Source organism: Aethalodelphis obliquidens, unplaced genomic scaffold, assembly GCF_003676395.1.
Source record: "Aethalodelphis obliquidens isolate GAN/ISIS:26980383/991018 unplaced genomic scaffold, ASM367639v1 scaffold8, whole genome shotgun sequence".
Taxonomy (NCBI): Eukaryota; Metazoa; Chordata; class Mammalia; order Artiodactyla; family Delphinidae; genus Aethalodelphis; species Aethalodelphis obliquidens.
In genome coordinates this window covers 326744-468589 of record NW_020837952.1, presented here as the reverse complement: position 1 = coordinate 468589, position 141846 = coordinate 326744, and the positions used below count along the sequence as shown (strand labels likewise).

Below are 141846 nucleotides of genomic sequence, written 5' to 3'. Positions count from 1 at the left end.
ACTTGCAGCAGCTCCCTACGTGGTCATCCTCTGCTTGTTCTTTCCCCTCCAATCCACTCTCCAGCCAGCAGCTGGAATAGTCTTTTAAAAATAACAACCAGAACATGGCACTCCCCTGCTTAAATCCCTCCAATACCTTCCATAGCAATTGGGGTAAACAAGTCAGTTGCCAACTCCGACTAGTCTCACCTCTGCCCATTTCACTTCAGGCACACTGGCCTTCTTTCTGTTTCTTGAATGTGCCAAGCTTGTTCCTGCCCCGGGGTCTTGGTAACTTTGTATCTGGAAAGCTCTCCTCTGAGTGCTCATAAGATTCCTAAGGCTTGCTCATCGTTCAAGCCTCAGGTCACATGTTACTTCCTCAGAAAGGCAATCCTGTCCTTCCTCTCTAGAGTACAGTCCCCTCCTCTGTCTTACGTCTTGTGATAAGTGACAGCACTATGTGAAATTGTGTTGCGTATTTGTTCATCCTTTCCAACTCCACCCTTGCCATCCCACTGGAATATAACCTCCATGAGGGCAGGGGTTTTACCTTTTAGGGACCAACTCCTCTCAGTTTGCCTAGGACTGTCCTGGTTTTACCAACACACGTCCAACATTCCAGGAAACCCCTGAGTCTAGGGAAAACTCTGATGGTTAGTCACCCTATTGCCTTCCTTGATCACTTCTGTATCCCCAGTACCTAGTCTAATGCCAGGGCCTTAGGTAGGAACTCAATAAATATCTGTGCAATAATAAAGGCAAGAATGGCTGGCTGTCCATAAAGAATTCTTTGATCCTGGCTCTAGGGGGCAGCCTTCTCCACCCTTGTGTCTTGAGACCGAGCTCTGCAAGGTTGGGCTAAAAATCTTATTTGCAAGATTTTCCCCAGAACTTACGTGGTCCCTTGGCTCACCTCCAGCCCTTGTGGAGTTCAAGGCTAAGGACCCTGGTTAAGGCAGCCCCAGGCCGTGCCTGACACGGAGGTGGATCCCCTTGGGCCCAGCCCGCCTCAGCTGGTCCCCCTGCAGCTTCGTCTTCGTCTTGAGGTCAGGCTCATAGACCACAGAGCTGAAAGGACCATTCTAGAGAGGAAGAGCAGGTGGCTCATTGCAGGGAAGAGCTGGCCCCATCATGAGCACCGCAGCTGCCCAGACTGCAGGAAGTAATCCCGAGTTGAGGACTCAGGTCCAGGGGGACACCTTGGCCGCTCCTCCCCCAGCGCTGCTCCCTAGGGCCGTGGCTGCCTTCTGCCCCTAGAAGGGGACATCTTCACCTTTTATGGCTAGAGTGAAACCATTCACAGTCTGGCTTCTCACTGAGACCCCACTTCCTCTGCCTGCCCACTGACGACCTGGAGGTCCACGCAGAGGACAGGATGCTGAGTGAGAAGATGCTGAGCGGAAGCAACAGGTCTTTGAGCTCCAGGGCTAGATAAGCATCAGAGACAGACAAGTGTGGAGAGGGAGAATGTGCGAGCGTGTACGCGTGTTAGCAATCACAGCCGCTGCAGCATTTGGAAGGGCAACAAGGAGGGGCCCGGGGCCTAGGCCTGCTCGCCTCTCCTTGTCCTCTGGTGACTTCCATCTGCTGACCTGAACCCCCAATCACAGGTGCATCCTCCAATGCGCTCGCTCTTTTCCTTTCCCTTTCGCTGTGGGGTTGTTGTTGGGTGAGGGGAGAGAGAGGGAGAGAGAGAAAGAGACAGAGAGAGATAAAGCCAGGAGTTAACCTCTGCATGGACTGGAGCCTGGGGCTGTGGGGAGTGAGCGAATACAAAGGCTGAGGCCAGGAGAGGAGGGCATCAACTCTCCCTAAAGGACAAAGCCCGGCACAGGGATTAGTACATATTTGTCCTTCAGATTTGAGTTTAGGGACTGGATTTGTTGAATGAGAAAGTCACCACGGAGGCTTGATCAGGACACACAGATCCCCCCAAAAGCTTGACACCTGTGCTTAGTCCAGCGCTCGGGACCCATGAATAGCACCCTAGAGAGGTTTGAGGTGCGAATCTGAGGGCACTCCCTGGAGGAGGGAGAGGATGGGCTAGAGACAGACTGAGGCAGTGCAAGGAACAGAGATGGGCCAAGAACCGGTTGGAAAGGTAACAGAAGGAGAGGCAGACCTGGGGGAGCCATGAGGAAGGTAGAAGGACCCATGGCAGGAGAGGGGGAGACGAGTTTACCTATTCCACTCAAGAGGCCTCTCCTGGGTCTTCCCTGGTGGCGCAGTGGTGAAGAATTCTCCTGCCAATGCAGGGGACACGGGTTCAAGCCCTGGTCCGGGATGATCCCACGTGCCACGGAGCAACTAAGCCCGTGTGCCACAACTACTGAGCCTGCGCTCTACAGCCGCGAGCTACAACTACTGAGCCTGCATGTTGCAGCTACTGAAGCCCGTGTGCCTAGGGCCTGTGCTCCACAACAAGAGAAGCCACCACAACGAGAAGCCCGCGCACCAACAAGGAAGAGTAGCCCCCGCTCGCCGCAACTAGAGAAAAGCCTGTGCTCAGCAACAAAGACCCAATGCAGCCAAAAATAAAATAAAATAAATAAACAAATAAATAGAAGAAGCGTCTCCTGAGGGCCTCTGTGCCCACAGCCCTGGCTGTGCTAAGCACGCGGCCTGGATTTCTAATTGTAGTTGTGGTGAGTGCCAGGCGTGTGGAAGAGAAATGGGGCCCTGCAGGAGGAACTGACACAAGCCGGGCTCTGTGGCAGGAGAAGAACCCGGCAGGGGCACAGCAGTGGCTGCTTCGCCTGGCACCCAGGACCCCAGCCGGCACCGTCAGCTGAGGCCTGGGGGAGACTGGAGATTAAATCAGGATCCAGTCCTCTGTGGAATGAGAGGGGGAATGCTGAGGTGGGCTCCATGCCCGCCCTGCAGCAGGTTTAAGGGGAGTCCACTGCCTCTCCATTTCTCTGGAGGTAAAGCTCCTAGTTGAGGGGGCTCCGAGGCAGGAGCAGGAAGGACTTCCTGAGGCCTGGGTGGGAAGTCTGAGCCGCTGGGGGCCGCCTCTCCATCCTGGAGCGGAGGACGGATCCCAGGAGGGGAGGGAGTGGCCTGCGGCCTTCTCTCTCAGTCAGACCTGCAGACGTCACCTCTCTTTTCTGTTTCCCTCTACAGACCCCATCTCTGCAGCCTCCCCTGGCCTTTCGCTGCGTCCTCTCTGGAGGGAGGAAATGGGCAGTGGGTCTAGTGCCGAGTCTTTGGAGTGTTCAGCTTCCTCTGGCCCCAGCACTTCCCGAGTGGGATTTGGGGGCAGGACTGGGGTCTGCTCTGATGCTGGGAAGGGCCTTCTCTGCATGGCCTGCTTGCCTGGTCACTCACAGCCTTGCCCTCTCCTTGGCCAGCGCTCTGGATCCACACGGAACCCTCCCTCAGGCTACTGCAGCTGCCCCTGCCTAAGTCTCTAAAAGGGCAAAGTGGGTGCAGAGTTCGAGTCCTGAGCAAGGGCCCAGGGAAGATGGGAGCCCCTGAGATGAGGGTCCCGGGAAGGCTGGGGATGTTGGGAGGAGGTAGTGCGGTCAGTGAGCCCCAGGGAGAGGCGGGGGAGTGGTGTGGGCCGGCAAGTGCAGACTGGAAGCCCCAACAGGGGTGTAGGCGAGGGAGCCAAGGAGAGGGCTCTGGGCCTGAGGGAAAGTGGTCACGACTGGGCTGGAGCCACGGTTTCAGAGCACTGATTACTCAAGGGCAGATGCAGTGTCTCCTGGGTATGTGGAATACACACACACACACACACACACACACACACACACACACACACACACACACACACACACACACTTGAGAAGCAGAAGCTGGAGGGAGAAAGCACCGCCTGCACATTCAAATACCACCAAACTTGCCTGCTAGGCAGGCCTGTTCCCCTCCCTTTAGCACAGCTCCAGACCTGCCCCTGCCTTCTACCCTGCTCTGCCAGCCTCTCCTCACCCTCTGGCTACCGCCATCAGCACCACGGGCCTGCCTGGTGACCGTTTCCTTGCTCCTGTCATGCACGGGTAGCTTGACCACCAGCCAGAAGAATGTGCCTGCAGGAAAGTGTGGGGACTCTGTTCTCGCCTCAGTCAGCTCCCCACTGCTCCCCAGCCCTGTCCCGCCCTCACAGACCTCCCTCCAGCTTGCCCCCCACTTCCTCTGCGTCCCTGCTCTACCACTGTCATAGTGGCTCAAGGGTGACTGGCTGTGACCTGCTGGTCCCAGGAAGGTTTGGCTTGGTGCCCATCAGTGTTCCAGCTCCCTGCCTCAGCCCCCCAGGAGTGGGCAGGGGAGGAGATGGGGGAACTGGACTGGAACCATCCTTGGGGCCAGAAGCCTGGACAAGTGCCAGAGGACCTTCAACCTTCCAGAGCCGGGAGGTAGAGCCCAGGTGAGGGTACCTGGGCTCTCTTCTCAGTCCCTCTCCATTTGTTGATAAGCCATGGCCAGGGGATCACATCAGGATGCTGAGGGAAGCTGCAGCAGGCCAAGGTACCCAGGCACAGCCCTTATATCCTCTGGCCTCCAAGCTGGCCCTTTTCCTCAGTCCCGCTGCCAGCCTATCAGCTAAGACGTCCTCCAACCTCCCACCCTCCAACCCACCAGCAACCTCAAGGGACACAGCTGAGCCTCGTAAGCAAGGTTTGCAGCACAGAAGGAGAAAAGATAGGAGACAAAGAAGCAGCCGGGAGGGAGGTGAAACAAACTGTCCGAAAATGAACTGGGAAAGCAGCCCCTCTCCCTTCCGCCCTGCCCTTGGTACAGGCCCACAGCAGGCCCCGGCTGACTGTCCCACCGACTTCAGCTCCTTACCACCCGGAATCATTGAGCATCTGCTTTATGCCAGACACTGTGCTGGGTATGGAGGCCTGACCAGATTAGTGTGTTAGTGAGCTACCAGAAAATTCCACCAGGCTCCGTGGCCCTGGAGCCCAGTATCTGCCCAGTTTTAGATCTCCAGTTTACAGCAGAGTTGCTGGAACTTACAGTAAATGCCGTTGAAGGAATTAAAGATTCTTGTGGCACTGCACAGGAAGGACGGAGGAAGGCAAAGTTGAGAGTAGTGATCACCAAAGTGTGATTGAGAGGGTAGGCTCTGCCGTCAGACTGAGTTTGGCATTGCTACTTACTAGCTGTGTGACCTTGGCCAAGTTACTTCACCTCTCTGTTCTTCAGTTCTGTTCCTCACTTGTAAATAGTGATTGTTCTGAGGATTAAAAGATGATGTCTATAAAGTAGTAAACAGAGTACGCTGCACATAGTAAGTGATGGAAGAGACCATCATTCTGCTAGAGCAGTTTTAGTGGGGATGGGGCATGATGGGTGGATGCAAGAGGTTATCCATTGGTTGAATCAACCAGAATTGGAGGCTGATGAGATGTGGGAGAGGGAGGGAGCGAGGTATCAGGTGCCTTGCTTAGGCAGTGGTGGGGGTCCTGGAGCAGGGAGCTGAGAGAGGCCAGGCGGGAGGAGAGGCAGCTGGGGTGGGAAGGGAGTTTTAGACTCGTGTAGTGTGAAGATTCAGGAAGCTGTGGGCTCCACGAGTGTAGAGTTCAGCGAAGAGGCTTCAGTGGGAGGAATACAGCCCAGAGTCGCAGCCGGCCAAGAAGCCCTCCTTTCCCATTAACCCTCCTGGACTATTCCCTGGGAGCCTCTGCCGTCCCCTGCCGCCTGCCTGAGGGAGTGAGGCAGGGTTCCATCAGGCTCATGCCCTGGCGGAGAGCTCATCATGTGGGTGGACAGTGTGAAGAGGCCCTGCTAGTCAGCCTCCATTATCTGTCTGTCCCTCCCCCTACGTCTGGAGCCTGTGCACCCAAGTGTGAGGGAAATGACTCTGGATGTGGGCTTCTCTCCCTTTGCAGGAGCTGTCAGTGTATTTGAGAGGCAGGATGACAGAGTGGTAAAGCGTACAGACCCCTAAGTGCTTGGGGAGAATCACTCACTGCTCCACATCTTACTTGTGGAACCTTGGGTGTGTCAGTTAACTTCTCCATGTCTCCACTTCCTCGTCTGCAAAATGGGATAACAATAATACCTATCTCATAGGACTGTTGAGATGATTAAATCAGTGAATGTATCAAGAACGTCAACCCGTATGACAAGTACGAAGAACAGGGCCTGGTGCATGTTAACTATTGTTATCATTTATCTGTCCTAACACAACTTTCAGGCATCTAAAGGTAGTCAGAGGAGGGTGGAGGCTGCACCAGGGTAGGGCACGATTTTCCCTGTGATGACTCACCATCTGGCTTAAAGTGTCTTCCTCAGACACACTCCCCTAGTCCCCCGCCCCCTCCAGGCCTTAGGCTCCATCAAACACCTACCGAGCGTTCATTTCACAGGCCAGTCCCAACCAGGAATCCTGAGAAGGAAACACCTGCTCCATCATCTGCCTTGGCGGGAGGTGGGGGGCTTTGCCCTCCAGTGACAAGAACGAGACAAGTGGAAGGTCCAATTTGAATGACTTTCTTTGGATCCTTGTACCCTTGACCTTGGCAAGCTACTTGGTAACTCTGAGCCTCAGCTTCACCATCTGAAGTGGGAATGACAGTAGTACTGCTTCATAGGGTGGTGGCAGAGATAGAATACCTGCGAAGCACTTGGAACAGTGCCAGGCACTTACAGGCTATTGTGGCCTGCTGAGAGGGACGCAGATGTCCTGCCTCACCCACTGGCTCCATTTCCACTTGCCCAAAGTAGGGGCAGGATGAATAGGAAAGGGGGGACCCCTTTCTGACCCGACTGCCAGTCTCCGGAAACTCCCCTGCAAGGACTTCTAGACCAGGTCACTGGCACCAGAGACCTGAAATTTCAACTCACTCCCCCAGCCCCACTCCCTCTCTACTCTCTTCCCCATGGACACCTGTGACCCCAGGCTGTTATCCCTTCAAGCTGTTCTTCCTTCTTCCAAATTCCCCAAACCTGAGTGGATGGGTTTGGTCTGGGGGGCAGACTCATTTTCGGGCTCCCCTCCTTCCCTGAGGGGGTCATTTAAAACTCCACTATCATTTCTCAAAGTGGGAACCCAGCAGATTGGGGTATTTGTTCAAAATATAGATTTTCCACTTCATGCCAGTAGGACTGAATCTGAATTTGAGGGGATGGAACTTACAATCTGATAAACTCCTGGAATGATTTTCAAAGACATATTAAAATTGATTTTAATCACAATTAACCCCCCCTCCAAGAAAATAATCATCGGTGAAACAGCAGGGGACATGGATTGTTAGAGATATGTCTTCCTCTGTCCAGGCAGGCTCAGCAGCAAAGGGAAAGGGACACAGGTGGGGCAAAAAGGGGGTGAGTCCTAGAAAGCCGGGGGCGAGGCGTGCGACTCCTTCCAAAACCCTCGGTGACGCCCTGAGCAGTTACGGCGCCGGCGCTGGGGGAGCTGCTGTCCCGGAGCCACTGTCTCTCCGCGGACTCAGAAGCAGGAGTGGAGCGAAGAGGGGGCGCTGGGCCAGCAGCGCGGCGATGGGAACTGAGGCCCAGGGAGGCGATGGCTTTCCGCACAGACCCCGCCTAGGACTCTGGAATCCCAAGCTCGACCTTCACCCGCCGGGGGCGTGGCCTTCTAGCCCAGCTCCTCTGGGATCTCAGCCCCACCTCCAGCGCCCACAGTCCCCGAGCGCCGTTCTGCCTCTCCAGCCTCAGTGTCCCCACCCGCGGCGGGTGTGTGTGTGTGTAGGGCGGGGAGAAGGGGGCGGACGGGGTGTGTGCATAGAAGCGCGGCAGTGGGAGCCTCGGCAGCGGGATTCCCTGCGGGAAAACGGCCCCATCCCTCCCCCGGCCTGTTCGAGACCCTGAACCGAAACAGGAGGCAGGAGGCCCCCGGCCGGCCGGGAAGCGGCCCCAGCCCGGATTTCCCTCCCGGGTGGGGCCGCAATGACTCACCCCCTTCCCCCTTCCCCCGGTTTCCTTGTTTGCATTTCTCCTCCCGGCCACGTGGCGGCCGGTGTAGCGGCCCGCAGCCCCTAGCCCGACACCCCCGCCGCCGCGGCCCCGGCTCGCAACCCAAGGGCGCTCCGGCCCGCCAGGGTTTCTCGGGACCTGGGCTCCCGCCGGCTCGGCTCACCCTGGGCTCGAGACTCCGCCCCTCGCCCGTGCCCGCCCCCGCCCCCGCCCCCTTCCCTACTGTAAGGCCTGGCGCGTCCTCCCCGCCCTCCCGGTCCTTCCCGGGAAGGGAAGAGGGCGGGCCGCGCAGGGGGTGTGACAGCTCCCGCCCGGACCAGTGCCAGCTGCAGCCTCGCTTCAGCGCCCGGTGCCAGCTGGCTCTTTCGTCTGGGACGGAGGGGAGGCTCGGGGCTCCTTGTCGCTGGGGGTGGGGGAACACCGCCCCTCAAGTCCCCAGCTTTCCCCCCACCCAAGAGGAGCCTCTCAACCCAGCCTGGCTCGGGCTGCCCTGGCAGCGGGTCCAGCCAGGAATTGGCCTGCTCACTTCGCCTGGGACTTACAGCAGGGGCTCGCTGTTGGCGGGGGGAAGGGGGGCGGGGGGTCTTCCATCAGCCCCCGCCTTTTGCTAGAGGCTGCACGGCTGTGCGAGCTCAAGGAAGAATATGAAGGTGGGTAAGGTGGGGTTAGGGGGAGGAGGAGCCGGAGAGGAAGCTGGCACGGTCGGGGAGTTGGGGTGGGAGAGAGAGGCTTGGTCAGGGGTGAGGGAGGTGGAGAAACGAATGGTTTGAGCTGAAGCTGCATTTCTGGGGCATCCAGAGTCCGTAGTCCCATACCGGGAGTCGGTGGAGATCCCTGCAGGGCCATGGGCGGTGGAGTGGGGCAGAATTCCCCAGAAGACCGGGAAGAAGGACCTGATCTCTGGTGCGCCAGCTGGAGACCCCTAAGTGCGCCAGACCGGCAGGCCCCAGTGAAGGTCTTCCTGTCCCTCCCCCGGCTCCTGGCAGGGATGCAGCACCTCCGCCTGACCAGTCCAGAGGACTCTAGGGAAGTGGTTCTGCCTGGGGCAGTTGTGCCTTGGTCCAGCTGCCCCAGGCCCGGCCTCATGGCTGTCTGCCTTCCTCCTCCCGTCACAGGTGAGCTGGCCAGGTGAAAGCCGCTGGCAGGTGGGCCTGGCTGTGGAGGACAGCTCAGTTCTGGGAGCCCCGCCGGTGGGAGGGCTCCCGGACGTGGTGCCGGAGGGGACGCTATTCAACATGGTGCTGAGGAGGATGCACCGGTCCCGGAGCTGCTCCTACCAGCTGCTGCTTGAGAACCAGCGCCCCAGCTGCATCCAGGGGCTTCGCTGGGTGAGTGCCCACCCCCTGCCCGGGCCAGGCACCAGGGCTGGAGGGGGCCCTGACCGGAAGAACGGGCATGCTTCCGGGGGCCCAACTCGCTCTGGGGGCATGAGGGGGACAGCTGGGGTGGACAGTGGGTCAGGCAGCTTGGCTGCAGTGTGTGGGTGGCTCACACAGCTGCACTGCGTGTGCATGTGGTGCCCAAGTCCCCCCATTCAGGCATGAGGGGAGCGGTACAGGGATTTGTCACGTAGTTGTCACCTCTGTGTGCCTAGAGTTAGGTGCTTGCGTGTCCTCCAGGTGGTGGTGGGAGGCATGTATGAAATGCTGGGGACCAGGTCAAGTGGGGGTCAAGAGGTAAGCTTGGTTACTGTTTTTTAAACATCGCCGCGACAACATTCTCCTTTAGTGAGGGCTGAACTGCATCGAGTCTGCTTTTGGATTTCGGGGTGAGGTGGTCATGTGAACATTGCTTGGCATCTGGCTTTGAGAGGCTCAGGGGAGAATTCTGAGAAGTTTGGAGGCTCTGAGATGAACGGAGCTCCCTTTGCCGGTGAAGAATCTCTCTGGAGCTGCAAGAATGAAGGAGAGAGAAAGGGTGTGGGGGAAGGATGTGGGGGGGCTGAGGGGGCAGGATAAAGGTTGCAGGATCCAAATCATAGAGAAGCTCTCCCCAACCACCCAGACTTAATAGGTTCTTCACCTGAGATTCGCTGTGTCTATTACCTGTGCCCAGCGGGAGAGTACTTGGGCAAAGGGGCGGAGAGAAAGCAGGGCTTGGGAGAGCTCCTCTCTTATCAGCAAATTCCTCTGAGTAGAATGACCACCACTTTCTGCCTCCTTCCTCCTACCTCACCCAACCACCATTTATATTTACCAAAATATGAAGCTGGGTTGAGAAAACTGAAGCCCACCAAGGTGATGGGGTTCTCCTTGCAATGGGAATCGGGAGGAGAATCTAGGTGTCAGTCCCCAGCTCTCCCCCAACTCCTCCCTCCCTGGGTCCTCCTGACAAGGGGCCTCATGGGCCTGGGTCCTGTTCCAGATGATGCTCTGGAGGGGGCAGGGGAGCTGGGTTCCCTCTGGGCTTCGCTGTCTGCCCCCCTCACCCCCCAGGTCACTGGCAGTAGCTACTGCTTGGAGCCAGTGGGCTGGAACCCTCCCTCCCTCCTTCCCTCTCAGGCTATAATTACTTGTGCATTTCCTGTCCCCTTCCCAGCTTGTAGAGGCAAGGTGGGGAGTGGGGGGAAGGTCAGGTGCCAGGACAATGAGGTCACTGGAGGATCCCCTGGGACCCAACGTCTGGGAGGGGGTGGAGGAGGCCACCAGGCTGTCTCCTGTCTCCCCCAGTCCCCCAGAATTGAAGGGCTGGTATGCATGGGGAGGCTGGAAGAGTGAGGGTGAGGGTTAGTGGAGTAAAAAATGGGGTCAGAGGCACAGAAGCAAAGCCCCTCCCCTGCCAGGTATGTGTGGGTGTTGGTGATTAGAGGGAACTTAGATTTTCAGGGCTAGAGACAGGACACATCCTCTCCTGAGGACCATCTCTGGGGAGTGGGGGGGCAGAGGTGGTTTCAGCCCGTTGCGTCTGTGTGTTTTTTTTTTTTTAACATCTTTATTGGAGTATCATTGCTTTACAATGGTGTGTTAGTTTCTGCTTTATAACAAAGTGAATCAGTTATACATATACATATGTTCCCATATCTCTTCCCCCTTGTGTCTCCCTCCCTCCCACCCTCCCTATCCCACCCCTCTAGGTGGTCACAAAGCATCGAGCTGATCTCCCTGTGCTATGCGGCTGCTTCCCACTAGCTATCGATTTTACGTTTGGTAGTGTATGTATGTCCATGCCACTCTCTCACTTTGTCACAGCTTACCCTTCCCCCTCCCCATATCCTCAAGTCCACGCTCTAGTAGGCCTATGTCTTTATTCCCATCTTACCCCTAGGTTCTTCATGACCTTTTTTTTTTTTTTCTTAGATTCCATATATATGTGTTAGCATACGGCGTCTGTGTTTAAGAGACTCTGGGTACCTGTGAGCTATACCTCTCTTCTCTGGATGATGCCTTTGGCAGAGGAGGGGCTCATATGAGGGAACAAGTACCCGGCAGGGAGCGTGCACACACAGGGTGAAGGGTGGATGTTGAAAGGAGGTGGGGCCCAGAGTCCCAGGAGGGCAGTGCTGGGAGTTATTCAGGCCATGCCCCCCTCTTAGAAAATCAAGGGGGAAACCTATCAACCTCCTGAGGTCTGAAGAGAGCACTTTCTGTTCCTACTAGACCAGGACAAGAGAAAATGAAAGCAGGTTACAGCAGGAGGGCCTGAGGTTAGATACAGAAAGGACTTACCAACCACGGCAAAGCTGATGCTGGAATGGGATGGAAGGACGTCTCCTTTGGAAAACATGACGGGGAGATGAGATCTTGTCTGATGTCCGGGAGCCTACAGAGGGACCAATCTGTCTAGAGGCAGGGGCGAGATCAGGATGACCTCTGCTGGGTCCTACCAGCTCAGAGAAGCCTGGGATGCTTCTCTTTGAGTGACTTATTTGGGGGACGTGGCTCTATTCTCTAACTCAGAAAACATGCTTTCATCCAACCCGTCCAAATCATGGTAGTAGCTAATCGTTGTGTGTGTAGTATTTATATCCCAGGCACTATTATGAGCTTTACTTTGTCATACCAGATAATCTCACAGCAGCCCTGTGAGATAGCTACTAATGCCATCATCTCATTTTATAGATGCGAAAGCAGAAGCACAGAGAGGCTAAGTGACAGGTCTAGGGTTACACAGCTGCTAAGGGACAAAGCTGGGTTTTGGTCCTAGGCGATCTGGCTGCAGAGTTCAAGCTCGTAGTGGACTTTCTATTGCTGCGGATGGTAACGCCGACACCCCAAAACATCACCCCCACTCATGCATCCTTTCCCAGTCCCGTCGTACACAGCCCTGGCCTGAGACCCTAGCTGTGGCCTAAGGGAACTGGTCTGACGGGTCCCAACATGGCTTTCTGGCTCTGTGCCTGCCCCTCCAGCGCGACTCTGACCCTCAGTGACGGGGGTGGGGCAGGCCATGGTGCTGATGCCAGGGAAGCTAGCTGGGACCTCCTCTTCCACCCTGAGTCCTTCCTGTCCAAACATGAGAGGAGGCGGTGGGTGAGGGCCTTCACCCCTGCCGTACCAGCCACTGCTTTCCAGCTGAGAACCCTCTAAGCTGACACTCAGCGTTATCAGATCAGGGACAGGGTCAGCGGAAGTACAACATTTCGTGCACTGTGTCCAGATGACAGGTGCCCAGCATGAAATAATAATGTTACATCAAGGTACTTAACACTGACTAAGCAGTTACTACAGAGCAGGCGCAGCTTCGAATGCTTCATGTTATGAACTCCTCGGATCCTCAGAATTACCCCGTGGGACAGGTGCTGTTATCATCAACCCCATGTTACAGAACGCTGAAGCACAGAGACATTTATAAGCAGCCCAAGGTCACACAGCCAGCCGGTAATGGGGAACCGAGATTTGAACCCAGGTGCCTGGCTCCGGAGCCCACACACCTGCTGCTCTGGAATAGCGCCTCCACCCCGATGCTGGGAAGTCCTGGTGCACCGGGAACATGGCAGGGGTCCAGAGGGGCTATGGAACTTGGTCTAACCCAGTATTTTCCAAACTTCCTTGCCCGTGGAACATTCCTGAGGGCAGCATTCACCTCTATCATCTCTGCTTTCATGGCACACGGTGGGGGAAGCACGGGGCCGCGGAGGCACCATGGGATATGGTAGGGCTTGGTGGCTACGGACATGGGCACCATGGGATATGGTAGGGCTTGGTGGCTAAGGACGTGGGCTTTGGAGTCGGAGAGGCACAGCGTGAATCCTGGTGCTCCTGTCTACCGGCTCACGGGGCAGGTTATGTAACCTCTGAGCCTCCTTTTCTCTAGCTGTGAAATAGGAGACAAACACCTACTTCAGGGTCAGCGTTGGTAGGGTTATGCAGTGGGATCTTAAATTTCTAAGCGGTTGTGTGACTCTGGGCAAGTTGCTTCATCCCTCTGGGCTCCTGCTTTCCTCGCAAAATGAGAAGGATGCCTTCCTCAGCTCTGATGGGCCAGAGCCCCCAGCTTCCGAGCCTCCAGCCTCCGTGCACATCCCCTGGGGCAGGACAGGAAGTGCTTTAAGCAGGGCCTGAGGATCTGAGATCTGAGTCTTGACCAGCCTGGCCACGTGACCAGGCACCTCCCCTCCTGATGTGCCCTGGGGGGTCACAATAATACCAGGAAGGGAGTGTGTGTGCGCGGGAGCCTGGGTCGTGGGCACCGAAGGGACTTGGGGCAGGGACTGGGGCCACTTGGGCACTCTGACAGCTACAACAACAAGTCATTAGCACTCGGTACTGTTTGTTCCAACACAGGGGGCTGGCTGGGTAGAACTCCTGCCCTTCCCCCTCCTCGTTTCCTGTCAGTAAGTCTCCAGGGCTATGTCTGGCACCAGGATGGGCCCCATGACCGGGTCAGGGATACCTATGGGATACCTAGCGACTTCCGCCCGGCGTTGGGCCAGGCACCTACGCGCGCCAGACCTCAGGCCTCTGCCTGGCACACGGTGGGAGGATGCTGGGACCAGGGGAGGGGACTGTGGCCCCAGGCCTGGTCGTACCCTAGCTCCCCAGCCAGGTCCTCTTCAGGCCCTGTGTGCGGCTGGGAAAGCAGCAGAGAGAAGTGGGACGGGAGAGGAAACAGGCAGGTGTGGTGGGTGGAGTGGGACCAAGAATGTGAGCACTTCTGGTAGGAACTTGAGTTTATCCGTGGCTGTGCGGCTGTGTCTGAGTTACAAGCGCACTTCACCTCTAGACTTCTGTTTCTTCCTAAGTCGGGGGGGTAGACAATACCTGCTCTGCCTACTTCCCATCTGATCCTATTCTATATGAGATCAGATGAAATCACGGAGGTGGACATACTTTGTAAACTTCAAGTGCCTGCCTTGGGGATGGCTCATAGAGGGTAGGGCATCCTGTCCAGAGATGCCCACAAATTCCAGTCCTCAGGTGGCAGGAAAAGAGGGCCATGAGAGGCTTTCATGGCCGACATCCCAGGGCACACAGGCCCAGGAGTCCTGGATGCCCAGTTGATGCCAAGGGCAGGGAAACCTCGTTCACCAATGATTTGTACGTAAACCCCGTCTTCCAGAGCTGTCCTGTGTGCTACCAAGACTGACTCACTGTTACAGGGTTATTTATGAGCTAGCAGCGACAGCATCTTGGAGAGGAAAGGGGCCTTCCAGCTTCACAGATCAGTAATAATAACTAACATGTATATACAATTACATGTATATGTCAGGCAGTGCTTTAAACATGTGATCTCTATTAACTCACATAATCCTTCCTAAAGCCTGAATTGTTGTTAGGAATGTTTTATAGATTTATAGGCAGGGAGAGGTTAAATCATATATTCAGGGTCACACTGCTGGTAAACAGAGGAGCAGGGATTTGAATCCAGGAGTCGGCTCCAGGGTTTGCATTTTTAACTACCAGTCTGCACTGAGGCCCACAGAGGGCAGGAGTTTCGCCCACGGCCCTGTGACTGGGGACTGACCCTGTGACTGGGGACTGACCCTGGCCTGGCAGGAGGCCCTGGGACTCCAGGCCTCCCGAGCTGCTCACTTTCTGGCCTCTCCCTGGCCTTCTTATCTCATGTCGTCATGCTCCCTCCAGCTCCACTGTGCCCCTTCCCTACACGGTGCAGTTTACCTGGGAGCCTGGGCACACCTGGGCCCTGAGTAAGCAGAACTGGAATCTCTGTGGGGATGCACCGCTGGAGTCAGGAAGCAAGACAAGGGTCTGGGGATAGGGCAGCAGGGCGGGCATGAGGCGGACGCCTGGCATATGGGGGGTGCTCAGTGAGTATTTGTTGAAAGAGTAGCTAAGTGGACGCCTGGAGTCGGGGACTGGGCAGGGGCTGGGACTGATGGGGGTGGGCATCTGACAGCTGGGTTTAAAGGCCTGGCACTAACACTCAAACCCTCCCACCGCCCTCAGACGCCACTCGCCAACAGCGAGGAGTCCCTGGATTTCAGCGTGAGCCTCGAGCAGGTACAAGCCACGAGGGGTGGAGCTGGGAGGCGGAGCACAGCGAGGGCTTCAGGGCCTGAGCCAGCTGTGCCTCTCCCCGGCCCTAGGCCTCCACGGAGCGGGTGCTGAGGGCGGGGAGGCAGCTGCATCGGCATCTCCTGGCCACCTGCCCCAACCTCATCCGAGACCGAAAGTACCACCTCCGACTCCACCGGTGAGTAGTGGCCTTGGCTACCTCCTTGCCCACCCCCTCCAAACCCTCCCCACCCCCTGTTTTCTTTCCCTTTCCCTCTGTTCAGGCACCTGGGCCCAGCTCTGCTTCTAGACCCAGGTGCCTTTCAGATGGAGTGTTCTTCCCTCTCGCCTCTCCCGTCCTGCCATTTGAGACTCCTTCTTCTTCCCTGGCCCCTTCACCTCCCAGGCAATGCTGCTCTGGCCGGGAACTGGTGGATGGGATCTTGGCCCTGGGGCTGGGGGTCCATTCCCGGAGCCAAGCCGTGGGAATCTGCCAGGTGCTGCTGGATGAAGGTGCCCTCTGTCATGGTGAGCCCTAGCCCTGGGTGGGTGCCCGGGGCTGGGCAGTCCTGGGGAGCAGGCACTGGTAGGCATTGCTGGTGGGCATTGCAGCAGGGGGCCTCACACCCACGTGGCCTCAATTTCCTCTCCTCCCCCACGCCTGGGCCTCTGCCCCCCAGTGAAACACGACTGGGCCTTCCAGGATCGAGATACCCAATTCTACCGTTTCCCCGGGCTGGAGCCGGAGCCTGCAGGCCTCCACGAGCTGGAGGAGGAGCTCGTTGAGGCTCTGGCCCTGCTCTCCCAGCGGGGGCCTGATGCCCTGCTCACGGTGGCGCTTCGAAAGCCGTAAGTCGGGCGCCTTGCATCTCGCGGCCCTGCTCTCGGACTCGGTAGTTTCGGTTTCCCTTCTGAGGGAGTGGTCCCTTACTTTTGTGGAGGGAAGGGACCCTGGCTGGACCAGAGGCCTGAGCTCTGGTCTGCATTCCGCCATGGACTTGCTGTGTGATCTCGAGCCCTCCTTCCCCCTCTGAACATGGTCCTTCCTCTGTAACTGAGGCTGTGGGACACGTGGCCTCCGGAGACGCTGCCCACTCTGCAATGCAGAGAGACGGAGGGCTTTGGAATCCGCCGGCAGGTCTGCGTTCAAATTCCAGTTCCACTGGCTACTAGCTCGGTGACCTTGGGCCTCTCCATGCCGGCTTCCTCTTCTGTCAAAGGATAACAATACCAACGTCATGGGGTTGTCGTGAGGGTGGAATGAGGTAATGCGTGTAAAACGCATGGCCCAGTGTCTGGCACACAGTGTGCTCCCGGTAAAGACTGGCCCACTATTGATAAACAGCTACTGCTGGGGCACCGGCTGGCCCAGGCCCAAGCTGGGTGGACGTGGTGGCTTCCCGCTCTTGGCCTTGGGCCCACAGCTCATCACTTCTTCCCCGCCTTCCTGTGCCCGCAGCCCCGGTCAGCGCACAGACGAGGAGCTGGACCTCATCTTTGAGGAGCTGCTGCACATCAAGGCCGTGGCCCACCTCTCCAACTCGGTCAGTCCCCCGACCCAGCCCTGCCCTCCCCACCCCCAAACCTCCCTTCCCTGTGACCGCTGCTGGGCCAGAAGACATTCCCCTCCCCTTCTGCCTGTGGCTGGGAAACCTCAGTCTAATTTCTTGCCCCCGGCATCCTTATCTGTAAGCCCTTCTGCCTCTCTTTGCCCATTTCTTCCCCTTGCTTTGTCTCCCGCTGAATCCCAGGTCACCTGACCTAACTACATCTCTGTCCCCTGAGCACTTGTGGCTTTGGACCTAACCGCCTCACATGCTCCCTCTTCCCCTGAACTCACCTCATAGACCCTCCTCTCCCCACCCCCAGGTGAAGCGGGAATTAGCGGCAGTTCTGCTCTTTGAACCACACAGCAAGGCAGGGACCGTGTGTAAGTCAGACGGGATGGGAAGCTGGGCACCAGGGACCTGGACATGGGCGGAGGCCACAGGGAAGAAGTGATGGGTCCCCGGGGGCATGTCTGATCTGTGCTTCTCTCAGTGTTCAGCCAGGGGGACAAGGGCACCTCCTGGTACATCATCTGGAAGGGATCTGTCAATGTGGTGACCCACGGCAAGGTAAGTCTTCCCTCCCTGCCCAGCCCCCTGGGGTTGACCTCATGGGCAGTGCCTTTAATAGACCCAAGGCTGCCGATCTCCCGGGTCTCCTCCTGCCTTAGTGGCTCTGTCCGCCATGGGTCTGTCCCGGCGAGGGCTGGGCGGCAGGGCTGGGCTGTGACTCAGGCCTGGCTGCAGGGCCTGGTGACCACAGTGCACGAGGGAGACGACTTTGGACAGCTGGCTCTGGTGAACGACGCACCCCGGGCGGCCACCATCATCCTGCGAGAGGACAACTGCCATTTTCTTCGCGTGGACAAGCAGGACTTCAACCGTATCATCAAGGTGCCATTGCTGGGGGTGGGGAGGGCAGGGGACGTGGCAGGGACACGTCTCTGGAGAAGTGGTGTGGGGCAAAGAGTAAAGACCAGAGAGAGCCTTTAAGGGTCAAGGAGAGGTCGAGGGTGGAGAAGCTCGGGGCGCTGGCTGCAGGTGGCAGCCCAGCCCTGCGTGTGTGAGGAGGTGCACAGCGTGCTGAGGAGGGCCAGCGAGCCCTGGGGACCCTGGCTTGGGTGGGAGACCAGGGGGCCGGGCTTACAGAGGGGTGGGGGTCTAGGGTGCAAGGGGATGCAGCATAATGGAGCGTGGGATCCACGGAGGGAGCCCTGGGAGGGATGGGGTGGAGGAAGGGCTCAGGCTGGGTGATGGGCAGGGGTAGGAGTGGGGGTTAAAACCAAGGTCGTGGGCACTGAATGGAGTGGGAAAAGGGCTGAGGGTCCCTGTGGGAGCCTTGTGGGGTTCAGCGTTTGGAACGGGGGAGGGAGAGGGAGAAGCTGTAGGGTGGGGAAAGGAGTCACGGTGTATGTTGAGCACTGGGTGTTGGCTTGTTCTCCAGGATGTGGAAGCAAAGACCATGAGGCTGGAAGAACATGGCAAAGTGGTGTTGGTGCTGGAGAGAACCTCTCAGGGCACTGGCCCTTCTCGTCCCCCAACCCCAGGCAGGAACCGGTAACATACCCACCATGCTGCCTTTCCATACCACCTCTCTTGCCCACCTCCTCTCCTTCCATTTCCCAGGCTTTACTCCCTTCCCCGTGTCATACCCCTGCCCTCTGGCCACCTGGGGGTGGAGAGGCTTCCAGGGACTAAGAGGCATCCCCTGAGTTGGTCCCCCCTCCACCCCAAGGTGAGAGAGGGCTGGCAAATAGGGATGAGTGATACGATTGATTATTGATGTCTGCCCCGGCTGTGGGAAGGGGAGTCGTGGCATAAGTGCTATGGACTGGCTGCTTCTGCTAGGTATATAGTGATGTCTGGCACCCCGGAGAAGATCCTAGAACTTCTGTTGGAGGCCATGCGGCCTGATTCCAGTGCTCATGACCCAACAGGTAGGGGCAGGAGACACCCTGACTGCTCTCTGACTCATTGGGTGGTCAGCACAGCATGGGAGAGGGCCAGGCACCCTGCCGTCTGACCTCATCGCGTGCTAGTTTGGTCCGTTTGGTCAGTTGACGGGAAGTTTGCATTCCTGTGTTCTTGGTTTGGGTGGGAAGCGCGGTGACAGGGACTGGGCATCGCTGGTCCCTTGCCCGTGGTGGAATTGGGGAAAGGGATGCTCCAGCTGGCATATACTTGTGCTCAGTAGACTTGACCGCTGAAGCCCCCACCTGTCCCCTGTCCCTGCCCTACAGAGACATTCCTCAGCGACTTCCTCCTGACCCACAGTGTCTTCATGCCCACTGCCCAGCTTTGCGCTGCCCTCCTGCACCAATATCCTTCCAGCCCCAGGGGATTAGGATGGCGTGTGGAGTGGGGAGAAGGAATCCCTCGTATCGTGGCTGTGCCGAACCCTCCGAAGTGCCAGCATCGTGCCAGGCCCAGCTTGTGCATATGGGCTCTGGGCATCCTGCCCCTCCCTTGCCCAAGGTGTGGTGGGTGGTCTGGTTAGAGGTTGTGGTTCCCTTGACGGGTGCCCACTTTCCACGCGGAGCCCGTGGGAGGCAGCGAGCAGGAGTGCAGCACCTACATCTGCAACAAGAGACAACAGATCCTGCGGCTGGTCAGCCAGTGGGTGGCCCTGTACGGCCCCATGCTCCACACCGACCCTGTGGCCACCAGCTTCCTCCAGGTACCTGGGCGTGAGGCAGGGCTGGACCGGGCTGCCCGGGGTGGACGTGGAATCTCAGTGAACTTTGGCTCCTCCCAGAAACTGTCAGACCTGGTGAGCAGGGATGCCCGGCTTTGCAACCTGCTGCGGGAGCAGTGGCCAGAGAGGCGGCGACACCACAGGTGATGCTTTGGCTCAGGTTAACTCGTCACCTGGGGGACGGGTGGCGCAGCGGGGATGGAGAGCACTGCCTCTGGGGCCAAGCACGTGGCTTGAATCCAGGCTGCACCACTGTAGCTATGCCGCCCTGAGCCCATTACCCTCACTGCCCCCCCACCCCCTAGGGCTTCAGCTCTTGTCTGTAAAACTGGGAGAATACCTACCCCTCACTGCACCTGAAGAGTGCAGCTCAGGGTGTGCTGTGCTCACTTGTTAGTGTTCTCACCGGTCCCCTTGCTGCTCACCCTCCCATCACGTGCTCCTCCGTACGCTCACGCAGCCACAGTCATTCGTGGGCCATCCTTCTAGCCCCAGCACACCTGCTGTGCTCACTGCCTCCTAATTATTGCCAAGCACCCGTGGTGCCAGCTCCTGCCGGCCAGCCCGGTCAATTTCCTAGCGTTTACCTCGCCTTCCGAGACCTTCCCGCCCTCCCAGGCCTCCCATGGGGGCGGCTGAGGTCCAGGGAGAGCTCCTGTGCAGGCTGCCTGCCCGGACACCGCGTCCCTTTCTCCCTTGAGCTCTCTTTCCCTCCCTTGCTGGCCTGGGAAAATCCCAGGATCCAGGGGCTGGATTTCGAGTCTTGCCTGTCTCACCAAATCTTTGATCCTCACCAAATCTGCAGACCTCTGAGCCTCCGGTGAGGGCAGGTAGAATCCAGAGCCCGTGTCGTCCTCTCTGCTCCTGACCCCATGTCATCCCGCCTGCAGGGGGCCCTGCCCGCCACTCTCACCTCGCTCCTCTCGCTCCACAGGTTGGAAAATGGCTGTGGGAACGCATCTCCGCAGATGAAGGTGTCTGCCCCGAATGAGGTCCTCTCGCTTCTGCGGGGCCCCAGCTGTCCCCACTCCTCCAGGGACCGCCGGGCCCCTCCTTCAGCCCCTACCCAAGGGGCTCTGCGTGGGCAGCCCCCCGTCCCCGGTCGGCCCCAGGCACATCCTTGGGTCTGGGATAGGTGTTCATGGAGCTCAGGCTGCATGTGGCGCTGGGGCCAGGCCCTGCAGGGAGACACAGAGGTCTAAGGTCACTGCTCCCCCCGCCCCCCCCAAGCCAGGGGGCTGTTATTCCATCTGGGAGGTGATTCATGCTCACAGTTAGAGCCAGTTAGCAGTTCCCACCTGGGAGGTGAGGGGTGGTGCCTGGGGGTAGCCTCGGAAGCCCAGGGGTTCCTGGGGGCCAGTGCAGGGAGCCCAGAGGAAGGCAGGCCGAGATCCCAGTGCCATTCCCAGCAGCAGGCGGGGCGGGGGGAAGCAGGAGGAAGAGCCGTGATGGGCGCGAGATTTGAGGGATGGGGCGGAAGGGGCTGGGCAGCTAAGTTGGGGCTGGCTGGGGGCTCATGCATTGGGAATAACACCTAGATGCCTCACCTGGGCCTGCAGCGCCCAGCTGCTTCTCCCACCTCATCCTGCTCCCCCCTCCTCCTCGCAGGCTCCTTTTCGGCTAAAGGTGAAGTTCAGCCCCTCCTCAGTCTCCTGCCCTTACCTGCTGACCCCTCTCCCACCGGCTCCCCTCCAAGGTGTCCTCTATGGTTTTCCTCAAAACATTATCCCAGTGGAATTGTTTTCTTTGTGTACTTGCTTATTGTCTGTTGGTGTCTGTCATGTCCCACTGGAATGCCCGCGTGAAGGGCCTTGACCTCTGTCTCCCCAGCCTGTGGTTGCCACTCAGGGAACGGCCAGCGGGCACTGCGTTAGGTGCCGAGGATGCCGTAGGGGGCGGGGGGAGCCACGCTGGCCTCGAGGGGCTTGCAGCCAAGCGAGGGACGGGGCTGCAGGGCAATCTCATGCTGTATAAGGGCGAAGACAGGGGTCTCTGGAGACGGGAAGGGGAGGGCTGACTCCGGGTCAGGGTCAGGGAGAAGCGACCGCTGGGCCTGGAGGAGAGGGGGGAGGTGGGCAGGGGCCAGAGCAGGTGCCCCCCCCCGCACTGTGGGCCACGGTAAGGGGCCTGGCCTTTGACCCCAGAGCAGCGTGAGCCGTTGAAGGTGTCTGAGCCGAGGACTGACAAGATGAGATTTGCGTATTGCATAGGTCAGCTGAGGAGACTGCGCTATCCAGCAGACAGTGACGGTGGGAGCCGTGATAGGAAGCTTAATCGGGCTCTTGTCAGGCAGATGGCAGTGGTAGAGAGGGAGGCGCTCGAGAGGTGAGGCTGGCGGAGAATAGCTGGGCCGTTTTAGTAGATAAAGAGTGAGGCAACACACGGGCTGGTGGACCCTGAGGTTGGCCTGGGCTGGGGAGGGGGGCACACGGAGACCCCAGGACTAGAGACATGCCGTGGGGAAGCGGGGGCTGGGCAGCAGGAACCATGAGCCCAGGGGAATGGCGGAAGAGTAGCCTGGCAGGTGGGATGAGGGATCCGAGGGGTGTGTTGAGTTTGGGGTGATGGAGCACAGACGCGGGAGGATCCAGGAGGCATTTGAGACCAGGGCCTGGAAGAACATTCAGTGCTCAGTGGTATGGTTTTAAGAGTCTTCCATCTGCGGGGGTGGGGTGGAGTGGGAGGGTGCGTGAGGCTGGGGGGAGCTCGGAGGGGAGTGCAGAGATCTGGAAATCCAGGGAAGAGCCATGAACCAAGGTCCGAACCTGATCTGCCACCTTCAGAGCAGGTAGAGAGTCAGTACAAGAGTTAGAAAGAGTGGTCGGTGTGCAGAGGAGCTGTGTGAGGGAGGCCTCTGGCCAGCGGGGGCTCCCCAGCAGCCCACTGTGGTGGGGCCATGGAGGAAGGGCTGTGGGGTGACGGGGCAGCTGACACAGTTGAGTGCTGGTGGACAAGAGCGGGGTGTGTGTGTGTGGGGGCGCAGGTGGCGGGTTAGGATTCCAGCTGGGCCACTTAGCAGCTGTGTTTCTTTGGGTATGTTACTTAACGTCTCTGAGCCTCACTGATCTCATCTATAAAATGAGGATAATAATATTTTGTCAAAGGGCTTTTGTGACTATTTAGATAGTTAAAAGATGCCTGTACTTAGCCTGGCATGTAGCAAATAGCAAATGGTAGCTGAAGGAGGAAAACACCGAGATCAACAGCTGAGGTGTGTTCGTATTAGAGCAATTCTAGACCCATCTGGTAGAGGGGGTAACACACACGTAGAGGGGCACAGACTTTGCTCTGTCTCCTCCAGGAGCCTCAGTCCCCAGCGCCTTACCTGGCCCAGATTCATGGGCCAAGCAGAGCCCAGGGTGGTGTGCGTGCCCCGCGGATGCCATGCTCCTGGTGACAGAGGCCCCTCCCCGTCCCTGCATGCTCTCCTGTGTCCTCCCGGCCTTACTTTCTCTCCCTCTCAGGCCCGGAACATGCCTGTTTGGCTCCCCAGCCAGGATGAACCTCTCCCCAGCAGCAACTGTGCCATCCGAGTCGGGGACAAAGGTTGGTGGTCTGTCCAAGCCAGCCAGTTCATAGCTCGAACCCTACTGTCATCACCCTTGACCTTGGGGCGCCTGGCCGAGGATGGCATGCCACGCTCCTCGGGGTCTGTGTTCCAGGCTCCCCCTCTCCTTGGCTCAGGGCCTCCCACCCACCCAAGCTATTCCGTAGTGCCCTTGCCCGCCTGCTCGGGACCCTCCCTCCACTGCAGTCGCTGCCCTCTCCCTCCTGGGGTGGGGAGACGAAGCAGCCCCCCCCCCCCACAGCTCAGCCAGCCTTCCTCTCCAGTCCCCTATGACATCTGCCGGCCGGACCACTCGGTGCTGACCCTGCAGCTGCCTGTGACGGCCTCAGTGAGAGAGGTGATGGCGGCGTTGGCCCAGGAGGACGGCTGGACTAAGGGGCAGGTGCTGGTGAAGGTGAACTCTGCGGGCGGTGAGTTGTGTCTCTGGGTAGGGTGGCCCCAAGGGAGGGGACCCCCTCAGAGCCGTGCCCATCCCCCGAATTAAGATTATCATCATCTCTATTATCTTTATCATGTTAGTGATGGTTGGCATTTATTGGGAGGTTTCTTACATCTCTTCAAAGTGCTTTGCATGTGGTGAAGAGCATGAACTCTGGGGCCTGTTGCCCACATTTGACTTCTGCCCTTTGGCTCCCTTCTCTCTGTCCCTGGGCAGGATGCTTAATCTCTCTGGGCTCTGTTTCATCATCTGTAAAATGGGGATGAAAAGAGTGCCTGCTTCATAGAGGAATTGTGAGGATAAATGAGCTCATCTATAAAAGTGTTTAGAATGCGGTCTGACCCATAGTCAGCACTACGTTATTATCTGTTATTACGTAGCTACTGCTACGTCATTATCATGCTTACATATTTATTGAACTCTAATAGCAATCTTATGAGATAGGTATTTTGATCCTATTTTCAGACAAGGAAACTTAAGCTCAAAGGGGTTCAGTGATTTTCCCAAGTTCACACAGCGAGAGCATCGTTGAGAGCCTTTGAATTCGGGTAGTTGCTCATTTAGTCTGTAGTCATCTTTGAGGGTCAGCTGTGGGCCAGCAGTGTGTTAGGAGGTAGAGGTACCATGGCAGGTAAGATAGAGCAGCTTGACGGTTAAGAGCCTAGACAGTGGACTCCCAGATCTGAGCTGGAATCCCATACCCACTGCTTACTGGCTGTGTGATCCTGGGCGAGTCGTTTAACCTCTGTGAACTTCGGTTTCCTCGTCTGTCGAATGAGCACTGTAACTGTACCTATCACATAGGACTGCTGTGGCTATTAAATAAGCTACTGTGTTTAAAGCCGTTAGCACGGGACCCAGCATAAAGCTGGTGCTTGGAATACGGCAACATGAGGATTATTAAGACCTGCCTTTGGAGAACTTGGGACATTAAAAACCACTGTTGTCCATGAAGGACACAGCCCAGGTCTGACAGCTGGAGCCCAGGGTAGGCAGCTGAGAATAATGGCAAGGAATGGCAGGGACACTGGCAAAGCCTCCTTCCTTCAGGAAGTGGGGAGAGAGGATGAGGTCACCTGTGCCTATGTGCTGCTCTGGGAAGCACTGCCCTCTGGTGGCTACCTGGCAAGTTGCAGTTGTCCTAAGCCAGTGTTTATTGAGACCCTACGTGCCTCAATATTTTATTACAAACTCCATAATATGTGTATATTTCCTTGTAAGTCATATACATATATTCCTACCCTAATGTTACATGATCATAACACAACACACAAAATAGAAGTGCAAAACAGGTGAGAAAAACCAATAAAGTGAAAGAGCTACGGTTTTTTCAAGGACACGTGGATGGTCTTGTGTACCTTAATTTGGAGGCTGATGGTCTAGGGACTGGGGACTCAGACATGACTAAAAACCCAGTCTCAGTCCACAAGAGCTGATGAAAATCCGCACAAAGATTTCTGCAGGGCCTTTCCCAGTTCTCAAAAGGCCTGTATATGTATCGTGTATTTATAGCCACTAGTTATATTTATATCAATGATTTCATTTGACTTGTAAGTAGTCAGGGAAAATCTTAGTGTCTCCGTTCGACAAAGGAGGAAGCCGAGGCTCACTGAGACTCCAGCGTTGCCTAGCGTCAGCCTGTCTCACTAAGACTCCCCTTTCGTCGTCCTTGGGCCGTGCTACCCTGTGTGTGTGGATGCGTGGGCATGCGCACCTGTGTATTTAGAACACCTGCCCAGGGCTCCAACCCCGCTACGGGGAGAAGAGACCTTCCAGCCTCCTGAATGGGGTCTCCACCCTGCCTCCGGTTGCTTGCTGGCCGCCCTCTCTGTCCCCACCCGGCACAGCCTCTGCTCTCTTTGCAGACACTGTTGGCCTGCAGCCAGATGCCCACGGTGTGGCCACATCCCTGGGACTCAACGAGCGGCTCTTTGTTGTCAACCCTCAGGAAGTGCACAAGCTGGTAGGGACAGGCAGGGCGCCAGGGCCTGGGGAGGAGCTGCGTTTTGCGGGTGGTAGGAGTGGGTGCTAGGGTCACATGGAGAAGACGGGGAGGGCTGGCTCTGACTGCTGCTGGGCCTTAAGGAGGAAGAGGAAGGAGTTGGCCTCAGCCAATGGGGAAAGTCCCCAGGATGTGGGAGGGGAGAACGGGTTGGGAGCTCTCAAGGGGGAAGAGGGAGACCTGCCTCATCAGGGGTTCCCCAGAGAACAGGCACCCTACAAGGAGGGGTCCCAGCGTCGGGGAGCTGTCTGGGACATGCCTCCTTGGGAAGCCCTTCCATCAGATGCCCCTCCAGCCCCTGCCCTCCCTGACATTCCTCCGACCCTGGGCACAGAGGCTCCTCCCACCCTGCACCTTTCCCCCGGATTCCCCAGGCAGCCCCCCTGAGCACTCTTCCACCTGCAGACCCCACACCCCGAGCAGCTGGGGCCCACCGTGGGCTCTGCAGAGGGGCTGGACCTGGTGAGCACCAAGGACCTGGCGGGCCAGCTGACGGACCACGACTGGAGCCTCTTCAACAGCATCCACCAGGTGCAGGAGCAGAGCGGAGGGGAGGGGGCCGGCGATGTGGGCTCCCCGCCTGCCACGCGCTGACCGCTCATGCTGTCCCCGCCCAGGTGGAGCTGATCCACTACGTGCTGGGCCCCCAGCCCCTGCGGGACGTCACCACCGCCAACCTGGAGCGCTTCATGCGCCGCTTCAATGAGCTGCAGTACTGGGTGGCCACGGAGCTGTGTCTCTGCCCTGTGCCCGGACTGCGGGCCCAGCTGCTCCGGAAGTTCATCAAGCTGGCTGCCCAGTGAGCGCTGTGGGCTGGGTGCGCTGGGTGGGCGGAGTCCTGAGGCTGCCTTTACTTAAATGCCCGACCCATGGGCAGGGCGTTGCCAAATCTGCCAGCCCCACGCTTCCCTGGGTCCCCTGGAGCCTCCGCCTCCCCACCCCGTCCGGCCCCAGTGCCCGCAGGGCGCTGGACCCCAGGTCGGCTGCTGTATGGGTGTGGGGCTTTGCACGTGGCTGAGGGTCTCTGGGTCTTCTGTTCACAGCCTCAAGGAGCAAAAGAATCTCAATTCCTTCTTTGCCATCATGTTTGGCCTCAGCAACTCGGCCATCAGCCGCCTGGCCCAGACCTGGGAGGTGAGTGCCATCTGCCGGGGCAGGCCAGGGCCTTCCCACCTCGGTCCTGAGTCAGGCCCCTGCCCGTTCTGGGGGTCCTTTTTGGGGATGGAGCTCCCACCCCAGAGCAGTGACAGCCCCGCCTGCCTCTCCTTCACAGAGGCTGCCCCACAAAGTCCGGAAGCTCTACTCGGCCCTCGAGAGGCTGCTGGTGAGTGCTGGGCCCCGGTTCCTCCCTCCAGAAACCCCGATTCTTGGCTCCCTTGCAGCCTCTCTGCCGGTCCTTGTCTACTTCTGGGTCCCCTTGTCTACCCTGGGTCAGGGCCTGGTTCCCTTTGGCCTGTGAGTTTGGGGTGCTGGCTGAGGAACAGGTGTTTAGCATGATTGGATAGTGTGCTATATTCCTCAGTATGTGTGCTGGGAGGATGGCCTTTGCTGTGGCTATGAGGTCCTGCATGAGGGCAGTGTCTGGTCCTGGGGTCTGAGGTGCCAGGGGACTGCTGGGGGATGCTGGATTCCAGCTGACCTGCCTCAGGACACAGGAGGCAGGTCCTGACCTCAGCTCCCATGGTGTTCTGGGGCCTGTCAGTGGTCCCTCAGGAGACTCAAGGAGCCCATGTGCCAGCCCAGGCCAAAAGATGAGGAAAGAATTCAGGAGCCGAGCCCTCCACTGCCAGGAGCTGTTAGGGGGGCTGGTTTGAAAGGTTTGACAGTATTCAGGGGAGAGCTAGTGCAGGGTGCTTTCATCAGCAAGGTTCTAAGACGCTTGAGGAAAAACTTCTCCTGGGGCTCAAGAGGTTCAAAGGAAGTTACCCACTAGAGAGAGAGAGGGAGAAACAGGGACAGAAAAGAAAGAGTTTTCCATGAAACCTCAGGGCCCCTGTGATAATGGCCACGACGTGTCCTTGGGGTTTAATCAGAGGCCAGGAAGCCACATCACGCAGACTGGCAGTCACAGGTCCAGGCCCCTCCCGCCTCCGCAGAGCCTGCCTTGGTGAGATCTGGGGCCGAGAGGAAGCTGAGCTCCAAGGGGATGGGTGCACAGCCTCTCCTTGGGACGGTGGGCATTGGTTGCGCTGTGGCACGTGGTGGGTTATGGTGTATGGGACCTTCCCTCTCTCACTGTGGCTTCTTCCCTCTCAGGACCCCTCATGGAACCACCGTGTGTACCGTCTGGCCCTCACCAAGCTCTCCCCTCCCCTCATCCCGTTCATGCCCCTTCTTCTCAAAGGTAAGAGGGCCAGTATCCACCTCCCTGTCTCCATCCCATCCATTCCTGCCCCCGTGTGTCCATCCGACCCTCTGAGTGATTCCAGTGCGCCGATGCCCTGGGGGACACAAAGATGAACTAGGAGTTCACAGGGTAGGAGCAGAGTTAAGACATGCAGACGTTAGATGGCCGATGATACGAGGCCTAAGAGATACAAGGAAATCGCTCCAGGAGGTTAGTTGGAGAGGAAGAGGGCCATGTGGGGGACCGACAGGCCCGAGCCCCCCTGTTATTGACCCCTCACCTTTCCTTGGCTGCTGGAAGGGGAAGGAGTTTGGGGACCTATGAGCAAAGCCCATCTCTTTGCAGACATGACCTTCATCCATGAGGGAAATCACACGCTGGTAGAGAATCTCATCAACTTTGAGAAGATGGTGAGTCCGAGGAGAGTGGCTGCCTGACACTGGAATGGGTGGCAGGCTATGCATATGGCTGAGGGTCTCTGGGTCTTGCAAGACGATGGCCTTGCAAGGGGTTGGGGATGGGGTGGGAGATGGTCTAAAGTTGTTCTCAACCATATAAATATGAATTCTTCCTTGAAAATAGCCATTACTCCATTGCATGCCCTCATGAGGGTCTGGTCTCCACTGGGGAGTGCTGGGGTGACAGCCTCAACTATCTCGCACTTCAACCGGAGCCCCCTCCCGTCTAAGCCCTCCCTGACCTCTGTTCTTCCCAATGCCTGGTCCCCACTGGGTTTCTGGGTGAGCTGGGGCACAGCAGACAGGACCCCATCTCCTACAGCCGCTAGTTCCTACGAGCACTTCAGCTGTCCCGCAGGCCACACCAGGGTCCCATTCCTCACACTGGGTCTCACGTCCTTGCTTGGCCCGCAGAGAATGATGGCCAGAGCTGCGAGGATGCTGCACCACTGCAGAAGCCACAGCAACGGTGAGAGGGCGTGTTCCCCGCGTAGGTGCCCCTGACCGGTGTCCCCTTCAAGGCACTGGCTTGGTCCTGTCTCGCTGACTCCCCCCTCTCACCCGCCAGTGCCTCTGTCACCGCTTAGAAGCCGAGTCTCCCACCTGCACGAGGACAGCCAGGCGGCCAGGATTTCCACGTGTAAGTGCGGGCAGGGGTGGGCGTTGACGAGTTGGCCATGGCTGGCATTTACAGGCACGTGCATACGTGATGCTGATGACGCTTCACAACACCTCTGTGAGGTAGGCAGAATGTTATCCTAACTTGAAGATGTGCAAACGGGCTGGAGCCTTGAAGAAGCCTGTGGAAGCCACAGGGTTAGATAGAGCTGGGACCCAGGTACTCTTACCCCAGATCTGCGTTCTTTTAATTGGCCTTCAGTTGCATGAAATGGGATTCACTGTAATCCACAGTTCATACCACACCGTCCTCATTATTTTAATGTATGTATGTAGATTCTGATAATACAATGGGCACCTCTGGACCCAAGCCAAACATGAGGACATTGACAATAGCTTCCATCTCCCTAGTGGTGTCCCTCTCTCCTGTCCTCGTGCCCCTCCCGCCCAGGGGAGCCACTCTCCTGAATTTTGAGTTACTCGTTTTCTTGTTTTGGAAAATGGGTTTATTATATATACGTACGATAAAATATATATGCACACGCACATACATATACATCTTTTAAATACCTCATATATATATGACAACAAAATATTCTTTAGTTTTAGTTGTTTTTGAGCTTAGTAAAAGGGGTATTAAACTGTATGCAATTTGGGGGGCCTGTTTTCTCCAGTCTGTGCTCTTGACCGCCATGCTATTCTGCCCCAGCAGGGGGGCAGGGTGTTTTCTAGATCGGCCCTGGGAAGTGGCAGGCTCGGTGGCGGAGGGCAGGGAGGCCGATTTGCTCCTTGGAGGAGGAGGGGTGGGCTCTACAAAGTGCGCGGCGCCCCCCCGCCGACCACCCCTCCCCCCCTCCCCCCACTTAGGCTCGGAGCAGTCCCTGAGCACCCGGAGTCCAGCCAGCACCTGGGCTTATGTCCAGCAGCTGAAGGTCATCGACAACCAGCGGGAACTGTCCCGCCTCTCCCGGGAGCTGGAGCCGTGAGGAGGGGCCGGGCTGGAGCAGGCACTGGCCGCCGGGAGAGCCAGGGCGAGCCGGGCCAGGAGGCCCACGGGCTGGCCGCGCCGGGCAGGGGCTGTCCGTGGACTGAACTTGAGGCCCTGGAGTGGGCGGCATGGAGGCAGCCGTCCCCTTGATGACTGGTGGCCAAGGAGGACCTCGGAATGGAATGAGCCGGGGCCCAAGGCCAAGGAATGGGGGACAGAGAAGCCCTGGAGTGGGTGGGAGAGCAGAGCGCTCCCTCTGTGTGTTCAATAGAGAGCTCTCCGCACCAGGTCTTTTCCAGATTCCATGCCTCTCGGCTTTGTTGACCGGCCATCGCTGGGCCCCTGGGGTGTGTTTCCGCAGTGGACCGAGCGTCTGCATGTGTGTGGCATGTGGGTGGCAGGGGCAGGCCTGCTGCCCGGGGAGGTGGGGAGGCAGGGAAGGGTGGGGGCCGTGCTGCTTTTCTTTCCACGGCCTGTGCGATAAACAGCTGGGTGTGGTCGGTGCTGTTTGTCTGGGAGTGGTGGTCCCTGAGGAGACTTATTGTTACCCTAAGCGGACAGAGAGGCTGTGTTCTCGGGCCAGCCCCGGAGGGTGTGGCAGGGAAGGCCGAGCCCTGCCCCCTGCCCGGGATGGTCTCCGGGACCCTGCAGGGCTCCAAGGCTGACTGTGGCTGGACCTCAGCCCCTTGGTCACCAGAGCGGCAGGAGCCTGGAGCCCTGCACGGGGCTCGCCGGAGTGGCCCTCAGCTGTCCACAGTGGTCTGAGAGGTCGCTCCTCCCTCCTCTCCCCTCCCCACTCCACTTCCTGCCCGTCTGCTTGCAGCCCCGCTGGGCGGTGCTCCGCGAGGCGAGGCGAGGCAGAGGTGATGGAGAGGCTAAGGCCGAGGCTTCTGAGGGGAGCCCATCCCTTGCTGAGGCCTAAGGGCATCCAGGAGTCAGATTTCCTGCCAGCAAGCCTTGTCAGCTTGGAGTCCCCTCTCCCCTGCCAGCTGCCGTGACGGGCAGTGAGGACCCTCCTGCCCCGGGAACTCACGTGAGGAAGCCCCAGGTGGGGCTGCCCTCCTCTCTGCTCCCTGTGGCTCTGAGCCTGGCCAGGGGAGGTGCGCTGTCTGACCCCGAGAGGGGCCTCTCGGCCTTGGGGATGACCCGGAGTAGGTTCTGAGCAGCAGGGTCCTGGGGCATGTGGAGGGAGTGGGCCCATACCTGGGAGGAGGAGGCAGCTGGTACAGCTGCTGGGGCTCAGGCTGGACACACCCTCACCTCCCCCGCCCCCACACTGCCAAACCTCTCATCCTTGTGGTCATGGACACGCACTGCTTCCAGAAAGGGCCAGAGCCCTTGGCAGGAGGCAGCCCAACTGGGATTATGCCTCGGGTTTCTAAGTGCATCTGAGCAAGTCAATGAACAGTTCTCTGCCTCCATTTCTCCATCTGTAAGATGGGTGTGATACGATGATCTCAGATCAGCGCTTAGTGGCAAACAAGTAAACTGCAGCTCTGCCTCTGCAGCTGAGGTGACAGCTGACGGCTGTCCTGTGTCCTCTGCCTGCTGGGGCAACATCACCTCAGAGGAAGTGGGGAGCCCACTCCCTCAGGAACAGCCTGGGGTGGAGCAGACGGCAAGGTAACCAAGCCAGTGTGCCCTTGCCCATGGGTAGAGGTGGAGGACCCTGAGGCACGGAAGCTTCCAGAGCTGAGCAGTCATGACATGAGGTGCAGGCCCGGTGAGTCAGGACTCCCAGGGCCTTTCTTCTCTCCTAAACCCATTGTCTGTCAACGTTTCAGCAAAGGCCAGACCGGCCAGCCAGGCGCCCTTCTCCATCCTTTTGGACCCAGGGGGAGACCAGGCCTGTGATGAACGGTGGGAGCTGAGCGTGGTGGGGCTGGTGTCCTCCATCAGCATTTCTCTTTTCCTTCCCTGTGGTCACACCCGTGTCCCCAAGGAGCTTTGGCTGTGCAGGAATCTCCCTTCCACCTTGACCGCCTGGCCACCTCTAGCTGCCTTAGTCTCTGGGGCCAGACACCTTTTGAGCCTGTAGGGAGAGGCCTTGCCAGGAAAGCAGTGCCCAGGGCAGGCAGGGGACATAGACCGGGAGCCGAAGGCCCCAGTGATGGGCTGGACCACTGCGGAGGGAAAGGCTCCAGGTCACGGTGGCCTCTTGCCCTGAGGGCTGTGTCACCTTCTGTATCCCTGACTGCCCAGGCATGGGGTGGAGTTGTGGCATCCCTCGTGTGCCCTAGCAGCCCGGGCTGTGTGTAGGGGGCCCCCAGTGTGTGTCCCAGCTTCGGGAGAGCTGCGATGGGAGGAGGAATTCATGGGACTGCTGAAAGAAGGAAGTCTGAGGTCAGACCTTTAAAACAATCTCTTACCTAAAAGGGGGTAAAGCAGAGAGGGAGTGTGTGTGTGTGTGTCCTATGGGGAGAAAGGACAGAGGTGGTAATTCCTAACATCCCTCTTTTACCCTCTTATCCTTAGTTTCCCTGCAGAGCCCTGGGGCAGCCTGGGGACCAGGCCAGGACTGTAATTGTGGGGTGCACATCAGGGAAGTTTCCCCTCCAGCAGGCTGAGCAGGACCTGGTGAAAGGGTAGGGCAGCCTGGGGAGCCCCGACCCTCTGGCTGCTCCCACTTCTCTCCTGGGAGCCAGCCATCCCCTTTCTCCCCAAGCCCCCTCCAAGCAGGACAGACCTGGAGGTGGTGATCTAGCGCCCTTCCCCCACCAAGGCATGAGCAGAGTTAGAGCTCACGGTTGGGGGCGGGGGCCCGGGGGTTGGGGGGGGCAGACCTGCTTTCACATTCCCCGTGGCTTCTGTGTTCCCGGCAGCCGCAGCCCCGGGCCTCTGCCTGCTCTGCCTTCCAAGCAGCAAAGATTAATCTTCTTAATGTTGCTGTTATTCACAGTATTTATCGCACTAATAGATTGAGATTTGAGTAGCGTTTTCATCTTTTCCAGCACACTTTCACATCTGTTATCTTAATTTTTACCCTGATGATAGGGTAGGTATTTTTACCCCTGTTTTGTAGTCAAACTGGAGCACGTAAAGATTTGCCTAAGGTCACATAACTGGTTAATAACAGGGTGGACTGGCGAAGGAACTGGATGTGTATCAGCCATGCCCATGCAATGGGCCTCCCCATCTATGCCTTTCCTCGTGCCCCTGGCACTCCAGATGCAACCTTTCTGAGCCCCAACCTTTTCTGCTTTCGTAGGGATAGACACAGCATATAAATGTCTCCCTCCCTTCCTTCATTTTGGAATACTTACCATGGGCTTTGTAGGGGAGTCCTACCTATAAGACGGGCAGCCCCGGCCGTCCTGGAGCAGACCACCCAGCTAGGCAGACGGGCACAGGACAAGGCCATCGGAGGGGACGAGATGCCAAGAGGGCAAGGCCAGAGAGAGGTGCGTGCCTAGGGCCACGGGGTCTCACTGCTCACCCCTAAGCCCCCAGGCCCCCAGCTGCTCCGTTGGGCTGCAGGTTCACGGTCCCAGCCATCCGGCCCCCAGAACCCTGCATGCCTGCCTCACACCTCTGCCTTCCAGAGTTGGGGTGCTCTCAGCTCACCACTGGTACAAACCACCTGAGTATCAGTATGGTGGCTGGTGGCTGGGAAGGTCTCTGACCTGGCCCTTGTTCTTGATCCCTCCTCCCTCCCATGGAGGTCAGAGCATAAATGCATTTCCAGAATGTGTACTCAGACCCTGCCCCGTGCACAAAGTTCTGGGCTTCTCACGTGTGCCAAGGCCATGGGCTGGAAGTACATAGTGTCCTCTCAGGCCTGTCCAGCTGCCGTCTCCAGCCAATCTGGGTGACCCTCTCTGAGATTCTGGGCTCTTTGAGACCGGAGCCTAGCCCAGCCTGACAGGGCCCTGGAAGGGGCTTGTGGTACAAGTGATGGGTGGCTACCATCCCGCCCAGCGATGATGAAACTGATCTCTCTGAGAAGCCAAGTCCGACTCCCCTGCGCTTTGAGATCTCTTCTCTCCCACGCCTGGGGCCTTCGTGCGTGGGCCAGGGGGTCTGGATGGGGCCAGAGGGGCCGCCTCTGCAGGAGCATGGGCCTAGGGACCCCCAGAAGAAGGAGGAAAGGCTGAGCTCAGAGCCCAGACCCACTTTGTGTGGGAAAGTGTGAGACTCTGGTTGCTTGTGTGTGTTTAGACTGACCGTTACGAACCCCGAGCCAGGGAGCCGGACGTTCACGCTGCCTGCCATCCTGTTGGCCCTTGAGGAGGGCTCGGGGCCTCAGTTTTCTCGCTGGAGTGTGAGTTGTGGGCAGCCAGAGCTGCTTCCCGGTTGCTGAGTGGAGGAGAGCTCAGGCTTTCCTGGCGCTCGGGGGGCTCTAGCCAGCAGAGGGGCGGAGACAGGGTGACTTTGTGCTGCAGCCATGGCAGCAGGACGCTTTATACTTACTCTGCCTCCCAGAAAAGTGCTCTGGGAGAGCTTGACGCAGCGCAGGCCAGTGTCAGGGCAGTCCTCCCGCAGGTGGGCCGTGTGTGTGTGAACCTCGGCCTCAGCAGCACCTGGCCTTGAGCAAGTCCCTGCCTCTCCCTAGACCTCAGTTTCCTTATTTATAAACAGGGATTTGGACTAGAAGGGTTTGGGATGTCTTCCTGCAATTAGTGTCTTTGATTTAGACAGCTCAAGGCGTCACACGGGGTGAGACTGTGCAGACCCCTCTTGGTCATGAGGCTGTGGGGCCTCCCCACCTTCCTGAGCACCTTCCCAGTGGTGGCCCCCAGCCAGACTGCCTGCGGGAGGGAGAGTCAGCTGTGAGCACAATTGTGTTAGAAGCATTCTCAGAGAGTTCTCTGCCCCTAAATATCTCCTACTGCAGCCTACCCGAATTCCAGTTGTCTGTGGGAGGCCCCTCTTATGTAGGTACGTAACTTGAGAGGATTCTAATGGTCACTTTAAGGGGGAGAGCAGGAACGGAAGAGTCCCCAGGCAGGGGCATAAGGGGCATTTTCATGACATCAAGTGAGGGGCAGGGTCCAGAGTATGACTTAGGGAACACGGCAGAGTCTTCCAGGGTGAGAGTTGGAGGGAGAAGTGGATGGCCAGCTCCTCTGGGGCAGGGCCCTGCAGGGTAGCCTGGGTGCTGGAGGGGGAGCCTGCACATCCAGGCTGCACTCTGGTGGCCCACGGAGGAGGCCAGCCTTCTCTGTCTCTCCTCTCGTTTCTTGTCTCCTGGGCCGTGCAACTGTGGGCAATCTCATCAAACAGAACCAAGGCCTAGGAGGCCAGAGCTGTTCCCACTGAAGCTCTTGGCCTCCCGCAGAGCAAAGCTCAGTTCCCCAGGCTACAGCTGCAACCCCAGAAAATAGGTGTTACCTTCGGCAACCGAACCAGGTAAGCTGGATGATGTGTGACTCGTTAAAGAATCATCCCCAAGACCTGAAAGTACTCAAAGTGTACATTTTGAAATGTAAATTTATTTTTGGAATTATATTTGGAATTTTTTTTTTTTAAAAAATCACCTTATGGGGAATTCCCTGGCGGTCCAGTGGTTAGGACTCTGCGCTTCCAATGCAGGGAGCACAGGTTCGATCCCTGGTCAGGGAACTAAGATCCCAGAAGCCTCGCGGCGTGGCAAAAACGAAAAGAAAGAAAAAGAAAGATTGCCGCTTTCTCATGTCTCTGTTTTAAAGGTAATTTTTTCAGGGAGGCCTTCCCTAACCATCCCATGTAAATTAGATCTTATGTGACCTTATTTTTTTTTTTAAACACACACTTATCCGGTCTTGTTACGTGCCTGATACTGTTTTAAGGCTTTGCAAGTCTTGACTCATTCAAGTCACCACAACTGCCCTGTAAGGTATTCTTATTCGCTCTATAGTTACAGGGGACACCAAGGCACAGAGAGGTCAGGGAACTTGCCTAGGGTTGAACAGCAGGTGAGCGACAGAGCTGGGATTCAATCCCAGGCAGTCTGGCTTAGAACCAGTGGTCTCAGCATGGTGTTCTGCTGGCCCCAATCCAAGCTTTCGGTGCACTCCGTTCCGTCGTCCTGTAAAACGCTGAGCAACTCACCCTTGCATCCACTTCGCTTTGCATAACGGAGCGCATGCTCAGATGCACGAGGAAGGGGGAAGTTGTCCATCATCCAACTACCTCGGCACAGTAATTATGGTAATTTTGACAGATTGTAGATCTCCAGACCGTGGGTCGGGAACTGCCCCTGCCAGTCCTGTCATCGCCTTTGTGAGCAGCCGGCTGTGCCCAAACACCTGGGGTGAGAGGTGTGCGAGGTGCCTCACGCCTGCCTCGTTCCTGATCGGCCTCCGCCCCTTGCCCTTGCTCACTCCCCTGCTGTCTCTCCGAGCCTCCTTATCACTGTCTGCCACCTCTCTTTTTCCCATCTGTGCCTCCAGACCCTCTCCAAAGCCACTGGGGTTTGAGGACATGAAACAGAAGTTTTGTTTTACAATCACTAGCAGGCGGTATAAAACAAACATTAACACAGCTGGCAAAAAGCGCAGGCAGCTGGTTATCTGGGATCCTCAAAAGCAGGGTAAAGTTGAGTGATCTTTACATTGTGGATTCAGAAGCTGCTGGAATTCTGAGTTCTAGCCGATCCCTGCACTGGCTGCCCCTTGGCGGTGGTGTTGCCAACAGGTGGTTTGGGGCTTTGGGTCCCCCCCCCAAAGTTTCCATTACTCCTGAATGTGTTTGCTATGAAAATACAACTACAGAATGAATCCCTGCACCCGCTTCCAGCCACTGCCCATAAGCCCTCTACCCCCGCCCCCAGTACCAACCCGGGAGCATCCAGAGCTCCTGGAGGGAGGCATCTGTTCTCTCCGTTTTGCGAGTCATCTTCCCTTGGGCTTTTATCACAAGTGAGGCTCAAAGGCTCAGTTTGCTCATTCAGTCACTCACTCATTCACTGATTCATTGCTGGTCCCAGGCACAAGTTGACAGTTATCTAACACACATCGCATGGGCAATACAAAGCAGTAGAGGGGACCCAGGAGGCAGGGTTCCTATCTCAAGGAATTTCAGAGGCCAGCTGAAGAAACAACCTGTGTGGATGAAAAGTTCACCGGCAGTGCAGGGGTTAACCGGCACTTCGTTGGCAGCACTGTCTATCCGAGGCGGCTGTGATGTGTTTCAAAGGCACACATGACAAATATCAAGAACTGAGTCCATAGGCAGGAGCGGAGGAGGAAGTTAGGCTTTGTGGAAGGGTGGGTTTGCTCTGGGCCTGGAGGATGAGTAGGAGATGGACAGCTGATGTGTCTGGGGAGGGCCCTTCAGGCAGAGGGCCAGCATGGGGCATGGCCGGCACAACCAGAGGTACCGCCTGGGTACATCATAGTACACTGTGATGAACGGGGCAGGCGGCACGTCTGACTAACATGCCTAGGGTTGGCGGTGAGTGTGATGCTGAATGTCAAGGATGCCCACAAACTTAAAAAAAAAAAAAGCTTGGGAACCGAATCGTGGTACACAGCACACAAACCAGTGTGGGAGAAAACCACACATGGAGCCGTGCTAAGACACGCTCAACAAGAGGAGACTACAGACTGACGTGGCTCACACGTGATCAGATGTGGGCTGCCATCCTGGGGCACTCCCAGGTCACGGTGGGATGGAGCCTGGAGATCCAGCATCTTCAGGTGCCAGGGTCCCCTTGGTAAGTGACTCCAGGCCTCACCTGTGCTGGACCAGCTGCAGGGCCCTTCCAGTCTCTGGTCGTGTGCAGAAGTGACTTGGCCTTGGTTTCAGAGAGGTCAAGGGTGGTGGTCTAGGCTGGTCTGGGCATACGTCTCCTTTAGTAGCCCCCTGGGGCTCTCCCATAGCCTGTTGGTCCTCACAGACCCCTGACCCTCTTGGAAGCCCAGAGATGAGTGTGATCTACTTCAAACAGCAGCCTAACGCTGGGGCTTCTCTGTCCTCTATCCCACCAGAAACCGGTGGGTTCCAAGAACAGTTTTCTAGCCCAGCCTGAATCCTGCCAGTCCAGCGTCAGCATAGCCCCAGCCACAAAGACAGCACCAGTAACTATTTGCTGCTGGAATCCCCACTCCTCACACCACTGACGGCTGACAGCCTCCTAGACTCTTGCCCAGGCAGCTGCACCCTCTCCACCCTCCAAACCTTGGCGGAGGCCATAGCTGCAGCGTCCCCTCCCTTCCTCCCGTGGAGCGGCCGCCTCCGTTGGTGTCCTCATTGTGGGGATACTATCCACAAGAACCTGTTGCCAATTTCTCCCCGCCCGGGTCTCAGGGCCCCAGCCTCCTGGGATTCCCACCTTGCTGGCTGGCCCCCACGGTGGCTCCCTGGGAAGTAGAGCTTTTCATCAAGGGTGGAAAGCTGACAGGGGGGCCTCACTGGGGGAGAACTTGGAAAAAGAGCAACAGCATTGTCTGCCCAGGAAAAGAAAGCTGTCTGAAATACAATTCACCGTGTCTGTCTCTGTGTACATACGTGTGCGCATCGAAGTTTAGGAGGCGTCTTTGCATGAACGTGTGGATGTGTGCTCCTAATATTGGCCAAATGGATTTTTCCGACTGTCCTGTCGACTTTTGTCCATGTCAGCAGGTCTCGGGGTTTGGGGTTTGGGAATCTGATCTGGGAAGGGGGGATGAGCAGCCCCGTGATCCCTCAACACCAGAGGGCCTCCCGTGGAGGCAGAGTGACGATGTAGTGTTGTTAGGGCATTGCAACATCATATGAGAAGTGGAACCAGGTGACCACGGAGGTCCCTTTAATTCCGATGCATCTGACTCCAGACCACTTTGCATAGCAACCCAGACATAATTAAGTGGTTGTTGATGTGTTTTGAAGGTTGCTGTTTGAGGCAACCTTTCTGTGTCTCAGTTTCCTCACCTGTAAAATGAGGGTAACGATAGTACCTATAAAGGGTTGCAGCGAGCGTGGACGGGATAGCACGTAGGAAGCTCTTCGTGGGTGACACGTGGTACGTGTTCAGTCAGTGCTGGCGGTCGTGGTGAAGGTCAACCTTCTGGTTCTTGTTGGAGGACCCCATCCAGGACACTTCGGTCCTCAGATGGCCCATCTGGCTCTGTGGGGTCAGTTTCAACTGTCTCCCCAGCTCCCAGCCTTGGTCCTGACCTAAAACTCCCCTGATGGAGGGAAGCGCTCCCACCCTTGAAACTCCATCCCACAGTCGGTTCAGCTGGACATCAGGGCAACCCTGGCCAGACCCCACTCCCACCCTGATAGGTTTGGCCTCACCCAGGGTCCCACCCTGGAAGGGACAGACCTTCCAATCCCAAACTCTGAGGCACCATTGCTTCCTGCCCGGCCAGGGACACTCTCCTTTATTCCCTAAACTACCTGGGGTCCAGGATATGTCCCCGTGCTCCCAGTCCAGGGAGGGTGAGGATTCTGGCTGGCAGTGGCTCAACCTCTGCTTTCCGGTTGTGCAAATGACACTTATGCAAACAAAGGGCTCCTACTCCCTTTAAGCGGGCTTCCTTCCTGGAGAAAATGGCGAGGCAATTATGCTGGTGGTGTGAGTCCCTTGCAAGGTGGGGACTGCCCCACCTTGCGGCTGTGCACCCTGGGGGGCCTGAAAATTAAAATCTGAGAACTTGGAAGGGATCATTAGCTCCAACCCCATCGTTTCAAAGATGGGAAAACTGAAGATGGGAGAGAGGAAGAAAGTTCCACTGTTAAAGAAGGATGGAGGATGTGTTCACCCCGACTCCACCCCAGGAAAAATTACTGCAGCGTGGTCTCAATTGTTCATCAGTTTTGCCTTTTTCTATGAGACTTCCTTTTTGAGAGGCCTGAGAATCTCCGTGCAGTGCTCTTTCTGGAAAGGGCATTTTACTTAGAAGATTTTACCTTTATTAAGAGGGAAAACTTGGCAGCCCTACGTTGCTGCATCTCTGCTCCCAGACCTGGGAAGATGGGAGCCCTGAGAACCTTGTCTCTCTCTGGGGAGGGGTCCCTGGGGGAGAGGAGTGTAAGAGGGATGAAGAGAGGAGAGAAATGATGGTCCTTTGGTTGCCTTTAAGAGGCGTCATCAACCTGGAGACTGGGAGAACCTGAAAGAGGTAAAACCTGAGATGCTGACTCAGCAAGAGGTAAAGGCCCATTTGCGTGACATTTCAAGGGTGATGTGGCTACGTGTGGCTTGATGTAGCAAGAACAGCACTTGTTTCTGACCTGTGCCTCCTAGATCACTCCTTCTGGAACCCCAAAGCTTGTTGAAGCACTTCCTGTTTGTCTAACACATAATGACCCTCTTACTATGTTCCTCATGCTGAGCACCTGGAATTCAAATATGGAGCCAGTTGAGGCCCTTGGAGGGTCAAGACGCTGGCCTGCAGGTGGGTGGATGTTTGAAAGGCATCACCCAAAGATGAGCTCATGAGTGCTCCCCCCCACACTAGACCCAAATTGCTGTGCCTGCTTGCATGACCTATTTTCTAGCTACAAACAGCATTCCTTGTTCTAAACATCTGGCGTTGCCTGCCTGCTTAGTTCCCTTGCCTCGGGCTTCAAATGGCTTTTGGGCTAACCCACTCTCCACCTCCTTCCCCCTGGAAGGACATGGATGCACCAGATCCACAGGTTCTGATGTCTTTAAAAGGATCAGCCTGGGCAGCAAGGCTCATTTGGGAGCTGTGATATTCACGTTGACTCTAGTGAGAGTCCAACGGCCAATCGCCTTTTGGCCTCCAACCGGACACCATGAAGGCCTGTGTTCCCCTGATAGTGGCCGTGCTCTGCGGCCTGGCCTGGGCTGGTAAGTCACTACTGGTGGGGATGGCAGGAGTCCTGCCGAGAGTTGGGGGACTTGGGAGAGTGTGAGGGTAGTGAGAAGAGAGGGAGCCAGCTCTGTCCTAAAGCCATGGACACCTTAGACCAAGCCTGGTCTGAGGCAGGAGTTGCCTCTGGAGTGGATTGGGTTGTATGAAGGGAGCTGCAGAGCTGATGGACCGATGTCATGGAAGCCCCTTCTCGACGACTTGGAAGATGAACCCCAAGCATCCCTTAGTCCAGCCTGACTTTTGATCTCACCAAGGTTTTGTTTTCTGGGGCCACTGTATAGCGTAAAGCTGGGCTGTGGCCGACTGGCTTTGAGTGGCCTGGTCGCCCTTGGTCACTTCCTCTGCTACCTGGGGGTAGGTGAGCTGTCTGCGTGGGACCTTTCCCTGGGTAAAGGCTTAGGAGGAGGGCAGGCTCCGGGGAAACTGGAAGAGCCCCTGACCAGGAGGCAGGTCATGTGGTCAGAGGAATCAGTCTTGTCCCGTGTTAGAGGACCTAAAGCGGAGAAGGGTCCTGGCCCCCAGGTACTAGCGATGCAGGGACAGGACCCGTGGCTAAGGATGGGAACATGTTCCTGTTCAGCAGCTGCAGATGCGGACGCTGATGTGTTAATTAGTGGTTACTGGGTGAGTAGGGAGAGTGCCAAGGGAGGGGGCTGGGCTGAGGGATGCGGGGGGAATCCTCAGCCCAAGGAGAAAGAATCCCACTCAGGTTTTTCCTACCTAGGACTGTCGTAAGGGTGAAATAAGACAACATACAAGAAGCCCCCTACGTGGAATGAGATCTCAATGAACTGGGTCTTTGGTTATGATTATAAAGATAAATACATATGAAATCATTTATAATATTTATAAGTATATTTAGAACATATTAATTCTAGTAATATAACAAGTATTTATTTATATAAAATAATTTATATAAACATAAAATTTACTCTTGGAATCATTTCCAGTCAGGTTGTGGATAAGGAGACCCCTAACAGGATTCCTAAATGGAAAACGTTTGGAGGGGAAAGCCATTCCCAGGCCTCCCACGCTGGATGGGATCGTGTACCCCCTCTCCAGCACACATGGCAGAGAGCTGGGCCCGGGGTGGCGCAGAGCTCTCGGTAGGGAGTGAGGGAGGGTGCGAGAGCCTCTAGCTTACTGTGAAGGAGTGGTGTGGGGTTGAGGCATTCCAGTCTCAGGAGAGGAGAGCAACTGGAGACATTTGATCCTTGGGGGACATCCCTGAGGGCAGAGGCCAAGGTGGCTTCGGAAGGGCAGATGGAGCCCTTGCTCCTGGGGCTGGTGGTCTGATCCTGCTATGGGACTGATGGGGAAGAGAGGGTCCAGTGGGTGATGCCTCCTTCTTTCCTGAAGTGGGAGGAAGAGGCTCGGTTCTTGTCTGTCCTATGCCAACATCTCAGAACTTAGATGCAAGAGTATGAATAGCACGGGAGCCAGTCTTAGGTCCCTGGTTGTTTCAAGTGAATTGAAGCAGGAATTTGGTCCTGGAAGTGAATCTACCTGGTTGGCTAGGTGTCCACGGAAACAGCCTCTGAGACCCCCAGAGAAGCACAGATGTAGGAGTCCCCAACCATCAGAGGGGCTGAGGGCTGGCATATAGGGACACCCAGGTTTGGGACCAAGTTTCTTGGTGGGCAGTGTGGTTAGGGACTGGGTGTTCAGGCATACTGAAGTGTTGGAGTGTACGGAGAAATGTAGCATTTCGTGTAGGGATGGGGGCTGGTGACAAGCTCTTCCCGGGGACTGGAGAGGGTACCTCTGTCCAGGAGAAGAAAGGCCAAAATGGGGTAAGGCAGAAAGAGAGTCAGAGAGATGGGGCAGAGGATTACTGGAGCGGCGATTCAGGCGCCTGGCTAGCGAGCGAGGTGCACACAGAGTGTTTGTATGAACGGGAGGTACCGGGTGGGATCGCTGGAGTGAGTAGTCAGGGTGACACTCTGACACTCACCTGAGTGTCCCCAGAGCAGCCCGGGGAGGTACGTATGAGGAGAAGTCCCTCCCCCTCCTAACCTCCCCCCTCAAGTCCCTAGGTCCTCTTGAAGCACACGGTGAGGTGTACAGGGAAGTGTGAAGGATCCCTGGCCTGGGGTTCCTACTGGGGACAAAGTTCTTGAACGGAGATGAAAAAGTCCACTCAGCCAAGGGCCAGTGGGGCGGCGTCCTCTTGAGCTCTACAGAGCTGACTATTGACTTGCAGCCCTTCTCGACTGGTGCCAGCTGCTGGAATGGGGTGAATTCCTTCCTTGGACTCTGCTGATCTGGCCCATTAAGAGCGTTGCCCTGATTTGTCTGAATTCTCTCCCTTTGGATTCTGGGTGTACTGCCAGGCTGACTGAGCAGGCAGCTGACACAGCCTTCCTACTGGGCTGAAAACTTCACCTTAAGGTCTTTGCATTTGGGTTCCACCAAGGGAGCATCATTTAAGATTCAGGGGGAGTTCCCCTAGGCTTGGAGGGACAAGTGGCCTTGGGCCTGGTCTCTTTTAGGGACAATCCACTGGATCTGCCTTTCTGGCCACACTGGAAGCCCTTTACACAGTGTGAAGTTGCCTCAGGACCTGGGTTCATCTTGACGCCTCCTTGATGTAAACAACACAGACCCATAGCGGAGATGTCAGCTAGAAACTGTCAGCAACATCAACATGCTGACACCCCAGCCCGAGCGATGGCCCAGTTGAAACCCAGGGAGGGAGCCAGCTAGATTGAGTAGGTAGACAGGGAAGACTGCTCCAGCCAGTCTGGACACTTGCCACCTGGAAGATGGGCATGGAATACTGACTGTTTACTTATCTAACATCTAAGTGGTGCAAGTGTGTCATGCGGTGTCCTAGGTGCTTTTCAAAAATGAACTCATTTAATTCTTATGAATAGACTATGCGATGGGCTCCATTATTATCACACTTTTACAGAGAAAGAAACTGAGGCAAAGAAGGTCAAATGACTTGCCCAAGATCATATAGCTAGAAAGCAGAAGAACCAGAATCCTGGCCTCGAGCAGTTTGGTGCCAGAGTCCGGGTTCTTTGTCTCTCTGCTGTGCCACCCTCATTAGCACAGTATAAACCCTAATCCCAGAATGCAAACCAGTGACTAAACCCATATCTCTCTTCTCCACCTCCACCCCAATCCAGGCTAAATTTCGATGCTACACCTGTGTGGAATCACAACCAGGACCAAACCCCAAATCTAAGCTAAGGCAAAATTGGGATTATTTCTCCTCTCCTAGTCTTGACACATTCCTCAACCCTGCAGTTTTCAACCTATTCCCTTTCCTTACCCGAACAGCAACACAAATTGTTATTTTACCAATAATTAACTCAAGCCCAAATCCTAACTTTAGCTCTTAATCTAAACCTAACCCACCCCAATCCGGGCCCCAGTTAGGTTTCAGTTTCTTCATTCATACAAATTCCAGTGTTAACTGTGACTCTGACTCTGATCTTGACATTCTCCGTAACCCACAGCCTGACCCTAAACCCAGTACCCACTAAATCCAAACCTCAGGAACCTCAAATGGAAACAAAGGCTCTGTTATCACCCTTAAAGCCCAGAGTGAAAGGAAAGAGCGCCCAGCCAGCTACCCCCTCCACTGTCTTTGCTGTGGCGGGCTTGTTATTTTAGGAGTGCTGGTGGGTTTGTACCATGTCTTTCAAAATTTCTTGTCTTATGCCCCTTGTGACCAAAAGCTGGCTTCTGCAAGCCATTTGGCTGGAGTAAGGGATGTGGTCTGTGGTTACATAACAGAACTTATTCCAAAGTCCAATTCTCACCCAAACCCACCTCATTCCCCACCCTGAGCTAAACTAACCCAAACTAGAAGAGACAGAAAGACGTGACACGGTGGGGGGAAGAGGGTGCAGAGGAGACCAAACGAAGGGGAGGGAAGAACAGAGAAGCAGAAGACATCAAAGGGACACAGGATGAGAGACAGAGGTCAGAGGGGAGAAGGCAGGTGGGATCACTGGAGCGAAGGTGACTCACCAGCCTCTATGTGACAGGTGAATGGTGGCCTCTGGGCCATGCCCAGCCCACAGACCTCTTTCTTCGGTCTGTCTGAATTTTTTAAAGTTGGAAAAGTTCACATAGAAATGAAAGCTTCTTTTGAAAAACTGGAGGCTCTGGCGACACTGAGCCTGCATCTCAACATGGCAACAATTGGCTGGAGCTGCTAGTGGCAGCCAGTTTCAGGCAGGGCATCGTTCCCAGGTTTGTCACCGTCCCCACCTCTTTCAACTGCCTTCCTGCTTCTTGACTCATTTGTGTTACAGGTCTAGCCCCGATTGGCACCTGACTCTGTGATCCTGGTCTCTATTATCAGTCAGTGGGTGGCAGGTGGTGGGTGGTGGGGACGAGGCTTATGTTGTGTATGGGAGGCTGTGCACGTACCTCTCCCCGGCAGCTAGCAATGACCTTCCCTGCCAGGTGGGGCTCCTGCCCCTGTCTGTGAACCCTTCTGCAGAGGGTGCCTTGATGAGGAGAGTAGGATCCCCATAGAGCTAAGTTTGTGACCTTTACTGCCCGTAGGCCAAATGGAGTCATGCGCATCTCGCTGTAATGGCCACCACTTGTCCTGGGTATTCTAGGATGTCTCCAACATAAAACCCCAACTTAAAATAAAGTAGATGTCGTTTACCTGGAATATCTGTCTGAACTACCAGGATTAATAATATCTGGAAAATTTAAGTAATTCCCCAAAAAAGCAAAAGAATGAAAATATCATTTTAGCATGCATTACATTACCAATTATCATTTTCAAAAGTAAAAAAGTGGTAGTGAACTTTCCCAACTTGCATGCCACCAGGAAGACCGCATGGCATCAGTAACTGACAATTCATACCACTCTTCCTATCGCGAGTGGACTGAGTGGTTGCGCATCTCTGACCTGTCATTCCCAGGCCAGAGGTTAAATGGGACATGCATCGCCCTCAAAAGTCAGTTGTTCTTCTGCTACTCCAACTACACAGTTTAAAATTTGAAAAACTCGCTTTGAATAATTCCCTTGTTTGGATGCTTCCAATGTTTTAGACTCCCAGATAAATGGTCTTCTGCTTTGTGACATGAAGCCTTGCTAACCGTGTGTCAAACCGTGTGTCCCATGGTAGGTAATGGCCAGCAAGACCACTGCATATGGTTGTGCAGGTTGCGCACTGCACAAGGGCCCCTGGTTGAGAAGGTGAGTTGGACCAAAGTTGAATTTGTATCCTTCTCGCTAAGCCATGTGTCTTGGTGAAGAGCTGTGTCTGCTGAGAAAGGCGTACCTTTTCCTAATTTGCCCAAGAGTGGTTTCTGCTGGCCCAGCAATGTGCCCTCAGAGTTACTTCCACCCAAAAGAATGCTAAATCAATTGACACAAAAAACACCACACATACTAGCAGCTCTGCTCATCAGGCCCAGGCAGGGAAACCCAGGCCCAGAGCTCAGTGCCAGAATCAGAGCCAACCCCCCTTCTTTTTTTAAAAAATTAATTTTTATTGGAGTATAGTTGATTTACAATGTTGTGTTGGTTTCTGCTGTGCAGTAAAGTGAATCAGTTATACATATACATACATCCGCTCTTTTTTAGATTCTATTCCCCTATAGGTCATTACAGAGTACTGAGTAGAGTTCCCTGTGCTATACAGTAGGCTCTTATTAGTTATCTATTTTATATACAGTAGTTGTATATGTCAATCCCAATCTCCCAATCTATCCCTTCTCCCCTTCCCCCTCGGTAACCATAAGTTTGTTTTCTACGAGCCGACCCGTTTCTGCTGCCCTGTGCCCCATGTAGCAGACACAGGGAGGCCTGTGCACCTCGGACAATCAGGCTGGCATTTCAAGATAGAGACGATACTCAGCCTAGCAGCCATTTCATCACCGTCTCTGATGTGCAATTCAGAATCCTTTTCCCACAGAAAAAATATCATCAATGGTGATTGAGGCTCTAGATCAGCTCACAAAGGTCTATTTAGCATAAACGGTGGCTGAGTTAAGAACCCTGTGGACTGTCAGCACTTAAAACACAGCCTGGCAGAAAGCAAGTGATCAGGAGATGTTTGTTGACTGAATGAATAACCTGCCCCACGGTTCTGATGGTAAGAACAAGATACTATCTGGTGACCGCGCTGACAGATTCTGAAACACTTTGTAATAGTGTTGGGTTTTGGGGGGAGTGGTGTAGGGGTAGAATTTATTCCCCTCCGTGATGAGAGAGGAGCTCAGAGTCCCCAGCAACATTCATTCCCTCGTCTTCCTCCCCAGCCCCGCTCCACCCTTCTCTGCCCAGAGCCAAGGTTGCAGTTACTCAGCTCGCAGGCAAGGGAATGGGCCAGCAATAGGAATGTGCTTTTCTGAATGCGCGTAAAGATTCCCAAATGCAGCCTTTGTGGCCATTGCCAAGTGTAATTGCGAAGAAAGAAGGGAATCTGGTATCTCAGGAAACAGTTCTTATTCCATGAGGCCTGGGAGGAGTTCACCCTTGACTCTGGGAGTTATTACAGGTAAGCGATGTTCCTAAGTGAGGGTCTTGTCATTTGGAGAGTTCAAGCCTATCCACCTATCAATTTACATTAAATAAAAGTCATCCCAACCTCAGAGTTTTCAGCCCGGAAGAGACCACCTCCTGCCCACCACCTCCCCTTTCTACAGATGAGCACACTGGGTACCAGAAGGGTGAATGGCAAGGAGGGTTGTCGCCTGGGGATGTTGTTTCACTTCTGTGAACAGTTTTCAATCCCCCTGTCTTACACTTTCAGATTTTCTCCTCCTTCACCTGGTACTTGCTCAACGTACCCTCGCCCCTGTTTTGTATTTTCTTCCACTGCACATGCTTGTCCCCGAAGCCAGGAGGACTGAGAATCAGTGATAAAGAGGAGGGGCCCCTTGGGGAGGTTTGGTGACTTTACTTCTCTGACCTACAGCTGATGAGGACCTCAATGAGCCTGAGCCATTCCTGGAGCTGGAAGAAGAGATGGAGGGGGCCCCGGCTAGTGGTGAGTCTGCCTCCCCAGAGGGGGGCCTTCGGGATAAAGATGAGGGACGTGAGAGGATGAGGAGGAGGGGGCAGCCACGTGAGTGGCCACAGGCCCAGGCCAAAGCCAGATGGGACCCCAAATCCAGCACCTAGAGGTGGTGAGAGCAGCTCGCTGGACTCCTGGGGTCTGGGAGGGAGGAAGCCCCAGGGCCTCAGTGACCTGGGGGGTAGGCAGGAAAGAGTCCGAGGCCTGCTGAGAGGGACAGGGAAGGGGAAGAGATTTTATTTTTAGAGAGGGAAGATTATAAAAACAACAGGCCAGAAAGTAGAGTTTGGCACCAGAAAGGACTTCCTGACTGTGAAGGGTGTGCACCAATTAGGCTTGTTTGTTTTCCTTCCCTGGAGTTCTTTAATAGGAAGCATCAGGAAAGCAAGGCTGGGGGGCGGGGCACGGGGTGGGGTGGGGTTCATGCAGTGGGCACGGCCTGGCCGCTGCGGGGAGCGACCCCTAGAGGTCAGCCCAGGACACACCTCCCCTCTGTCCTCTCAGACTTGTACTCGGCACCCAACTCCTGCCGGGGCCGCTGCCTGGAAGCCTTCGACAAGCACCACCTATGCCACTGCAACGCCCGCTGCCCAAAGTTTGGAAACTGCTGCGAGGATTTCGAGAGCCTGTGTGGCCGTGGTCAGTCTCCTGCTCCCTTTAGCATAGCCCCAGAGGCAGAGGAACTCTCTAGAGCAATAGCTCTCCGGGTGTGGTCCCTGGACCAGTACCATGAGCATAATCTGGGAATTTATTAGAAATGGAAACTCTAGGGCTCACCCCGGACCCATTGAATCAGAAACTCTGGAGGAGGGGCCCACTACTCTGTTTTCACAAGCCCTCCAGGCAATTCTGATGCGTGCCAAAGTACGAGAAATTTCCTAGGGGCAGGGGGCAGTGTGGCTATTTCATGGACATTCTGTGGGCAAGGCCATGTGCTGAACTTAAGGATCCTTTAGGCCGCTAGGCCCCTGCCCTACAATCACTAGGGCGCCTGATTGCAGCCCCTCTCCCCCGCTGCGGGCTTCTGGAAGGTGCCCAGGAGGGGATGCACACAGACAGCTGCTTGCCCCCTGGCCTCCCTCGGGCTCTGAAATACCCCTCCCCCAATTCCTCCCAGAGGGTTTCTCCCACACCAGCGATGCCATAACGAAGGGGGAAACGCAGAGCATCTCTGAGAAGATCTATAGGGCAGATACCAACAAAGCCCAGGAGGAAGACATTGTTCTCAATCGCCAAAAGTGCATCTCGCCCTCGGAGGCCAGAGACCAAGTAGACCGCTGCCCAGAGCCGTGAGTTCCCTTCAGGCCTCTTCCTGCAGTCTCTCCCCCAGCTTTGCTCGCTTTGGTGCCTCAGCTCTTTTCTCCTCAAGGCAGGCAGGACCAAAGGGAGAGGGAAAAAATAGGTCTCCAGAGACAGATAAAGCCATCTGAGGACCTGTGGGGATCCATTTGGGAGGGTTTCTGGGACTGGCTGGGCTGAGAATAGAACTGACCTTCCAAGAGATGAAGTGGAAGAAAAGAGGGACCTCATGCGTTGTCCCCAAGAGTATGTGAAGTCCCCACTCTGCCTCTGAACCCAACCCTCTCATGCCCGCCCCTGCACCTGGAAGTTCTGGAGGGGTTTCTGCTCCGCGTGCAGGCCTCTCACTGGGCCTCCCTCTACCTGCCCCAGGCTCTTCACGTATGTCAATGAGAAGCTCTTCTCCAAGCCGACCTACGCCGCCTTCATCAACCTCCTCGACAACTACCAGCGGGCCGTGGGCCGCGGGGAGCACTTCACAGCCCAGCACCTGGCTGAGCAGGACACCTTCCTCAGCGAGGTTATGAAGACGGCCGTCATGAAGGAACTCTACGGCTTCCTCCACCAGCAGAGTGAGTGACGCCGTGAGGCCTCCCCCAGGCCCCGAGAGAGAGGGAGGCCCTGCTGAGGATGCGGTGTGCCCACAGCGGGCCAGGCACCCCTGGGGGCTCCACGGCGGGCAGGTTAAGAGAGCAGGTGGGGACTAGGTGGAGGCCAGTGGACCTCTGGGAGGGGACAGAGAGGGGCCTAGAAGAGACCACAGACCCAAGCAGGAGCTGAAAAATCCTCTGTCCGGCTTCGAAGTCAGCCCATCTTTTGACCTAATCTTAGCAGCCTGGTTTGCCCCCCACTTGCTGCTTCGGTCTCAGGGTTCTCCGCAGGCCGTGAGTCACCCAGCTCCCGCTCAGCCCCCAGGGCACTCCTCTGCCACCTGAGTTGATCCCGGACTCAGCACCGCTTTGCAGGCACGTAGGGTCCCTGCCCCCGCTCCCTCATCGGGCACTAAGTCCAGGAAGGAGGCCGGCCCATTCCACATTTTTGCTGGGGACACAGCAACAGAAAATCAACAAAGGTTCAGAGGGGGACGTGATACTGGGAAGGGTTCTGGTTGGAGAGACTCCAGATACAGATACATGTGAATCAGACCAAAAAAGGTTTGGGCCGCAGGACTTCTTGGCATGCGGTGTGTTTGTTGGTGTCCTCCAGATTCCTTTCCTGAACTCCGGGCAGCTGGGCCTTGCCTGGGGGTGGCTCCGTCCTGGTCATCCCTTGCTGGCCGTGGGATCGCCTCTGCTCGGAGCCGTTGCATTCCATCCTCCGGTAGCCCCGTTAAGAGTTAGTAACACTGTTTTTAGGTAAAGCCGGTGACACACAAGCAAGCCCCGTGAAGAGGGCGCGATCCTGCACTGCCCCCTGGTGTTCTCCTTGTAGTAAACACAGGAGAGGATCTTGGAGGTCGAGACTGAGCCCTAGTCCAGGCTGTTCCACTACCCACCCGGTCTGCGCCTCTCTCCCTGTCCAAATCCCACTTATCCTTAAAGTTCTAGCTCACATTCCACCTCATTTATGAAGCTGCACTTGCTGCAGCTCACAGCTGGCTTTCGGAGTCTCTTCAGAGGTCAAGGGTTTGGAGTGTGTCCTAAAATAGCCTTGGGCCAGAGAGACTTGGTTTCACTTGCTAATGACGCAAGGGATCCTGGGCCGTTTGACCCTCAGACCCCAACTGAGCCTTGTCTGTGCAATGCGGTCTTGGGGGATTCATGCATGTAAAACACTCAGTGGAAAGCCTGGCACCCGGTAAGCTGTAGCCATTCAGATTGTGAAGGCGTTCTCTATTATATCGTGTGTTCTTAGTCTTGTTTTCCAACTGCGTGGTTTTAAAAAACTGTTTATTGTATTTTATTTTTATTTTTGGCTGCGTGGGGTCTTAGTTGCGGCACGCTTTCTCTTCGTTGAGGTGCGCGGGCTTCTCTCTAGTTGTGGCGTGTGGGCTCAGTAGTTGCAACTGGTGCGTGGGCTCTCTAGTTGTGGCACGCAGGCTCAGTAGCTGCCCCTCGGCATGTGGGATCTTAGTTCCCTGACCGGGGATCGAAACCCCATCCCCTGCACTGGAAGGCGGATTCTTAACCACTGGACCACCCAACCGTGTTTTAAGTCCTTGAAAGGAGGGAATATGCCTGGTATCTCTTTAGCGTCCTCTACACACAATTCTGGGCAGTGAACCGTCGATAGTTGCTAGCTCTCTAATTCAGATCTCCAGCCCTGACATTTCCCTGCCTGTCTGACTGGCATCTACTCAGAACTTAGGGTAAAGAGAACTCACGGTTCCTGCCTCTTCCTCCAGACCTGCTTCTTCCTCCAGACCTGCTTCTTCCTCATCTTCCCCATCTCATAAATGACCCCATACTTCATCCAGTTGCTCAGGCCCAAAGCCCAGGGGTTATATTTGATTCTTCTCTTTACCTCCCCACTCCCCACCTCCATTTCCTCCACCAGGAACGCCTGGTAACAACCTGACATGAAGAATCTATGTGAGGATTGAAAGCACTCAAACAGTGCCAGGTACACAGAACAAACTCAGTAAATCGAAACTATTTTTCTTATTGTTAAGGTTTGACTGAGCTCCAACCTTCTTTGCATGGGCTGGCAGCTGCCTGCCTCTCAGACCTCCTCTCCTACCACTCTCCCTTCCTGCTGGCTGTGCTCCAGCTACATGGGCCCTCAGCTCTCTAAACACCGGGGTGTCCTGGAGCCTTTGCACTTGCTGCTCCTTCTACGTGGAAGGCTCTTTCCCCCAGGTCTTTGCATGGCTGACTCCTTACCCTTCAGGTCTCTGATCAGTGCTACCTTCTCAGAGAGGCCTTTCTAGAAAAGCTCCCACCCGAACCCCACCTCCAGGCATCATGGGACAATCTGCTTTATTTTCTTCATAGCACTTATGTGAAATCATACCGTTTATTGTTTGTTTATTATCTGTCTCCTCTACCGGAATATAAACTATAAAGACAGGAATCTTGTCCTTGTGATTCCCTGATGAATCCTCAGCCTTTAGATCTGGGCCTGGCACAGAACAGGCGCCCCATAGAATCTATGGCATAGATAACTGCTGAGCGAACAACTGACTATGTTGGCAGAACCCACCTGTCTCTTGTCACGCTGGAGCAGGTGGCCCTTCCTTGCTTTCCAGGATCTGGCCCTGCCTTCCCCTCTCCTCAGTCCTCTGTGTTCCTCTCCCCAGACCGCTACAGCACAGAACAGGAGTTCGTCAACGACTTGAAAAACATGTGGTTTGGGCTGTATTCAAGAGGCAAAGAAGACGGGGACTCAGGCGGCTTTGAACATGTCTTCTTAGGTGGGATTACTCTGCTTGGGAAGAAAGAGTTGGAGGGATGAAGAGAGATGCTTCCCTCAGGCACAGGGCAGCATCAGCACCGATGAATCAGTAGTCGAGCCAGCTCGCAGGGCAGGGCACGTCTGCTCCCTGGCCAAGAGGGAGGGGACTGAGGGGCCATGTTTGAGGGCCAGTTTCTTCTGGAGTATCAGAGGGAGAAAGAAGCCCAGACACCGGGGCTCCCAAGGTGCACACGTAAGAAGAGAGACGTGTTTGAGGCCCTGGCTGTCTACCTCTCAATGGTCCTCTGCTTCCAGGGCTTGGTCAGCAGTTTCCTAAGGAGGCCCCATTGCCCCAGCGTAAGGCTCCCACCAAGTCTGGCTTGCTCCTAGGGAAATGGCTAGAGGAGTATCTCAGAATGGCCCAGGGTCACTGGGGAGAAGGAACTCTCCCAAGGGCTTCAGCTGAAATGGGAGTTGTGTGTGTGTGTGTGTGTGTGTAGCTTTCTGAGGTGAGAGTTAGGGGCGTGAGGGACTCTGGGAAGTTGGGGTGGACATTCTAGGAATAAGAGACTGGAGAAGGGGTACAGCCTTGGCACGGGAGTGGGGAAAGAGGTCGGAGGGGAGGCCCAGATCACCCACCTTGATCTGTTTATTACAGGTGAAGTCAAAAAAGGCAAGGTCTCTGGCTTCCATAACTGGATCCACTTCTACATGCAGGAGAAGGAGGGTCTGGTTGACTATTACAGTCACATCTGTGACGGGCCCGTGAGTACTGAGTGCTGACCCCGTGGGCTGGAAAAGCGCCGTCAGTACCCAGACATCCTGTCCTCGTTCTGAATTCCAAACAGGCAGACTTGTCTCCCACCCTGACCCTCTTGGCAGTCTAACGGGGATCGTGAATAGGACTTCCCCATTTGCTGGAAAGAGGGTTTAGCCAGCCAGGACGCTTCCAAACAGTGAAGGCTCCCGAGCTGCAGGGGGCAGGGGGCAGAGGGCGTCCTCCCTGGATGGGAGAGTGTGGGCAGGGGAGAATCCTTAGAGGGGAAAACGCAAAACCTGAATTTCCTTAGAATGTGGTGTCAGCTGAAGTTTCAGTCTGGCTAGTCTGAGTTAAACTTCTTATATTTTTATAAAAAAAAAAGAACCCTTTGCTGCCCTGAGCCTGGAAATAATTTGGGGGCAATAAGCTGTCCTTCTCTTCCGCATGTGAGTGCCACAGGAAACGGTTATGTCCCTGCTCCCCTGGCATCGGGCACATGGATGCTGACTGTGGCCTTTCTGGGAGATGCGAGCTGGCGGCTCCAGAGAGAGGGTGTGCGCAGGACTCAGATACCCTAGCAGGGAAGACTGCATCGTCTGTCGATTTAAAGAATCCAGTCTCCCCAGGGAGCTCACACAGACCCCCACGGGCCCTCGACAAATCCTAGCCAACCCTCTGTGCGACTCCGCACTGTGGCACTCAGCAGACCCCCTTTACCGCCCTTCTCTCCGCAGGGGGATTCTTACCCCAGGGTGCTGGCCTTGCAGTTCAGCTGGGACGGCTACTACAAGGAAATGGGTTCAGCTTTCATCGGCAGCAGCCCCGAGTTTGAGTTTGCCCTTTACTCCCTGTGCTTCATCGCCAGGCCAGGCAAAGTGTAAGTCCTGGTGGCTCAGGAGGGCTTGGACAAATCACTGTTCTGGGCCTCGGTTTTCTGTCTTGGAACGTGAAGCAGTTGATCAGATCAGTCGTGTAGCTGCCAACCTTCACCCCAGCAGCAGAACCACATCCCCTCCCTCCTCCAAGTGCAATCGTATGCAGGAGCTTAATATACAAAACAGTTAGAAATGGAGTTGCCCTGGGGCTGCAAGCCTCTCTGTTTGGCCCCTGAGGCTGCTTGGGGGAACGCTGGAGCCCCAGAGAGTACAGTTAGAAACCACTGGCCCTCATCTTCTCTAACATTTGAGGACTCTGGGCCCAACCACTTCTGAAACCCTAAGCGGACATTTCATTTCTGGAGGTCGCAGCTCTAGAGTTGGATTTGAGAATATTCCTGTAGGACAGATGAGAAGCAGTATTCTCTAAGAAGACAGAAAAGAAGACAGAGTTTAAGAGGGCCCTCTGCACGTGGGGAGCCAGAGGCAGACGCTGAAGCGAGCTGTGGCAGCTCCCTTAGAGGCTAAGACAGGGTGGAGCCCTTCCGCGTGGGCTGAACTTCATCCTTCCAGCTTGGGGACGGAGGTGGAGTGAAGCAGGTCCCTACGATTTGCTGATCTTTCCCCACAGGTGCCAGTTAAGCCTGGGTGGACATCCCTTGGCCATCCAGACCTATACCTGGGACAAGTCAACCTACGGAAATGGCAAGAAGCACATCGCCACAGCCTACGTGGTGTCTCCTACCCAATAGAGCTTCGAGCTAGAAAGGGGCGTGAGGGCAGTGAGAGCTCTTGTCGGACTGAGATGCTATTTGCTCTGCGCTGGAGGGGGAGGGAATGGAGGAGACTGGGAGGGACTCCCCAATCCAGAAATGCCCATATGAGAAAGAGAGAAAATGATACAAATTAGAGAAACAGTCACATCTTTGTCCTCCAGCATTTTGGAAACAGAAGGTGGGGACCCTCAATAGCTCTTTGCCCTGCTGGGAGGTGGAACCCTGAATAAGTCCTTGAGGTCTCCAGGCCTCATGTTTCCTTTTAATGCAAAGGGAAGGGGTTTGCCCCATTTCCTCTTTTGGGGGTTGGTGAGAAGGCAAACCTGATGACATTCTTACTGTGAAGATGTTTTCAATTGTTCTTAGGAAGAATGGCTGAGAGAAATTCAAGGTTACCCTAATGGCTGTTATGGTACACAGCTCTGCAAACTGTAATCACCCCCATACTGGGGCCTCAAATAAAACAGGCTATGGAGATCAAGGGTGGGTATTTGGTCTTTTCTAGGGTGAGATCCTCTCAGAACAGGGTCCGCGAGAGGGTAACGGCTGATGCAGCGAGTAGGCTGCAGCGGCAGTGGACTCCTCCAGGCCCGATTTTTTTGTAGTCAGCTAGGTAACTGCAACAAGAAGCTTCCTAACTGTGGATATTTTGTGCAGTTACAGAGCTGTATTTTGATTCCAAATAGTTTGTAAAAGAGTTCCCCTCCTAGGCGGAAGATTTTGCATCAGAAGAAGAAAGGAACCTAGAGCTTGGTGTCACTAACGTAATTATTTTAAGTCTAACTCAGCAGCCATAATTTGCATAAGCTCTTAGAATGGAAGACAGGGAGACTGGGGCTCCCTATTTCACTCAGTTATGCATTTCTCCCCTAATCACATTGGGAACCAGATGCTGTCCCACAGGGCAAGGCTTGAACTATGCTGTAGAGTCTTGAGTCTCAAGTCATTTCAGAAAACTTGAAATGTGTCTCTTCTTTGCATATGGTCCCCCTCAACTGTCTGTCTCCCAGCCTTTTCTGTGGAGCAGGGCTGGGAGTGATGCTTCTGGCTTTAGTGACTCTTTGGGATGACCTGGAGGATGTGGTATCTTGGTAAAGTTCCTGACTCACCTAAGTCTCTCTAGCTAAGACCGGTGGAGAATTCACCTGGTGGACTTGTAATGTGAAGGGCGGAAGGAGAGCCCTTCCCGCTTCTGGTTCCACATATAATTGAGCCTGGAAGTCACCATTCCATCCTAACAACAAGTAAAAACTGAACAGAGTGAAAAACCAACGATTCTTCTTGGATCTGTAAGACAGGGGAGAACACAGGCAAACTGCTGCCCTCGGACTGGAAAGACAGGTGAATGTAGGAAGACACAGAAACCAGGGCTGTGGTTCAAAAACCTGAACTGTAATCGATAACTGCTGGAGGTTCAGTTGGCTCTGAGCGTTAAAAAGTCCAGGGGACCCAGTCACAGGGCGCCTGCACAATGCTGTGAAATGTACCTCCAGGAGCTCCCATCATAAACGTGTGAGAAAAATCCCCTCAGCCTTCCCGCACCGGTGTGAGAAAAGAAACCATTTTGAAATACTCCAGAGCATTCTGTCCTTCTTAACAAAGTCTGCCCTGAGGGGAAGCTAGTTCGCCAGAGCCTAAGCTGCTGGGGTATTGTCAGAGCCTAACTGACAGGTAGGGAGAGACCCAACTCTAGCCTTCCAAGTGGGAGAAGAGAAATTACCCAACTCCAGCCCCCTTCCATCCATCCTCTCCGCACAAGCGGGGAGAAACACTTGTGAAATTCACAGTACAGAGGCATAGGCTGACTGAAGGACAGACCTACAGAGGACTACAGAATGCCTTCCCTCCCCTCACACCGCACCACCACATTACTAAAGGCCTATTTACAGCACTTTCTTTTACTGGTACATTGTGTCTGGCTATCAAGAAAAAACTGTTACCCCAAAACGGGGTTCCCCTTTTGGTGGGTGTCGAGCCAAAAGACAACCAGGCCAAAGATAGGGAGGAAGAAGGATTTCTCACTTGCAGCCACAGTAAGGAGAACACTGGGGATCTTTCCCAAAGCAGTGTCACCCCAAACAGCAAAACTGGGGAAGTGTTAAGCTAAGGGCCCCTGCATGTTCATGGAGGGGCTTGGGCTGTCTGACAGAGTCCAAGCTTTAGTTGAGGGTCAGAAAAGGTCAACAACATCACCCCTCAGTTTCCAGCTGATGTGGTGGTTGAGCTCTTCAGGCTAATCTTTCTTTTTTGTGTGTGCCTTACGCGGGCCTCTCACTGTTGTGGCCTCTCCCTTTGCGGAGCACAGGCTCCGGACGCGCAGGCTCAGTGGCCGTGGCTCACGGGCCCAGCCGCTCCGCGGCATGTGGGATCTTCCCGGACCGGGGCACGAACCTGTGTCCCCTGCATCGGCAGGCAGACTCTCAACCACTGTGCCACCAGGGAAACCCCCAGGTTAATCTTTACTACTGAAACGGAACGGGGAGTTTTTACCACTGATCTTTGCTATCTTTTTTTTTTTTTTCCTGATCTTTGCTATTGTTACTTCTCTTGCCTGATAACAGTCCTTTGTTTCTGCATTCTTTTGTTCCCTTAAGATCATTAAATACTCAGACCTGTTCAAGGGCAAGCACTGTGGCCAGGCTTAGATTACAGAATGGCTTAGGCCCCAAATGGCTTCTCTTCTGTCAAGAAAGCCATGCCTGGTTCTCTTTCTCTGGGGAGTCCCTACCCTCTCTGCTTGCATAACGAAAGGCAAAAAACACAATTTGAAGAGATAGAGCAAATAAGCAGAACCAGACATGGCAAGAATGTTGTAATTATCATACTAGGGATTTAAAACAACTATGATTCATATGCTAAGGGCTTTAAGGGATAAAGTAGATAGCATGCAAGAACAGATGGGCAATGTAAGCAAAGAGATGGATGTTCTAAGAAACAATTACTGGGCTGCACCCCACAGGCCTGCAAGCCCTGTACTTGCCCAGCCTGCAGGCTGAGGAAAGAGCCCAGGATCGAGGACAGAGACATCAATGGCTTAGTGGATAGGGGGATCTTACATGCCTGAAGCAAGGTCCTGGAGCAACACCCTGCTCTGTGCAGCAGGTGGCAGGCAGCAGTATTCACTACCATGGGGGTGGGTGGGTAGAGGAGAGCCAGGTTACCGGTGATAGAGGGAATTGACCTCAGCACGCCCCTCACTGCCCCTCTATGGTGGCAACACTAGTATGATGGTGAAACTATCATAGTGGAGACTTTGTGATCTAAAGGTTAGAACAATCCCTTGCTGGAACCTGGGGCAAGTAGCAGACATTTACTGATTAGGCTATATGATTAAGAGGGAAGGTCAGTCATGTGAGTAGGGTGTAGGTAAGGCAGGGACTGGTTGAACAGGGATGTACAGAGAGCAAGAGAACAGCCATCTTGGGTGGCCTGATCATACAACAATCAAAAAGAAATGCTAGAGATAAAAAACACTGTAACAGAAATGAAGAATACCTTTGATGGGCTTATTAGTAGACTGGACTGCTGAGGAAAGAATCTCTGTACCTGAGGATAGTTCGATAGGTACAGAAAAACCAAAAGGCAAAGAGAACAAAGACTAAGAAAAACAGAACATTCCAAGTACTGTGGGACAACAACAAAAGGTGTAACATACACATAATGGGAATACTGGGAGAAGAAGGAGCAAAAGGAACAGAAGAGATATATATTTTTTATTTTTATTTTTTTAGAAGGACATTTATTTATTTATTTATTTATTTATGGCTGCATTGGGTCTTCGTTGCTGTGCGCGAGGGCTTTCTCTAGTTGCGTTGAGCGGGGGCTACTCTTTGTCACGGTGCGGGGGCTTCTTGTTGCGGTGGCCTCTCGTGTTGCGGAGCACGGGCTCTAAGCACGCGGGCTTCAGTAGCTGTGGCGCACAGACTTAGTTGCTCCGTGGCATATGGGATCTTCCCAGACCAGGGCTTGAACCCGTTTCCCCTACATTGGCAGGCGAATTCTTTTTTTAAATAATTAATTAATTAATTTTGGCTGCGTTGGGTTTTCATTGCTGGGCGGGGGCTTTCTCTAGTTGTGGCGAGCGGGGGCCACTCTTCGTGCGGTACACAGGCTTCTCATTGCGGTGGCTTCTCTTGTTGCAGAGCACAGGCTCTAGGTGTGTGGGCTTCAGTAGTTGTGGCACATGGTCTCAGTAGTTGTGGCATGCGGGCCCTAGAGTGCAGGCTCAGTAGTTGTGACGCACTAGCTTAGTTGCTCCGTGTCATGTGGGATCTTCCTGGATCTTCCCACCGCAATGAGAAGCTCACGCACGGCAGCAAAGAGTAGCCCCTGTTCACTGCAACTAGAGAAAGCCCACGTGCAGCAACGAAGACCCAATGCAGCCAAAAAAAACCAAAAAAAAGACAGAGATTGTCAGGGTTAATCAAAAAACAAGACCCAACGATACACTGTCTACAAGAAACCCACTTTAAATATAAAGACATGTACAGATTAAAAGGAAATGGATAGAGAAGTATACCATGCTAATACTAATCAAAAGAAAGCAGGAGTAGCTATGTGAATTTCTGACACAGCCGACTTCAGAGCAAGCAAAGTTACCACAGATAAAGAAGGGCATTGCGTAACGATAAAGGAGTCAATTCTCCGAGAAGCCATAACAATTCTAAACTGTATACACCTAACAACAGAGCATCAACTACATGAGGCAAAAACTGATAGAACTGAAAGGAGAAATACATGAATCTATTATCATAGTTGGATATTTCAATATCCTTCTCTCAAAAATGGACAGATCTGGCAATAAAAAAGCAGTAAGGACATAGTTGAACTCGACAACACCACTGATCAACTGAATATAATTGACATCTATAGATTACTTCATCCAACAACACAGCATACACATTTTTCTCAAGTTCATATACATCATCCACCAAGACAGGCCACATTCTGGGCCATAAAACACACCTTAACGAATTTAAAAGAATAGAAACCATACAATGTCTGCTTTCAGACCACAATTAGCAAACTGAATCCAAAACAATATAAAAAGAATTATACACCACCGACCAAGTGGGACTGATTCCAGGTCTGCAAGCCTGGTTAAACATTCAAAAATCAATTAATGTAACCCAGTACATCCACAGTCTAAAAAAGAAAAATCACGTGATCACATCAGTAGATGTAGAAAAAGCCTATGACAAAATTCAACACCCATTCATGATAAAAACTCTCAGTAAATTAGGAATAGATGGGAGATTTCTCAACTTGATAAAGACTATCTACAAAATAACCTAGAGCTAACATCACACTTAATCGTGAGAAACTCAAAGGTTCCTGCTAAGATCAGGTACAATGCAAAGATGATCCCTTTCACAATTCTTTTTCAACATTGTACCCCAAGTGCTTGCTAATACCATAACGCAAGAGAAGGAAATAAGAGATATACAGATTGGGATGGAAGACATAAAACTGTCTTTATTCACAAATAACATGATCATCTATGTAGAAAATCTGAAAGAATCAATGAAAAAACTCCTGGAACTAACAAGCAATTATAGTAAGATTGCAAGATACAAGGTTAATATACTGAAGTCATTGCTTTTCTATATACCACAATGAACAAGTGGAATTTGACATTAAAAACATAATACCATTTACATTAGCCCCTCAAAAATGGAATACTTATGTATAAATCTAAAACAATATACACAAGACCTATATGAGGAAAACTACAAAACCCTGATGAACAAAGTCAAAGAACAATGAAATAAATAGAAAGATATTTCATGTTCATGGATTGGAAGACTCAATACTAAAGGTGTCAGTTCTTCCCAACTTGATCTACATATTCAGTGAAATCCCAATCAAAATTCCAGCAAGTTATTTTGTGGATATCAACACGCTAATTCTAAAGTGTATATGGCATGGCAAAAGACCTAGAAGAGCCAATAAAATGTTGAAGAAGAATAAAGGAGGACTATATTACCCAACTTTAAGACTTACTATAAAGCTATGTTATCAGGACAGTGTGGTGTTGGTGAAAGAACAGACAAGTAGATCAATGGAATAGAATAGTGAGCCCAGAAATAGACACCCCTAAATATAGTCAACAATCTTTGACAAAGGAGCCAAGGCAGTGCAACGGAGTTAAGGTAATCTTTTCAATTTTTCAACCTTTTCAACCTGTCAGTGATGTTAGAGCAACTGGACATTCACATGCAAAAAAATCTAAACACAGACCTTATATCCTTCACTAAAATTAACTTAAAATAGATCATAGACCTAAATGGAAAACACAAAACTATAAAACTCCTAGAAGATAACATAAAAAAAAAACCTACATGACTTGGGGCCTGGTAATGCTTTTTTATATATTTTTTATTTTTATTTTTTTTGCGGCACACGGGCCTCTCACTGTTGTGGCCTCTCCCGCCGCAGAGCACAGGCTCCGGACGCGCAGGCTCAGCGGCCATGGCTCATGGGCCCAGCCGCTCCGCGGCATGTGGGATCTTCTCGGACCGGGGCATGAACCCGTGTCCCCTGCATCAGCAGGCGGACTCTCAACCACTGCGCCACCAGGGAAGCCCTATTTTTTATTTTAAAAAATATTTATTTTTTGGCTGCGTTGGGTCTTCGTTGCTGCGCATGGGCTTTTGTTAGCTGCGGCAAGCGGGGGCTACTCTTTGTTGTGGTGCACGGGCTTCTCACCGTGGCTTCTCTTGTTACGGAGCACGGGCTTTAGGCACGCGGGCTTCAGCACTTGCAGCACACGGGCTCAGTAGCTGCGGCACGTGGGCCCTAGAGCACAGGGGCTTCTGCAGTTGCGGTGCGTGGGCTCAGTATTTGTTGCTCACAGGCTCCAGAGTGCAGGCTCAGCAGTTGTGGCACACAGGCTTAGTTGCTCCGCGACCTGTGGGATCTTCCCAGACCAGGGATCAAACCTGTGTCCCCTGCATTGGTAGGTGGATTCTTAACCACTGTGCCACCAGGGAAGTCCCTGGTAATGCTTTTTTAGGTACATCAAAGGCAAAATCCGTGAAAGAAAAAATTGATAACCTATACTTCATTAACACTAAAAACTTCTGCTAGAATAAAAACCATATGATCATCTCAGTAGATGCAGAGAAAGCTTTTGATAAAATTCAATATCCATTTATGATCAAAACTCTCCAGAAAGTGGGCATAGAGGGAACGTATCTGAACATAATAAAGGCCATCTATGACAAACCCACAGCTAACATCATACTCAGTGGTGAAAAACTAAAAGCATTCCCTCTAAGATCAGGAACAAGTCAAGGATGCCCACCCACTCTCGCCACTTTTATTTAACAAAGTTTTGGAAGTCCTAGCCACAGCAATCAGAGAAGAAAAAGAAATAAAAGGAATCCAAATTGGAAAGGAAGAAGTAAAATTGTCACTGTTTGCAGATGACATGATACTATATTTAGAAAATCCTAAAGATGTCACCAGAAAACTACTAGAGCTCATCAATGAATTTGGTAAAGTTGCAGGTTATAAAATTATAACACAGAAATCTCTTGCATTTCTATACACTAACACAACTATCAGAAAGAGAAATTAAGGAAACAACCCCATTTACAATCACATCAAAAAGAATAAAATACCTAGGAATAAACCAACCTAAGGAGGCAAAAGACTTGTACGCTGAAAACTATAGGACGCTGATGAAAGAAACTGAAGATGACACAAACAGATGGAAAGATATGCCGTGTTCTTGGATTGGAAGAATCACTGCTGTGAAAATGACCATACTACCCAAGGAAATCTACAGATACAATGAAATCCCTATCAAATTACCAACGGCAATTTTCACAGAACTGGAACAAACAATTTTAAAATCTGTATGGAAACACAGATGATCCCAAATAGTCAAAACAATCTGGAGAAAGAAGAATTGAGCTAGAGGAAACATGCTTCCTGACTTCATACTATACTACAAGGTATAGTAATCAAAACAGTATGGTACTCAGGACTTCCCTGGCAGTCCAGAGGTTAAGACTCCGTGCTTCTATTGCAGGGGGCATGGGTTTGATCCCTGGTCAGGAAACTAAGATCCTGCATGATGTGTGGTGCAGCCAAAAAAAAAAAAAAAAACACACACACAAAATAACCCAGTATGGTACTGGTACAAAAACAGACACGCAGATCAATGGCAAAGGATAGAAAGCCCAGAAATAAACGCATGCACTTATGGTCAATTAATCTATGACAAAGGAGGCAAGAATATACAGTGGAGAAAGGACAGTCTCTTCAATAAGTGGTGCTGGGAAAACTGGACAGCTACGTGTAAAAGAATGAAATTAGAACATTCACTAACAGCATACACAAAAATAAACTCAAAATGGATTAAAGACCTAAATGTAAGACCGGATACTATAAAACTCCTAGAGGGGGCTTCCCTGGTGGCGCAGTGGTTGGGAGTCTGCCTGCCGATGCAGGGGACACGGGTTCGTGCCCCGGTCCGGGAGGATCCCACATGCCGTGGAGTGGCTAGGCCCGTGAGCCATGGCCGCTGAGCCTGCGTGTCTGGAGCCTGTGCTCCGCAACGGGAGAGGCCACAGCAGTGAGAGGCCCGCGTACCGCAAAACAAAAACAAAAACAGAACAAACAAACAAAAAAACCCCAAAAAACTCCTACAGGAAAACATAGGCAGAACACTCTTTGACATAAACTGCAGGAATAGTTTTTTGAATCCATCTCCTAGAGTAATGGAAACAAAAGCAAAAATAAACAAATGGGACCTAATTAAACTTAAAAGATTTTGCACAGCAAAGGAAACCATAATCAAAACAAAAAGACAACACACAGAATGGGAGAAAATATTTGCAAATGATGCAACCAAAGAGGGATTAATTTCCAAAATATACAAACAGCTTATACAGCTCAATATAAAACAAACAAACAACAGAATCAGAAAATGTGTAGAAGACCTAAACAGACAGTAGGGAAGCCTCCTACACTGTTGGTGGGAATGCAAATTGGTATAGCCACTATGGAAAACAGTACAGAGGGTCCTTAAATAACTAAAAACAGAGTTACCACATGATCCAGCAATCCTACTCCTGGGCATATATCTGGAAAAGACGGAGACTCTAATTTGAAAAGATGTACCCCAATGTTCACAGCAGCACTATTTACAATAGCCAAGCCATGGAAGCAACCTAAATGTCCATCAACAGATGGATGGGTAAAGAAGATGTGATACACACACACACACACACACACACACACACACACAATGGAATATCACTTAGCCATAAAAAGGAACAAAATAATGTCATTTGCAACATGGATGGACCTAGAGATTATCATACTAAGTGAAGTAAGTCAGACAGAGAAAGACAAATATCATATGATATCACTTAAATGTGGAATCTAAAAAAATGATACAAATGAACGTACTTACAAAACAGAAATAGACTCACAGACATAGAAAACAACTCATGGTTACCAAAGGGCGAAGAGTGGGGAGGGATAAATTAGGAGTTTGGGTTTAACAGATACGCACCACTATATATAAAACAGATAAACAAGAACCTATTGTATAGCACAGGGAACTACTGGGTTGGCCAGAGTCTGTTTGATTTTTTTCTGTACGATGGCTCTAGTAGTGCTTGTCTTTAACTTCATTCGAAACAATTTTGTTAGATTGTATTGTGACAGCATATCAGCATGCATTAAAAAAAAACTTATCAAAAATGGTGAATTTTTGTGTAGCCATTTTAATACTGAAGTTGGAAGAAAAACAGCAACATTTTCAGCATATTATGCTTTATTATTTCAAGAAAGGTAAAAACGCAACTGAAATGCACAAAAGATTTGTGCAGCGTATGGAGAAGGTGCTGTGACTGATTGAACGTGTTGAAAGTGGTTTGCAAAGTTTCATGCTGGAGATTTCTCGCTGTATGGTGCTCCACCGTCGGGTAGACCAGTTGATGTTGATAGCGATCAAATTGAGACATTAATTGAGAACAATCAACGTGGCTATACCACATGGGAGATAGTCGACCTACTCAAAATACCCAAATCAAGTGTTGAAAATCATTTGCACCAGCTTGGTTATATTCATAGCTTTGATGTTTGGGTTCCACGTAAGTTAAGCGAAAAAAATCTTCTTGACCATATTTCCACATGCGATTCTCTACTTAAACATAATGAAAACGTTCCAGTTTTAAAACAAATTGTGATGGGTGATGAAAAGTGGATACTGTACAATAATGTGTAATGGAAGAGATCGTGGGGCAAGTGAAATGAACCGTCACCAACCACACCAAAGGCCAATCTTCATCCAAAGAAGGTGATGCTGTGTATATGGTGGAATTGGAAGGGAGTCCTCTATTATGAGCTCCTTCCAGAAAAACCAAACCATTAATTCCAACAAGTACTGCTCCCAATTATATATATAACTGAATCACTTTGCTGTACACCTGAAACATTGTAAATTAACTATACTTCAAGTAAAAAAAAAATTCTGCTCTGGGAAAGACAATATCAAGGGAATTAGCAGACAAGCCACAAATAGGGAGAAAATATTTGCAAAAATATTTGATAAAGACCATTATCCAAAATATAAAAAGGATGCTTGAAACTACAAAAAGTAAACAACCAATTAAAGAATGGGACCTTAACAGACATCAACCATCAATAGACCAAAGAAGATCTACAGATGGCAAATAAGCATATGAAAAGATGCTCCACCTCATATGTCATCAGGGAAGTGCAAATTAAAACAAGACACCATTACACACTTGTTAGAATGGCCAAAATCTGGAACACTGACAACACCAAATGCTGGTAAGGATATGGAGCAATAGATAGGGTGGAATAATAGGGTGGAAAAGCAAACCAGTATAGCCACTCTGGAAGACAGTTTGATTTTGTAACAAAACTAAGCATATTCTTACCATATAATCCAGCAATTGCACTCCTTCATAATTACACTCCTTCATAATTACACCCCCAAAGGAACTGAAAACTTCTGTCCACACAAAACTCTACAAATGGATGTTTTTAGCAGTTTCATTCATCATGGCTCAAACTTGGAAGCAACCAAGGTGTCCTTTGGCAGGTGCATGGATAAACTGTGGTACGTCGAACAATGGAATATAATTCACAGCTAAAAAGAAATGGGCTATCAAGCCATGTAAAGACATGGAGGAATCTGAAGCTCATATTACGAAGTGAAAAAAGCCAAACTGAGAAGGTTCCATACCGTATAATTTCAACTATTTGACATTGTGGAAAGGGCAAATCTATGGAGACAGTAAAACTAATCAATGGCTGCTGGGGGTGAGCGTGGAGGGGGAGAGATGAATATGCAGAGCACAGAGGATTTTTAGGGCAGTGAAAATACTCTGTACGGTATTATAATGATAGATATATAGCCATTAGTCATTTGTCCAAACCCACTGTACAACACCAAGAGTGAACCCTTAGTTAAATTATGGATTCTGGGTGACTATGATGTGTCAATGTAGGTTCATACCTGGTAAAAAATGTACCATTCTGGCAAGTGATGTTGATAAAGGGGGAAGGCTATGTATATCTTGGGGTAGGGGGTGTATGGGAGATCTCTGTACCCTTATCTTAATTTTATTGTAAACCCAAACTGCTCTCAGAAAATAAAGTCTTTAAAAAAAAAAAAAAAGAACGGAAGGAGCATTGCACATAGACTCTGAGGGGATACATGGAGACTGGTGGTCCCTAGCCTTGGTAACCAGCCCCCTTGACCACGTACACGGGGAACATAAGGACACCTCTGGATGCAGCTTCTGTGGTTGCAGAGGTTGACCAAACTGAGGGAGGAGGAGTGCCAGAGAGATACAAGGAGACTTCTCACCTGTAAACAGATTATTTAGGCCACAGATGCTAGGAAAATGACAGGTATGGAGTAGTGCCTCAGGTAAGTCACAGAGTGCAGATTTAAGAAATAGGGCCACTCTTACCCTTCCTCAAGGGAGGTCACAGTCAAATGAGCCAGACAGGGCGTAGTAGAACGGGCAGTCACAGGTGCCAGCTCTGAAGACAGACTGCCCAGGTACCTCACCAGGCTCTGTCATTTGCTGGCTGTACGGGCAAATTTCATAATTATTCAGGTCAGCGTCCTTACCAGTAAAATGGGGATAATATTACCATTGCTGTGAGATGAGGAATGTAAAATAACATGCTTATTTCTTATTACAATTCTTACTTGTCTTCCTTATTATACAGATTTCATTTTGCATTAGGAGAGGCAGTTTACCTTCCCTGCTATCAACCTTAACCTTTATCTCCTGGTGCCCAGTACTTGTGCTTCTTAGAGACATCTTCAGAGGTCTTCCAGACAGTCAAGTGGGAGACAGGGAGAGATGTAGGAGAGAGTTATTAAATCCCCGGGTCTGGACCTTAGCTTTGCAGGAGGGAGAGACAGGAAATAACATTTGTTGAGCTCCTACCATGTCCCAAGCTGTGCTAAGTAGGCCATCTACATACATTTTCTTACTCCAGTAGGTATTTTTATCTTCTCCATTTTAATTTTAATTTACATTAAGCCTCAGTGTACAAATTACATTCAGATTACATTTTCAGTTAAGTGGAAGAATCAGCATTGCAGAATTCAACCTTCTTCCTCAGGTTATAGTGAGCCTGGATTTCTAGCAGTATCAACTCATTCATTCACTATTCTTTTGACAAATAATTAAGGCCTTTGATAGAGGTTACTGGTTGCCCCTCAGTATCTGCTCCCTTCCTCTCCTTCCTTATTTACTGAATTCTTGTTTTTAGATGAGCACATGACTGCCAATAATAAAAAACCCTCAACCTCCCTTGCAGAGGGAAGGCTGCCATTACAGGCATAGTTTTTTGTAGGACAGTGGGAGCCTCAGGATTAGGTGATGGTGGCCATCAAGACCATCTGACTAACTCCTCTCACTTTGATTTGTACTCACCAAGCAACAACTGATTATTATGTGAAGAGAGAGAGAGAGAGAGAGAGAGAGAGAGACAGAAAGATGTGAGAGGGTCTATGAGGTATTACTAGAACAGCCAGCTGGCCCCCTTCTCTCTCATCTCAGTTGACTCTGACAGAATTAATTTTTAAAGATAGACTTGCTTTGGGACTTCCCTGGTGGTCCAGTGGTTAAGACTCTGCACTTCCACTGCAGGGAGCACAGGTTCCACCCCCAGTCGGGGAACTAAGATCCAGCAGGCCCTGCGGTGTGGTAAAAACAAAACAAAACAAAACAAAACAAAACCCATAAAAACCCCAACAGAGTTGCTTTTGTTAAGAACATCTATAAATCTGTTTTAAAATTATTTATTATTAGATTAATTTTAAAACACACACAAAAAAATCCCTTAAAAGTCAGTTTTCTGTCTGCCAACACAAAAGACAAAAGAATCATTCCCTTAGTAAATATTTTGGTGACAGTTAATGATTTGACTACTATGAGTTTAAAATACAAAGATACCAAATAATTATACAGTGGGAAAGATGTGCTGATGACTTTGTAAGGAAGGTCCCCAGGGTGGTTTTTCACTGATCCTTACCTGGATTAGTGGGTCCCAGCCTCAACTGCATGGCTATATCTTGTGCTTTTAAAAAAATCAGGATGCCCAGGCTGTGCTAATTAAATCACAGTCTCTGGGGAGAGGTCCTAGAAATCAGTATTTCTTTTCCCCACACTCCCAAGGTGATTCCAAAGTTCAGTCAAGCTTGAGAGCCACTAATCTGAATTTTTGGTCTAATGTTTAAGATCACAGAGCTATTTCAAATGGAAAGGTTTGTTTGTTTCTGTTTGTTTTTGTGGGCTTTTAAAATTACTTTTGTTTTACAGTTTTAGAGTTGCCATGAAAAATGAGAGAAAGTTCACTCATACAAGAAGCAGAAGCACAAAATATTAAAAGCTTCATATTCTTTTTTTCTTTGTGGCCAGGGAAATCTAAAGACAGACCTTAATACCGACACACATCCAAGAAAGACTCAGAAATAGATATTTAGAAAAGGAAAGAGTTTACTTGCAAAGGTGCAAGGTAGGCAGACTGAGAAACTGGTTTGCCGAATACAAGAACTTAAAGAAAAAAAAACTACTACAAAAATTGCTAGAGTTACTAGTTTACATAGCCTGTTTATGGTAGACAAACAGTAACTTTCTCACATGATTATCATACAAAGGTTGTAAAATACCATTACACACAGCAAGGCAAATATTAAAACTGAGGGGAGGGCTTCCCTGGTGGCGCAGTGGTTGAGAGTCCGCCTGCCGATGCAGGGGACACGGGTTCGTGCCCCGGTCCGGGAAGATCCCACATGCCGCGGAGCGGCTGGGCCCGTGAGCCATGGCCGCTGAGCCTGCGCGTCCGGAGCCTGTGCTCCGCAACGGGAGAGGCCACAGCAGTGAGATGCCTGCGTACCGCAAAAAAAAAAAACAACAACTGAGGGGAATCCAAGGAATTATTCAAGGCGTTATTATTTGGGGAATCAGAACAAGTCAGGATGATCCTGCAGTTTTTGGATTACCTAGTGTGAAGTTTGGTCATACCGGAAGCAGGCAAAACAGGAGATTTTGCTTTAACACACCTGTCAACGCTCTAGGCTGGTTCTACCCCGAAGAGGGCACAGTGTATCTGACCTTCTGCGCACGCTCCGACCCGGCTCTAGGGGGCGGGGCGAGGGCACGCGGGGACTTGTGGGAAAGCCCAGGAAGGCGGGGCCCGGCGTGAGTCATTGCGGGCGGGAAGCTGCGGCAGTGGGGACGGTAACAGCACGTTAAGGTGAGCCGGCTTTGCGGTTATCACCGGCTGCAGCAGCGAGGAGGCTTTTGGGGTCGCCCTGCGGGAGGAGGGGTGCAGCCGTGGGTCCCGGGTGAGGCCGAGAGGGCAAGGGCGGACGGCAGGGCCCGGCGTTGGGGCGGCGCGGCGGTGTCTAGGGTAGAGGCGCACCGGCGAGCTCGTTCCGGGAGGGGCTCGCCCCGAGCAGCCCGGGCCTGGACGGACAGCCTTGCTGTCGGTCTCTCCACCCCGGCTGCCTGGATTATTGGGCGATTTGCGTTGGTCAGGACCTTAGATCCACCCTCCCTAGGGTACCTCGGTGGGGCCCGCCCCCTTTTGGCGTGGGTGTGCAATGCTCGCCCGGATATTGGGTATGAAATTGATACCCCAGGCGCTGGAAGTTTCTGGTTGCCTGCCTGGACGCAGGTTCCGTGGGAGCAGAGGTGATAGGTGAAATGGAAAAGGTTTCTTCTCCCCCCCACCCCCCAACGTATCTCAGTGGCTTGCTGCGCTTTTATTCACTTTTTTTTTTTTTTTTTTTGGCAATACGCGGGCCTCTCACTATTGTGGTCTCTCCCGTTGCGGAGCACAGGCTCCGGACGCGCAGGCCCAGCGGCCATGGCTCACGGGCCCAGCCGCTCCGCGGCATGCGGGATCCTCCCGGACCGGGGCACGAACCCGCGTCCCCTGCATCGGCGGGTGGACCCTCAACCACTGCGCCACCAAGGAAGCCCTTATTCACATTTTTGAGTCCTTCGGCAAAACATTGTACTAGCTTTGTTTTTTAATGAGATATACGTATGTGATCAAACATGGGCACTGCCTGAAAGAAGCTTAAGTTTAGTTTACTTTCTGACGCAAGGCCGGGGGGTCAGAAGACCTATATGCGGTTGCAAACATCTGTTCCTCCTCCTAAACGAATCCCTTTTCTAATCTCTTCTGTCTCTCCCATCTTAACCAACCCTCACCCCCCTGTCCACCCCATACACACTTAAGCTTTGAATTCCCTCCCACCTTTTTGGGGACCTTGCCGCATCACGCATCCCCTTTCCTATATTTTCTTTTACCTTGCTCCTCAATTCCCCCCTATACTCGTGGGCAATTTTAGGTTATGAAAGGCAAAATTGTGCTAATCCCCATATAATCTCATTTACTCAGCTCATTTTATTTCTCTCCTTAAAAAAAATCCCATTAAAACTAAATCTTTATATGACTAAATATAATGCACTTTATTTCCTCCATGTGACTTCTGTGGCCTTTGACACTGCTAACTTTCCGTATTCTTGAACTAAAACTTCTCTTCTGTGACAGTACTCCAAGTTTTCCTCCCAGCTCTCTAGATGCCACTGCCTGATTTTTACTGTGTTGGCATTTCTTCCTTGGTTTGTTCCCTAGATATGTGTTCTTCAGGCTTCCCCCAGCGCCCCCCCCCCCCCATTGTCACAGTAATTAAACATATCCAAATCTCATGATTGTAGCTTCTACCTTTATGCTAGTGACACCCAAATTTATATTTCTAGCCCTCTGTAACTACATACTGGCTATGTTCTGATGTCCCATAAGAACTCAGTCACCTTATCCCAAACTGAAAAAAATCTGTCTTTACACATGTTCTGCAATCCTGAAACCTTTTCCTTTTAAAATTGTGATTCCTGACTCAAAGTGGTACCACTAATCTTACCAGGCTCCCAAACCAGAAATCTAAGCCTTTGAGTCCTTCTCTGCTCACCAACTCCTCAATCTAATGAGTCATCATGTCCCTTTTATTTTACCACCTTAATGTTTCCCACAGCTTTCAGACTGTAGGTCAGATCTCACGGCCTGGCATTTCCTGATCTGTCCCATATTTGTCTTCTCTTCCGTTATTCTCCCTCCCAGTCCCTCATTCTCCTGGCCCACTCCTCCACATTAATCACTTGGCTGGCCCCTTTTGAAACATGGCTAAATTTCCGCACCTCTGGGGACTCTTTCCTTGAACCTGCCACCCTACTGTCTGATTTATACCTGTCCTTTGTGGTCAGCCCCATAGCATCTGCATGTACCGCTAGCACAGTGGTTCTCAACCAGGGGATATTTGAAAATGTCCGGAGACATTTTTGGTTGTTACAGTCCAGAGGGAAGGGAGTAATACTGGCAACTAGTTAGTAGAGGCCAGGGATGCTGCCAACCATCCTACAATGCACAGGACGGCCAACCCACAACAAAGAATTATCCGGCCCCAAATCTCAGTAGTCCCAAGGTTGAGAAACCCTGCCTAGCATAATATTTTGTTACTCAGTACTTCGATTATTTTCTTTTCTCCTCCACTAGAGAAGGGACCTTGTCTTGTTTTTGCATCCCTAAATCTTGATACAGGGCCTTTCACATAGCCAAAGTTCAATAAATGTTGGAAAAAAAAAAGAGTAAAGGAGGTAATTAGGCTAAACTTATAAACTCTAGAGATGAGCAGCCAATCTGCTACCATAGGCTGCTTGCTAATTTTCAGTGATTTCCTCCCTGTTGCCTTTCATTCACATTGCATGGATGCCCAACCTATCAGTTTATTTTGCATTTGTTTTTTCAGCAAACATTGATTGACTCATTTTAAGCATAATATACTGATATTTTCTTTCTTCTGCATCACTGTAGGTTCCTTTCCTTACATGTATCTTGGCCATTTATGAAGAGGTAAAGATCATTAATTAGCTGGGTTTCAAAAAAAATAAACCAAATAATTCTATTTAATTCTTATCAGAGGTTGGTTGATAAAAACTGTGCAGGCCACAATGACTTCAGCAAGTAAAGCAATTGAATTACAACTACAAGTGAAACAAAATGCAGAAGAGTTACAAGACTTTATGAGGGATTTAGAAAACTGGGAAAAAGATATTAAACAAAAGGATATGGAACTTAGAAGACAGAGTGGTGTTCCTGAAGAGGTAAATTGCTTAATTAAATTCCTACTTTAGCATCCAGCAAAACTATCTTAAAGTAAAGCACCACCTTTAAAATGTTTTGTGGAAATACTGATTGAAGTGATTTGCTTTCTGCCAACATTTTGAAAAATTCTACTTTTTAAAGTCTTTGTAATAATTGTATTAACTATATTAAGACATTTTAAGGCTTAGTGAATAGTTCCTGAAAGGAAGACCATGTGATAATTTTAAGGTAAATGAACAGAATCATAAAATATGTGGGTGTGTATATAATTCTGTATATCATATAATTATATATTTAGTGATATATTAACATACAGTATTGCCGTAAAAACTTAGGTAGTACCTAGGCTCAACCAAATGGTTTTCTTAAGACAGTGCATTCAAATACGGATAGCGTTTTCATACTGTTTGTAATGATGTGGAGTCAGTTCAGTGTGCCATTGTACTGCTGCTAAATCATTGTACCAAGGCTGAAGATCCGGCAGTTTTTGAATTTAGGATTGCAAATCCTAAAATGCAAAGTGTATAATTAAAATTTCTAGGTAATATCAATACTTTTCTTATGACTGAACAATGTTCAATATTTGTCAAAGGATGAATTAAACTTTTCATGCATAAGTTATCATTATAAATGAGTGAATTGGTATTTCTAACCACTTGAAAATTAAATTAAAAATTACTTTTACTTGAAAATATACTTCAGTGAGAATTTTGAACGTCGCTAGTTATACAGAAAAGAAAAGAGCAGTCTTAAAACGTTGTGTTGTTTTCCCTTCCTAGAATTTACCTCCTATTCGAAATGGGAATCTTAGGAAAAAAAAGAAAGGCAAAGTTAAAGAGTCATCTAAAAAAACCAAAGATGAAAACACAAAAAACAGGATAAAATCTTATGATTATGAGGCATGGGCAAAACTTGATGTGGTAAGTTAATCTGGTTATATGCTTCTTAGTATTTGAGTAAAATTTTCTTGGAGTTAGTTAAGAGTCATGGATTAAATGAAAAATCATGTAGAGTTCTTAGGACCTGTGTCTTTCTCTTATAGACTACTTTGTGTGGAATAAAAACTTAAATACCTAGCTGTTCAGTTAACTAGATTATTTTTTCTCCTACAGTCCTCTATCAGTGAATAGTGGCTAAAACAGCTGGATTCTTTTCTTTTTTCCTATTTTTTCTTTTTTTCTCCTTTTGCACAAATAGTACATAAGAGATCCAGTGTACTCTTCACCCAGTCTCCCCTAATGGTTACATCTTATTTAACTATAGTACAGTATCAAAACCAGGAGATTGATATCGGTGCAATGTGTGTATAGTTCTTTGCCATTTTATGACCTGTAGATCTGGGTAACCACCATTGCAATTAAGGTACAGAAATATTGCATCACCACAAAGACCTCTCCACCTATAGTTGCGCCTGCCTCCTTCCTCTTCATCATCTCTAACCCTTAAACAGCCAGAATTCTAAGATAGTAATAATATGAGAAAAGAAGGACTCTACCAACATTTTTTTTTTTTTTTAATAGACTGAAGGACCTGTAGAATACTGGCTAAAAGAGAATGCCTTTGGGTTTAGTCTTAGGGCTAGGGCTGCGTGACAATAGAATTAGGGCTATCTTGATTTCAGGAAGGGCCCTTCTAGGCTGGTGTGGTGCATGCCTCCCATCTCCCACACATGAGACACAGTGTAGCTGGAGAATTAATTACTCTGCCTCATAACCCTCTACCCAGTGTTCCAAGCAGCCACTGTCAGGCCAACCTGTGAACGGGAACCTGTGAACGGGAACCTGTTGGCCAGCCTTATTCTAGACTCTGACCCACCCTAAGGGTTGATTTTGTTAGGTTGATTTGGAATACACACTCGCTTTTAGTCTTTTTAAAAGTGTTCATTATGTAATATTTGATTCATACAAAATAGTTTGTAGAGATACGTGTTCTAAAGCATGATAATAAAATGAATACATAAACCCACCACCTAACATAAAGAGAAGTTTTTCAATCCCATTGAAGCTGCCATTGTGCTCCTTCCCTGTCCCATCTTCTTTTCTCCTCTCTATCTTCAGAGGTAACTACTATTCTGATTCTTATGTGTATTATTTTCTTTGCACTTTTTTGTTTTAACATTTTAATTGAGGTATAACATTCATACAGTAAAGTCCCAAAATCTTAAATGTACAACTTCCTGAATTTTCACTCATGTACAAAACTGAGAAACTACCATCCAGATCAAGATATAGAACATTTCTCGTATCCCAGAAACCTCCCTTTTCGGTTGATTACCTCCCAAAGGTGGCCACTGTAGTGATCTCTAATATTGTAGATAGGTTTTGCCAGTTTTGGAATTTCTTACAGTTGTATCGTACAGTATGCACTGTTCTCTGTTTGGCTTCTTTTGCTATTATTGTCTGAGATTGATCTGTACTGTCAGTAGCAGAAGTTTGTTCTTTTTCATTGCTGATCAGAATTCCATTGTGTGGCTATATCACAATTTGTGTATCCATTCTCCTATTGATATACACTGAGTTGTTTTCAGCTTGGGGCCGTTATGAATAAACCTGCTATGAACATTCTTGTACATGTCTTTTGATGGATATAGCACCTGGGATGGTATTTGCTTGGTCATAGTTTGTATATGCATTTAGCATTAGAGGATACTGCCAAATGGTTTTTCAAATTAGTTGTATTTCTCTTTTTATAAAACATTTATTTTTAATTAATTAATTTTTAAATTGAAGTATAGTTGATTTACAATTTAGTTTCAGGTGTACAGCAAAGTGATTCAGTTTTATATGTATATATACACACACACTTATCTGTACTTTTTCAGATTCTTTTCCATTATAGGTTATTACAAGATATTGAATATAGTTCCCTGTGCTATAGTCGGTCCTTATTGTTTATGTTTTATATATAGTAGTGTATATCTGTTAAACGCAAACTCCTAATTTATCCCTCCCCCACTTCCCCCTTTGGTAACCATAAAGTGTTTTCTATGTCTGAGAGTCTGTTTCTGTTTTGTAAGTGAGTTCATTTGTATCACTTTTTTCTTTGTCTTTTTTAATTTTTATTTTATATTGGAGCATAGTCGATTAACAATGTTGTGTTAGTTTCAGGTGTACAGCAAAGTGATTCAGTTATACATATACATGTATCTATTCTTTTTCAAGTTCTTTTCCCGTTTAGGTTATTACAGAATATTGAGCAGAGTTCTCTGTACTATACAGTAGGTCCTTGTTGGTTATCTATTTTAAGTATAGTAGTGTGCACATGTCAATCCCAAACTCCCAATCTATCCCTGCGCCCCGACCCTTCCCCCCGGTAACCGTAAGTTTGTTCTCTAAGTCTGTGAATCTGTTTCTGTTTTATAAATAAATTCATTTGTGTCTTTTTTTTTTATTTTTTAGATTCTGCATATAAGCAATATCATATGACATTTGTCTTTGTCTGACTTACTTCACTTAGTATGATAATCTCCATATCCATCCATGTTGCTGCAAATGGCATTATTTTATTCTTTTTTGTGGCTGAGTAATATTCCATTGTATATATGTACCACATTTTCTTTATCCCTTCCTCTGTCGATGGACATTTAGGTTGCTTCCATGTCTTGGCTATTGTAAATAGTGCTGCTAGGAGCATTGGGCTGCATGTATGTTTTCAAATTAGAGTTTTTGTCTTTTCCAGTTATATGCCCTGGAGTGGGATTGCTGGATCATATGGTAGCTCTATTTTTAGTTTTCTAAGGAACCTCTATACTGTTCTCCATAGTGGCTGAACCAATTTACATTCCCACCAGCAGAGTGGGAGGATTCCCTTTTCTCCACGCCCTCTCCAGCATTTATTATTTGTAGACTTTTTGATGATGGCTGCTCTGACTGGTGTGAAGTGATACCTCATTGTAGTTTTGATTTGCATTTCTCTGATAATTAGTGATGTTGAGCATCTTTTCATATGCCTGTTGTCCATCTGTATGTCTTCTTTGGAGAAATGTCTATTTAGGTCTTCTGCCCTGGTTGTATTTTTCTTAATGAAACCAAGGCTAATTGAGTCCAGAGAGAGCACACATTATTATTTAAATAGTATGTCATCTGCTTTAGTAATGTCTCGATGCAAGAGAAGTATGATTTTGGGTCTTGAATTTATTACTGTTGGAAATGATACTTTCTGAACATGATTTATTCTCTGCTAAGTATTATTTAGTCTGCTTTCATTTTTTGTAACTTTACCTCCTTCTATGTAGCCTTTTCCTTTCCATAAATTGGAATCTTCTTATAATGCCCTTTCCTAAAAGGCATCATGTCAGATGATTTCTTAGAGAGTTGCTTTCTACAGTCATTTATTCATTCAACAGATATTGATTGAACTCCTGGTTTGTGTGGCCAGTGCAGTCATGGTTGTTCCATTCTAGTTCAGATCTGAGCAGCGGCTTTGGTGTTCTGCTGCTATTAGTTTTCTACACTTGTCTGTGTAACAGGGTTGGACAGTCTTGGCTTTAATCTTGGTAGGCTGATGGAATTTCTAGGATCTTCATGCTAAAACACATAGCTAAATTTCAGTCCATCTTTGAATGTTCTTTCAATGAAACTAAGCATAGGTCTTATTTTGTTTTTTAATTTATCAACAATTTTTTCCTACATAAATTATTTAAAATAGTATATTGTTAAATACAGAAAGGATTTTGTTTATATAATAATTAAGTTTTTGTTTACATGAGTTTTTTTAAATAAATTTTTAAATTTTATTTTACTTATTTTTGGCTGCATTGGGTCTTCGTTGTTGTGTGCGGGCTTTCTCTAGTTGCGTCAAGAGGGTGTGCTACTCTTTGTTGCGGTGTGCGGGCTTCTCATTGCGGTGGCTTCTCTTGTTGCAGAGCAAGGGCTCTAGAGCACAGGCTCAGTAGTTGTGGCTCACAGGCTTAGTCGCTCTGCAGCACGTGGGATCTTTCCGGACCAGGGCTTGAACCCGTGCCCTCTGCATTGGCAGGCGGGTTCTTAACCACTGCGCCACCAGGGAAGCCCCGTTTACATGAGTTTTAATGAACTCTTTAATGGTTACTGGTTTAAAATCTCTTACTAGGGAGTTCCCTGGTGGCCTAGTGATTACGATTCTGGGCTTTCACTGCCGTGGCCTGGGTTCAGTCCCTGGCTGGGGAACTGAGATCCCGTGAGCCAAGTGGTGCGGGAAAAAAAAGAAAAATCTCTAACTAAAAATCATTCTTTTATTATATGTGCTAAAAAAAATGATTAAAAAAATACTGATGGGGTCCATGAAATGATTCATTACCATGAAAGGAATGTGTGAGTCAAAAGAGATTGGGAATTGCTGGACTAGCATGTTATGTATTTTCTTTGGTAGAGTCAGCTATATTTGGAATAGACTGAGAAACAGTATAATATAGTCATTGAGAGCCCTCTGGAGGAGGCAGACTGCCTGGGTTCAGATCCTCATTTGGCCACTTACTAGCTGAGTGACCCTGAGTGAGTTAACTAACTTCTATTTGTCATTTCCTTCAAGTGAAACACATGAAGTTGCTGTGAGAATCAGGAGTTAATTGTGCTCTACAAGCAGTTTTTGTTTTAAAAATAAGAGAAAAAAAAGGTTTTTAGACAAAACCTTTCTCTGCTGTTGGATGCAATTACATAGATTTGGGGTTATTTGCAAACTTCTCTTACGTAAAGGAATAATACTTCACTGCTAATAGTTTGTGATTTAGGGGTGATTTTTAAACTCTATTGACTTAGCTTACTTTATGAATTCAAAGTCAGATTCTCTAAGTGGTTTGGATCTTGGTTTTCTAAGCAAGAATACCCTTTTGTCTGGGTTTAGTCTTAAGAATGAGAGGTTACTTGAGTTGCTTTTGTAGGCCTTTAGGTCCTTAGATTGTAACAACTTAATGTTCTGTTGAATGTTCTTTTGGGGGGGGGCGGAGTTTATCTTCTGTTTTTAATGGTCATGTAATCATGAACACTGTTTCCCTACTTTTGATTTCAGGACAGTATCCTTGATGAGCTTGACAAAGAAGAGAGTACCCATGATTCTGTGTCTCAAGAATCGGAGTCAGAAGAAGATGGGATTCATGTAGATTCACAAAAGGCTCTTGCTCTAAAAGAAAAGGTACTCTTTAGGTTAGCCGTTGGTTCCTTCAAGTAAGCAGGATATGTAGAAGATCATGTCCATCCCAAGATTTCTACAGCATAATTTAGGGGGTGTTCAAACTTTAAGCTGTTATTGGCTATATCGCTATCGGGAGGCAGTACAGTGTAGTGGTTAGGAGTATGTGCTCTGAAACCAGATTATCTAGGTTCACATTCTGTGACAAGTTCTTTAAATTGCCTGTGTGTACTCAGTTTTCTCAGTTGTAAAATAAGATTAATATTATTACTAAACCTCAATGGGTGGTTGTGTTATTAAATGAATTATTATATGTAAAGTGCTTGGAGCATACAGAGTTACTCCAGGGCTTTAAGTAGTAGACTGAAATACTAATAAGATCAGCGCGTGATTCTTGACATGGACGTTATATCCCACTCCTCCATATCACAGACCATCTTTGGTTGCTTTTTGGAACGTTCAACATCTCCCTGAGGAATGCCTCATTATTGTAAAACTGGCTATATTGCTTTTCAAAGAGGTGGCACTCTTCCAGATTAAAATTTATCTTTGTGCCTTTCTTTTGTTACATTTCTGTGGGTTCATATTGTCAACAAGAAGTATATAATGCTAGGGATTTTACTCATTTTTCTGCCAGGGCTCTTGGATTGTGACCAAACTATGACTATGTAGTGAAGTTTAGCACTTGTAAAAAGACCACTTTGCTTAATTCCCTTGCCTTTCCTGTGAGCCTTGATCACATGGCTAATGAGATAGGAAGAGATGGATAATAATGAAAGAAAATGGCTCTGGAATTCTGTGCCAGTATATATCTGACTCGTATGCTTTTTCAGGGTAATAAACACTTCAAACAAGGAAAATATGATGAAGCGATCGAATGCTACACCAAAGGCATGAGTGCTGACCCATATAACCCTGTGTTGCCAACAAACAGAGCATCAGCGTACTTTAGACTGAAAAAGTAAGGAGTTCCCATAATGTGTGTGAATGTTTTATGTGTATATGGAGACTTGAAAAAAAAAACTTTCGTGATAAAATGTGTGGGAACGCTTGAAAAAGTTTTACATTTCTTTTCAACTACAAATTTTTGTAACTCACTCCCTTTTATTCAGTTCTTTTACTTAAGCCGTTTTAAACATTCAGGTGCTCAAACCCTGCTCCTGTAGCTCACTTTACCGAGGTGTTCCTCCTCTAAAAGTTGAGTAATGATGCTCTTTACCTAGTTCACAGGTGCAAAAAAAGTCAGCTGGGTAAAAATTTTTTATAAATTAATTTTGCTTCATTATTTTGAAAAATTATTTATCCACTATTTAACACAGAGAACTTTTATTATGGTAAACTTAAAATGTGTTTCAACATTTGTGTAAGTCATACCCTTTAAATAAATACTTAATGTTGAAGAACATAAATGTGTATGGTCTTAATCCTAAGTAGGGAACTGACCTATCATAAGAAATTTTAAAAAGACAAATACCATCAAGGAGGACATGCTTACTGTTTTAATTATTTGGAAATCCGAACTATATTGGTGTCTGAGTTTTTACTGTTTGAAATAGAATATTTTTAGATCTTTGAAACTCGTGCTATTCATATCCTGACAAATTAGGGGAATATTTACATTTTATAATATTTGATATCTACACTATGTAAGTGATGAAGAAAAATTTTAAATAAACCTGCATGAGCCTGCCACCCAGCTTAAGAACCAGAACATTATTTTTGAAGCTACCTTTGATATTCTTTTCCATATCCTGACCCTGTCCCTCCCAGTAAACCATTATCTTGAGTTGTATATCATTCTTTTGATTTAAAAAAAAAAAAGTTCATTATATATGTATGTATCTTTAAATAATATATTGTATAACATTGCTTGTTTTTGAGCTTTAAAAGTATTTCATACTGGATGTAGTCTTCTGTGGCTTGTCTATTTCTTTGAATAGTATCTTTCTAAGATTTGTTGGTATTTTGCATATAGCTGTAGATCTCTCATTTTCACTGTTATATGCAGTTCCTTTTTAGTAATATACCATTATGTATCCATTCTCCGGTTGCTGGATTGTTGGTTTGTTCCTTTCTTTCTCTCTTTCCTTTTCTTCTCCCTGCTTTCTTTCTCTGCCTTCCACCCTCCTTCCCTTTCTTATTTAACAACAGTGATACTGTGAACACTCTTGTACCTATTTCTTGGTGCTGGGTCATAGGATGTGCACAGGTTCAACTTTAAATGGTGGTAACCAGTTGCTACAAGGGTAGTTGTAACATTCCTATTAGCAGTGTATAAGAGTGAATGTTCTGTATCTTTACCAATGCGGGTATAATTGGGCTTCTGAATTGTTTTCAGTCTAGGGGGTGTAAAATGGTAATTCACTGTGGCCTTAACTTGCATTTCCCCAATTTCTAATGAGGTTGAGCATCTTCTTATATGTTTATTCACCACTTATTTATTTTTTTTCTGTGAAATGTCTGTTTTATCTTTTGACCATTTTTCTGTTAGGCTGTTTTGCTGTTGATTTTTAAGAGTTCTTTACTCTAGATACTAATTCTTTAGTGTTTATTTATAATAATTATCTTGTCTCAATTTGTAGTTGGTCTTCCTTTTTTTATGGAGTCTTGGTGAGCAGAAATTTTTAATTTAATATAATTTTTTATTATTATTTTTATTTATTTATTTTTTGCGGTACGCGGGCCTCTCACTGCTGTGGCCTCTCCCGGTGCGGAGCACAGGCTCCGGACGCGCAGGCTCAGCGGCCATGGCTCACGGGCCCAGCCGCTCCGCGGCATGTGGGATCTTCCTGGACCGGGGCACGAACCCATGTCCCCTGCATCGGCAGGCGGACTCTGAACCACTGCGCCACCTAATTTTATTTTTTTAAAATATATTATTATTTTTTCGACCCCACCATGTGGCATGTGGGATCTTAGTTCCCCAACCAGGGATTGAACCTGTGCCCCCTGCATTGGGAGCTCAGAGTCTCAACTACAGACTGCCAGGGAAGTCCCAGAAATTTTTAATTTTAATGTGTTTCATTTATTGATTTTTGTAAAATGTTGGCACTTTGAAAAATATGATTTGTTAAAGTAGTTTCCTTCCCTGAGTTCGTAACAGTCTCCTATATTTACTCCTAAAAGTTTTACTTTTCACGCTTAAGTCTTTTTATATATGCTGAAGGTAGAATTCCAATTTCATATCTTTTCACATGAATATCCCAGTTGTTTTAGACCTATTTGTTGAATATCCATGCTTTCCCCATGAATCTGCAATTCCACTGTTGTCATATGTCAAGTTTGCACAGATCTCTTTTTCATCTCTCTATTCTTTACATTGATCTGTTGCCCATTACTATAACCATTCCACACTGTCTTTAATTAGTATAGCATTATAATTATAATTTCTTGGTATTTGGTATAGGGCATTCTCCTACCTTATTCTTTAGGAATGTTGGGTATTTTTGAACTTTTACTTATCAGTATAAATTTTAGAATCATCTTGTCAAATTCCTTGAAAACTTTTAATTACAATTGCATTGGATTTATAGATCAGTTTGGAGAGAATTATATTGTTGTGTTTTTGTGTCTTATTATAGATGAATGTGAAATTGCTCTACTTCTTTGATGTCTTTGAAGACAGTCTTGTAATTTTCTGCATATGGGTCTTGTACATCTTTTGTTAGATTTATGAGTTTTTTGTTGCTGATCTCTAGTAGAGTAGCCACCTTGCTAAACTTTCATTATTTCTAACAGTGTCTCCAGATTGTTTTTGAGTTTTCTTGGTAGACCATCATATCATCTAAGAATGTCAGTTTTGTTCCTTCCTTTACAGTTCTTTTGGCTGTTATTTCTTTCTTATGGAACTACATTGGCCAGGACCTCTAGCACAGTACTGAGAAAAAGCAATGATAGTGGGCATTTTTGTTCTTTGCTTTAAAGGGAGCAGTGCTCAAGTCTCACCATCAGGAATTATTGATTTTAGTGGGCTTCACTAAAAGGAGATGGGAAACATGCCATCAATTGGGAACTGAATTCCCTTTTCAGAGATTTCAGAAACAAATTTTTTGAAGTTTTGGTTTAACAGATGATTTTTATTTATTTCTTTAAATTGTAGATTTGCTGTTGCTGAGTCTGATTGTAATTTAGCAATTGCCTTGAATAGAAGTTATACAAAGGCTTATGCAAGACGAGGTGCTGCTCGATTTGCTTTGCAAAAATTAGAGGATGCCAAAAAAGGTATTAATATTTTCCAAGTCATCCATATCTAAAAAATTATTTAAAATTTTAATTTAACTGATGCTATACGAAGAATAATAGAGAATGACAGTTACTACCTTCAGAGATCTGTCTATTATTGAATAAAACTCATTTTTGCAATTTAAAATGTGTCTTGATATTTTGGGAAAAGAGCATGTTATTTGCCACCAATTAGACTTTGGTTCAAATTCTCATTTGACCATGAGCTGTGTGACCAGGAGAAGGTTACGTATCTTCTCTGATTTTCAATTTCTCATCTGTAAAATAGGGATTAAAACATCTTGTTGGCTATTATGAGGCTAGAGGTAATGCATGTAAAGCCTTAACACATTTTTATTTATTTGTAAATTCTAAGCCTTCCATTATTCCATAAAATAGGTTTGCATAGTACAAATCACAAAATCTGAATGACGCTGATGTCTGAAAGATTGTGCTCCTTCTTGGTTTTATGAAGTATAACTTATGATAGCAAGTATTCTTCCCAGGGCTGGTAGAAGAAGGTGATCTGTCACAAGGATTCTGTCAGGGTTTTGTCTGTCCTGGGGGAATGGAGGCAGTCCAGTGGCATAATGTTAGTGTTTCTTAGTTCCTCTTAATTTTGCTACAGGATAGTTACCTATTTGTCACACGTAAGCAAATGATTGTTGTTCTATACCGGTTTTTTAATCTCATATGTCTTTCAAATATTCTTTATCTTCTGTTTTACTCAGATTATGAAAAAGTATTAGAACTGGAACCCAATAACTTTGAAGCTACAAATGAACTCAGGAAAATTAATCAGGTAAACTGGTTATTTAAATTAAGTACATTACTTATTACTTTTATTTGATAATGTAAAGGTTTTTGCATAGACTTTGTACTATATATAACATAGACATTTTTCTACTTTTAATTCTTTGTACTGTAGAGTTTTTTACTGAACAAATTTGTAAGCTAGAGGTGGTATAATGGTATTTAAAGATTCTTAATTAGTTATTATCTTAAAAAGTTGTCTGAGGTATTTAGAACTACTGCTGCTTCACTTTTTCCTAGATGTCAGAATCATTTTTCTTTATCTCACTGATTTTTCTGATTTGGCTTGTGCTTTGATTTTTGTACTTTTGCATATTTCTTTGATTTTGTATAGTTTTAAAGTTGCTCCATCTTTATGGTCTATATAGCAAAAATAATACTAATTTTTTAACAGTAAGAAAATAGTACTTAAATGTAAAATTTGCTGTCAAATGATACTAAACAGTTACATATTCCTTTTACTTTGCTGTTGAATCAGTTATAATTATTTTGCCATCTGTTGAAACTTTGATAAAAAAGTGACAATGATTGGGGAAAGTCTGCCTTTAAATATTGCCATTACTTATTGCACATAAAATCTGTTGGTAGATATATCAACTTGATTATAATTGTGAACTGTATTGTGTATTTTCGTGTTTTGTCCTAGGTCAAATAATGACTATGAATATTAAATTTGAGAAATTTGGTGATGTGGTCTCAATTACCTTCTTTATTTTTGAAAATTGTTCCTAGAACAGTGTAGAAATTCAATAAATATTTGTTGAATAAATAAATGAACAACTGTCTTTAATGAATATTACTTATTTTAATTGGAATAAGATGCACATTAAATTTCTTTGCTTTTTATTTTAGTAAGTAGAAAGATTTTGAATTGGCGTAAATATTATTTTAATTATTTGAAATGTGGCAGGAATTCTAATATATTTGAATAATTTATTGTTTTAAAGTCAAATATGTATGCGTCTTCCATTACTTGTTTTATTTTAGCTGACTGCTATGTCTCCTAGGCTTTAACTTGCAAAGAAAACTCATATCCAGAGGAAGCTGATACAATGATTAAGTCAGCTGAAGGAGAGAAAAAACAAATTGAAGAGCAACAGAATAAACAGCAGGCCATTTCAGAGAAAGATCGGGTAATCCAGGATTCCAACAAATATATGTTTCTCTGAGCTTACTCTTAGCTTTTTGTGTATCAGTTAAGTTTCTGTCTTTCCTAATATTATATTAAAATTCTTCTTCAGTAGAAACTGAAACTTAAATATACTAAAACTTCTGGGGCCTACTAATTAAAACTTTGAGTAATTGATGACTTAATACATAATATTAAAAAAGTATTTAAGTTTAGGAAACAAATTATTTTTGAGCATTTTAACATATATTTACATATTGTGGTTACAAATTTAACATACAAATAAATTACAATTCATTCTTACTTATTTTTCATTAACTCCCACTGAACTATTTCTGATAAAAATTTCTTTAGAAATCCTGAGTTGAGATTTAATTTAACATATTATAGCCTTTCATGGACCCACAACAAATACTTATGGAATGATTATTGATTGTGATATATCAGATTCTGATTAGAAATAAATGTTACAGTGAACTCTAGTATACACATTCCAATACAGTTTAATTTATCCTATGTTTAGGCATATTAATGTTACTGAAGAGTGAGCTGTACAGTCTGATACTCTGTTCTTTCACAAAAATTATTTGAGTTTTGAAATTCTTCTGTAGAGATTCTATTTTTTTTGGCCGTGCCTTGTGGCTTGTGGGATCTTAGTTCCCTGACCAGGGTTTGAACCAAGGCCCTCAGCAGTGAGAGCGTGAAGTCCTAACCACTGGACCGCCAGGGAATTCCCTGTACAGATTCTAATATTACTAAAGAGTATAATATTCGGGCCTATATTTACTTATTTATTTATAAAATTCTATTTACTTATTTATTTTTTGGCTATGTTGGTCTTTGTTGCTGCGCGCGGGCTTTCTCTAGTTGCCGTGAGCGGCAGCTACTCTGCGTTGTGGTGCCCAGGCTTCTCATTGTGGTGGCTTCTCTTGTTGCAGAGCACGGGCTCTAGGCACACGGGCGTCAGTAGGTCTGGCGCACGGGCTTCAGTAGTTGTGGCTCACGAGCTCTAGAGTGCAGGCTCAGTAGTTGCGGCACCTGGGCTTAGTTGCTCCACGGCATGTGGGATCTTCCCAGACCAGGGCTCGAACCCGTGTCCCCTGCATTGGCAGGTGGATTCTTAACCACTCTGCCACCAGGGAAGCCCCTGGGCCTATATTTATTTTTTATTTATTTTTAAATTTTTTTTGCAGTACGCGGGCCTCTCACTGTTGTGGCCTCTCCCGTTGCGGAGCACAGGCTCCGGACGTGCAGGCTCAGCGGCCATGGCTCACGGGCCCAGCCGCTCCACAGCATGTGGGATCTTCCCGGACCGGGGCACGAACCTGTGTCCCCTGCATTGGCAGGCGGGACTCTCAACCACTGCGCCACCAGGGAAACCCCTGGGCCTATATTTATTAAAATGTGTTTTTAATTTAAGCTTTGTCCAATCTTAATTAATAAAATAATGGTTAATGCCGCAAGGTAATATAGTAGCATACTTTTTTTTTAGTACTGAAAAGAGATTAACACCATTGTAAAAGCAATCCAAACTAATAGATTCTAAAACATGTATCATGGATTTTTAGCAATTAAAATATAGTTTAATTACTGATATAATAATGATGGGTATACTTGCAGTGTTGCTAAAGATTTGAATTCAACTAACTTTTTTTTTTGCATTTTCTTTTTTATTCTTCTCCATACTTTCCAAAATGACAGGGGAATGCATTTTTCAAAGAGGGGAAATATGAAAGAGCAATCGAATGCTATACTCGAGGGATAGCAGCAGATGGCGCTAATGTCCTTCTTCCAGCTAACAGAGCAATGGCCTATCTGAAGATTCAGAAGTAAGTATTGGTTACTTTTAATTCTTTTCAAGATGAAAAATGAAATTTACCATAAATTGGCATATTAGCTACATAATAAATTTAATTCATTTACTTCTAAGCATTAAAGTTAGAGAGAGAGAGAGTGTGTATGTGTGTCATAGTACATATTCAGTAAAAGTTAGCTCTAAAATATTTTTCCAGTTTTAATGCTCTGGCATCACACAATTTAACACTTCTTTTATTTCTTTATGTTATTCTGAATTAGTGATTTGAAAGTTATTTTTAACCTCAGAACCCTTTGGACAGAATCTTATCTGGAAGTGTATACATATATAACAAAAGGGTTTGCTGTCATTGAAACTGCTGATTGATTACATACACAACTAAAACTTGGTCCTGTGATACTAACCACATATTTCTGGATGCACTCAAGGGCTCCATGTTGGACAGTCAGCAGGATAATATCTGATGACAGAAACTATGTCTTTGAATCTGTTGTAATAATACTTTACACACTAGTTACAGAATTAAAAATTCCTATAAATATTATAAGTAAGGATCCTAAACTATTCTGGTGCCGTAGACCACTTTGGCTGCGTGGTGCACCTTTCTCAAGGTAATATTTTTAACTGCATAATGATACATTAGGATTACAAAGGAAATCAACTATGTTGAAATAGAGTTTTAAAAATATTAAAATTTGTGATACATTGGTATACATACTTTTAAAATTAACGTAGTACAAAATGAGAAACTATGTTTAAAATACAGGCAAGTTAAAAATAAATAAAAATACAGGCAAGTTAAAGTTAAAAAATTTTTTAAAGACATATTATTGTGAAAGTTTGAATAAAGCCACTAGAATTTGGGGGTGTTCTTTGACACATCTTCCACATACTGATCAACCAGTATGTCTAGGTAATGCCCAGAAAGCAGCACAGATGATTACATTATACCAGTGTGATAACATATGGCTTCATTCTTTGGCATCCGAGTGACTGCTAGGGACAGAGTTGCCTGGTAACTGGCCAGCTGTGTCGTAGGAGCGTTTATAAACAGGGGTACTATGATCACATGCAAACAAACAGCAGGTTAAACTACCACTGTATTCCTGAAGTAGTTGTGTTATCTTAAAGATGTCTGTAACAAATGTAATGTGATATGAAAATAACTGATTTTTATTGGTGACAAAGTCATAGGTACTGTTTTTACTACTGTGGTTTGTTATCTACACTTGTAATTGAAAGGAAAGCTGCATTTCATTTAAAAGTTGATGAAAATAAGGGTACAGTATTTTTGCCAACCAAGTTTTCAGATCTCTCACAGGATCTCAGGATAGGAACCTCTATCATATAAGAAAATTTTGATTGTATATTTAACCTCATTGAAATTAATAGACACATTAGAAGTGTATTATTTTTATTAGTCAGAGTAAAGATCATTGCATATCTTACTAACTTAGGAAAATTTTGAATTTTGCTATTCCAGAATTGCACATGATTTAAAAATTGTAAGGCCTACATTTTTAGGCTTGACTAGTGCCAAGAATAATACCTTCTAATAGGTGATTATATTTACATTTATGAGAGCTCTAATTTATTGTGTTTTATTGCTTTAGTTGATAACCACATAAGTATATTACGACAAGTTAACAGTATTTTTTAATTTGAAAGAACTATTATGTGACTTTTTAAAACACCTTTAGTGGAGTATAATTGCTTTACAATGGTGCGTTAGTTTCTGCCTTATAACAAAGTGAATCAGCTATACATATACATATGTCCTCATATCTCCTCCCTCTTGCGTCTCCCTCCCATCCTCCCTATCCCACCCCTCTAGGCGGTCACAAAGCACTGAGCTGATCTCCCTGTGCTATGCAGCTGCTTCCCACTAGCTATCTACCTTACATTTGGTAGTGTATATATGTCCATGCCACTCTCACTTCGTCCCAGCTTACCCTTCCCGCTCCTGGTGTCCTCAAGTCCATTGTCTACATCTGCGTCTTTATTCCTGTCCTGCCCCTACGTTCTTCATAACCATTTTTTTTTTAGATTCCATGTATATGTATTAGCATAAGGTATGTGTTTTTCTCTTTCTGACTTACTTCACTCTGTGTGACAGACTCTAGGTCCATCTACCACACTACAAATAACTCAATTTCGTTTCTTTTTATGGCTGAGTAGTACTCCATTGTATATATGTGCCACATCTTTTTTATCCATTCATCTGTCGATGGACACTTAGGTTGCTTCCATGTCCTGGCTATTGTAAATAGAGCTGCAATGAACATTTTGGTACATGACTTTTTGAATTATGGTTTTCTCAGGGTATATGCCCAGTAGCGGGATTGCTGGGTCATATGGTAGTTCTATTTTTAGTTTTTTAAGGAACCTCCATACTGTTCTCCATAGTGGCTGTATCATTTTACATTCCCACCAACAGTGCAAGGGTGTTCCCTTTTCTCCACATGCTCTCCAGCATGTATTGTGTGTAGATTTTTTTGATGATGGCCATTCTGACTGGTGTGAGGTGATACCTCATTGTAGTTTTGATTTGCATTTCTCTAATGATTAATGATGTTGAGCATTCATTTGTTTGTTGGCAGTCTGTATATCTTCTTTGGAGAAATGTCTGTTTAGGTCTTCTGCCCATCTGTGGATTGGGTTGTTTGCTTTTTGTTATTGAGCTGTATGAGCTGCTTGTATATTTTGGAGATTAATCCTTTGTCAGTTGCTTCATTTGCAAATATTTTCTCCCATTCTGAGGGTTGTCTTTTGGTCTTGTTTATGGTTTCCTTTGCTGTGCAAAAGCTTTGCAGTTTCATTAGGTCCCATTTGTTTATTTTTGTTTTTATTTCCATTTCTCTAGGAGGTGGGTCAAAAAGTATCTTGCTGTGATTTATGTCATAGGGTGTTCTGCCTATGTTTTCCTCTAAGAGTTTGATAGTTTCTGGCCTTACATTTAGGTCTTTAATCCATTTTGAGCTTATTTTTGTGTGTGGTGTTAGGGAGTGTTCTGATTTCATTCTTTTACATGTAGCTGTCTAGTTTTCCCAGCACCACTTACTGAAGAGGCTGTCTTTTCTTCATTGTATATTCTTGCCTCCTTTTATCAAAAATAAGGTGACCATATGTGCGTGGCTTCGTCTCTGGGCTTTCTATCCTTTTCCATTGATCTATATTTCAGTTTTTGTGGACAGTACCATACTGTCTTGATACTGTAGCTTTGTAGTATAGCCTGAAGTCAGGGAGGCTGATTCCTCCAGCTCCGTTTTTCTTCCTCAAGATTGCTTTGGTTATTCGGGGTCTTTTGTGTTTGCATACAAATTGTGAAATTTTTTGTTCCAGTTCTGTGAAAAATGCCATTGGTAGTTTGATAGGGATTGCATTGAATCTGTGGATTGCTTTGGGTAGTATAGTCGTTTTCACAGTGTTGATTATTCCAATCCAAAAACATGGTATATCTCTCCATCTGTTTGTATCTTTATTTTCTTTCATCAGTGTCTTATAGTTTTCTGCATACAGGTCTTTTGTCTCCTTAGGTAGGTGTATTCCTAGGTATTTTATTCTTTTGTTGCAGTGGTCAGTGGGAGTGTTTCTTTAATTTCTCTTTCTGATTTTTCATCATTAGTTTATAGGAATGTAAGAGACTTCTGTGTATTAATTTTGTATCCTGTTACTTTACCAGATTCATTGATTAGCTCTTGTAGTTTTCTGGTAGCATCTTTAGGATTCTCTATGTATAGTATCATGTCATCGGCAAACAGTGACAGCTTTACTTCTTTTCCAATTCGGATTCCTTTTATTTCTTTTTCTTCTCTGACTGTGGTGGCTAGAACTTCCACAACTATGTTGAATAATAGTGGTGAGAATGGGCAACCATGCCTTGTTACTGATCTTAGTGGAAATGGTTTCAGTTTTTCACCACTGAGAACAATGTTGGCTGTCAGTTTGTCATATATGGCCTTTATTATGTTGAGATAAGTTCCCTCTATGCCTACTTTCTGGAGGGTTTTTATCATAAGTGTGTGTTGAATTTTGTTGAAAGCTTTTTCTGCATCTAATGAGATGATCATATGGTTTTTATTCTTCAGTTTGTTAATATGCTGTATCACATTGATTGATTTGCATACATTGAAGAATCCTTTCATTCCTAGGATAAACCCCACTTGATCGTGGTGTATGATCCTTTTAATGTGCTGTTGGATTCCGTTTGCTAGTATTCTGTTGAGGATTTTTGCATCTATGTTCATCAGTGCTGTTGGCCTGTAATTTTCTTTCTCTGAGACGTCTTTGTCTGGAAGTGTTTGAGAAGGATAGGTGTTAGCTCTTCTCTAAATGTTTGATGGAATTTGCCTGTGAAGTCATCTGGTCCTGGGCTTTTGTTTGTTGGAAGATTTTTAATCACAGTCTCAATTTCAGTGCTTGTTTTTGGTCTGTTTATATTTTCTATTTCTTCCTGGTTCAGTCTTGGAAGGTTGTGCCTTTCTAAGAATTTGTTCATTTTTCCAGGTTGTCCATTTTATTCGCATAGAGTTGCTTGTAGTAATCTCTCATGATCTTTTGTATTTCTGCAGTGTCAGTTGTTACTTCTCCTTTTTCATTTCTAATTCTGTCGATTTGAGTCTTCTCCCTTTTTTTCTTGATGAGTCTGGCTAATGGTTTATCGATTTTGTTTATCTTCTCAAAGAACCAGCTTTTAGTTTTATTGATCTTTGCTATTGTTTCCTTCATTTCTGTTTCATTTATTTCTGATCTGATTTTATGATTTCTTTCCTCTTGTTAACTTTGGGGTTTTTTTTGTTCTTTTTTCTTTAATTGCTTTAGGTGTAAGATTAGGCTGTTTATTTGAGATGTTTCTTGTTTCTTGAGGTAGGATTGTATTGCTATAAACTTCCCTCTTAGAACTGCTTTTGCTGCATCCCATTGGTTTTGGGTCGTCATGTTTTCATTGTCATTTGTTTCTAGGTATTTTTTGATTTCCTCTTTGATTTCTTCAGTGATCTCTTGCTTATTAAGTAGCGTATTGTTTAGCCTCCATGAGCTTGTAATTTTTACAGATTTTTTCCTGTAACTGATATCTAGTCTCATAGCGTTGTGGTTGGAAAACGTACTTGATGCAATTTCAATTTTCTTAAATTTATCAGGCTTTGATTTGTGACCCAAGATATGATCTATCCTGGTGAATGTTCCATGAGCACTTGAGAAGAAAGTGTATTCTGTTGTTTTTGGATGAAATGTCCTATAAATATCAATTAAGTCCATCTTGTTTAATGTATCATTTAAAGCTTGTGTTTCCTTGTTTATTTTCATTTTGGATGATCTGCCCATTGGTGAAAGTGGGGTGTTAAAGTCCCCTACTATGTTTGTGTTACTGTCAATTTCCCCTTTTATGGCTGTTAGCATTTGCCTTATGTATTGAGGTGCTCCTATGTTGGGTGCATAAATACTTACAATTGTTATATCTTCTTCTTGGATTGAGCCCTTGATCATTATGTAGTGTCCTTCTTTGTCTCTTGTAATAGTCTTTATTTTAAAGTCTATTTTGTCTGATATGAGAATTGCTACTCCAGCTTTCTTTTGATTTCCATTTGCATGGAATATCTTTTTTCCATCCCCTCACTTTCACTCTGTATGTGTCCCTAGTTCTGAAATGGGTCTCTTGTAGACAGCATATGTATGGGTTTTGTTTTTTTATCCATTCAGCCAGTCTGTGTCTTTTGGTTGGGGCATTTCATCCATTTGCATTTAAGGTAATTAGCAATATGTATGTCCCTATTACCATTTTCTTAATTGTTTTGGGTTTGTTATTGTGGGTCTTTTCCTTCTCTTCTGTTTCTTGCCTAGAGAAGTTCCTTTAGCCTTTGTTGTAAAGCTGGTTTGGTGGTGCTGAATTCTCTTAGCTTTTGCTTGTCTGTAAAGCTTTTGATTTCTCCATCGAATCTGAATGAGATCCTTGCTGGGTAGAGTAATCTTGGTTGTAGGTTTTTCCCTTTCATCACTTTAAATATGTCCTGCCACTCCATTCTGGCTTGCAGTTTCTGCTGAAAGATCAGCTGTTAACCTTATGGGGATTCTCTTATATGTTATTTTTTGTTTTTCCCTTGCTGCTTTTAATATTTTTTCTTTGTATTTAATTTTTGATACTGTGATTAATATGTGTTTTGGCGTGTTTCTCCTTGGATTTATCCTGTATGGGACTCACTGTGCTTCGTGACTTTGATTGACTATTTCCTTTCCCATATTAGGGAAGTTTTCACCTATAATCTCTTCAAATATTTTCTCAGTCCCTTTCTTTTTCTCTTCTTCTTCTGGGACCCCTGTAATTTGAATGTTGGTGCATTTAATGTTGTTCCAGAGGTCTCTGAGACTGTCATCCATTCTTTTCATTCTTTTTTCTTTATTCTGCTCTGCAGTAGTTATTTCCACTATTTTATCTTCCAGGTCACTTATCCGTTTTTCTGCCTCAGTTTTTCTGCTATTGATTCCTTTTAGAGAATTTTTAATTTCATTTATTGTGTTGTTCATCATTGTTTGTTCACTCTTTAGTTCTTCTAGGTCCTGTTAAACGTTTCTTGTATTTTCTCCATTCTATTTCCAAGATTTTGGATTATCTTTACTCTCATTACTCTGAATTCTTTTTCAGGTAGACTGCCTATTTCCTCTTCATTTGTTTGGTCTGGTGGGTTTTTACCTTGCTCCTTCATCTGCTGGGTGTTTCTCCGTTTTCTCATTTTGCTTAACTTACTGTGTTTGGGGTCTCCTTTTCGCAGACTGCAGGTTCGTAGTTCCTGTTGTTTTTGGTGTCTTCCCGAAGTGGCTAAGGTTGGTTCAGTGGGTTGTGTAGGGTTCCTGGTGCAGGGGACTGGTGCCTGCATCTGGTGGATGAAGCTGGATCTTGTCTTTCTCGTGGGCAGGTCCGTGTCCAGTGGTGTGTTTTGGGGTGTTTGTGACCTTATTATGATTTTAGGCAGCCTCTCTGCTAATGGGTGGGGTTGTGTTCCTATCTTGCTAGTTGTTTGGCATAGGGTGTCCAGCACTGTAGCTTGCTGGTTGTTGAGTGGAGCTGGGTCTTAGCGTTGAGATGGAGATCCCTGGGAGAGCTTTCGCCATTTGATATTATGTGGATCTGAGAGGTCTCTGGTGGACCAATGTCCTGAACTTGGCTCTCCCACTTCAGAGGCACAGGCCTGACACCTGGCTGGAGCAGCAAGACCCTGTCAGGCACATGGCTCAGAAGAAAAGGGAGAAAAAAAGAAAGAGAGAGAAAAAAAAGAAATAAAATAAAGTTATTAAAATAAAAAAATTAAAAAGTAATAAAAAAAGAAAAGAAAAAAAAAGAGAACAACCAAACCAAAAAACAAACCCACCAATGATAACAAATGCTAGAAAACATACAAACCCCCCCCCCCAAAATTAATGGACAGACAGAACCCTAGGACAAATGGTAAAATCAAAGTTGTGCAGACAAAATCACACACAGAAGCATACACATACACACTCACAAAGAGAGAAAAAGGAAAAAAATATATCGTTGCTCCCAAAGTCCACCTCCTGAATTTGGGATGATGCGTTGTCTATTCAGGTATTCCACAGATGCAGGGTACATCACGTTGGTTGTGGAGGTTTAATCCGCTGCTCCTGAGGCTTCTGGGAGGGATTTCCCTTTCTCTTCTTTGTTCACACAGCTACGGGGTGTTCAGCTTTGGATTTGGCCCCGCCTCTTCGTGTAGGTCACCTGAGGGCGTCTGTTCTTAGCTTAGACAGGAAGGGGTTAAAGGAGCAGCTGATTAGGGCGCTCTGGCTCACTCAGGCCGGGGGGAGGGAGGGTTACGGATGCGGGGTGAGCCTTCATTGGCCGAGGCCGGCGTGATGTTGCAACAGCCTGAGGTGCACCGTGTGCGTTCTCCTGGGGAAGCTGTCTCTGGATCATGGGACCCTGGCAGTGGTGGCTGCACAGGCTCCCGGGAGGGGGGTGTGGAGAGTGACCTGTGCTCGCACACAGGATTCTTGGTGGTGGCAGCAGCAGCCTCAGCATCCCATGCCCGTCTCTGGGGTCCGCGCTGACAGCCGTGGCTCGTGCCTGTCTCTGGAGCTCGTTTTGGCGGTGCTCTGAATCCCCTGTCCTCGCGCACCCCGAAACAATGATCTCTTGCCTCTTAGGCAGGTCCAGACTTTTTCCCGGACTCCCTCCCGTCTAGCTGTGGCGCACTGGCCCCCTCAGGCTGTGTTCATGCCGCCAACCCCAGTCCTCTCCCTGCACTCCGACCAAAGCCCGAGCCTCAGCTCCCAGCCTCAGCTCGCCCGCCCCAGCCGGTGAGCAGACAAGCCTCTCGGGCTGGTGAGTGCTGGTCGGCACCGATCCTCTGTGTGGGAATCTCTCCGCTTTGCCCTCTGCACCCCTGTGGCTGCGCTCTCCTCCGTGGCTCTGAAGCTTCCCCCCTGCCCACCCTCTGTCTCCACCAGTGAAAGGGCTTCCTAGTGTGTGGAAACTTTTCCTCCTTCACAGCTCCCTCCCAGAGGTGCAGGTCCCGTCCCTATTCTTTTGTCTCTGTTTTTTCTTTCGCCCTACCCAGGTATGTGGGGAGTTTCTTGCCTTTTGGGTGGTCTGAGGTCTTCTGCCAGTGTTCAGTAGGTGTTCTGTAGGGGTTGTTCCACATGTAGATGTATTTCTGATGTATTTGTGGGGAGGAAGGTGATCTCCACGTCTTACTCTTCTGCCATCTTGAAGGTCTCCCTATGTGACTCTTATTTGTATCTTTTTCTAGTGTATCTTTTAGATTCAGTTAATATCAGAAGTTTTCTCTTCTACATAGTGACTGCTGTCAGATATTACAGACTAGATGAGGAACAAGGAGAAGAGCAACTCTTTCAAACAGGAGTTTGACCTGAACCGAGATCTAAAGCGATAGTATGATTAGTGAGGTGAAAAAACAGGTCGAGTGTCCTCGTGCAGGTTCACAGGCACAGGAGTGGGAAATTCCATGGTACCTCTGGAAAGGACAAGTGGTCCGTATGGTGGCTGGCATGCAGGGGCAGTGACAGAGATAAGGCTGGAGCATCATGCAAGCCCCCGACTTTGTGCTCTGCAGACTTTATTGTAAAAAATGTGGGGACCATGCAGTATCTTGAATGGGAGAATGATATAATCAGTCAAGTAGAAAATATACTGGTTGGGGCATGGACACGAACACACACAAACATGTTCTTTCTCTTGCTGAAAAGTGAATTAAGGAATTCAGAGGTGTTTAATCTTTTTCACCCTAGGTCTTGTTTTGAAGGTAGAATGGCATTCACTTAGGCCTTGGGAAGAATGTGATCACAGAAGATTCTTTTATAAAAAAATATTTGTTATTATGAAACTTTTCATAATAAACTCTATGTACCAAATCATCTAGTGTTCACTAGCCATACCTTTTTTGTCATATTTGTTTCAGCTGTTTTCCCCCCGAATTATTGTAAAGCAAATCAGAGACATTATGATATTTCATCCCTAAAGGATGTTTCATACATAACCACAATACCATTATTATGCCAAATAAATTCACAATAATTCATTAATGTCATTTTAATATATATGAGGGTCTCAAGTTTTTTCTGTTGTTTGTTTTTTTTTTTTAGCTTTTCTTAGCTTTTTGTTGTCATAAAGCAGTACTCAGACTGAATTAATTGCTGGGTGCATGACTGAGTAGAATTTATGAAAAGTAGTAGGTGGTATGCTTTCACGTATATAATGGATCCTGAGTTCTGTGTGTGCTGTTTTCCTTAGGTGATGTGTACTGTGGGTAAATATTAATGAAGTTTGGAGATTTAATGCCAGTTATAATTTTTATTATAGTACCTGTACATACTGACAGTTGGAGGGGAGGTACACTGCCAGCAGTGGTGTTCTTTTGTCTGCTCTACTCATATTTTATCATCATTAATTTCATCCTTCCAGCAGACTCATTCCTGACTTCCCCTTAATCTGATACCTTCTCTTTCCTCACCAGATGATTCCAAAATTTGGTGAGAATAAAAAATTTAAAAATTAGTCTTTTCCCTCAAACACAGATTTGGGAGCTGGTAATTGAAATTATATGTATATTTTTATATTAGAAACTCAGTTTATATGAAGTTTGCTGTAAGCTACATTTTTCCACTTGGTCGTTTTATCATGTTTAATAGGTATGAAGAGGCTGAAAAAGACTGCACACAAGCTATTTTATTAGATGGCTCATATTCTAAAGCCTTTGCCAGGAGGGGAACTGCAAGAACATTTTTGGGAAAGCTTAATGAGGCCAAACAAGGTAAGACTATTTTTATAACACCCGGCCCTCACTCTTCCTGTTGACACTCCTGTTATAGAAGCAGAGATTTGCATAGCCTTCCCATGTTTCAAGGATACAGAACCTAGAAAAGTACATTTTCTTTCACAGTTTAGATCATGAATACGTTTGTAGATTTGAAGGAATTCAGCTTCCATAGTGGACCTGGTTATCTTTTAATAGCATACAGTACAATCTGACCAAAATTAATGAAAAATTCGAATTATAGGTGAGAAGGAAAAAAGCAAGAAAAAGGCAAGAATGAAAAGGGAGTCAGCAACCAGGAGGTAGAGGATAATATGAGACAGTAGTGATGCCCCCGCTTTTTTTCTTGATACCAGTTATTCTTATTTTTTCATGATCTTTTACGTATTTATTCTGTTAGTTATTTTGAAGAACCAACTTACTTCTCTTGTGTGTTTTCTGTTTTACATATTTCTGCTTTTTATTTCCTTCCTTCATCTGTCTTTTGGCTGAATTTGCTGGTTTTCTAACTTCTTGACACATCAATGCTTATATAATTGGTTTTCAGCCTTTGTGTTTTGAATGTTCATTTAAATCTGGCAGTTTAAGTCTGGCTTCAGCTGTAGCCCATGCATTTTTTTATCATGGTACAATAGACATAACATAAAATTTACTGTTTTAACCATTTTTAAGTGTACAGCTCAGTGGCATTGAGTACATTCACATTGTTGTCAGCCATCACCATTACACATCTCCAGAACTTTTTCATCATTCCATTCTGAACATTCTACCCTTTTGACAATAACTCTCCATTCCCCCTTCCTCCAGCCCCTGGTAATCAACATTCTACTTTCTGTCTCTGAATTTGACTATTCTAGTACCTCATGTGAGTAGAATCATACAGTAGTAGTAATCAAACAAGTAGTCATACAGTAGTAGTATCATACAGTAGAATCATACAGCAGTAGTAATCAAACAAGTCTCTGGCTTGTTTCAGTTAGCACGTCTCTAAGGCTCATGCATGTTGTAGCATATATCAGACTTTGATTCCTTTTTAAGGCTTAATAATATTCCATTATCTGGGATTCTCTTAGATTCTGCCTTATGTTTGGTGATTACCCTGTCATTTGTTAACAGTGTGAGTTTTGGTAAGTTAGATGACCTCTAGATCAAGGCCTCAGTTGTTTCACTGTAAAGTGGAGTTGTAGTCATGTTACATGAGAATTCATATAAAGCAACTAGAATAGCAGTTGGTAAATGTTAGTTCTTACTATTGCTCACCAGTTTCCTAGCATCCTGAGTAAAACTTCTTGAGATAAATATGGGGTTACTAACTAAATATATAATTTTTTGAACTCCATAAAGTATTTTCACTAATTTATTATATTTCTTAAAAATTCATTTTAGATTTTGAAACTGTTTTACTTCTGGAACCTGGAAATAAGCAGGCAGTGACTGAACTTTCCAAAATTAAAAAGGTATGCATTCTTTCCACCAAAATATGGTCTTATTTTCTGAAGCATAAACACATTTATTTGTTGCGTGATTAACTTGAGCATATTTTGATAGTCATGGTTACAAATTTATTTTCAAGGAATTAATTGAGAAAGGACACTGGGATGATGTCTTTCTTGATTCTACTCAAAGGCAAAACGTGATAAAACCCATTGATAATCCACCTCATCTTGGATCAACTGTAAGTAAAGGCCCTTTAATTTTTTCCCTTGCTATTTAAATATCAGTGTTCTATTAATAAGAGCTGAAAACAAATGTTGAGTTAGTAGACTCTGAAAAGAAATGTTGAAATCTCTTCCAAGAGCCATTTTTAGAATCTTTAAAAAATACTTCTTAGGAATATTGGCATAATCAAATTGGGGAAAATTGAGCTGTTTAAAGTTCTGGGGTAACTTTTTAAAGCGACTTTTAATTTAACACTAAATATTTCTACATATTTTCTGGCTTTAAAGGAATTTGGAGCTGTTTTACATTTTGTAATTAAATATTTGTATTACTGTTATTTGAGATTGGGATTTTATTACAGTAGTCTTGCATCTTCTGTGGGGTTTGATCTGAAGTTAGCACTTTGGCAAGAATCTAGTACAGGCATACCTTGTTTCATTGCACTTTGCAGATACTGCGTTTTTTACAGATTGAAGGTTTGTGGCAACCCTGTGCTGAGCAAGTCTATCAGCGCCATTTTTCCAATAGCATTTTCTTACTTCGTATCTTTGTGTCACATTTTGGTAATTTTTGCAATATTTCAAACTTTTTCATTACTATCATATTTGTTATGGTGATCTGTGATCAGTGATCTTTGTTACTATTGCAAAAAGACTTGCTGAAGGCTCAGATGATGGTTAGCAATTTTTTGCAATAAAGTATTTTTTAATTAAGGTATGTACGTTTTTTTAAGACATAATGCTATTACACACTTAGTACAGTATAGTGTAAACATAACTTTTATATGCATTGAGAAACCAAAAGATTTATGTGACTTGCTTTATTGCAATATCCACTTTATTGTGGTGGTCTGTAACTGAACCTGCAATATCTCCAAGGTATTGCCTGTATAGGCAGAGTTATTCTTAAGAATATACACTGCACTTTGTTTTTGGTATGCCATACTGTTTTTCATTAAATCCAACAAAGCCAGTTTTTTCCTGCAATATTGGAACAGAAAGAGTAGCTGGTAAAATGCAGTGGTTTGTTTTGTTTATATATATATATGTGTATCTATATAGTGTGTGACTCTATGGTAATTTCTAACATTTACATGGTATTATATATAGAAATTATGAAAGATAAAATGCATATAGAAAAGTACACAGAACAAATTAAGATTTAAAGAATAAAGTGAACATCTGTGAAACCACCAACCAGGTCAAAAAATTAAAAGGTATCAGCCTCCAAAAATCTCCCTGTGTGCCCTTCACTGATCATGATCTCCCTACACCCTAGAAGTAACTGTTATGCATGGATGATGCTTTGAGAGAAATAACAATTTTACAAGGAAGTCGGAGCAGATATTTTTATCCTCCTTTTACAAAGGAAGAAGGTGAGGCAAAGAAAGTTTTGTGTTTTGCCAAGCTCATAGTTCAAGTTAGTGAGAGATAGAGGAATTCTTTGTTTAATATTTTTCTTGGGTTCTTATTTTGACTTCATTCTTGAATTTTCTGAGATAATAATTGTTTCATGTGCCAGGCATAAATCTTAGTTGCTTTCATACATTTTCATATATCATGTTCATTTTCATATATCATATTCGCTTGCTATTATTCTATTCTTAACAATAAAGGTGATTAAATGTTTAATCCAATGTGATTTAAACTTTTACCTCTTTGTAAAACTTTGTCACAGAAGTTAATTCAAAAGGTAAAAACAAAGCCTTTGTCAGACTTTTGCTGTCCATAATTATAAAGACATTACCATGTGGTAAATCAGATATCTGTGTATGGAAGAATGTCCCATGGCCAGTATACCCTAAACAGCTTTTATAAATCTGTTGGGTACTCTTCTCCCTCAGTTTAAAAATCAGTTTATGTTAATAGCTGTGAAAATGCAACATAAATTTGAATCTTTTGTGGCTGGATCTCAAAACAGAACACCTTCATGAATTGAGAGATCTGGGGTAAACCATTTTGTAACTGATCCAACAGAAACAAAATCATTATCCTAGTGGGAAGGGGAAAAATTGCTGTTTATTTTTATAATAGGTCTCCATTTAAAAAAGTAGGCATTATTTAAAAAATAGTAGGTGCAGTTTGGTATGATGCTTTTGAGTTGATTTGAGCCCCATTTCATAAGCTTTAAAATTTTAGGCGAGTGTGAACCCTATGTGATTCTTACTTTTTCTACTTAAGTTGAGAATAACTCACAGGTTAGTTGAGATCAAAGGAAATAATGTCCAATAATGCTAAGGCAGTTTCATGTAAAACAAATGTTAATTTCCTTTTCAGTCATATATGTGTGAGGCCACCTGGACACTGAGGAAAGTGGTCAGGAAAGAAAGGAAGGCCCAGGAGGTGGAGAAAAAAGAGTCCTGGGGTTACTTTATTCAAGCGAGAGGCTCAGTTGGGGTGTCCTGTGCTTGAGGGTTTGCAGCGGGGAGTACTGTTAATATATCTTCTATAGAGAGACTGTAGGAGAGCAGTAATGTAGGTCAGCTGGGCCTGGGGTTCCTAGGTAGGATGGTAGTAAATGAGAGCTTGTCGTGATCTCTTGGTCTCCACTAAAATATTTTATTTTTTTCGTTTTCCTGTTTCCCCATATAAAAGATTCACCTTTCTGCTTGGTCTCCTTTGTCTCTTTCTCCTTTTCTGTTTATTCTTTTTTTAAAAAAATAATTTTATTTATTTATTTTTGGCTGTGTTGGGTCTTTGTTGCTGCACGCAGGCTTTCTCTAGTTGCGGCAAGCGGGGGCTACTCTTCGTTGCGGTGCGCGGGCACCTCATTGCCGTGGCTTCTCTTGTTGTGGAGCACTGGCTCTAGGTGCGTGGGTTTTGGTAGTTGCCGCTCATGGGCTCAGTAATTGTGGCTTGCGGGCTCTAGAGTGCAGGCTCAGTAGTTGTGGCGCATGGGCTTAGTTGCTCCGCGGCATGTGGAATCTTCCCGGACCAGGGCTCAAACCCATGTCCCCCGCATTGGCAGGCGGATTCTTAACTACTGTGCCACCAGGGAAGCCCTCTGTTTATTCTTATTTCTCTTTTCTTTTTCTTGAAATGGTATAATATAGAGTTAAATAAAATGTATGCTTCTAAATCTTAATTTAAAAAGAGATGAATTGATCCTTTCATGTTTTCTTACATCTTTCAACTGTAGTGGTATCTTTTGTGTTTCACTCCTGTTCCCAGCATACTGTCATCCCCTCATCCCTCCCAGCCATCAGTAGCATTGAGCAGCTCTCAGTAGCCACTGGTCTACCCTGAAAGAGATCATCTGTTAGGAAATTCATTAACTAGGATCATGTTTACACTTCTGTCGTCAATGAAAGGATTTGGTTTTAATTGGAACTGCATTGATACAATTCAGTAGTTATAGTCTATTTTTTATAGTCTGTCCTTTAACACTATTTTTTAACACTAACGCATATCCATTCTTGGTGAATATCTTGATAGAAAACTATTGGTGTTGATAGTTATCAGCAAAGCAAAGGCCTTAGATTAACATGATTATCCTTAAAGATAGAACCGCTAACGGGACTCTGTTAACAGACTTTTAATAGCTTTTTTATTTATGTGCATCCATCTAGTAACACTCAGTTGTTACCATTAGGTCTTTTCTTAGTTATGCTAATGGAATGCCTGGTTTTAACACTGAGTTTAGTATATATGTCAAAAGTTTTTATATTTACAGCTTTCTGATTTAAAATTCAACTGTACAGTTGGAATGAAAACTTAGAGTATACTGAAGAACGTCTTTTATTAAAAAGCAAAGAGTATTACATGTAAACTTAGGAAGAAATTGAAAATATTTGCCACCTGTTATGATTGAAATAAATAGTGAATGCTATTTATATTAATAAATTAAAAACCATTATTGTGGTCAGGTACTTACCAACTTTGTGTAAATTATTTGGCAAATCTTTAATTCTAGGCTGGTTTTATCCAGCAGTTAGAGGATGCAGTTAGGTTTTTGTTTTTGTTTTTTAAAAATATTTATTTATTTCCTTATTTGGCTGCATCAGATCTTAGTTGCAGGATCTTCGTTGCGGCATGCAGGATCTTTTCTTTCATACAGAATGCAGGTTATTGCCTGGCCTTGTTCTACTTGCCTTCAGCCCACAATACTGATGTCACTTGGTCATATTTTTTTTCTTGGCTTTGTTGCCTCTAGGATAAACTTCAAACAACTTGATACAGCACACAAGTCCCTTTATAAGCTGCCTTTAAGCAGCCTTTCAGGCTTTGTCTCCACCCCTCCTCCCCTTGCACCAGCCCTACTGGACTTCTCACCTTTCCACCGACCATGCCATACCCTTCAACACTGCCATTCCTGGGTACTTTTTCTGTGAAGCCCCCCGATGTCATTTTTATCTTTCTTCCTCTGTTCTTTTAGCACTTTGTACCTGTACCTTTTATAATGCATATTCCATTGCCTTGTAATTATTTATATATGCATCTTCTTTCCCCCATTTAGACCTACATATGGTAGTCTGGCAGTATGACTCCAAATTGAATTTACTTACAGCTGGGATGTTGGCTGTAAAAACACTGTAACCTTTTAATTTGTGCCCCTAAAATAGGAAACCTTTGTATGTTGATGCAAAGAATTGATTTTAATTGTTTTAGAAACCACTCAAGAAGCTTATTATCGAAGAAACTGGTAATTTGATACAGACTGTTGATGTGCCAGATAGCACTACTACTGCTGCTGCTCCAGAGCGTAATCCTATTAATCCAGCAAAGGTAACAGCAACCGCTGGCACAAGTAAGAAGAACTCAAGCCAGGATGACCTTCTGCCCACAAGTGATATCCCAAAAGCAAAAGTATTGAAAATAGAAGAAATCAGTGATACTTCAGCTCTGCAGTGAGTAGAAATACTTTTATCTGATAGTCATCTAGAATGGCAGTAATCCCACTAGAAAATAGATATTGCTGATGAGACTTCTGGTTTGTACTCATCCACATAGTTTTTTGAACTATCCAACTTTACATTGTAGTTTTTCTTTTAACTGTAAGAGAGGTTTTGCTGAAGGAATGATCACTATTCCTTTACCACACTGAGGACTTTAGAAATAAGAGAGAGTATCTTTTTAAAAAAATATATTTTAATTTTATTGGAGTATAGTTGATTTACAATGTTGTGTTAGTTTCAGGTGTACAGCAAAGTGATTCAGTTACACATATACATATATTCATTCTTTTTTAGATTCTTTCTCAATATAGATTATCACAGAATATTGAGCAGAGTTTCCTGTGCTGTACAGTAGGTCCTTGTTGCTTATTTATCTTACATATAGTAGTTTTTGTATGTTCATCTCAAGCTCCTGATTTATCCCTCCCCTCCACGTTTCCCCTCTGGTAACGATAAGTTTGTTTTCAATATCTGTAAGTCTGTTTCTGTTTTATAAATAAGTTCATTTATATCTTTTTTAAAAAAATTAGATTCCACGTATGAGTGGTATCACATGATATTTGTCTTTGACTTAATTCACTTAGTATGATAATCTCTAGGTCCATCCATGTTGCTGTAAATGGCATTATTTCATTCTTTTTTATGGCTGAGTAATATTCCATTATGTGTATGTACCACATCTTATTTATCCATTCCTCTTTCGATGGACATTTAGGTTGCTTCCATGTCTTGGCTGTTGTAAATAGTGCTGCAATGAACACTGTGGTACATGACTCTTTTTGAATTATGGTTTTCTCTGGGTATATGCCCAGGAATGGGATTGCTGGATCATATGGTAGTTCTGTTTTAAGTTTTTTAAGGAACCTCCATACTGTTCTCCATAGCAGTTGTACCAATTTACATTCCCATCACCAGTGTAGGAGGGTTCCCTTTTCTCCACACCCTCTCCAGTATTTATTGTTTGTAGATTTTTTGATGATGGCCATTGTGACTGGTGTGAGGTGATATCTCACTGTAGTTTTGATTTGCATTTCTCTGATAATTAGTGATGTTGACCATCTTTTCATGTGCATTTTGGCCATCTGTATGTCCTCTTTGGAGAAATGTCTGTTTAGATCTTCTGCCCATTTTTTGATTGGGTTTTTTGTTTTTTAGACATAGAGCTGCATGAGCTGTTTGTATATTTTAGAGATTAATCCCTTGTCGTTTGCTTCGGTTGCCAATATTTTCTCCCATTCTGTGGTTTCTTTTCGTTTTGTTGATGGTTTCCTTTGCTGTGCAGAAACTTTTAAGTTTAATTAGGTCCCATTTGTTTATTTTTGTTTTTATTTTCATTATACTAGGAGGTGGATCAGAAAAGGTATTACTGCAGTTTATGTCAAAGAGTGTTCTGCCTGTGTTTTCCTCTAAGAGTTTTATAGTATACGGGCTTACATTTAGTTCTTTGATCCATTTTGAGTTTCTTTTTGTGTATGGTATTAGAGAATGTTCTAATTTTATTCTCCTACATGTAGCTGTCCAGTTTTCCCAGTACCATTTATTGAAGAGACTATCTTTTCTCCATTGTATAGCCTTGCCTCCTTTGTCGTAGATAGTTGACCATAGGTGTGTGAATTTATTTCTGGGCTTTCTAGCCTATTTTATTGATCTGTATTTCTGTTTTTGTGCCAGTACTGTACTGTTTTGATTACTCTAGCTTTGTAGTATAGTCTGAAGTCAGGGAGTCTGATTCCTCCAGCTCTGTTTCTCTTTCTCAAGATTGCTTTGGCTATTCAGGGTCTTTTGTGTTTCCATATAAATTAAAAATTTTTTTGCTCTAGTTCTGTGAAAAATGCCATTGGTAATTTGATAGGGATTGCATTGAATCTGTAGATTGCCTTGGGTAGTATAGTCATTTTGACAGTATTGATTTTTCCAATCCAAGAACATGGTATATCCTTCCATCTGTGTCATCTCTGATTTCTTTCATCAGCATCTTATAGTTTTCACAGTAGAGGTCTTTTGTCTCCTTAGGTAGGTTTATTCCTAGGTATTTTATTCTTTTTCATGCAGTGGTAAATGGGAGTGTTTCCTTAATTTCACTGTCAGATCTTTCGTTGTTAGTATATAGGAATGCAGGAGATTTCTGTGTATTAATTTTCTATCCTGCAACTTTACTGAATTAATTGATGAGCTCTAGTAGATTTCTGACAGCATTTTTAGGATTTTCTGTGTATCGCATCATGTCATCTGCAAACAGTGATGAAAGTATCTTGAACAAATTGATTTTGTGCATTTTCTTTTCTAGAACTTCAGTAAATATGTTTCACTTTGTAATTCAGGATTTTTAATTTTTTATAGGGGAGCTTCATAAACAATGTAGAATTTAGGCATTATTATTCTAGCCATTAATATTTAAGATATTCATGGGCTCTTTAAATTTTGTTTGGAATTTTTCAAAAAGTCATGCATTTTCTTAATGATGAGAATATAAAAGACATAGTTTAGTAGTTTACTTTGGGGTGTTGAAATTTTATTCATATATTTTTGCATTGCTACTCAACAGTCCTATTAAAAGGTTTTTTTGTTTTAAACTTTGAACTTTAGTAGTTGTTTACAGTGACATTATAGATTGTGGGAAAACTTTAAGTAGGCAGTTTTTTTTTGTTTTTTTTTTTTAAAGGAGGAAGCATTTCTTCCTTCTTGGAATCTTTCTTGAAACTGTGGTAATTCACATAATTCAGAGTGAAAGGTTGACTTGTGAGTATATGTGATATAATAATGCAGTGTATAGAAATGTTTTCTCAAAAGGTGGCCAGGCTATTAGCTCAGCTAATGAGAATAGTCATTACGTAACCAGCATCTGAAAATTTGCACGAGTATAATCTGTCTTGCCAAAAGTATACATATATTATCAGCTGAAAGAATTTACTACTGGCAGAATATAAATAGATAATATAGTATTAATAAAGTCAGAAATTTAAAAATCTCTGTTGATGTTTCCTTATATAAGCTTTGACTATTTGTGGTTCTTCTCTTTGTTTTTCTTTTTTATTATTATTATTTATTGATTTTTGGCTGCCTTTGGTCTTCATTGCTGCTTGCGGGCTTTCTCTACTCTTTGTTGCAGTGCACGGGCTTCTCATTGAGGTGGCTTCTCTTGTTACAGAGCACGGGCTCTAGGCGCGTGGGCTCCAGTAGTTGTAGCATGTGGGCTCAGTATTTGTGGCTCACGGGCTCTAGAGCACAGGCTCAGTAGTTGTGGCGCACGTGCTTAGTTGCTCCGCGGCATGTAGGATCTTCCCGGGCCAGGGATCAAACCTGTGTCCCCTGCATTGGCAGGCAGATTCTTAACTGCTGCGCCACCAGGGAAGCCCTGTGGTTCTTTTCTAATTGTTTGATGCTTCTGAAATATTTCAGACCTGAAGTCAATTTGAAAAAGGATGTATGTCGGACTTTCAGTGAGAAGATTTCTATAGAGGTAGACAAAACACCTGCTCAGTTTATCAGGACTGCTCTTCCTCCAGTTCCTGCAAACTCATTTCAGCTTGAATCTGATTTCAGACAACTGAAAAATTCTCCAGATATGTTGTATCAATATTTGAAGGTAAGAGGGAGGAAGGTGGTAGTTCTCCTGTAAGTTAGAGGTCAAAGAACTTCTTTGGTCACTATATAATAATAGTACTATATTTGCTTATAATATGATTGTAGAAAATGCTCTTATCCCTTGCCTGATACGTATATCAGCCTGGTCAGACCATTTTAAATATTTGCAACCAGTGAACCTCTGAAAAAGGTTCTGTGTTAAATTTTGTTTTCTAAAATAACTTAATCTAATTCATACATCATGACTTAAACTTAATTCTTCATCCTTCAAGATGAGGAAAGAAGCTAAAATACATTGAGTGCCTTCTGTGTGCCAAGCAATGCTTGCAATATTTAGGCCGTCAGTTTCCTGAAAATGAGCTTTTATTTGCTCAAGAAAAAGAATTAACTCATATGAAATTTACCAAATAATGGATTTTTAGCATTGTCTTTTTCAAGTAGTTCTATTTTTTAAACTTTCTAATTCTTTTTATTGGTCCTTGAGAGCTCTCTTTCATTTCCTGTTTCTGTTGGGTAGTACACATCTCTCCATGAGATTTTTCTCTGTCTGGAACAGAGTGATTATTTTATAGTTCCTCTAACTTTCATTCTTCTATCATAGTTGCATTTCAGTATGACTCCATTATTATTCATTGAATACTAATGCATAATAGTTATTTTTTACTATGTTGAACTAAGCAGTTACTACATAAATAGTTTGTGATTGGGAATGTTGCCATAATTGAATTTTCTAACACCTTATATTTTTCCCAAGCAAATTGAACCATCCTTGTATCCCAAGCTGTTTCAGAAAAATCTAGATCCAGATGTATTCAACCATATCATTAAAATTCTGCATGACTTTTACATTGAGTAAGTAAGTTTAGTTATGCTTTCATGTTGTAATGCTCAGCTGTTTCTAGTGATTTGGGAACTTCGTTCTTTTTCATGTCATATTACCTTTTGTATAGCAAAATTAGCTCTCTTATAAATTTAGCTGTTGCAGAAGTTGTAAAGAGATGACAAGTACAAACAATGAAAAAGGAAATGATTAGGAGGAAAAATGACTTAAAATTTTTTTAGAGAAAGGTAGAGTATGGAAGTGGCAAATATTATAGCAGATTAATAACGTCTGTGCTGTGCCACACATTTAAGAATATTATGATTTTTTCAGTTGACTTGATAAAATTCTTCATTTGGGCACTTAAAATATAGACAGTATGCAGGGGAAAATGATACATGAAGACCTTATTTATATATAATTAGAAATATTATTTTAGTAAGCAGACAATGAGCTGCTTTTAATTGATCATTTGTTTTTTTATTTGGATTATTTCAGGAAAGAAAAGCCATCACTCATCTTTGAAATCTTACAAAGACTTTCTGAACTAAGAAGGTTTGATATGGCAGTGATGTTTATGTCAGAACCTGAGAAGAAAAGTGAGTTCTGTGAAGAAAGCTTTTTCATATCTCTTTATTCTTGTGTGTTCCTTTATTCAACAAATGATAGCAAATATTTATTGAATGTCAATTATGTACAATTAAATTAATTACAATTAAGCTAATTAAATTGAATTACTATTAGATTAAGTAGAGTTAAATTTTTTCATCCTGACAACAACTTTGTGAGGTGTAGGTATGATTATCATTTTGGTTTTACAAAGGAGGAAACTGAAGCATACACAGGTAAGGAACTTGACCGAGGTTCCATAGCTAGGAAGCCAGACCCAGGAGTTAAACTGAGGTGTTCTGGGCTCTTCTACTAGAAAACACAGTGATAATGTAATGGTTGAGCTCCTGGCATGATGGAGCTCGTGCAGGGTTCCTGCCACAGGAGCTTGCAACCGGGTGTGGGTGCATCGGAGGTCTCACCCATTTTTTTGAGCTAATTTCCTTGAGTTTCTTTGATTTAAGCTGAATTCTCAAAAAAGTGCAGGAGTCAGTTGAAGGAGGTGGGAATGTGCAGAGGTTTTGAGGCAGGAGAGAGCAAATTGAGCTCAGAAAATTAAAAGGAGTGCAGTGTGGCTGGATTGTAGAGTTAGAGGGTAGAAAGAGGCAGGTGATGAGCCTGAGGAGTTAGATCCCTTGTTTATTTCTACATCTCAGTCTTTGGCATAAAATGTCAGTTTTGGGGAACGCTAATTTAAGTAAAATCAAACTATGGAGAAACTTCAATTACAATTGACCCTTGAACAACATGGGAGTTAGGGGCGCCAACCCTCCACACAGTTGAAAATCCACGTACAATTTTATATTCGGTCCACAGGATGTGAGGTTCCTCATTCACAGATTCAGCCAACCGTGGATCATGTAGTGCTGTAGTATTTACTATTGAAAAATATCCGCCTGTAAGTGGATCTGTGCAGTTGAAACCTGCGTTTTTCAAGGGTCAGTTGTACTTGGAGTTTTAAGGCTAGACTGTAGTTTTACGAAAAAGAGAAAAATCATTAGAATGCAGGAGTACCAGTTTTTTAGTTTAAAAATAGCAAAAACTATGATTTTCAGATACTTTCTGGACTAAACATACTTTGGGCTCCTTTTCTGTTTCTTCTTTATGTATGTAGCAGTGACATTGAATCTGAATCACTAAGAAAAATACTCTGTATGTTGAACTTAGGGAAGTGGACATGTAATTTAGAGAGATTCCTAATAGGGGTAAACCAAAAGAAGTTTCTGCTTAATCTTTAATCAGAAACAGTCCCTGAAAGTATTATCTGCATTCAGTTGAATGCAGACCTCATTTTTTATCACTCTTTTTAGTCATTCTGCCCCACCTCACTGACTTTGTGTCTTTTTAATATACCAAATTACCAAACTTCTTATAGCCTCAGGGTCTTTGTGTTTGACTTACCCCTCAGCCTAGACTATCCTCCCCTGCCTCTTCCTCACTTCATGCAGTTTCCACCTAATAGTCACCTCCTCAGAGACACCTTTCCTCACAGGCCTACTCACAGTAACTGCCTGCCTCCCTTTCCTCATCACCCTCTGTCATCTTACCTCGCTTTATTTTTCTTCATAATACAGAACGAGCTGACAGTATTTTAAGTATTTGTTTATTATTTCTCTCTCCCTAATAGAATGGAAGCTCCATGACAGCAGGAACTTTGTCTACCTTGTTCTCTAGGTCTCAGCGTGTAGAACGGTGCTTAGTACATAATAACCTCTTAGTATAAGTGCATGAGTGAATGGATTTCTTGCCACTATGATGTGATAACTTGAAGTGTGCTCAAAGAATGTGAATTGGCCCTTCAGACTGGCCTCTACCAACAGTACTGTCTTGGTGGGGTCACCACTGTCCACTAAGTTAAACATGGGAAGCACTTACAGTGGTTCCTGGCGTGTAACTTAATATTCAATAAATAGTAGCTGCTGTTGTCTTTTATTATTGTCATTATTATTAAAAACTGTTAGCTAGTTTTAATGTTGAGGAATGTATGAACTATAATAGCGTTTTCCATAGTGTTGAGTGTAGACCGGCCATTTCAGTGGTATGAAAGATATTAAATGACTCATAAGCAAATCTTTTTTTAACTTTTAATTGTTATTATAAAAATGTACAGCTTGCCCATCAAACATGATTTTTGTGAATGTTATTGCTAATTCTTAATTTATAGTAGTGATATAAATTTTTCTTTTAAAATAAAATGATTTAAGTTTTGAAAAAGTTAATTGGAATATTAAATAAGTAAAAGTATACTTGTTACACAGGTCAAAAATCTTTAGGGTAGTACAGAATGAATTATGTTTCATCTGCAAAGTTAATGTCATTGAGGATGTAGGGGAAATTTTTTACTGCCAAAGCAAAATATTCTGCTAAGAAACATCATTGGACTGATACAGTTTTCTGTTCTCAGGTTGGCTTTTTAAATATCTGAATTAGAATTTATAAATAATCCTAATGATTGCTTTATAATGTAAAAAATATTTAACAGATTTGATTACTCCCTTTAATTTTTGCCTTACTTTTTAAAAATGGAGATTAAAATGAATTTTTTTTCTTTTTCAGTTGCACGTGTATTATTCAATCACATAGACAAATCAGGATTGAATGATAATTCTGTTGAAGAACTCAAGAAAAGATATGGTGGTTGATTTCCATTTTTACTGAAATTATTGCCTTTGGATTTCATATGTAAATTTTTTTCTACTGAAAATAAAATGTTTTGCTTTTTAAGAAAATGATATACAGGAAAAGTACCGTTTTTGGATGTAAGCTAATTAAATATAAAGTGAATTGTGATTTAACTAGTGAGAAATATACTTAAGTGAACTATTTATAAGTTTTTTTCTGAAAATAAAAATATAAATAATGAGGTATACTTGTAAAGATCGGTGTTTTATGTCATTTTATTTTATTATTTTTATCAACAATATTTTTTTTATTTTTATCTTTGGCTGCGTTGGGTCTTTGTTGCTGTGTTTGGGCTTTTTCTAGTTGTGGTGAGCGGGGGCTACTCTTCGTTGCGGTGCACGGGCTTCTCGTTATGGTGGCTTCTCTTGTTGCGGAGCATGGGCTCTAGGTGCACAGGCTTCGGTAGTTGTGGCATGCAGGCTCAGTAGTTGTGGCTCACGGGCTCTAGAGCGTGGGCTCAGTAGTTGTGGCGCACGGGCTTATTTGCTCCGTGTGGCACGTGGGATCTTCCTGGGCCAGGGCTTGAACCCGTGTACCCTGCACTGGCAGGCGGATTCTTAACCCCTGTGCCACCAGGGAAGTCCTATAAGTCATTTTAAATGTTAAGTTTAGATACATTCTTCAGTGCCCCGTAAGTGTTACATTTTTAAAAATATTTTCATGAGTTTTTATAACCACATGACAAGGTTGCTTCCTTAGCATATGAATAAAGTTATATAGAGGGAGTTAAGTAGATATCAGATTGTTTCATTATAAAATGTTTTCGTACCATTGTGCCAGTTCACTATCACAAAATTGCTTAGTTGCAGGATGTGTATTTTTAGTATTTATGTTGAAAGGAGACTTTCAGTTAGACTTTGTAAATAGGTTACTTAGAGAGTCACAGCGTACTTAAATTTCAGTGCTCCAGCTGTTTTTCCTCATGATATCCATGTCCATGTAAAAGTTTAAAAACTAGGAATGTTTAAGGTAGTAATTAGTGTATAGCTTGTGTGTGCGTGGCTCATGTGAGTGTGGTGTCTGTGAGCTTTTGAAATCCAGGCTAGTGTTCTACTTATCCTCGTTCTGCATGGTCCCTGGCCCAGTCCTTTGCACAGTTAGGTGCCCACTTGGTAAATTTAATTGAATATAAAATTTAATTGAATTGATGGTAGGAATCAATTTTAGTAAGTGTTCAAAGTAGCAACTTAGCAAATTTTGGGCATCCTGTAAATATTGCTAAAATCAATTTAATTTTAGAGGCTGTCATGTTAAAAAAATACTAGGTCACCATCCTATAGCTGTTAGCATCAATAAGACAGTCAAATTTAAGACTTTATTTTTGTTGCAGCATACGTATTATTATGCCTACAATTCCTTGAGGAATAATCAATCTGTTTAAAAAGATAATTTTCCCAGTTCATGGTATAACTTATTAGATCATAATTTGTATAGCTCAGTGTTTTACTACATGCTTGGAGTTTATCAATGTTATATGTTGCTAAATGTATAGTCTTATGATATATAAACAGGCAATGAAATTTAGTCATAAAGTATAGCTTATACATAATAATAATAGAATGACTTGAGTTTTTCTTAAGTCATTAATAAGAAGGTGATTTTGCAGGGATTTTGCAGTCATTAATAAGAAGGTGATAGGCAGGAGGGTGCTTGTGGGGGCTTGGCTGTGGGGAGGTGGCTGAGAGGGTGGGAGCCAGGGCATGAAGGGCCTTCCACACAGTGACAGAGAGGCTGGTTTTCTGAAAGTGATGGGGAACCACTCAAGGTTTTAAGAAAGAGAGTGACATGTGGTTTGAGTTTTAAGGTCATTCTGGTAGCAGTGATGAGCAGTGGATTGGTGATGGTGTGGCTAGAAACGGGGAGACCAATTGAAGAATACAAGAATGCAGGAGATAAATAACATTTGAACTAATAATAATGGGTAACATGAAGTACTGCCTATTTGCCTGACATTAGGGGCTTTATGTCTTTTTTCATTTAAATCCTCAACAAACCTAGGAGGTAGGTTCTGTTATCTCCACTTTACAGATAAGGAAATTGAGGCATATATCGGTTATGTAACTTGCCTATGGTCACCTGGTAACAGGTAGTCTGTATCCAAAGGCTACTTGCCCAACCACCATTCTATACTATGCTGACTGGTGCAAAGGGATGGAAGACAGGTTGAGTTTAAGATACCTTAAGGAGGGAGAATCCACAGGGCATGGTGGTATTCATTCACGTCTATTCAAACATTTCTTGAGTGTCTGTAATGTGCTGGTAGGTGACTAAGCACCGGGGAAAACACGGGCCCAGTTTCTGCCCTCCAGTAGCTCGCAGTGTAGCTGGGGAGTCAGATAAACCAGCAGTTGCAGTACAGTGTCATGAGTGCCTTGATAGTTTGGAGAGGGCACTGGGGGAGCACAGAGGGTGCAGCTCTGAGTCAGACTGGGTGGCACAGGGAAGGAGGAGGCAGTGTTTGATATGAGACTTGAGATATGAGAACGATGGTCCAGGTGCACGATGGGAGGGAAAAGGTCCTGGCAGAGGGATCAGCATAGGTGGAGGTCATGTAACATGTCATGAGCCCCTTGACTTGCCCTGGGGGTTGTAGGCAATTCCATGCACTATCAAGGCTGTTGTATGGGATAGAGTTTGAATTTGATTGGCTACAGTCTCCTTTCGTTTGTTTTATTGTTTGTTTGTTTTTTTAATTTTATTTTTTTATTTATCTTTGGCTGCGTTGGGTCTTTGTTGCTGTGCACGGGCTTTCTCTAGTTGTGGCGAGTGGGGGCTACTCTTCGTTGCGGTGCGCGGGCTTCTCATTGTAATGGCTTCTCTTGTTGCGGAGCATGGGCTATAGGTGCGTGGGCTTCAGTAGTCGTGGCACGTGGGCTCAGTAGTTGTGGCTCGTGGGCTCTAGAGCGCAGGCTCAGTAGTTGTGGCTCACAGGCTTAATTGCTCCACAGCATGTGGGATCTTCCCGAACCAGGGATTGAACCTGTGTCCCTCCATTGGCAGGTGGATTCCTAACCACTGTGCCACCAGGGAAGTCCCTCCTTTGCTTTGTTTTTATTTGTTAATTTTTCATGTGTGCGCATCCTGACTCCATACTAGATTTTAAGCTCCTTGATGGTTGTGACAGTGTCATGTGTGTTCTTAGTGCTAACATTGGCCTTGTTCATGACAGAGGCTCCGTTAACATTTATTGATGGATCAGTCTTACCACCTTTCTTCTTAGATTAGGCTAGAGTTAGTGCATTTCTTCTCTCACTGTGGTTATTTAATGTAGGACCCTCATTAATCCTGGCTCTAGGAAAACAGTTTCTCCTTAGTGAGATTCAGTGATGTTGAAACCAACTCACAAAGAAGCTATCAATTTAGTTTACCACATACCAAATCCTTCCTTTTTTGGGGGCTGCTACTGACTGGCTTTGATTGCAGACATTTTGCTACAGCTAATCTTCACAGATGTGGTTAAAGAAACCTTGTTTTCATGCTTTTAAAAATCTGAAAAGGTAGAAAGTAGACTGTCAGGCACATTGGCTTTTGAAAAAGAGGTGAGAGATTCAATTGTTTTCATGAAGTGAGTTATAAAGCAGAATGTCTAATTCACTGGAGAATTACACTATTCACAACTTTTTCACAGAAATCACTTGGAAAATAGAAGAAAAATGAAACTGTACATAGTTTGGGTTATCCCCATATCAGTAGGATTAAAATCAATAATAATTTGGGGCAACAAAAGGACTTGATTAAAAATCCTTTTTAACATGATTGTTTTATTGAGCTTGTATAGGTATAAAAACTCAATTATTTCCCCTTGAAGCCTGGGGATGGATAGCTTCCCTTTAACTCAGCCCTAACACCAGCTCATCTAGCCGCAGGACATTTAACAAGATGAGTGATGTCTTTTACTTCTATACAGCAGTCCACGTGGCCTTCTAATCCCAACCTGGCAGTGGTGAGGAGGCAGAATTCCTTACATCTGAAAAGGGCTGCTCCTACTTGAGAACCTCAGTATGTGGAAACCTTCATTAACTGATGCTTACTGTGGAGTTTAAAAGTAAGCAGAAAAGGCCTCTGGGTAATTGTACTTCATACATGTTCATCTGCTGTGTGTGCCCCACTAGAGGCAACTCTTGTGGCGACTGTGGTTAATAGTGCAGAGGGCCTGCGGAGGGCTTGGTGTCTCAGTTCTCCTAGGCACTTCCTATCCCAGGATCCAGGGCCGTGGGCAGCTTATCTAAGAAGACGGCACTCCTTCACTTTGTGTTGACTTCTCTGATGGCAACCAGCCAGGCACGTGGGGGATGGGAGACAGTAGATTCCCGCGTAGCTCATGGAATCCGTGTGGTGCTTTGGCAGCGACTGGTGCTGTGCTGACAGCTGCAAAGCCAGCAGGACTGAGAGTGATGAAAGGCTCAACGGAGGTACGGTTCTGGAGCTGGAGATGTGGGGAACAGACAGGGAAGGTTGCAGGGAGAAGGTGGGGTCTGAGCGGGCCTCAAAGGACAGGTGGGATCTGGGTAGGTGGGGGAGGGGTGACGACATTCTAACTGTCCTGAGTGGCAGATGGGTAGTAAAGTGGCAAAGTGGAAATTGCTGTGACGGCAGTTCCCTAATGGCACAGCAAAACCCAGTGCTGTTCACGCAGGAGAGGTCGCAGGGAGAAGAGCAGTAGTAGACTTGTCATTTGGTGTGTTTCCTGGAGGATCTTATATTTTACATGATGACCCTGCAGCATTTAAACTTCATGTTTTGAAATAATCAGCTTGAGGGGTCAGAGAATAAAAGGGAACAGGCCGTCATGTAGTTGACATGGGTAAAACTAAATTTAGGCCTCATTAGAATCCTTCTTTTGTTTATTATCTCTGGGGAATAGTGTAAATGAGGAAGGTATGCCTGAGTTCCAGTGGTCTGGTTTAATCTACATAAACTAATCTGCTTGCTTTACTGACTGACATTTAAAACCATCAAATTGAACATATTGATGATGACCCTGAGGCTGATGACGGGGGAAAATGTAGTTTCATGAAACCAAGGACATCCCTTGGGTGGTGTGGGGCCGATGAAATCAGGATAAAATATGCAACTTAATAAAGGTTGAGTATAGAAATATTGAAAAGTGTGTGAAAATGTTGTCAGTAATAAGAGATTCTCAGCTGCTAATACGCTACTGAAATACATCAAATGCTCTTCCAACCCCTGTCCGGTTGTCTTTCACTGATGAGCCTCCCGAGTTGCTTCCTGTCTGGGGGTGGAGGCCTACTGTATTTGCATAGAGCAGAGCACAGTTGGGCGCAGGATAAATGCTCACTGAATGGCAGGGAGTGGAGCTGGAGACAGTTGTTGCTGTGTATTGTCCACAAACACCAGGCAAAAGTGATGCTGAATTAATTCAGTTTTACAAAAGGAGAGTTTAAAAAAACAGCCATTCCTATAGCCAGAGTGGGGAAGACACACAAGGGTAGATGACTCAATCATTCCATTAATCACGTAGCAGAATGGAATTTGCAGCACCGTTTAGAATACATCTGGAATTTTGTCCCGAAGAATCAGGACCATAGAGAACATACAGTTTTTATCACAACAGTGTGCTCTGTGCTGTATAGTTTTCTTGACACTTCGTCCTATTTGACCTTTGAAACTTGAGAGATTTAGGGCAGCACTTAGGTTAAATTATTTGCTCAAAGTCATGTGAATAGTGATGTAACTCAGAACTCTGTGCTGGTTCCAGAAACCTCTGTCAGGTCTCCTCACATGGAATCCAGTAATGGTATGGACTTTACTGAGTCAAGTTTTACACCACAAACCACTGAGTGTGGACTCAATGGGAACTAGAACTAGTCTGCATATCAGTGGGATATAAACATGCAATGTGTTTTCAAGAGATGGTTTCCATAGCACATTACTTGGCTCATAATAGGAAGTTAATAAATATTTGCTGAATAAATGAATGAATGGATTCAAGTACTACAGAATGGGCTGGAGAATCCAGATGAAGAGCCTTTTAAGTTTGGCTCAAAGCACTTGCCTGAACGTTAAAGACCTTTTCATTGTCAGTGGGGATTATTTCAGTTCTCTTTTACAGGACTGTGTTCAGAGAGCTCCTACCCGCAAACATTTTTTGAATACTAAATTAGTGTGGAAAGGGAATAGGAATTTTGTGGAACTCTCTTATTGGTCCTAACAGTTCAAACAGACTAGTGATACTGTTAGCTGCCATTTGTATGCACTCTGTTGTATGCTGGGCACTGTACCAGGGCTTTGCATATATCATCTCACTTAATGCTCACAGTATGCTCAGAGAGATACGCTGTCCTGTGAAGCTGGGAGTCCAACAGAGGTCAGACTGACTTAGACACTCTTACTTCTACGCTGCAGTCACAGCTGAACAATCTTCGTGATAACACAAAAGCAGGACCAGGGGAGAGGCAGGCTGGCAGCTGGGATTTCTTTATTACTGCCACCCCCTGGATCGTCAGAAAATAGCATGTACGTGGCCGAAAGCATAGGAGTCAAAATGAAAGTGAATTTATTGTTTCTTGAGGTAACATTGGTTTATATATAACATTATGTAAGTTTCATGTGTATAACATTATGTTTCTACTTCCATATACACTATAGTGTGTGCTCACCACCAAAATTCCATCTGTCACCATTCAGTTGACCCCTTTTACGCATTTTTCACACCCCAAAGCCAGTGCCCCATACTGACCATGTCAGAAGCCCCACCTTCCTACACCAAGCAGAGTCCCCTTTTCCACTTTCACAGGGTCTTTCTAGGGACCCGTAGGATGTGGAAGGGTATTCTTCCTTCAGTACTTTAGTGCATGGGACCTGGATCTAAAATAAATGTCAGACCGGGCTTTGAAGAGGAAGAGACGTCCCAAAAATGCAGTCAGAACGCAGTGTGCAGAAATGTCTGTCTTTCCTTGGGCCAGAGAGAGGGAAGTACATGTTTGTGTGTGTATGCACGCCCACGTGTGCGGTGGGAAATGGCTGTGTCTGTATATGATAGTCGTGTGTTTTAACTACCGGCATACAGGGATACCTGTTTCTCTTCTATTTTCCCTGCCTCCCGGTTTCTACCATCAATAAATTGTTTTGATATTTACTTTATAGAGTCCATTTACATAATAAAATATAGTGGTTTTGCTTTTTAGTCTCACTGGAATCATGGAATATGTATGTTCTGTGACATCAGAGCAAAAATTCATCAAGGCAGATCCTGAATTTTGGGAAAGGAGTGCATTTGCAGTGGCAAAAGGTCAAGTTGAGACCAAGAAGTTGTCACTGTTTTGTGGTCATTGGTTTGATATCCCAAAGATTATATCATGTTCCATCCTCTCTTTTCTACTCTTTGTATGAAGCCTTTTGCCAGTGCTAAACATCCTGGAATTCTCTGTGATTAGTTACTTGCTCATTGGTCAAGTGGTAGTTTATTAGGATGGCAAGAGGACCAAAGGAAAGCACTCATGTATTTATTAGCCAGCAATAGATAGAGACCACTGATGTGCCGACCTGTTTCTCTAGCTACTGATCTTATTTTAGCACCAGGAGACTACAATTCAAGACCCAAGCAGTGTTATCCAGAGAGTCTGGCAAGGGTGGAAGCTCTGCTTGGTTGTAGACTTGATCGTGTTCTCGGTCTCTGAGCAGTGCCAGAGGGCCCCTTGCCAGATACGTCTCCCCACTGGCTTGCCGCAGTGCCTGGAAAACCTATTCTCCACCTCTTGGAAACACAAACAGTTTACTCGGCCCAGGCCTTATAATAGTTTGAATTTGAGCGAATCGGCCCATTAGCAGAGATGATTTTATCTGATAAAACCCATGCCATCCTCATGCTTTGGAGAAGAGGATTCTGCAAAACTCCAAAGGCAGGCCTTGGGACACCAAAGCCAAGGTGGAGTTTAGGGTCATCCAGAAGTGAAAAGGGTGATCTAACTGGGGAAATGGAGAAGCGTAAGGTAGGGAGCCTGCCGCCTCCCACAGGTTCAGAGCTTTGCCTGAGTGGGGCCTGGAGAAGCCGAGGTCCCGGGCTCACAACTTGACTTTGAGTATCCATGAGTCTCCAGGGTGAGCGTTCTGCTGAGTCAGTTTAGTGCTACGCACTCCTAACTTATAGCTCTGGTTATTGTTACCTCAGTAACAGCTGGGCTGAGGTTAGTAGAGGGTGAGGATGCTGTAAGATGGCCCCCATCTGCCTTCGGTTCTACTGCAGACCAGACAGTAAGGCCATGTGAAGCCCCCAAGATGCAGAATACCAGACTTAAATAGACTTAGGTATCATCACTAGGGCTCCAGCTCTAGGGGATCATTCATCACTTTGACGCCCCCAAACAACCTGAGCTGCCTCCTTGTGTCACTGGAAGACACCAGGCTTTAATGGGTCCCAGCGACACCCAGCCCAGGGAGTGCTTACCCGTGCACAAGTCCATCCTGACTGCTCCTTGTCAGCTCTTCTCTGGACGGCTGCTGCAGGCTTCCCTCACAGCCTCCAGGCTTCGCTCCTCCCCAGGCCGGTTTAATCCCACGTGTGGGTACAGGCCTCTCCACTAGCTTCCCAAACTCAGCTGATACCAGAAGGCAGAGTTTAACAAAACGTTACCGAATACTTGAGGATGCCATCAGAGCATTAGGGGACAGAAAAGAGAACAGGTGTCCCTGCTCCCAGAGCCCACTGCTTCTTTGCACTGGTGCCCCTTCTCCACTACGAGCTGCCTAAGTCGGGTGAAACAAGCCCAGTTCCAAACCTCACAGTTTATGAGCAAACCTCATAGTCTCTGCAGAGTTTCACTACTCTCTGTGAAGACGGGCCTTACATTTGAAGGCTCAGCATCTCAGCCTGCAACCTCTGCACTTGGCACTTGTGTTATTCCTGCTTTCAGGACTTCCCTTGACCAAACCCCGAATTGTGTTTCCCAGAACAATGGGAGAATCTTCCCAAAGGAAAAAGAAAAGCTGGGAAACACACAAGAATGCAGAAATGCTTGTGAGTCCCCAAATGTTGGCTTGATTTTGATTTTGATTTTGTCTGTTACATTGGGTACCTGGGATTGGACTTGGCCCTTTTGACTCACCCTATCACCTTCTTTCCCATCTAGGAAAGCCTGATTTGGATAATCAGAGCCAGTCAAAATGTGGATTTCTAGTCTGTGGTAAAAACTCCAGCCTGCAGTCTGAAATGCTACAGTCAGGTTGCACTGCCTATTTGCCATCTCATTTTTCATTTCATTTCATTTAATTGTCATTGCTTTTGATAGAGCAAAGCAGAACCAAGTTTTTTCTAATATCGACCACATGAGAGCTTTGAGTCCAGGCTGGGTGGACATTCAGAGAAGGAGAAAATCATGTAAGGGAATGCAGCTCCTTAGATGAACTTGGAAGACAGTTTTAACAGGTCACCTTAACTAGCTATAAATGACCTGAATTCAGGACTAAGATTTTCATTACCATAGTGATCAATATTGATTTTAATTATATTATCCTTAACATTTGTTAGAAGGAGAGCAAAGAGTCTCATTTTCACCTATAATTACTTTTCATAGATCTGCTTTTTACTCGGAGCTGTATTCATGTCATTTTTCAAGGGCTGCATTATTAGCTTTGATCCAGGAGATGGCAGTGTGCTTTTCATTTGGGGACTTGGACGTGAACTCTTACACCTTCTCCCATAAGCTGTCATGTATAATAGGACTGGTGCATTGCGAAATCCATGATTTAATATGTTCATTGGTCCACCACATTAAAACATTAATAAAAAATTAAATTGGAATGTAGGAATGGGGTCATATTATAAATTCCTAAAATTAATCTACTTATTTTTAGCAATCAAATAGTGAACACTTAATACTGGATATACCCACTGGCTATTCAGTGGGTAAATAGAAATATAAAAAGCCATTATTACTTTAAAAAGCTTAAAACCTAGATGTGGACTCACAAGGCTAATAAAAATGAAACAGAAGACAGTTATATGTTAAATGAATTAGGAGTTAAGAGATTTCCATGGTCTAACATCAGCAAGAGGACTTCTCAGAGGGAGTGGTAATTAAAAGAATGAGTAGGGACTTCTGGATAAAGAGGGTGGATTAAGCACCATCACTTTCCCCCCTCTCCTCAGATCCTACTAAAATAATAGTAAAGGATTACAAATAAATAAATCACGAACAGCAAAAAGAAAGGCAACAGGGCATTAGGAAATAAGATACCAACAAATTTTGGAAAGATGAAGGTGGAGAGACTTATAAAAAGGATTTCCATGAAGGAACATAAGGAAAGTTTTTATCAAGTTGAAGAAAGTGCATTTGATTTCTATTTTTCTCAAAGTTTTTTTTTTCAAATCAAAAATCGGTGTTAAATGTTTTTCAAATGCTTTTTTGGCACTACTGATCATGTGATTTTTTTTTCCATTAGCTTTTTAATATGGTGGATCATATTGGTTGATTTTCAAATATTGAACTAGCCTTGCATCCCTGGGATAAATCCCTTTGGGTCATGGTATATAAATCTCTTTATATAATTCTGAGTTCTATTTGCTAATATTTTGTTAAGAATTTTTTTTTACATCTATATTCATGAGGGATAATGGCCCGTGTTCTTTCTCTCCCTTTCTTCCTTTCTCCTTTCCTTTCCTTTCCTTTCCTTCCCTCTTTCTTCCTTCTTTCCCTTTCTTCCTTTTCTTTCTTTTTCCTTCCTTCCTTCCCTCCTTGCTTGTCTGGTTTTGGTACCAAGGTAATACTAACTTCACAAAATGAATTGGAGAATGTTCTTTCCTCTTCTATTTTCTGCAAAAGATGGTGTACAACTGGTGCTAATTCTTCTTCAAATGTTGGATCAAATTCTCTAGTGAAACAAGCTAGGCCTGGAGATTTATTTTTTGGGAGTTTTAAATTACAAATTAAATTTCCTTAATATTATAGGGCTATTCAAATGATCTATTTAATATTGAGTGATATATGCTAATTTTTGGTTTTTGAGGTATTGATCGATCTCTTCATTGTTAATTTGTGTGTATAAAATTGTTTGTAGTATTCCCTTATTATCCTTATTATTTTAAAATTTGTTGAGGTTTGCTTTATAACCCAGGATATGGTGAATGATTTGTGGGAACTTGAGATAAAACTATGGATTCTGCTGTTGTTAAGTGTATATTTTATAAATTCCTACCTGTTGGTTGATGGTATTGAGTTTTTCCATGTCTTTGCTGATTTTTTGCCTAGATATTTTATCAATTTTTGAGAGGAATGTTGAAGTCTCTATAATTGGGAATCTGTCAATTTCTCATTTCAGCTCTATCAGTTTTTGCTTCATATATTTTGTAGCTCTGTTCTTGGTACATGTACATTTAGGATTGCTATGTCTTCTTGGTGGATTGATTATTTTGTCATTATGTAATGTCTCTTCTTGTTTCTAATAATTTTCTTTGTTCTGAAATTTACTTTGCTTGATATTAATATAGCCACTCCTGCACTCCTTTGATTTATGTTAGCATAATATACCTTTTTTCATCCTTTCAACCTTCTTATATCATTATACTTGAAGTGAGTTTCTTGTAGACAGCATATAGTTAGGTCATGGTTTATTCCAACCTGCTAATCTCTGTTTTTAATTCATATATTTAGACCATTTATATTTAATGTAATTATCAATATTTTAGGACATAAGTCTGGCATTTTATTTTTTTGTTTTCTGTTTGTTCTATTTTTTTTCATTTCTTTTTTTCCCCTTGCCTTCCTGTGTGCTTCTGGAATCTATTTTAAAATTCCATTTTGATTTATCTTTTTAAAAAGTATATATTTTAATATAGCTCTTTTATTGGTTCTCTATTACATTATATATATGTATATATATACATATATATGTATATATATACATATATATATAAATATATAAAACTTATTGCAGTCTACTGGTGGTGTCATTTTACCAGTTCTAGTGAAGTATAGAAACCTTACCTCTCTTTATATCCCTTTACCCTTCCCTATTTATAATATAACAGTCTTAAATATTTCCTCTACATACATTTAGAACCATACCAGACAATGTTATAGATTCTGCTTCAACCTTCAAACATAATTTAGAAAACTCAAGTGGAGGAAATCCTGTTGTATTTACTTAGTTCCCTAATAGTCCAAGGTTCCTCCTTGTATTGTTTTCTATCTGTTTAGAGAAATTTCTTTAGCTATTCTTTTTGGGTAGGTTTCGTGGTAAGCCTTTAGCTTTCCTTTATCTTAGAAATTTTTTATATCCATGTCATTGCTGAAGGATATTTTCACTGGATGTAGGATTCTTGGTTGACAGTTCTTTTCTTTTGGCACTGAAAAATATAATACCACTTCCTCTAGCCTCCATGGTTTATGATGAGAAATCTGCTGTTATTGTTATTTTCCTATATGTGAGTTGTCATTTTTCTCTGGCTGCTTTCAAGATTTTTTCTTTGTTTTTAGCTTTCAGAAGTTTAATTATGATGTGTCTTGGTATGGATTTCTTCAGGTTTATCCTGTTTGACATTCACTTAGCTTCTTGAATCTGTAGGTCTTTTTCTCCTGGGAAATTTGGGAAGTTTTCAGCCATTATTTCTTAGAGTCCTTTTTCAGCCCTGCCATTTTTCTCCTTGCCTTGTGAGACTCAGATTACATAAATGTTAGATCTTTTTTTAAAAAAATAATCCCACAGATCTTTGAGACTATTTTTGTCTCTCTTCTCCATTTTTCAGGTTAATTTCTAATGTTTTGTCTTTCAGTTCACTGTTTCTCTCCTGTTTTCTCCTTTTGCTGTTAAGCGCATCCACTGAGATTTTTATTTCAGTCATTGTATTTTTCAGTTCCAAAATTTCCATTTGGTTTTTCTTTATACCTTTTATTTCCTATTTTTATTTGTTTGAAGCATATTTGTAGTTGCTTGTTGAAGCATTTTTATTGTGGCTGCTTTAAAATCAGGTCATGTTAATAACTCTGAAATCTCTCTGTTGGCATCTACTGTCTTTTTCATGCAGTTTGAATGCTTCCTATTTCTTTGTATAATGAATTATTTTATTGAAACCTGGACATTTTCATATTACGTATGAGGTTCTGGACTTTATTTAATCCTTATTTTAAAAACTGATTTAATCTGACACTTCTCTGGCAGCAGGGGTGGGGTGGAGTAGGAGAGTGGGGAGGAGCACCACCACCCTGTTACTGTCAGTTGGAGGTAGAAATCTGTGTTCTCCATTCAGCCTCCTAAGTGGTGGGGGTGAGAGTGAGGATTCCTCCTTACTGGTGTGTGGAGATGGGAGTGTTGTTTCCCACTGTGGTCTCCACTGACACTGTGGTAAGGGCAGTCTTTTTATTGCTGAGTGGTGTTGAAAGTCCTGATTCTCCATCAGGCCTCCTCCTCTTCTGACCCCATCCCAGTGGGGAGGGGGAATGGGTACCTCATTATTGCTGGGTGGGGGTAGAAGTCCATTTGCCCCATGTGGTCTCCATGAATGCCATGAGGGTTGGGGTGTTTGTTACCGGCCAGTGGGGGTAAAATTCCTGGCTCCCTACTTGGCCTTTTCTTATACCAGCTCCTTGGGTATCAGAGCTCCTCATGAGAGCCTTACAAGGGTGGGAGACTAGGCTTCCTACTTGGTTTTGATGGTGTGATTGAGAGTGGGGCCACAGGTTTTTCTGCAGTGTTTGCCTGGAGTAGAATAGGTATTATCTAAAAGTTTCTGTCTTGGGACTTCCCTGGTGGCCCAGTGGGTAAGACTCCGTGCTCCCAATGCAGGGGGCCCGGGGTTCAATCCCTGGTCAGGGAACTAGATCCCGCATGCGTGCCGCAACTAAGAGTCCACATGCCACAACTAAAAGATCCCACCTACCGCAGTGAAGACTAAGACCTGGCGCAGCCAAAATAAATAAATAAATACTAAAAAAAATTAAAAGTTTCTGTCTTGCTTGGCTGTACCTTTCCTAGTCTTTTGGTTAGAGAGAGCACGCTTTTGGGGGAATTTTTTTGGTCTGTGCCCCCTGGTGTTTCTGGATTGCTATCCTCATTAGCCCCACATTTGGGATATACGAGGCAAAAGGAAAGCCCAGGGTATTCACCACTGTGTTCTTTGGGTCCCAGAGTCCCTAGCTGATCTGCCTCCTCTCTACTTTTTAGAGTCTTCTTATATTTGATTTATAAATAATGTCCAGGATTTTTAATTGTACTTAGCAGGAGAAATAGGGGAAAGTATACCTACTGCTAGTTGTTTGAAAATCTTTTCTGTACTTTCAAACTTAATCTCACCCAGAAGCAAGTCAAAATCTCCACATCAAGCTTGGTTCCTTACTTTCCCTCATTTTCCACAGTCAGTCCTCTTGGCTCTATCTCTGAAACATATTCAAATCCTCTCCTCTCCATCTTTGCTTCTGTCAGCCAAGGTCAAGTCATCATCTCCTTCCTAGATTACTACAGTCAGGAGCAAGCACTTGTTAGAGTGAACTTTTAAAAACATAAATCACTTCACATCACTACCCTGATTAAGAAACTCTTAAAACCAGTTGGTTTTTCATTGCACCTTGAATAAAATATGAATTCCTTATCCTAGTCTATTAAGTCCCCAAATAATCTACCCCATACCTACCTCTCCAACCTCATCTCCTCCACTCCTCTCTTAAGTAAAAATGCTCTCATCACACTTACCTCATTTTCCTCTCATGCAGACTTCTAACTTGTACCTGCCTCAGAGTATGAACTTGCCATTGGAGAGCTCAAAGTGTTCTTTTTCCAAATCTTCACAGGTTTTTTTGGTCACGTGGATTCCAGCTTAAACATCACCTCTGAGAAGCCTCTCCCACCACCTCCCTTGCCCACGTAATTTTCTGTATCAACACCCTGTTTAATTTTCTGCAAAGCATTTTATCACTAGCAATTTTTGCTATATTTATTTGTGTACCAGCCATCAGCTGTCTTCTCCCTCTGAGATATAAACTCTATGACATCAGGGTCATTGCTTATCATGTCTACTGAGATTCGCTGGGGACACAGCATCTAAATAATTTTTATTGAATGGATGAATTTAATCAGTTCCTAGTGAGCTAATGACGTACAAGGGTTTATGTTGGGTGCAAGATAATATTTTACATCTGACATATCATTGAATCTGAATGTTGATGCTTTGTTGTAGACATCTTTGTCACCTCCTATAAAGGAGGAAATGGAAGCTTGAAGAGATCCAGTCCTTCCCCCAAAGTTAATGAGTTTGATTCCACCAACATTTACGGGGGGCACATTTTCATGCCAGGCACAGTGCATGATACCAGGGATACAAATGTGAACAAAGCAGGGCTCTTGCCATCTAATTGCTCACAGTCTGGTGTGGAGACGGAGCACAGACCACTAACTGTACTATAACGTGCTGTGTGGATAAACTGTGGTAAGCCTTATGCCAAAAGTAGGAACAAAACATTAGGAGATAAAGAATTGTGTGACTAATTTTGCTGGATGGTTGCATGAAGATTTCGAAAAGCTTTACAGAATAGATGGCATTTGAGCTAGGCCTGCAAAGATGAATAGGCTTTTGCCAGGTGCAGAAAGGGTGATAAGAGCTTTCCAGACAGAGAGAAGAGGAGATGTGAAGGCAGAGGGGCTTGAAAGAGGACACATCCTGGCTAGTTAGCTGTTTGAGAGCAGGCTGGACTTTCACAGCACTTATGAAAGCGTTAAAGTGAGTCAGGCTGCAGGACTGAATGAACAGACTTTCATTCTTTTCTGAGTTAATGAAGTTTTGATCTACCTCCAAGAGTCAGTAAAAGTTTGCTTTGTCTAAAATTTTATTTCCAAAGCTTTATGTAGTTTTTCTTCAGTCAGCCTCTTCTATCTGAGTGAACTATGGTAGCACCATGAAGAAGGGGAGATAGGGCATGGTAAACTCACAGACAGCCCTGGTTTGCCTGTTCTGCAGGCTTGGTATAGGGTGATGTGCTGTAGTTAGGAGAAGGCTCTCTTACCTTCTGCCAATATGACCACGTAGCATGAAATCTCAGAACTAGAAATTCTTTGCCATGGATTCAGCTTTGGTGGCTGGAACACAGATATCCCTGGGAAGAGAAACACATAAAACTGTTAATGGGTATTAGCACCTTCATGAGAACGAATGTGTGAGCACCTTCCTCTGTGCTAGCCAGTGTCCTTAGGGAACCAAGGGGATGGGCGTTTGGTTGTAGGGGAAGGACGAGAAGGTTGAGTACTGAATGATGCCAGATACCGAGCCAGGGGCTCTGGTGCTTTTTGCATTTTAATTTTCTCAGCACTGTTTTAATTTTGGAGACTGGCCCAGTGAGGCACGTAGAGGTTAGGTAGCTTGCCTGAGGTGACACTGCTAGTGGTAGTAAAGCTGGAATTCGAAACCAGTTCTGCTTCTAAAGCTGTGTCGCCTCTCTACATCTGCCTCTCTCAGTATAGCATGATGTCACGTGGGGGTGGGGCAGTGGTGAGCATGGTAGGAAAACATGATAAAGATGTAGAATGCGGAGGTCAAAGTTCACTCAGGTCACAGGCACACTATGGGCTGAACCTGAGAAGAGTACTGCCTCTCTAGGCCAGGTGTTGTCTCTGACCATATCTATGTGCTCTCTGTCTACAGCACTTGGAAGTGTAGAAGCGTTGTCTGGATAGGCTGATAAAATTCTCAGCCAAATAAGAATATGCCAAACGACTATTTAAAGGGGCCTGCATGCTTGCTTTGTACAGTGGGTCCGTGGCTTGGAGATAATCAGAAAACCTTTTTCATCAGATGGCATATCACAGACGAGAAAAGCGGTGTGAAGGAAGAGAGTCGGGCAAACAGTGTCAGCTACAGACTGGCTGAAGCCCTTCGTCCCCCATCCTTGGGAAGGCTGGTGTGATTCTTCACCAAGTTCCCTTCCTGCTCAGTGTCAGGGCGCCTTGGAAGCAGCAAGCATGGCTCTGCAGAATCTGTCACCCCAAAACGAGAACTACGCTCCACAGGGAAATGGCATCCTCCCATATGTTACACATGTTTTGTCCTCCAGAGATGGAAGAGGATGGTGCGTGTAGCCAAACAAGGAAGCTGTTACGCAGATCGTGAATAGGGGAACCGCACACACGCACCCAGCAATGACACATTCATCTCCTACGCCTTATACAGGTGTTCCACAAAATGCAAAAAGCCTTCGATTTGTCTGCTGTGTCTCTGGAGTTTTTAGCCACCAGTCAGGCTCGCAGGGGAGAGCAGAGGTGGGAGGAAGAGCACTCTGCATCCTGGGTCCATACAGGATCCACCATTCTGTACCTCCTTCCTTAGAGCCGGAAGCTGGGTATTGTTCTGTCTTTCAGTGACTATTACATGTACCTTGAACACATCGCTAAGTGCTGTAGAATTGGTGGTAAAGGAGAAGTTTGCTGTTTATTACACTGAAAATAGAACCTCACTTCCATAAAGACACAGACCTACTAGAGAATGGACTTGAGGACACGGGGAGGGGGAAGGGTAAGCTGGGACGAGGTGAGAGAGTGGCATGGACATATATACAGTACCAAACATAAAATAGATAGCTAGTGGGAAGCAGCCGCATAGCACAGGGAGATCAGCTCGGTGCTTTGTGACCACCTAGAGGGGTGGGATAGGGAGGGTGGGAGGGAGACGCAAGAGGGAGGGGTTATGGGGATATATGTATATGTATAGCTGATTTACTTTGTTATAAGCAGAAACTGACACACCATTGTAAAGTAATTATACTCCAATAAAGATGTTAAAAAACAAAACAAAACAAAAAAACCTCACTTCCAGCATCAGGTAGAATCTCCTTGTTCACTTCCCCTTAGCCACATGAGCTTCCTTTCTATTTCTTGAACACACCTTAAGCCGTTACCTGGCCTTCTCTTCCCTCCTCATCCTGCAGGTCCCAGTCCAAAGGTTACCTCTTCATTGAGGTCTTCCCCACACAGACTGAAGTCACTCTTTCCCTCCCGGCCACACACCTGCTTTCGTCATTCTCCAGCATATTTGCTTCATTTATTGCAATCTTAGCCTTTATCACTTTTTGGATTATATTTTTCATTTATCACTTACTGTTTCTTGTCTGTTTTCTAACCTCTAGAATGTTAGTTTCTTGCAAATGGGACCCTTGCCTGTTTTATTCCTAGCATATAGCTTAGAATAATCTATAGTAGTTGTTCAATAAATATTTGTGAATGAATGAACAGCACTGTTGCTGCTTTTGGGCTTAGACTCAAGATTCAGACAGCCAGGAGTTTGAATTCTGGCTCTGGCACTCATGACCCAAAGTTTCAGAACTTCAGATTTTTCATCTTTAAAAAGGAGATAATAATAGCACTTACTTCACAGAGTTGAAGTGAGGATTAAATGAGATAATTTGTCTAAAGTGCTTGGCATTGGTTTTGCAACATAGTCAGGGACAATAAAGGTGTTTTATTATTATGGGGAGCAAATCTGTAAATGTAAAGAATGCGATAAAATGTAATAAATGGGGTGAGAGGGGAGGTGAAGGGCAGGTTGCCTCAATGACATCTAAGGTGAGACCTGTTTCAGACAGATTTCACTGAGGAGCCGTATCCATCTAGTTACACCCATGACCGAAATCAGCAGACCACTCTGAAGGAGACACGTTAGTGACGAGGGTCCTCACTGGCATCACAGCACCAGAAGGATCATACCTGAGCTCTCATCCACTTACCTACAGCCCGAGAATCAGGCTCTTTGTTACAGGGGAGGCAGCAGCCCCAAAGCAGTGAGCACACTTTGATTAGGGATGCTGATGAATGCCTTTAATAATGTGATGTCGTTGAGATCGCTTTCTCTCATTTGGAGCCTGGATCAGGTATTGGAAGAAGCATACTAACCCTTTATCTGCTGTCAGTTCAGATTTCAGGCTTCCTTCTGCATGCTCTATCTAAATTAGGTCTCCAGTCCACTGGGGAGCCCTCTGGCTTTTACCTCCTATTTTTGGAACAGTAGTCAAGACTTGGATCTCCCGAGAAGGAGGCCCCAGGCTCCTGCTGTGGCCGAGGCTCCCCCAAGCTCCGCCTGCTCGGCACATTCAGCCAGACCACAGTGGCTCTGAGAGTTTGTTTCTTTTTTTTCTGCCGCCGGGTAATTGTTCAGCAAGTACCACCAGTGGTGTCTCAAAGCCAAGCCCTTGTCCATCAGCATTTCCAGGACCTCCTCCACAGGCTCTGAAGCCAGAGGTCCAAGGACAGCAGACGAGGTCCTGCCTTTTATGCTTGTGTGACTCTTTTTTGGATGAGTAAATAGACTCCCACAAAGAAGGACACGTAAGAGCAAGCTAGAGGTGTAGTAATGGCTATGGAAGCTCAGATTTATGTGCTGGATTGAGAATGTTGTCAAAGGTCAGCTGTGAACAGTCCTGGACCCTGTTGCTATTTTCAGTAACACGTGGGTAGAGCTGGGGTGGGGTGGGGGGTAACTGATGGTGCTTTTTGACTGACTATAGTTACTAGTTAATGAAAGGTGCCAATGTATTTTACAATTTCTGGGTTCATTGGGCTGCTCACATCATACCTTTAGTTTGACTTTTCTTTTTGCTGGAGAACACCCTTTAGTAGTTTCTATATAGAGAGCGTGTGGGTGGTAAAAGAAATCTTTTCGTTTCTGTGTATTTAAAATGTGTTTATTTTGCCCTTATCTTTAATGATCGTTTAGCAGAATACATAGTTTTTGTTACACTTTCTTTTAGTACTTTGGAGACACTGTTCTGTTGTCTTCTGGCATCCATTGTTGCTGCGGAAAAGACTGAGCATGGCTTATATCCTGGAGACAAAGGAGAGCCTCCAGAGGGATTTGAGTTCAGATGTAATTTGATGAGTCGGCTTTTAGAAAATTAGTCTGGGTGCAGTATGCAAGATGATTATATTAATTTTAATTGCAGAGTTGTAGACAGCAGGGTATTGAATGAAAAATGTTCTATAAACATTTTATTTACAAAAGCATAACTCTTACATTATGTTGTGGCAGAAGACTATTTTAAGATACCAACAGAGTTTTCTTTTCTCCCTGAATTTCCTTCTGTCTCTTTTGCATGTAAGCAATTAGTTGGTCCTGTGCTCCTTGTCAGAGGGAAGCGGATGGGGTAGAGGTATATAAGTGTGGGAATCCTTTTTTTTTAGTTTATAAAGCAATTTACTTTTACATATATATGTATATTTGTTAAGGTCATAATCATTATTTATGAGAGTTTGAATGTTGGCCTTTACTATGTTATATAAAGTAATTTGTAGTGAAGCATGGATGAGAACACTTGCTTTTCGTGTTCAAGTTTGGTTTTCTTGGAATGTTACAAGATTATATTGTGAAATGTAATTTGGGTAATAATAGGCAAAAGCCTGCTTAGTTGTGGGCTACATACAGCCAGAAAAAAGTAAAAACAATAAAACTTCATGCTTAAAAGTGAGGATTCTGGCTTCAAAATCCAGGGGTGGGAATTTTCTTGACTTTTTTTTTCAAAAAGGCTAAACTCCGAGGAACAGGGAAACGATTCTAAAGAATAGATAGAAGTTCCCGGTCAGACACTGAAGGGAGGTGTGATCTCTCAAAGACTAGAAAAGAGAAATCTCCGTCTTGTCCCCAGGGTGGGCAGAGGGGGGTGAGAGGTGGTGAGAGCAGGGAGAACCTGCACCCTGCTCCCAATCAGAGCGCACAGTCAGGGCCTGCAGAGGCAGCCAGGCTCCCGGGCTCGGCACAGGGAGGATGTGGCCTCCGGCAGCTCCCCAAAGGCCCGGGACTTCGTGTCCCTGCAGCATCAGCGCTTGGGATTTCAGCAGCGCCTAATGTGAGCCGACAGCAGGGTCACGAGAGGGAACACTGACCCCACAGCAACCTGATGTTGGCTCGCATTCCAGGATCGTGGCTGAGTAGGAAGCCTACACTTCCCTGTGTGTCTCCTTTGCTCTCACGCTATGACCTCACTCACAACACTGCTACACCAGATGTGGGTTTGTTTTTTCCCATACCACGCAATTCTCTGATACCAGCCGGGTGACCTACAAGTTAACTGACACCATCTATGTGGAGATAGCATCAGATCCTGCAGGTTAAGGTTTCAGTCCCACGAGACTGCCTTCCATCCACTTCGGCTGCCCATCACAAGTGGGTGGTCCCCAGGTTACCCGCAACTTCCATCCAACTTGGCTACAGATCAGGGGTTCCCATGATCTCCTCCCCCTTGGATTTGAGTGTTTGCTAGAGTGGCTCGTAGAACTCCGGGAAACACTTACTTTAGGATAAGATAAAGGATACAGATGAACAGCAGATGAAGAGATCCAAAGGGTGAGGTCTGGGAAGGCCCGGGAGCACAGGAACTTCCTTCCCTGTGGAGTTGGAGTTGGGGTGCGTCACCCCTCCAGTACGTGGTGTAGATGTGTTCACCAGTCTGGAAGCTCTCTGAACACCATGCTTTGGGACACAGGTGTGATCAATTCTTAACTCCGTCCAGCCCCTCTCTCCTCTCTGGAGAATGAAGGGGCGGGGCTGAAAATTCCAAGCTTCTAATCGTGGCTCCGTCTTTCCGGTGACCAGCCCCCATCCAGGAGCCATCCAGGAGCCCACCCAGAGTTGCCTCGTTAGAACAAAAGACGCTACTATCACTTAGGAAATTCCAAGGGATTTAGACACTCTGTGTCAGAGACCAGAGTCAAAGGCCAAATATGAGAGCAAAAGATGCTCCTAGGGCTTTTATCACTCAGGAAATTACAAGGGTTTTAGGAGCTGTGTGCCAGGAACTGGGACAGACACCAATGTTTATTTTTTGATCACTTCACTATGGCGGCACATCCCAGGGAGAGGGTTGAGAAGTAGTGCTTCCACTATTCTGGGAGGAGGAGGAGGATTTAAAATAGAAACTAAGTTGAGTTATAAAAAGAAAGGTATAATTTTTGACCCCAGGGTATATGGCTTGAGATTCATAGTGGCTACAAGGTTATTTAGCTGTAATGACAAATATTAGTTTACTTGACTATGAGTATCTGCTAGAGGCAACTTTTTTTTTTTTTTTTTTTTTTTTTTTTTTGCGGTACGCGGGCCTCTCACTGTTGTGGCCTCTCCCGTTGCGGAGCACAGGCTCCGGACGCACAGGCTCAGCGGCCATGGCGCAGAGGCTCAGCGGCCATGGCTCATGGGCCCAGCCGCTCCGTGGCATGTAGGATTTTCCCGGACCGGGGCACGAACCCGTGTCCCCTGCATCGGCAGGCGGACTCTCAACCACTGCGCCACCAGGGAAGTCCCTTTTGTGAGCATTTTTGAAGAGTAAAGAATTTTCCTGAATCTCCGTCCATTCTATACGCTCAGAAGAAATTAAGGGCTGATGCCTACATTTTACCCCAGGCAAAAACATCCCTCATATACAAACTGTGGATTCACTGCAGCCTTGGATGTATCACTAGCCTGAGGCTAAAACTCTTCCTGTTTGAAAGAAACAGACCCTATCTGGGTCACAGCATTAGTGAAGGGTGAGCTGGCCTCGCCCAATTTCTTCAGATCCCTGAACAGAGGGAGAAAAAAAAGAATGAATCAAACAGAGCTTGTCAGGTGAGTTTCAGGAGGGGCTCTGATATCTTTTAGTATAGGAGAACATTAAGATGTAACTACACAGAAAGGTAGAAATAAAAGCTAGATTTTAGTGACAGCAGCATCAGTTTTAAACAAGTTTTTGAGCTTGTTTAAGAAATATGAATATTCGTTTCGCTGTATCTCGTGTACTGTCAGTGATGACTTTTCAGGGACCTCAGAGATTTAATGGAAAAGTGAACTGATAAGCACGTGATGAAGCCATCAGACCCTGCAGCCATCAGCTAAACGGAAAACCCAGCTTTCCCCTCAGCCCCTTCTCTATGGCCCCTGAGCCCACCTCGACTTGAGGTGCAGATTTCTTTCCAATGCTCTTTCTCTCTGGTGTCTTCTTTACTGAGTTTTTCTATCCTGAAGCTTTCCCAGTCCAATCTCTATGGTGCTCCCTTGCAAAGTCATTTTTAACATTTGGTAGGTTTAATTGCTGGAATAATTATGCCCTTCCCTTAATGGATGTGCTGGGGTGTGGAGTGGAATGAACAAGTGAATATCTGTTTACGGCGCTTGAAGAGTGATAAACAGATTTACATCAAGCAAGCTGCATAGTCTGAACTGACATGTAAGATGCCCCTGGGGAGTGACTGATTTTTGCTTTTTTATTTTTTTCGTTTGAAGTACCTGTCGTTTCTTTTCATTTCATATTTCTTCAGAGGCAATCAAGACATGTTAGTGAATATAAAATGCACAAGTCAAACATTTCTTTAAAAAGTAACTGCTTTGAAACAATGCAGCCTGTAGAAGTCGGATGTATTTTCTAACCTTATGAGAAACACCTGCTATTGTGAAAGCCTTATTATGTAAGCCCATCTGCATATGCAATGGTAAATAATTCCTTAATACCGTCGGTTGGTTATGAAATAGTCTTACAGGTTGAAAAATAAATTATACCTTCTGTTAAAAGTATATATTTCTCTCCTTTCTTACTTATGGTTCCTGTAGGTCAAAATCCATGGTGGTCTGGGAAGTGTCCTGCATATGTTAGTTTGGTTTTTCCGGTGAACCTCTGTTAGATTACCTTGTGGTTCTTAAGCCTCTTTCAGTTCGTTCTTGTCTCATTTTCTCTTTCTCTCTCCCAGAAAAATCATTTGGAAAATTTATCGCTAGTCAACATGTGTTGACTGTTTCCCATTATAGGCTCTTTGTGGTTTGGAATGTGGGGAGATATGAATTAAGGAGTGGGAGAGGCAGCCTGTGGAATGGACCAGGCTGACCCGGTTGAGCACGTTGATGTAACCAGATCCATCGTCTCATCACCCTCTCTCTCCGCTTGCCCCCATCCGCCCGCCTCCTCCCACTGTCCCCAGTACTTCAGACAAAGGCAGTAGAAAGAGCATGAGCATTGGCATCAGACAGACCTGTCTTTGAATCCTGCCAACTCCTAAGCTGTGTGGCTGGTCAGGCACTTGGTCCTGTAGGTCAGGGTTTTGTTAGCTGGAACATGAGCTGGGTTACCATATGCCCCGCCTTGCCTGGCCAATCTTGGCTTACGCTTTGTGTCCTGGAATCCTTATTAATAACATCTCCTGGACTTTCCTGGTGGTGCAGTGGTTAAGAATCTGCCTGCCAATGCAGGAGACACAGGTTCGATCTGGTCCGGGAAGATCCCACATGCCGCAGAGGAACTAAGCCAGCGTGCCACAACTACTGAGCCCGCGAGCCACAGCTACTGAAGCCCACCTGCCCTAGAGCCCGAGCTCTGCAACAAGAGAAGCCACTGCAGTGAGTAGCCCGAGCACCTCAATGAAGAGTAGCCCCCGCTCACCACAGTTAGAGAAAGCCTGTGTGCAGCGATGAAGACCCAACGCAGCCAAAAAATAAAAATTTTTTTTAAAAAAGTCTCCTTTCACTGCCTCAAGTGCCCTGAGTAGATTATATGGTGACCTAAAAATGAAGATAACTGTTATCTTCTGTTGTTGTGGTGAGGATGGCATTACAACCGTCTACTGTAGTGTCTGGCACATAGATCCTCGAGTTGGTACCTTTCATTATTAGTAGTAATTATTTGAAAGGATGCTCCACCTGATCTAAGTGGTTTACTTGATGTGGTGAGTCTGGACACGAGCTTAGAACTGAACATTTCATTTTTGTTTTCTACTATAGAATTCATTTAGGTTTTATGCTTTGTTTTAGAAATAGAATTAACTCCCACCTAGGTTTTTTAGGCTCTCAATTAAATGTAGGGCTCACCAAATAAATTTACCAATGTCAGAAGCATTAAGTTGGAAAAGAGAAGAGAAGTTAGGCACAATTTATTTCATTTTTAACAGGAAAACAGTGCTGTTTAAAACAAAAAACAAAAAAAATAAAGCATTCCAGGGAAGGGTAGAATTAATCATAGGCACAGATTGCTTTCTCAAAAGTACTTCTCTTGAATGAGCTCTTTGGGTAGAGGTTGAGAGTTGAATAGCCTGGTAACAAAATCCAGAGGGCAGAAGTCCTTGGAAAGATGGGTGGGGTGTCTCAGTAGGGGTCCAAGTGATGCACAAGGTAAAAACCATATATACAAGAAGTTCTCTGTTGGAAATGGCAGAGGGATTTATGGGGAAAAGATGGTTAGGAAGAAAACCAAGGGTTGGCCCTGTGTGTGTCTTTTCTGGAGTCATGAACCAGCTGTCAGACATATTAACTGCACACTGTTATGTTCCAGACCCTGAACGAGGCCCTGGTAAGGTGGGGATGTGACACACGGTCCTTGCCTCAAGGAGCACAGGCTATAGAGAAGGAGAGACACATGAACAGCAGCAGTCCTCTGTACTGTGGTAAAGATGTGCTTGGTGGCTAGATTGGTTAACTGCTGCTACAAACAGCCCCAAAGCCCTCAGTGACTCACCACACAGACATTGTTTCCCTCTTCTGTTAGAGTAATGAGGTGTTGGGAAGGCAGTCCTCACACGGCTCCCGTGATCTCCATGGCCTTCGAGCTCTCTTTCAGTTCCTCTGCATCCAGTCCTCAGATGGAGGAAAGAGGACACTGAAGTGTTGCACAGGAAGACTTTCTGGGCCAGGTTTGGAAGTGGTGCACGCAGCCATTTGTCATAGCTTAGTCACATTGGCCCATGTAATGCCGTGGCCCGGCAGCCACTTTCTGGCAACAGTTCTACACTATGGAAGAGGAACTTTAGTCTTTGGTGAACAGCCAACTGTTTCTGGGACTTATGCATGGAGAAGGAGTGTAATGGGAGCTTAGAAGCAAGAAAAACCCAAGTGTGTGCAGGGGGTCAGGGGGAGGGAAGGGAAATGATAGCAAAAACCTCTTAGGAGATTAACATTTAAACTGAGTTTGGGAAGAGAAATAGGATTTAAGTCATAAAGAACTGTGGGGGAAGGACAGTTTAAATAGAAGAAACAGCATGTGCAAAAGCACTGGGGCACTCATTCATTCATTCATCTAAGGAATCTTTATAAAAGCGCCTTTTGAGGTGCAGGAATCATTCCAAATGCTGGGATGGCGCTGTATAAAAGACAGACAAGTTTCCCACTCTCATGACCCTATATTCTAGTGAAGGGAGACAAACCGTAAACAAACAAGCCAGTAAGTACACAACTCGGAGCATCAAAGAGCGTGTGTGTGGGGAACCGCATGTCTTCAAGTCGGGTTGGGGCAAATTTCTGCTTTATAACAAAGTGAATCAGTTATGCATATACATATGTTCCCATATCTCTTCCCTCTTGCGTCTCCCTCCCTCCCACCCTCCCTATCCCACCCCTCTAGGTGGTCACAAAGCACCAAGCTGATCTCCCTGTGCTATGCGGCTGCTTCCCACTAGCTATCTATTTTACGTTTGGTAGTGTATATATGTCCATGCCACTCTCTCGCTTTGTCCCAGCTTACCCTTCCCCCTCCCCATATCCTCAAGTCCATTCTCTAGTAGGTCTGTGTCTTTATTCCTGTCCTACACCTAGTTCTTCATGACATTTTTTTTCTTAGATTCCATATATATGTGTTAGCATACGGTATTTGTCTTTCTCTTTCTGACTTACTTCACTCTGTATGACAGACTCTAGGTCCATCCACCTCACTACAAATAGCTCAATTTCGTTTCTTTTCATGGCTGAGTAATATTCCATTGTATATATGTGCCACATCTTCTTTATCCATTCATCTGATGGGTGCACAGGAGTTGAATAGCCTGGTAACAAAATCCAGAGGGCAGAAGTCCTTGGAAAGATGGGTGGGGTGTCTCAGTAGGGGTCCAAGTGATGCAAGAGAAAGCTTTCGACAAAATTCAAGAGAAAGCTTTCGACAAAATTCAACTGTGCAATTACTATTACACAGAACAGCTTTCCTGAAGACCAGCTCTGCAATCTTTATATGTTTTTAAATTAACTTACAAAGGATGTGACTAAACATATCTACTTTGTTTGTGTGTGTGGCTGCCGGGGTTTTTAGCATACACTTTTATAGTAACGCTTTGTAATAGAAACACGGCTGTCTTTAAGACAGATTTAAAATATTTCTCAGAATAAATATGACCATCAACTGGGAAGGAGACTGCTAAACGGTGAGTTTAGTTTCCTAAGGTGCATCGTTAGTAGCAACTGTTTTATGTGTAAGAACTTCTCCCTTAGGGAGAAAAATGGAACCCCAGTAGTCAAGGCAGAACATTATGCCTATAACCTTCTGGATTCAAATGATGGGGCTCTAACCCGAATGTAATGAAAATTTCAAAGATGAAGTGCAACTCCCTAGAGCATAGAGGGAGGAAGGAGAGGCATCAGAGAGGATCCCAGGACAAGTCTACTCACTCCAGATATCCTGGAAACGAGACAGATGTGCTGCTGAGGCAGGGGTGCAGAGACCTTCCCTCTGGGCGGCCCCAGATATCCCTGTGGAAGGAGCTGGGCTCCTACCCCTACGCCCTGGCGAAGGGAAGGGATCAGGAACTCTGGAGACTGACTTGTTTTCTCAGTGAAGCTGAACGATGCTAGGCAGAGATCAGAAGCCAGAAATAAATGGTCCTTTAAAGTTCAAGGTGTCCAAGAAAGAAAGATCATTTCCCTTCTGCTGTGTGTGTTTATAGAGAAGTGTTATGTTAGATTTGAGTGTGAATTTAACACCAGTGCTATTAATCAATTGCTTATTCCTTTTTTCAGTTGATTTTTGTTTTTTATTTTATTCTCTTTTTCCAGTTTTATTGAGATGTAATTGACATACAGCACTGTATAAGTTTAGTGAACATCCGTCACCTCACCTCATAGATACAAAAGAAAAGGAAAAACTATTTTTTCCTTGTGATGAGAACTCGGGGTTTACTCTCTTAATAACTTTCATATGTAACGTACAGCAGTGTTGATTATATTAATCATGTTGCACGTTGCGTCCCTAGTACTTATTTATCTTATACATTTTGCATATTCATTGATTCAAACTCACACTTCTTGAGCATCTACCATGTACCAGAAACTAGGCTTGATTCTAAGGATCTAAAGCTGAATTAGGCATAATGTTTTATCTTCCAAACTCAAAACCCCTGTGGGAACAGTCAGTTAGACAAGTAAATTTAATACAGTGAGATAAGTGCTAATAGATGTATGTACAAAACGCCAGGAGGCACCATGCTAAGACCAGTTCAATGAAGCTGGGGAAGGTTTGTTTCATAGTGGAGGTGATATTTAAATAGATCAAACTTATCTTCCCTTGTCTGTCTCAACTCCAGTGAAAACCAGTAAACATAAACAATATTGACCAGTTCAGTGCTTCTTCTTAGCTATGCAAACCACAGAGGACAATGGAGCAGTTTCCAAACCTGGCACCCTGTGGGTGCCTGTGGGGCTTAACAGAATTTCTGTGACCTTGAAACATATGAAAAAACTCTCAACCACACTCACACACACAAAAACGCAAATTACTTGTCACATTGACGAAAATTCGAGACCTGTTCTGTTTGTGAGGCTGTAGGGGAAACAGGTCCTTTTGTGTATTGGTGGTGGGAATGTAAACTGGTACTATGCAGGGGAATGTGGCAATACATTATAGGGTAATAAATTAAAGAAGTATTTATTCTTTGACCCAGCAATTCCACTCCTAGAAATGTATTTTAAGCATAGACCTGCATAAATGCAAAATTACACATGCACAGAAGTTATTCTTTGTGGTTTTCTTTCTTTCCCCTCCCTCCCTCCCTCCCTTCCCTTGTAACTGTTAAGTACCTATGGGAAGGAACCTTGAAACTATGTAAATATCGTTTCTCAACAAATTTTTGATTAATTAATATCGTGATTCCCTATTTTATTCATGGATTATAATTTGTCCTATCATTACTTACTTTGAGGCCCAGATTGTCCCAGATTGGACTAGTAGGAGCTTCTCTGTCCTTTTTAGATGGTGGCATTATTCTTGGAGTTCTTGCTTGTTTTCTGGCACAAGATGTTCTAATGTTGGACTTTCCCTGACCCAGCCCTGGAACTGGTCACTTCTCCAAGGATCCCTGGTTCCTTTTCGTGGTGAATGGTGTTTAGAAACTAAGATTTATGTGCTAGCTGTGCCCATTCCGGTTGGGGTGTCACTGCTCTCAGGCTCTCTCAGTAGACAGATGGATATATATGTGTGTTTGTGTATATATGTTTACATCTGTATTTATTTCTATGTCTATGTATATATTTCAAAACAGAGTTCACCTTGATATCTCCAATTCCTATCTAATATCACAGGATTCATTCTAGTTTTCTACTTATTATTTGTAACTCCCTTCTCTGACACTGAGAAACTTGGCTCCCATTTTCCTTAATATAGTCACGTATTTGCTCAATCCACCTGGTGTAACCCACTTCCCATCACTGCCTCTGCCCCTATGCAGATGCTCTCCTCACTCCACCCGTGCTCTGATACTTGCATCAGTTGGAACCACTGCCCAGAGCCCTCACCTTGCTGGGGCTCCAGCACCCTGCACCAGGTAGCCCTCCCAGGTGAACCCCTCCTCACCCTACTTTGGGCTCTGATGACCCATGCCCAGCCCCTGCCACCTGTGGATGTCCTCCTTACCCAGCTTGGGCTCTGGCCCCCTGTTTTGGGCCATCACAGCAATGCCTACCTTCCTCCATAGCCACATGCTTTACTCTGACCTGCTAAGAGTTTTAGGACTGAATAGTTCAGGAAGGCAACGTTGGGAGGAGGAAACGGAGGAAGAAAAAAAGTGGAAGCATTTAAATAATTTTTTTTTAAATTACAAGATGGAGGAGACAGGGATGGAATCAAGACTCATGTACATTTTTATTTGATTCTGATTTTTTGACCAAGTGACTCTTTTAATATTCAAAAAGAGAATTCTTAAATTTGAAAATAAATAAATGTAATTATATATCAAATAGGTAACAAACATACCAAGAAAATCAAATTATTTTAAATGCTTTAGAAGGCAATATTTTAAAATTTATTTTATTGAAGTATAGTTGATTTACAATGTTGTGTTGATTTCTACTGTACAGCTAAGTGATTCAGTCATATATATATATATATATATATATATATATATACACACATTCTTTTTCATATTCTTTTCCATTATGGTTTATCACAGGATATTGAATATAGTTCCCTGTGCCATTCAGTAGGATCTTGTTTATCCATCCTGTATATAATAGTTTGCATCTGTTAACCCCAAGCTCTCAATCTATCCCTCTCTCACCCCCGCCTTGGCAACCACAAGTCTGTTCTCTATGTCTGTGAGTCTGTTTCTGTTTTGTAGATAAGTTCATTTGTGCCATATTTTAGATTCCACATATAAGTGATATCATATGGTATTTGTCTTTCTCTTTCTGACTTACTTCACTTAGGATGATAATCTTTAGTTTCATCCATGTTGCTGCAAATGGCATTATTTCATTCTTTTTTATGGCTGAGTAATATTCCACTGTATATATGTATAACATCTTCTTTTTCTATTCATCTGTTGTTGGACATTTAGGTCATTTCCATCTCTTGGCTATTGTAAATAGTGCTGCAATAAACACTGGAGTGCACGTATCTTTTCAAATTATAGTTTTCTCCAGATATATGCCAAGGAGTGGAACTGCAGGGTCATATATAATAGGCAACTCTATTTTTAGTTTTTCTTTTTCTTTTTTTTTTCTTTTTTTTTTTTTTGCAGTACGCGGGCCTCTCACTGTTGTGGCCTCTCCCGTTGCAGAGCACAGGCTCCGGACGCGCAGGCTCAGCGGCCATGGCTCACGGGCCCAGCTGCTCCGCGGCATGTGGGATCTTCCCGGACTGGGGCATGAACCCGTGTCCCCTGCATCGGCAGGTGGACTCTCACCCACTG

At 46.0% G+C, this 141846-nt stretch overlaps 3 protein-coding genes across 8 annotated transcripts; all 3 read left to right on the top strand.

Moving 5' to 3' along the window:
- Positions 1–7373: 7373 nt before the first annotated feature.
- RAPGEF3 (Rap guanine nucleotide exchange factor 3) lies at positions 7374–30225 on the top strand. Of its 5 annotated transcripts, none has more exons than XM_027106042.1 (28): positions 7375–7629; positions 8985–9197; positions 15216–15269; positions 15356–15462; positions 15670–15791; positions 15944–16112; positions 16723–16807; positions 17133–17193; positions 17304–17380; positions 17558–17704; positions 18255–18367; positions 18659–18747; positions 19051–19129; positions 19337–19487; positions 19566–19648; positions 20440–20479; positions 22970–23051; positions 23337–23483; positions 25378–25475; positions 25920–26045; positions 26132–26313; positions 26558–26648; positions 26788–26838; positions 27771–27858; positions 28207–28271; positions 28734–28788; positions 28888–28959; positions 29805–30225. In XM_027106042.1, exons 1-28 carry the CDS (start codon positions 7432–7434, stop codon positions 29921–29923), a joined length of 2964 nt encoding a protein of 987 aa, XP_026961843.1. In that variant the 5' UTR covers positions 7375–7431; the 3' UTR covers positions 29924–30225. The 5 variants fall into 5 exon arrangements, with proteins under 5 accessions (XP_026961844.1, XP_026961843.1, XP_026961842.1 ...); XM_027106041.1 differs by having other exon boundaries at positions 25360–25475; XM_027106044.1 differs by lacking the exon at positions 7375–7629 and adding an exon at positions 7661–8519 and having other exon boundaries at positions 25360–25475.
- A 10289-nt stretch (positions 30226–40514) lies between these two features.
- ENDOU (endonuclease, poly(U) specific) lies at positions 40515–55198 on the top strand. 2 transcript variants are annotated; one of them, XM_027106046.1, is made up of 9 exons: positions 40515–40648; positions 47576–47647; positions 48179–48313; positions 48792–48963; positions 49346–49545; positions 52212–52325; positions 52965–53071; positions 53801–53943; positions 54573–55198. In XM_027106046.1, exons 1-9 carry the CDS (start codon positions 40594–40596, stop codon positions 54691–54693), a joined length of 1119 nt encoding a protein of 372 aa, XP_026961847.1. In that variant the 5' UTR covers positions 40515–40593; the 3' UTR covers positions 54694–55198. The 2 variants fall into 2 exon arrangements, with proteins under 2 accessions (XP_026961847.1, XP_026961848.1); XM_027106047.1 differs by lacking the exon at positions 40515–40648 and adding an exon at positions 46339–47155.
- A 14214-nt stretch (positions 55199–69412) lies between these two features.
- Positions 69413–111219, top strand: RPAP3 (RNA polymerase II associated protein 3). Its single transcript, XM_027106040.1, has 17 exons — positions 69413–69489; positions 72221–72404; positions 73185–73325; positions 78391–78513; positions 79344–79471; positions 82610–82731; positions 83463–83533; positions 84552–84677; positions 86375–86502; positions 96651–96772; positions 98162–98232; positions 98349–98450; positions 103042–103280; positions 106728–106914; positions 107668–107765; positions 108232–108332; positions 110899–111219. The coding sequence occupies exons 2-17, from the start codon at positions 72252–72254 to the stop codon at positions 110982–110984; spliced, it is 1998 nt and encodes a 665-aa protein (XP_026961841.1). The 5' UTR covers positions 69413–69489; positions 72221–72251; the 3' UTR covers positions 110985–111219.
- Positions 111220–141846: the final 30627 nt, after the last annotated feature.

What these genes read in the sequence shown, in the direction of transcription:
- RAPGEF3 (XM_027106041.1), top strand. Translation starts at nt 7,432, where the DNA reads ATGGGAACTGAGGCCCAGGGAGGCGATGGCTTTCCGCACAGACCCCGC. An exon ending in ACGCATCTCCGCAGATGAAG is followed by an intron (nt 20,480 to 22,969) that starts GTGTCTGCCCCG and finishes TCTCCCTCTCAG; the next exon opens with GCCCGGAACATGCCTGTTTG. An exon ending in CTGCAGAAGCCACAGCAACG is followed by an intron (nt 28,789 to 28,887) that starts GTGAGAGGGCGT and finishes CTCACCCGCCAG; the next exon opens with TGCCTCTGTCACCGCTTAGA.
- ENDOU (XM_027106046.1), top strand. Translation starts at nt 40,594, where the DNA reads ATGAAGGCCTGTGTTCCCCTGATAGTGGCCGTGCTCTGCGGCCTGGCC. An exon ending in GTAGACCGCTGCCCAGAGCC is followed by an intron (nt 48,964 to 49,345) that starts GTGAGTTCCCTT and finishes TACCTGCCCCAG; the next exon opens with GCTCTTCACGTATGTCAATG. An exon ending in CGGCTTCCTCCACCAGCAGA is followed by an intron (nt 49,546 to 52,211) that starts GTGAGTGACGCC and finishes TCCTCTCCCCAG; the next exon opens with ACCGCTACAGCACAGAACAG.
- RPAP3 (XM_027106040.1), top strand. Translation starts at nt 72,252, where the DNA reads ATGACTTCAGCAAGTAAAGCAATTGAATTACAACTACAAGTGAAACAA. An exon ending in CACCTCATCTTGGATCAACT is followed by an intron (nt 98,451 to 103,041) that starts GTAAGTAAAGGC and finishes TAATTGTTTTAG; the next exon opens with AAACCACTCAAGAAGCTTAT. An exon ending in TGTTGTATCAATATTTGAAG is followed by an intron (nt 106,915 to 107,667) that starts GTAAGAGGGAGG and finishes ATTTTTCCCAAG; the next exon opens with CAAATTGAACCATCCTTGTA.